Below are 142,033 nucleotides of genomic sequence, written 5' to 3'. Positions count from 1 at the left end.
TTTATACACATTAAAGATGTGTTAATCCTCCAATGTGGGATAATTAATACTAGTTAATTATTCCCTAAGCTCCATCTCCAAGCTTTAATTAAAAGCTAATTATGCCCAACTTTAATCCACTATTTCTCAGTCACCGGAAATCGGATTTGAGAAAGTGAATATACTACATTTACCTACGTAAAATGTAGATCGACGCTATGTCATTTAATTTCACAAAATTAAATGTCTCGTCACATTTATTATTTGGTCAAAATCCATTGACCGGGCATATTTAATCCATTGACCGGGCCCGAGGCCCGAGGCCCGCGGCCCGCGCCCGCGACCACGAGCACGAGCACGAGCACGTGCACGGGCACGGGCTCGGGCGGGCGGGCGGCGGCGGCGCGCGCGTGCGCGCGCGTGTGGGCTCTTTCACCCATCTTGGTCCACTATAATTATTAAGTAACATAAAGTCACTTAATTTATACACATTAAAGATGTGTTAATCCTCCAATGTGGGATAATTAATACTAGTTAATTATTCCCTAAGCTCCATCTCCAAGCTTTAATTAAAAGCTAATTATGCCCAACTTTAATCCACTATTTCTCACTCACCGGAAATCGGATTTGAGAAAGTGAATATACTACATTTACCTACGTAAAATGTAGATCGACGCTATGTCATTTAATTTCACAAAATTAAATGTCTCGTCACATTTATTATTTGGTCAAAATCCATTGACCGGGCATATTTAATCCATGATTTTTACAATCCCCCACATGAGTGGAAATAGCCGAATGCATATGCATGCAGACACAAGCTCAACCCTCGCGAGGTATATAAGCATAAGGATAGGTAGTTGTTGACTTTGAACCCTCCATAGTCGACACCATCGGATACACAGGCGGCTTAGTAGCGCGATGCTTTGAACTAATCCCCCACGGCGTGCACCGAGACAATGGTGTTAACACTTAAACACCTCAACCTCATCCGTTCTCACGTTTTGTGTCCATTGCGGTCTTGGACACCACTTTGGATTCATAAGTGCGTTTTTTTTTTTTTTTTTTTTATGAAGCGACCACACTTCGCACTTACATAGGTGATTCTTAGTCAAGTACCTTGCCATACTTGGTCTCTTTGAGAATTCCATCTCTTTGAGATCCTTAAGAACCATTAAAAGTCATAGACTTAGCCTTTACCACGAGGCAAGTTCTCCAACACTCTATTGCTCTCTAGGGAATAGATATAGTTTGAGTGTTTTTCCATGAACTCTCATAGCTTAGTTGTCCCTTTGAACCAAGTTCTTGGGATCTCCAGTCATCATGGTTGGGTTACCACTATGACAATTCTTTAGTTTGTGGATTTCAAACCCATTCCCTCTAGCAACTTATTCATTTGATCACGGTTTAACCCTTTGGTTAGCGGATCCGCTAGATTATCTATTGACTTCACATAGTCAATTGTAATCACCCCTGTTGTGATCAAATGTCTCACGGTGTTATGTCGTCGACGTATATGTCGAGACTTACCGTTATAGAAACCATTGTTTGCCCTTCCAATAGCCGCTTGGCTATCGCAGTGAATCAGCACTGGTGGCACTGACTTAGACCAACATGGAATGTCTTCAAGGAAGTTCTTAAGCCACTCGGCTTCCTCACCAGCCTTATCCAAGGCAATGAACTCCGATTCCATTGTTGATCGGGCTATACAGGTCTGTTTTGTGGATTTCCACGATACAGCACCACCCCCAATAGTAAAGACATATCCACTTGTTGAAAGTGAGTCTCTATTATCGGATATCCAATTGGCATCACAGTACCCTTCAAGCACCGGGGGGTATCTCGAGAAGTGTAGCCCAAGATTTTGAGTGTGTTTTAAATATCTCAAAACCCTCACAAGAGCTCTCCAATGCTCTTTGCTTGGATTGCTCGTGTAACGACTTAACTTGTTCACGGCACAAGCAATGTCAGGTCGAGTGCAATTAGTCAAGTACATAATGCACCCGATGACCCGTGCATACTCTTCTTGTGCAACGGGCTCGCCTTTGTTTTTGCTCAAGTGAACGTCGAGTTCAATTGGAGTCTTAACCGGCGCGCCATCATAGGCTTTGAATTTATTCAATATCTTCTCAACATAATGTGATTGTGTTAAGATGATTCCATCATTCGTTCTTAGAATCTTCATTCCAAGAATTACATCGGCTAGACCCATGTCTTTCATGTCAAAGTTTCTCTTTAACATGGCCTTTGTATCGTTAATTACTTGAGTGTTGCTACCCAAGATTAACATATCATCAACGTAGAGACACACTATAACATGACCGTTATTAGTGCTCTTGATGTAGACACATTTGTCGCACTCGTTGATTTTAAACCCATTTGATAACATCACATTATCAAACTTCAAGTGCCATTGCAATGGCGCTTGTTTCAATCCATATAGGGATTTCACGAGCTTGCATACCTTTTTCTCTTGTCCAGGTACTACAAACCCTTCGGGTTGTTCCATATAGATTTCATCTTCTAGTTCACCATTCAGAAACGCGGTCTTTACATCCATTTGATGAATCTCGAGATTGTGCAATGCAGCAATAGCGAGAAGCACCCGGATAGATGTAATCCTTGTTACAGGTGAATAGGTATCGAAGAAGTCATGTCCTTCTTTTTGTTTAAAACCCTTTACTACTAATCGGGCTTTATACTTATCAACTGTTCCATCGGCCTTAAACTTTCTTTTAAGAACCTATTTGCATCCTAAAGGTTTAGCACCTTCGGGCAAATCAACCAACACCCATGTGTGGTTTAGAAAAATTGAATCAATTTCGCTTTGAACAGCTTCTCTCCAATGCAGCCCGTCTGGGCCAGCAAAGGCTACTTTTATCGATGTTGGTTCTTCATCCAACATGAAAGCAATGTAGTCGGGACCAAAAGTTTTTGGTGTTCTGACTCTATTACCACGTCTTAGTACTGTATCTTTTGGATCGGGCCTTGCACGCTTGCGCGATTCAGGTTCCGCATCTGTTGATTTAGAACTAGTGGCTTCTTCTTCCACTTGTTTAGAACTAGTGGCTTCTTCAATTCTTGTCTCAGAATTGGTTGATACCTTTTCCTTATCTTTGCAAGGAAAGGTATTTTCGAGAAATACAGCATTCCTCGACTCAATTGTTGTTCCTACTGTGATAGTCGATATTTCAGACTTGTGAACAACAAATCGATATGCACTACTGTTAAGTGCATATCCAATGAAGATGCAATCAACCGTCTTAGGTCCGATTGTAACTTCTTTGGGCGGAGGAACCATCACCTTTGCCAAACACCCCCACACTTTGAGGTATTTGTAGGATGGCTTCCTTCCCTTCCACAACTCATAAGGAGTAACATCTTTTCCTTTGAGAGGGATTTTATTCAAGATATAGTTTGCTGTCAAAACAGCTTCCCCCCACATGTTATGTGGTAATCCTGAACTGAGTAGCAGTGCATTCATCATCTCTTTTAGAGTTCGATTCTTGCGTTCTGCAACACCATTAGATTGTGGTGAATATGGAGCAGTTGTTTGATGAATTATACCACTTGCGTTGCATAACTCCTCAAACGGGGCTACATATTCGCCTCCTCTATCGCTTCGAATCATTTTGATTTTACAACCAAGTTGATTCTCTACTTCGTTCTTATAATTTTTGAACGCCTCTATTGCTTCATCTTTGCTTTTTAAAAGATAAATGTAGCAATATCTTGTGCAATCATCTATGAAAGTGATAAAGTACTTTTTACCACCTCTAGTTTGCACCATCTTTAAATCACATACATCCGTGTGAATTAATTCAAGGGGTTTTGTGCTTCGTTCAACCGAGTGAAACGGCAACTTAGTCATTTTTGCTTCAAGACAAATTTCACATTTATCTTGGATATCCAATTCATTAGCCTTTAGTAAATCTAAATTTACTAATCTTTTAATGGCTTTTGAATTTACATGTCCCAATCTACAATGCCACAAATTTGAAGACTCAATCAAATAAGAGGAAGTAGATGCTTTATTCTTATTGGCCAATGGCTTCGCAACACTTCGAGTTGCTACACTAAGCTTGAAAAGCCCATCGGTTACATAACCTTTTCCGATGGATTTTCCAAACTTATACAAGACAAACCTATCGGACTCAAATACAAGTTTAAACCCTTTATTAACTAGTATTGATCCTGACACTAGGTTCTTGCGGATGTCCGGGACATGCAGCACATCCTTCAAAGTGATAGTTAGGCCAGACGTCATCATGAGAATCACGTTGCCAACGCCGAGGACTTCGGACGATGCTTGATTCCCCATGTTGATCTTCCTCCCTTCAACAGCAGTGTAGGAGGCAAACTTGCTCCTGTCGGAGCAAACATGAGCAGTAGCGCCGGTGTCGATGTACCAGCCTCCCTTGTTATCAACAAGGTTAACCTCTTCAGTGACCACTGCAATGAGGTCATTCTCATCCCAGTCCTTGAACTCCTTCTCAACGACGTGGGCTGCCGGCTTCTTCTTCTTGCTGCGGCAGTCTTTAGCAAAGTGGCCTGGTTTGCCACACTTGTAGCAGTCGCCTTCAAACTTCTTTGAAGGCTGCTTTCCCTTCCCTTTGTCGTTTGGACGGTTTGGGCGAGGGCGTTTGTTGGAGGGACCGCCCCGCTCCAACAGGTTGGCTTTGGCTTCATTTGGGGTGAAGCCCTTAGCCTTTTGATCACTTTTGCGCACGTCGGCCTCAATGCGCAACTTCACGATCAAGTCTTCAAGGGTCATCTGCTTTCGCTTGTGCTTGAGATAACTCTTGAAGTCCTTCCAACTTGGAGGGAGCTTGTCAATGATCGTGCACCTTAGGAACTTATCGGGCAAGGTCATCCCTTCAGCCACTAAGGAGTGGATGATCATTTGGAGCTCTTGGACTTGCTCCATGATGGGTCGAGAGTCGACCATTTTGTAGTCCATAAACTTGGATGCTACAACTTGTTCCGTCCCAGCAGCATTATCTATGCTATACTTCTTTTCTAGGTTTTCCCACATTTGTTTAGATGTGGTTACATTGGAGTATACATTGTACAAACTATCATCTAAAGCACTTAGAATGAAATTTTTACAAAGGTAATCTCCTTTCCTCCAAGCTTCATAATCTGCCATGACTTCGAGCCTAGTCTCTTGGTCGCTTGGTGGGGCGGCTCGTTCTCCGTGAGGAAGTTGGCGACGCCCAATGTTGTCAAGTAGAACAACATCTTCTGGTACCACCGCTTGAAGTCAGATCCTCCAAACTTTGGTGGTTTCTCGGCAGGTGGCATCATTCTTGGTGCCAAAGGTGCCGCAGTTGGTCCTTGGAAGGAACCAATTCCGTTGCCCCCGAAGGAGCCAACAACATGGTTGGGCATAGAGCCCCCACCATTCATGTTGGGCATAGAGCCCGCCATAGTCGTACCAGCCCGGAAGGGACTAGCACCCGCATGAGACCCGAAGGTCCCAGCATTCGTGTGAGACCCGAAGGCCCCAGCACTCGATCCGTTAAAGGACCCGAAGGAACCACTAAAAGTGGAACCAACCGAACCACCAAAGGTGGAACCAGTGGACGCCCCGAAGGGGTTGTCCCAAACCCAAGGGACGGTGGATGAGGCAGCTGGGAAGCCGGGAGTTGGCATCATCGAGGGAGCCGATGAAGTGTTGACCGGTCCAGTGGTCGCCATGGTGGAGGGAATGGCGGCGGCGGTGGTGGCAGCGGCGGTGTTGGAGTCGGTAGACATCTCCAGCAAAGGTGTTTAATATTTCGAAAGTTTTAGTTCAGTTTAGAAGTCCAAATTCCTTCAAAGGCAAGTTATCTCGTCTTGCGATTGTTGGTTTCTGGGATTACAAGATAACAAAACCGGGCGTAATACAACCCAAAAGAAGGAATACAAAAAAGAACTGAAGTTACAATGAAAATGAAACAACTAAACCAGTATGCTATGACAGCCGAGTCGAGGAGGCCTCTTCCCGCAAGACGAGATACGCCCCGGTAGTGCTCTCGGTTTGGCGTGTCGTCCCCAAAGGTAAAACGGCTACGTCTCTTCTGATGCAGCACCGCAATCAGCAGAGCTCCGGCGAACGGGATGGAGGAGAGGGCAGAGCTTCGACAGAAAGACAATGCAGGGAGAGGGAGAGAGCTTATGCAGAGAATGCTTGTAGGTGTGTGTGTCCTAATGCAGTGGTATGGCTAGCCTATTTATAGGCCAACCACCATGCAGGGTCAACCAGCCATTGAAGCCTCATCATGGCAAAAACGTAACCGACGTCGGTTACAGGCGTGTGGCTGTAATGTGCCACCCGGTCCAAAAAGAATAGTTTGGGCCAAGCACCAAGCCCAAAGACCACCCAAAGACCAATTGCCAATTGCCAAGATCCAAGATCGAGATCGGGCTCGGGCTCGGGCCCGGGCCCGAGGCCCGAGGCCCGCGACCACGAGCACGGGCACGGGCACGGGCTCGGGCGGGCGGGCGGGCGGCGGCGGCGCGCGCGTGTGCGCGCGTGTGGGCTCTTTCACCCATCTTGGTCCACTATAATTATTAAGTAACATAAAGTCACTTAATTTATACACATTAAAGATGTGTTAATCCTCCAATGTGGGATAATTAATACTAGTTAATTATTCCCTAAGCTCCATCTCCAAGCTTTAATTAAAAGCTAATTATGCCCAACTTTAATCCACTATTTCTCACTCACCGGAAATCGGATTTGAGAAAGTGAATATACTACATTTACCTACGTAAAATGTAGATCGACGCTATGTCATTTAATTTCACAAAATTAAATGTCTCGTCACATTTATTATTTGGTCAAAATCCATTGACCGGGCATATTTAATCCATGATTTTTACACTTTTCTCAACCGTTTTTTAAATTTAAGGCGAGTTGAATTGTGACAGATATGAATAGAATAAGTAAAATTTTTTAAGCATTTGAATTTGGTGTAGGAGTAACTAAACTCAAATTGTGGTACGACAGCCCATTTCTATTTAACCTCATCTTTTGGACTGATTTAATCTCATATTTTGGACTCTTTCCGAAATATATTTATAATTTGTTCAATTTATTACTCATGCCGTTTATTGAAGGTATGCAATAGGTTTTATATCCACAATCAATTAATGTATATTCCATCGGTTCCACTTTAGGTGACATATTTTTCTTTTATGGATAACCCTCCTTAAATTATATATTTTTTAAAATAGAAATATCACTCTCTCTATTTTTTTCCACTCTCTTACTTTATTCTCTCCACTTAACTCACAAAATAGTAGTACTAAACTAATTGCAAATGAAGATCAATTGTAATGGAATAAAGAATTAAGAAGGTTGAAATTAGAGAAAGAAATGAAATCGACTATAAGAAAATCAAAACAATAAATTCGCTACCAATATTTTTCTGCGTTCGCCCATGAACATGATTAGACTATACATAAGATGATTAACTTATGTCAGTTATGTGTACACTATATGTGCTTTTAGCCTTTAGCACTACTCTAATTAAATCCATTGAATATTAGTACGTCAAAATCACAAAAAAGTAATCTAGATTTAACAATCAACCCAAATTTGAATATCATTGCGTAATGTTTCCATATATTTAAATTATTGTAGTGAGAAGACGTAATTGGTTACTAGGAATGGTAAGAACTTAATGGCAAAGGAAAATGTGGGGCAAAAAGGGCAGCACACAATTATGACTTGTTCTACTATTCTTCTACTACTAGTCTACTACAAATACATTTCACATTTGCTAATTTAATTGGCTTCAATCATTAATCATGGACCACCTTATTATTAATTATTTCTTAATACTAATTCTCTTTGAATTTCAGTCAGACATGATCATGATTATATATGGCAGAACACACTAATTAATTACTATGGTAATGTTAATTGTGTAATTAAGTTCGTGGAATGAAGTTATGTATAAATATTTGAGCTTAATTAAATTTCATAATGGATGGATATGAGTGAAAATAGTAAATATTGATATATATTAAACCAAAGTGTATGATACAATTTACAAGTACCACATATATAGTTTGTACATGCCTTGTAAAGAATATATCATGAAAAACAAGAATTTGAATTAAAATTTTTATGATGAATTCAAATGTGATTTTCAATTTGATTAGAAGATATTTTTACTAATATTCACTAGAAAAGTTAGTTTTGTTTCCTAAATTTGCATATATTTAATTTGAAAAGGCTAACCTTTTTCTAAATAATTACAAAAGGGAAACTATGGAGTATAATAATATGTTAATTTATTTTTAATTAATTAATATTCTTGATTTTAAATTGTAAGATATGGAAAAAATCTATATAAATTAAAAATTACTGGTTTCATATTTTTTTTATTAATTGTTGACAAGTGTAGACTGCAATATATCTTTGCCAATCGATTCGGGGTTGGCATGACATTAGATCTTCAAATATCTTGACAGGTTTAGTAAAACAATATCTCGATAAATATATCCAGTTGACACCTGATAAAATAGACAATTAAACAAGTTCTGATAAAAATATGATGTGTTTTTTGTGTCTAGGAATATTTAATTATTTATAGTCTATAATCATGTGGTTTGAAAGAAATATGAACATGTCAGAAAAAACTTGAAATTTCACACTTGCATGCAGACCTTCATGGCTAAAAAATATTATAAATAGTTTTTTTTAAAAATAAATGAAAGGGCGTGAGTGTTTTTTTTATCGTGAAAATGAAAAATACTAAAAAATTGCACTTAGTATATAAATTCATTATATTTAAGATGAAATTAATTGCACTAAAATAATGATTTTAATTGAAGTTTTTAGATATGGAAAATAAAATATATAGACATCAAATATTTTATTTTGACAGAGATATTTATAGATATTTATTGTAAAGAATGACGTGAATACTATAGAATTGAAAACAAGAACATGTAGAAAAAATCATTTAATATAATGCAAGTAGTTAGATCTCAAAGACAAAAAATCTTCATGTTTAGTTAATTAGTGGGAGTGGATCTTCGACAAAAATAAAGGCGAATCCTTACAATTATAGTTATTTCTATTTGTTAATTTTAAAGGTGTGACAGAATTAAGTAATTAGTCACATATCATGTTTAGATTAATTTTCATAATGTCGCAACCAAACTGGGTGATCCACACTTTGATAATATAAACAAAATAAACTCTTTTTTTTGCAGAGAATATATTTCTAAAGACACGCAAGATTCGAAGGTAGAATTTTGTCTTGTAAACAATAATGTACAGCTAATTATAAATCAACTTTTAAGTATAGACTTAATTATTGTTAATCACCTTAGTTAATAACTAATCATCTTCACTACAAGACTTCGGTTTATAATTTCTCAGGTTCGAATATCACCTACATGGAGTGTTAAGACTTTTCCTATTATAACACAGTGTGTCTCTGTCAGGAGCACGACTCTCTTAACGAAGAAATCCTTGTCACGAATCAACCAACACACGAATCCGGCGTCCCGAGCTATGGGATCGGCGGCTGAAACTTGAAGGCTGGCGCGGAGATCGTTCTCCGTCGGCAGCTGCTAGGTTTAATTGTGTATTGCTCAAGATATGTGGGCAAAATAATTCTTCATTAATTGTTCGAAAGAATAATGAGAGGCCCTATTTATAATAATCTAACCCTAGGGTTGGTTCGACCTAATCCTAAGCGTCGGGAAAGAACCAACAAAGAAAACCCGACGGAGCTTATAAAACGCTCGACCCATTAATTGTTCAAAAGGAAAAAAAAACGTAACTAAAGGAAAATAAAATAATGCCAAAAATAACAAAGATTACTAAAAATAACAGCAACTAACAGCCGGCCATTCTCCTTCCGACCTTCTACCGAGCAGCTGGCGGGCGGTAGCGTGCCGGCTGCTTGAGGTCCTTCCTCGGTCTCAACTTCCTCCTCGTGTCATCCTCTGCGCCTTTTTCCAGCTCCCCAACCGTACCTGCTTCTTCCTCGTTTTCCGTTGCCGCCTCCGACGGCGTCGGAGGCGTTTCAGCCCTGTCCACCACTAGCGTCTCCTTCAACTGCTGTGATTCCGTCGGGGTCGTAACAGTCTCGCCTATGTATGGTACTCCCTCCGTCCCGGGCTACTCGCTTATTTCCTTTTCGGCACGGAGATTAAGGAATGAGTGTATAGGAAAGTCAAAAATGACGGCTGTAGGTGAAATTTTTTACTAAAAATGCAAAGAGTGCAAGTAACTTGGGACGCCTAAAAAGGAAATAAGTGCGAGTAGTGCGGGACGGAGGGAGTATAATACTTACCTACATAACATGTAATTAAAAAAAAAGTTTGAAATTTATATATACAAACATATATAACAGGATAATTTATTGAAATCCGTGTACATTAGAAAACCCACTAATAAAGAAGTCTCAAACATATCAATGCTGAGCAACTATAAGAGCATCCACAACGGTGGCGTCCGTCGCCACGGCGGTCCGCTGAGCTCGCGCCGTGCCAGCTAGCAGCTGACGTGGCGGCCCTCATTCGTCAACGGCATAGCCGTTGTATTTAAATTATTATTTTTTTTAAAAAAATCGGTTTTTAATTAAAAAAACCGATAAAAAATAAAAAAAAATTCACTTCCCAAAAAAATTATATCCGTTTATAACCGTTTTTCCCACTTTTTAATTGTGTAATTTTTAATTTTTAGTATTTTAATTATGTAATTTTTAATTTTTAGGATTTTAATTATGTAATTTTTAATTTTTAGGATTTTAATTATGTCTTTTTTATTTTATTTGTAATTTTTAATATTTATTGTGGTTTTTTAATGAATTTTAGCATTATGGAAATGTTTTTGTGTAATTGAATTTTAAATTAATTGTGCTCGTCCTTGCGGAAGAGCACAGCTGTGGGTGTTGTGCTCTTACCAGAGAGCAGACAGAAAAAGTGGGGTCGGGCCCACAACCGTGCCGCTGGCAAGAGCACGGTTGTGAATGCTCTAATATTTTTCAGGAATAATTATATATTTAGAGTCTGGACATTTTCTGAATTTATGCTTAAACCTTTTTTTATGACCATTCTGTCAGATTTTTATATTGTCTGACAATTAAATAATTTGAGATTGATTCGTGATACTCCTGTAGTAATTTGGGTTTCCGAGATTATTAGAATCTAACAATTTAGTGTTTCAATTTTTGGTTAAAATTTAAGCACGTCTCACAATATAATTTTAAATAATTTTTTCACACATCAAATCAAACTTTATTTTATAAAAATATTGACATCTTTTTTAAGATGATAAAATCAAACTTAAAAGAACAAAATGAAGAAAAAAATGAAGGTAATAGGGATTAAAAGAGAACAATGCTCACAAATACTCTCAGCACTAGCGGGCTAAGCCCCATGCCCCCTACCATTATTATTTTTTTGCTATTTTCTTTTATCGATCCATCAAAATCAATCTGAATTATATAAAAATTGTTATGTAAAACCCTTTATAAATTATTTAAATCTCCTAAAAGTTAATTGAATTAATTTTAGAAAACATAGCATATACCAATTTTGTATTATGTCTGCCATAATATTTTTCTCAATATATCTTTACTTCTAGTATAAAGTTGTATTAAATATTATACTCATATGAGTACCTGAATCAAGAAAGTAGAAACATGAAATGCATGATCCACAATGTACGTAACGTCCTATAACTTTTTTATTTCAAAACTCAATAATAGTACCAAACAAATTCCAAACCACAGGCGTTCCCATTATTAATCACCAAATAATTATGTAGGAGTACAACAACTTTAACGTTCCGTGCAACCTTAGCTCACTCTACCCAACGTACAACTCTCCAAAGCCCGCTCACGTACAACCCACTAAAGCCCACCTCACTTTACCAACGTACAACTCTCCAAAGCCCGCTCACGTACAACCCACTAAAGCACACCATCTCTCTCTTTAAATACCAAACTCCCCTCTCACACAATCATTCAATCAAACAATTCATCTCCTCTTCTCTCTCTCTATAACCATTCAAAAAAAAATGGAGCAAAATCTGCCAATCATAGCTAAAAAATTCTGGAAAATCGTCCGAGTTCTCTACTTCATGCTGCGAAAAGGCATCTCCAAAGCGAAGCTCCTCGCCGATCTCAGCCTGATGATGAAGCGCGGCAAAATCGCCGGAAAAGCGGCCATACAAAACCTAATTTTCCACCACACCGCGGCCGCGGCGGCGCGGCCGATTAAGGAGTACGAGTTCAGTTGCGGCACCAGCCCCGCCTTCAATTTCCCCTCCTTCAAGCGGGGAAAGCGGGCCGCGCCCGCGCCGATCGATGCGGAGCTGCTGGCGGCGGCGCTGGAGATGATGAACGGCACCGCGGCGTCGCCGGCGCTGCCGGGGTTCGGACCGAGCCCGATGGTGCGGCAGCTGCGGATCACGGACTCGCCGTTCCCGCTGTGTAATGCGGAGGATAATCACGTGGATGAGGAGGCGGAGAGGTTTATTATGAAGTTTTACAGCGATTTGAAGCGACAGAGCTGCAAATCGCCGCTTTCGTATTGACTGTTTTTTTTAAAGAAATATTTGGGGTTTTTTTTTTTTTTTGGTTTCTGATTTTGGATTTGGTGCATGGTGTTAGTGTACATGCAATAATGCCGAATTTAGTTGAAATAAAGAGGGAAAATATATGTGGGAAAATATTAAAAAAAAAGTTGCGTTTTTGGTTGTGTGAAAAAACATTTAGACAGCTAATATATTGCTTTGTGAGATTATTTGCTCAATTCTGAAAAGGTGATTTTTTTTAAGGGATATTAGCACCTAATATCATGGAATTTTCAAAAAGTTGGGTTTTTTCCACGAACTTTGAAACTGGCAAATAATATCACGAATTTTACCATGTGTTTGTTATTTCCCACCAATGCAAAAACTAAGGCAAATAATTTTATTTTACGATTTTTTTTTCGTAATTTCTCGACAACAACTTCGAGAGTTTCAAGTTTTTCAATATTTGAAGATAGTTTTTCTTGAAGCACACTCTCCAAAATTGTTCTTCAATCTATTAATATAGCCGGAATTTTTGCATTGGTGGTAAATAACAAACACATGGTAAAGTTCGTGATATTATTTGCCAATTTCAAAGTTCGTTAGAAAAACCCAACTTTTTTAAAGTTCCATGATATTAGGTGTTAATATCCCTTTTTTTAAACTCAAAAGTTTTACTAGCTACGAATAATAAAATTGAAGAACTTCGAGAGTTCGAGAAGCAGTTCGGAATATAAACAACAACGAAAAAATGGAGAAAGGGAGAAGATTTCTACCTACTAAATCTTTTTATCAAAGACCCAATTCATGAATTATATAAAAAAAAATTAGACATTTTTAGTTCGAATTTATGTGACATAAAAAATTTGAATTTCGTTATATATTCACATAATTTGGTTAGTGGAGAACAATACAATTATACTACTCCTATTAAAAGCTTGATAGATTTATTGAAAGTTGTTGGCTGCATGAATATGCATAAAATTCTGGTGGGGGAAATTTGCTTTAACTAGTGGGATACGACAAAGGCAAATCACTGACTGACCTGTCTTGATTCCACTTAGGTAAAGTGTATCTCTTGCCTAGCTGCCACTTTTTTATTTAATTATTTTTTTTATTTTAAATGAATTTAAGAAATTTTATTTTTCGATAAAATGAAAGAATAATCGGTGAACATAGTACATCCAAGTTCAAGTTATAAAAAATGTAATTGTAATTAAGAATAAGTGAGCGTAGTACAATAACAAGTTGAAACGGAAAAAGTATAAGAGCGACAAAAGAATAACAAAATATCCACCAAACCACACACGAGATTGATGCGTTTAAGTTAACTGAATTAAGCTAAGTTTAACATAAGAAATGCCATAAAGATTCTCGATCCAGAACTTTACAACCTAGACAAAAGTATGCATTCTTATGTTATAAATTTGGGAGCTTGGTTAATTCTCAATTATTAACTTCATTTTGTAATTAATTAGCCATTATATGTTTGTTTGTGCTCTGCAAAACCTGACCATTCAACGAAAGGTACAAAATCAATCATATTGATTTGTTTCATTGGAGAGTACTTCTTCAAATCTTTGACTTTATTCGTAGTAACATTCCACATATATATACCTCAAATATTTACTCTGAATCTTTATTTAATTAATTATGTTCTTATGCATCACCTACTGCAGTACCCTATTAGTCTAAAAACGTTCACGGTTCATTCGTATTAAATTTTTTAAAAAATAAATAAATTCGTAATATTTTGTCCAATTCATAAATTTCCAAACATTAAATAAATACATTGATTTGTGGACGAGATAGAGTGATAAATGATGCACCGCTAAGATAATTAAAAGCATGTTTAATAAGGTAGATAACTCATTTAGGGATGAAATTCTACGAGGAAAGCATGCAGTACCTAAGAATTCGAACCATTTCAAATTTAAAAAAAATGAAAACATTTTTACGGTAAAATTATGATCGATACAAAAAAGCATACTACTTATTTTCATAATACTAATTACTACTTGTACTATTTATTTATTAATAAAAAGTAAAATTACTAAAATATCCCTTTATTTTTTCCAGAAATTGTTGGGGTCGCCCTTTTGTTGCTACGCATGGTAGAGATTTGACATGTTCATAAAATTATAAATTATTTAACTTATCAGTTGCTTTCATTTTTTCTTTATAACTGATTTCCTAGTTTTATATTTTTGTACAAAACACATTTTGCATGGACACGTACGTGGCGTGGAGAAGTGACATGCTGCGTTGAGATTTCATTTTCAATTGGACAAATAATTCTCCCAAATTCAAAACTTTATATAGAAAAATAGGAAGAAAATTGAAGAAATAAATGCCAAAAGCTTAGGTGTATGAGATTTGGATTTGACATTTGTCATAGTACTTTTGAAGTTGCTTTTTTCACCCATTGTTTGGAGCCACTTTATTACACAAATTTTCCTCTCTTTCACTATAGTTACATCTTTTGATAAAGCAAACTTTCTTTTCATTGTTTATTTACTATAAACTCCTCGATTTTGAAATTTGTCGACAAAGGATGAATTGAAGCCCCCACGATAATCTTTAGTTAGAATGAGATATTAATAAGATGTGTCTATTTATCTAGATTCAAAGTGAGAGCATATTTGAAAAGGATTTAAGTGTATCTAGATTGTTTTAGGAGATAATTCAGGTAATTATTTATCCAAAATTTTATTGAAGTATACAGTAATACAGCAATGCCTTACCTGTACTAGATTTATGTTAATAGATCACATCCCACAAACCTATGATGTGACACAATAAATATTTATATTGACCTATGTACATATCTTAGTCATGTAATCATGTTGTCCATAAAATAATAGGAGTATAATTAATTCTCTACAAAAATATTGAAGCTAAATTTTGAGCCACATGTAAAAAGAGTAGGATTCATGAGAATTTACAATGATTACTATATATACAGTCTTAGGCATGAAGGGAACTGCGGAATTTAATTATTTTAGGAAACCAATTTAAGTACTTTGAAATGTTGTGCTATAAATTTGACTTCTCAATTCCCATAATTCATTTAAAAGGTTCCTGACATATTTTGGCTGAAAATAATTGATTTTGTTGTCATTTCAAAATCATTTATCACTGATTATTTTTACATTTGAAGTCAATGAATAAATGATTGATCAATCAAAAGTCTCTTTTCACATTGCTTGTGCGGTGAAAATTCCCTGATTTTAGCAAGGATTTTGTGTATTATGTGAGCGTTGTTTGGATATGTTTTGTGTTGTGATATCAAATTTTTGCTAAAATCAATAGATGAATCTCATGATATTATTGTAATTTTGTTGTGTATTAAATGTTTTTTTTTTGTGTTTTGTTTTGATTATAAGTACTATGTTTTTATTTTGGATTGTCATCATTCTTGATAGATTCTGCTTAAATATCAGTTTCTAGCTTCGAATATTTTACACTCACTATAAAAGAAAAGGTGTGAGGTAGCTCTAGTTTCTAAAATATTAATGAAGTCCTAATAAATAAATAGAGTAATGAAATATGAAATGCAATGAAATACTATCTAGTAGATTGCAGTAGTGTGTGGTCATAATTTCATATTGTCACAGTTCTAAAAAATCAAGAGCTTTTGAAGTGGGAAATTGGTGCAATACAATGCAATCTATTAAAGTTGCTTTTCCTAAAAGCTTCATTTTTAAAAATCTAATTCCTTTTAACTTCTCTATTAACTCCACACCTTCCACTCCAGTCCCCTAGCTACAATATTCACCATATTCAAATTAGTTAGTACTCTTTAAGAAAAATAAATCAAATAAAGTAAATACTATATAAATTAACGTTAAAATTAATTTATTGAAGTTTTCCTTATAATGTTACTCCACTAATCTTGAATTACAGCCTAGTTTGATTAAATTTCTTATCAACTCTTTCTGAAGTTTAAATCCTCAATTATGATTTTATTATTTAAAAAATGTAAATATTATGTAACACAATAATTAGTGATGATAGAAAGATGACATGAATGAAATAAAAAGATGACTGATTTAATTTAATAACAAAAATGTAGTACTCCATTAATAGGGGGTATGTCCATACTGTGAAAAGTTAATAATGATTAATATGTAATAATTGAAACGACAAACTTCAGACGAAATATTATTTTATCAATAATATCTTGTTAATTGTGATAGCTAAGTTGATCGTGAAATATACCGACACGTAGACATTCGAATGCGTGTTTAGTATATATGTGAGTAATTAACTATGAAATTATGAATGCCAAAATCAATAGAAATATTGAAAGGTGGATTGATGTGACTTAATTCAATAGGTTAAAGTATATATTTTTTTCAAATAATTACAGGTGTATGCATAGTGGCGTACAGATTTTAGTAATTAGGTTTTGATCAATTTAATTGCTACATTAAATAGAGAGATTAAACAAAAAATAAAGCTATTTAAATTTAAATAATACTAGTAACTATTTAGTTGAGCTAAATGAGTCTTTCTAAATTACTAAAAAATGAATTAATTTTATTTAAATCTATTTTATAACAAGTTATATTGTGGTTAAATAATGACACTCTAGACAAATGCAAAGCAAAGCCTATGAAAATTGAAAAGTTACCCAAAGAAAAGTAAGAAAAAGTTGGAGTGTTGGTGGGGGTTAGTGATCAATTATTGAACTCTTAGAATGCACAAATTGAAAGTCTTACTTTCATTGCTTTTATTATATTTTATTTTATGAATATACACAGACAACCAAGTATACTTCATGCGTCCTCAGGTTTCCTATGCCTATTACTTCCGAATATTCATGATGTTTAATACTCCATTTGTAATAACTCTAGGCGACGTGGCAGCACGCGATTGGGCAACGGCATAGCCGTTGCCTTTGAAAAATTTTTTATATTAAAAATTCGGTATTTAATTTTAAAAAATGATTAAAAAATCCGAAAAATATGGCTGTTTTTTTGCCCGTTTTTCTGAATTATTATTTTTCTCCCCCCAAAATCATCTATAAATACACACATTCATCATCCATTTATCACTTCAAATCATCTCTCATTCATAATTCTCATCCAAACTATCTACACATTCATCTCTCACTCAAAACCTCAAATGGATTTCATCCATCTTATGGCGGAAGCGGAGCGCGAATAACAAGAATACTATGAACAACATCGTGCCGCTTAAGACGCATATGTCGCGGCGAATACCCCCGCTCCTCCTCCTCAACGAACTAGATCAATTCACCGCAACATCCATCGTGACCGGGAGGGAGCCCACGAAAGGCTCGTTGCCGACTATTTTGCCGACCAGCTGCGGTTTCCGGCAGATTACTGACTCAACTTATTTTAACACAAGAAAATCCCGCAAGTGTACGGGGCTAGTGTAGCACAAAGCAAGCAAGAGTATCGTATCCCACAGAGACAAAATGTATAAACTCAAGTACCACGGACCGATTTTAACTACTATCTAGACGATTCAAAGGTTTGGTTGATTCTTGGAAAAACAATTAAACATAAACAAGTTAAAAGCACGCAACAAAGGATATGTTTCAAATAAGAGAACGAGGTAGAGCTTTGGATCCGACTACAATACCCACAATGTAAACAACTCAACAACTTTGATTACCCGTTGAAGTCTCTAGGATTAGAAGGACAATCGCTATTCTAGGCTAAGCCCCCTCTCGAGTGCACTTAACCCGTTGATTAACTATTAATATTGAAGTCTCCTTCTATACTTCATAATTAACTCCTATACTCAAAGATTCAAGTCCTCACTCTAGAATTCCTTCTCTCGAATGCAAATTATCTAGGTGTTGTTCATTCTTTTATCAATCCTAATTAGGTATCTCACGATTACTCAAAACTAGGTCAATATATCCAATTGGTAGCTAGGCAATTGAATTGAAATGCACAAGAATGAAACAAAATAATCACAAGAGCATAGGTAATCAAAAGCTATTGAATCAAACACAAGTATTCATTGTAGTCTTCACCAAAACTCTACAAATGATTTAGCTACTATATTCAACTAAAAAACATAAGAATAAACCATAGTCATTGAATAAAACATGAAAACCAATGAAAATACTCCCAAGGGTGGATTGAACGGAAATTCGTCTTCGTCTTCAATCTTGTTGAGGATTGTGACGCCTTTCCTCTCAATTCCACTCTCCAAACCTTCAAAAGCTGTTATGGGGCGTGTATGGTCTCCTGAGGTAAAAAACCTAGGTCTCCTTTTATACCCGGGGCGGAAATATTCAATCTCGCAGAACATATCGCCCGACCGGGCGATTTTAAGTCGCCAAAACGCCCGATCGGGCCTTTTCCCCTTAAAAATCGCCCGGTCGGGCGTTTTCTCTGGAATCCTCCGAAAGCATTGTCTTCGTCTTCGAAATGGCTTCGCGTGAGTATCTTGCACGCCCCATCGGAGTCCGGATGAGAGAGTTATGGCTATTATACGAAGGTCGCGCATTGAAGCGCGCCCGGTCAGGCGATTCTTCCTTCAAGCTCGTTTTCAAGTCATTTTCACCTGTTTTAGCTCCAAACACTCGACAAACTCGTCAAAACACTTATGTAGTGGATAATGGATGTAAACTCAAGTAGTATGCTACAAAAACACTGAAATGTTCACGTTAAACATCCAAAATACTTGCTAAACCACGAGTTTATCAATTACTTCAGGCGCTGTTTTCGCATGTCAAAGCGCTTGTTTATGCGAATTGTCAACACAATGTCCGCACGTGTTGAATTCTTTCAAACAGGTCCAGATGCAACCGGCCGGCAAAGTATCACGCCGTTGCAGAAGTGTACGTGTGCCATCTGACAACTCGCTACTGGGCAAACGGCCGACCTCTTCGACGAGTCCACTGGAATCCTTTGTCTAAAAATTTTTTGCGATGGCGTTCGTTCAGCCTTCGGTGATGAATTCCTTCGGGTACCCACCACCGATGATTGCCAAAGGTTGCTTCATCTTCACGAATCAGTCCATGGCTTTCCCGGCATGCTTGGCAGCATTGACTGCATGCATTGGAGGTGGAAGAATTGCCCGACTGCTTGGAAGGGGCAACACTTAAGCGGTCACAAAGGCGGCGGCCCAACACTTATCCTTGAGGCGGTCGTCGTCTACCGCCTATGGATTTGACATGCATATTTCGGCGTTGCCGGATCCAACAACGACTTGAACATGCTTTATTCTTCACCACTCTTCAATGATGTGATGAATGGTGTAGCACCGGCGATCGACTTCACCGTCAACGGAAATGCATACCACATGGGTTACTATCTCACCGATGGTATCTACCCAAGGTGGTCGACTTTCGTGAAGACGTTCAGCAACCCGCACGACCCGAGACGGGTTCTTTTTGCGCAGCGTCAAGAGTCCGCGCGGAAAGACGTCGAAAGAGCCTTCGGGGTTCTTCAAGCCCGATTCAACATTGTGAAGGCCCCGACTCGGCTGTGGTACGTCAATAATATCTCCGACATCATGTTCACGTGTATTATCTTACACAACATGATTATAGCCGACGAAGGACCGATGACGGCTAGTTTCTACAACGAGGATGAAGCCGGAAGCTCAACCGCGAGGTCTCTCCCACGCCGAGGTGTGCATACGACGGTGGGCCAGAGGATCGAGACAAGGCACACAATGCGCGATACCCGAACCCACATTGAGTTACAAGAAGACCTAATCAAACACATGTGGGCGAAATTCGGCAACGCGTAGTGGTTTTTTTAATTTTAGGATTTTAATTATGTTATTTTAAATTTTTAGGATTTTAATTATGTAATTTTAAATTTTTAGGCTTTTAATTATGTCTTTTTAAATTTATTTGTAATTTGTAATGTTATTTCAGTTTTTTAATGAATTTTCATATTATGGAAATGTTTTTGTTTAATTGAATTTGAAATTGAATTGTGCTCGTCCTTGCGGAAGAGCACAGCTGTGGGTGTTGTGGTTTTGCCAGAGAGCAGGCAGAAAAAGTGGGGCCGGACCCACAACCGTGCCACTGGCAAGAGCACGGTTGTGGATGCTCTTATATCCACTTAGGATATAATTGATCCACTACATTGAATTGTTAAGTTTAATTTATCCACAAATCTTAAACATTAACACAAAAGTTTGTCACCTTTATCAGCAATATCTTAACATCAATTGATGCATTATTATGTTCAATAGTGTGGTAAATTAAAGTTCGTCGTCTACTATGATTTACATATTAAATCATTAAATGTTGCATTTGGATTTAAGAATTTAAAGAAGATATATAATACTACAATATATATCAAATATATATGTTAACAATCGAATCTCAACTTGTTCATTTTTTTGATAGGAATAAGCACTTCAACTAATCGATCCACTCAATGCATCCATTGAGTGTGATATCTCCATCATTGGTTATCGATCACGTTGAGATGGAGAAGTTGGGACACTAGTCTTTAATCCATGAACAACATTGAACCATTTCATATTTTTAATCTATTAGTACTACTAGCTAATAAATTTGAACCACAAACTCTAGTAGTGGATGAGTGTGTGATCGACTATCGATTCACATCTATGCATATTATGTCATGTAAATTGACGTTGTAACACATGATTTATGTCAATTGTCCAAAAACATAAATCATAGTAACATCATTATCAATTGGAATTATATTTAAAGGTTGGTCAAATTGAAACTCACTTAAATACCTCCCAACACATTTTATTGTGACACTCAATAATGGAATCTTACAAGACCTAAAATTTTAATACTAATAATGGAGTAATAAGCTAGTTTTGCTTTTTATTGCTCTATTTGCTTTACTAAAGCTGATAAAGGGCTTTTTATTTTATTTTACTAGTGAGGTTTCGACTTAAGTCCCACACACTTCCACTTGTACCTTAAAATAGGGGCACTTTCTTTTTGGATTTATGTTTCATGGGCAGAAATTATTAGTGTTGCACTAATTTGTGTATTTATTTGTTTTTTTTTCATAAAGGAAATACACTGATTTAAAGAGAACTTTATTTTTTATTTTCGAAGTTGTATATAATTTTTTTTGAAGTATATATGTATAGGGTTGTGATCAATGTCGAACCAATTTTAAAGACCGAACTAGAGACCAAATCTGGGCCATTAGATCTAGTTTTTTTGATGAGATGTGCTGCTATGTAAATTTTTCGGTCTTCATTACAAGCCCATTTTACTTCATTGTATAGGTTTTTTTATATCATTCCGTACGTAATACCTTGAAACTACAACATATTTTTACTTTCTTCTAGTAAGTTTTGAAATGATTCAACATATGTTTCATTTGAATTCATTGACTTGAGTTTTTACTTTATTTACATTAAAAAAATGCAATTTATTCAAGTGCGTTTATTACTTCATTCAGAAACGTTACTACTTCATTGAATAAGGTTTTTACTTCATTCCAGTAGGACTTCAAATGCTTCTACACATACTTCATTCCAATAATTTATTACATCATTCCATGTGTTTATTACACCATATCAGCGTTGTGGCGGTGGTGATAGATATTGTAGAGAGATAGAACGGCACGCGACGGCGAAACCGCATTTACGTACTGAAATGAAGTAATAATCCTACTGGAATGAAGTAAAAACCTACTAGAATGAAGTAAAAACCTACTGGAATGAAGTTAAATCTTCGTAACATGTTAGTATGACTTATTTACCTTCGGATGAATTAAAATAGGCTCGTGATGAAGGCGAAAATAATTGATAAATTTGTGTCTCTCATCCACAAAAAACTAGATCTAAAAACCCTAATTTGGTATGATTCGGTGGTTCAGTCTTTCAGAGTGGATTTGTGAATAATGGGACTCTCTATATATATATATATATAGGGTTATAGAGGTGTGATCAAATACAAACTCCCTAAAATACAAACTATACAAACTATGTCACCGGAGTGTACAAATTCTGTCACCGGAGTGTACAAATTATGTCAACGGACTGTACAAATTCTGTCACCGGGGGTCGATGTCAACGGAATGTACAAATTATGTCACCGGGGGATGTACGGAGTGTACAAATTCTGTCGACGGGGGTGTCCAAATTCTGATTTTTCGATGTCAAAATGTTGACATTAGAAAAATCTCTTATATTAACCGTTGATTAATTGTATTAAGTGAGTATGATTAAAGTTTGTATAGTTTGTATTTTAGAGAGTTTGTATTTTATCACACCCCTAGGGTTATATATATATAGGGTTGTGATCAAGATAGAACCATTCTTAAATGTAGAACCAATCTTAAATGTAGAACCAAGGCCAAATTTGGATTGAAAACATGATTAGTGGGGTGGTTAGTGGGGTGGTTATAACCGATGCATTGTGATTATGTATGAAATTTGATCTTGACCATCCTTTTTCCTCATCCAATGGATGAAATGTAGTTCTAGGTTATACACTTTAGATTATTTTGTATATAAGACAACACTATATATATATATATATATATAAGGGTTTTGATCTATACAAAACTAGATTTAAATACAGAAACGTAGAACAATATCATACGTAGGACACTTTTAGGTCATAATTAGTTAATTTTTAGGTCATGCTAACAAAGCATGACCTAAAATGATCTTAGCATGACATTAAACCAAATATTATAATATGACCTAAAATTGCTTAATTATGACTTTTCGTGTGTTTGGTTAATTATTGACCATTAGATCATCTAATCCTAGGGCCAAGATTTGGGCTGCATTTCTGGATGTAAATGTATTTTTATTTTGATCATGATATATATATATATATATATATATATATATATATAGAGGTGTGATCAAATACAAACTCTCTAAAATACAAACTATACAAACTATGTCACCGGAGTGTACAAATTCTGTCACCGGAGTGTACAAATTATGTCAACGGACTGTACAAATTCTGTCACCGGGGGTCGATGTCAACGGAACGTACAAATTATGTCACCGGGGGATGTACGGAGTGTACAAATTCTGTCGACGGGGGTGTCCAAATTCTGATTTTTCGATGTCAAAATGTTGACATTAGAAAAATCTCGTATATTAACCGTTGATTAATTGTATTAAGTGAGTATGATTAAAGTTTGTATAGTTTGTATTTTAGAGAGTTTGTATTTTATCACACCCCTATATATATATATAAATGTTTATTTGGATACGACAGTTTTTAGTGCACTTTTGCAATCTATCACTCATTGCACTAAATCTAACAATTTTAATGTTAAATTTGCTGTCTTAAAGTGAACTCTTATGTCTCCACTTGATGACTTTATTTATTTAATTTTCGAAATGGGTTTTATAGTGTCTAATTGCAATTAATAGGATAGGAATGTTGATTGTCGATGAATTGGACATTGCTCTTTGAAATACCGGTCATGTAAATCCCACAATGAAAACAAAAATATATCACACAAATTGACTAATTTAATTCATGATATAAATCAAAACAAAAATGCAAAATAAAATATGAAACATGCATTATTTTGCAAATTGAGTTGTTTGTCTATAATATGGCGAATATAACACGAAATGATGATAATCCTCTTGACGAATTATCATCTAGTTCTAGTCCCTCCAATGTCTTCAGAAACAGTACATTCTAAAAATCTGAAATCAAATTCAAATATTATGCAAGACAAGATTAATAGAAAACTTAAGATTTAATAACTAATATGTATAACTGAAAATTGAAATACAAAGAATTTTGATTACCCATCATGAGATGTAGTCGATCAATACTCACAGAAATATATGGGCTTGTCAATAAAGAGGCTAATGGGCTACAATTCTACTCATTTTGTATTTTCAGCCCAATTAATTTGAATCTAATTGGATCATACCCGGGTCAGTTTTACTTGGGCCGACCCCTTCAATGAAAACCGGTCCATTAAAAAGGAGACGGATAATGTTTTCCGACTTTGGCCATGGCCGTTTATTCATCCCCTTGCCTTCTCCTTTTAGTTTTCTCCCTTTCTAAAAAATTCTGATTCTCCGATTCTAATCTGAGCTTTGCTAATGTTCGATTGATTGTTTCCCTTCATGCGATTACCTCCAACACAGTCTCTGCTTCTATCGCTTCCCGCCCAAAACGCCATAAATCGACAACCCTAATTCCAATTTTACAGATAATGCAGAGGCGGAGTCGAAGAAATCGAAGAGAGCTCCAGTGGAATTAGTCAAGTATCGTGGTCTTTCCTTACTACTCCAAAGTCCATCGGCCATGAGATGAGTAATACTATAATGTATCTGCAATGGTCTTTATATCTAACTCTGCAATTCCAGTGTATATCTATGATTTAATAAAGTGTTATATGCTTATGCTCGTTTGTCTTGTTTTTAGCTAGGATGTAACATCGTATATGGAATTTCCAGGATGCTATAATGAGGTAATCTTATGTGTATAGGTTCTTGTTTTCCTGTTTATTTGGTAAACAAGTTCGAATTTCTGAATTTTGTCTGGAACATGCCCATCACAGATAGGTGAATGAACAAACAAATTTAGTTGTGTGGGAACACCGTGCATCACTAGCTATCTCCAATCTCTTTCTTGATGAGCTTCCTTTGTTGCAAACAAGAGGTACATGGATCTAGGGATTAGTTCTGTTTTAATCATATTCTTTCATATTTAGAAAAATTGACTAGGTATTTGGATCTGGGATGTGAAGAATATATGATCTGTGCAACAATTCGGTTTAGGAAGTAGAAATATATGTTGCCTAATGTTGGGTTGGAATACGTCAGGTGGTATACTTCTTTGTGGCCCTCCAGGAGTGGGGAAGACATTATTAGCAAAAGCTGTTGCTGGTGAGGCAGGTGTAAACTTCTTCTCCATATCTGCATCTCAGTTTGTCGAAATATATGTGGGAGTTGCGCTTCTCGCGTACGAGCACTCTATCAAGAAGCAAGGGACAATGTGAGATTTCAATTCCTTTTATCTGATTGTGGTGATTGTTGGGCCTCTTTGGATCAAGCAAATAGGTTTACTACTCAGAACGTGGAATGCTTTTGATACTCGATTCCTAAATTCTAATATTTTGTTATGATTCCACCTTTTAGTTAGCTTTTGGGAGGAGTTCCATTCTTGAGTGCCTTATGATTTCTTATAGGTTTGACCGGAGACCGTACATATTTACTCTCGTTGCTCATTAATTCTAATAGTTGCTCCTTTTTGTCCATGAGATTTTGACTGCATTTGTTCTTCAAAGACCATGCATTGTTGTTTTCTTACTTTCACAGAGCTTATATTTGTGGAAGTGATGTGATGTGCGTGAGTCAAGCATTTGCAGGCTCCATCTGTTGTTTTCATCGATGAACTGGATGTTGATGGAAGTGCACATGGTTTGATTAAGTGGTCTGGTGGGCAAGAACGTGATGCTACTTTAAATCCGGTCTCTTGCACATATTTGATTGCTTATAATTTTGATGTGACACAATAATGGTCTGATTCGACTGTAATATAAAATACCTTATCGATCCTCTAGCTTCTTGTGTGCCTGGATGGGTTCGAAGGCAGAGGAGAAGTCATTACCATTGCTTCTACAAACAGGCCAGACATTTTGGATGCATCACTTGTGAGACCAGGGAGGTTCAACCGGAAAATACACATACCCAAGCCTGGACTGGTTGGCCGTGTTGAAATTCTGAAGATGCGGTTTGTTGCCTTCCATCAGCAGTACTTTCAATTGGTCTACGCGGTCTCATTGTTTGGTTTCAGGTTCATGCTAGGAAGAAAGCAATGGCCCCTGACGTGGACTATTTGGCTGCTGCGACTATGACTGATGGAGTGGTTGGTGCTGAGCTGTCCAACATTATCGAGGTTGCTGCTATCAACATGATGCGCGATGAAAGAACAGAGGTATTTAACTTGAAAACCTTCAATAGCCTCTCCTCGCTGTTAATTGTTGCCAGTAATACTTAAAACAGGCACAGATGAACAGTTTTTATCATATGTGAGTTGAAGTTCTTTTATGAGAAATTATCTGCCCGTCTTTTATTTGTGCTTTTTAGTTTTCATCAGGGATGGTTCCATGATTGTGAAATTTTTTATGTACTCGTGACAGATTACTAATGATGATTTGTTACAAGAGCTGCACAAATAGAAGAAAGAGGAATGCTTGATAATAGAGAGAACAGCCCCGAGATCTGGAAGCAAGTAGCTATAAATGAAGCTGAAATGGCCATAGTTGCTGTCAATTTCCCGCAAGTAGCTATAAATGAAGCTGAAATGGCCATAGTTGCTGTCAATTTCCCGGATCATAGATATATCTATCGAGTTTTTATGTTCTGGTCTTTCAGTTTCAGTTGCTTCCTTATGCTCCCTTCTATTTTAACCTAGAAGCATTTTATTAGAGTTCTGTTAATCAAATGGGAAATTCTAAAGTATTGTCGTTTATTTTTCGTGTCAGGTGACGATATCTCGAAGAGCTGGAATGGATTTAGGATACGTCCGCCCCCTCTGTATTCCTGGGGATCTTCAATTAAAGACTTTTAAAACAACTTTAAACATTGGTTCCAATGTTTTACGCAAAAAAACATGTTTCTTCACCCCGGGACTCCCAGCAGCCAGGAACAGAGGTATGGGCTTATATTCTCAATTGGTAACGCACAATTTTTCTGATTGAAGACCGAGCTTCGTCCCTAGAATGCAAACGAGCAGCTCCGTCCTGAGTTTGTTCTTGAATCCGGCCAACACTTTATTTTCTCAATTGTGTTTTAGCAATTCCTCTTTTGGTTTGAATCAGTACTCTAATTGGGCCATACATAATATTTTATTGGTAGGTATGATAATCTTTGGTTAATTATGTAATCCACTCTTTTCCAACAACGAAAACATAGTACTAGAGCATAAGATAAAAAAGACATTGGTTTGAAGTAATTAATCTTATATAATTTGATCACCGGTAGAATAAACAATTTGTATCTGTAATGATTCAATTATTAAATGAAGTTTGAAATATATTATAGGAGCATCGGCCTTGTCAATAAGTAAATTCATTCACAATTAGTAAATATGAATAAAGCTCTACTGGAAGCCACGTCTGGGTGTTGGCAAGCGGAACTGTTTTTTAAGTCATCAGCAATTGCAAAGTAGCAATCAAAACTAAACCTCTGACTAAGAAGGGTACCACAACAAATAGTCTCAGGGTTATCCCAAATATTGTTGCATATCTCTTTCAGCAGCCCATATTTACAATTATCATCCCACATTGTGTAGCACTCTTTCAGATCGACACTCATTACAACCAAACTACTTATCATAATCACCATCACCATCACCATGACTGAGTTTTGAGGACTCATGCTTCTAAGATAAGATGTATAATACCCCTAGTTACAACGTCTTGCTTTTATAGATGTCATATCCCTCACTTAATTCATTCCATTACTTATAACCTATCTATGTAATAGTAGTATTTATTGTCACCATCAATTAACTTGTATAATTAATACGTCGAATTTAACCAACCATCAATTAACCTGTAATTAAGAAGCCGAATTTAACCGAAAACTTTAACACTTCATTAATAATTGAAATTAGAACTTCAAATTCGCAAGCTATCAATTCATGGCATCTAATGATGAATATGGTCCCTACACTTTTTCTCCAAAGTAGGTTGGTCGTCGAAGCTAGTGCAGTTCCGTGGCAAGTCATTGAGCATGTCCATCTCCTGGAACTCGCTCCGGTCGAAAAACCAATCTCCCACGGCTTGTGCTATCGTCTGAAAATACATTTCATACTAAATTAGTAGTGTGCGACCAAACAATTTGTGTGGCAGATACCTTATATAGTTTCACTTACTTTGTTAGCAAGTCCGTTTCCAACAAACAATGAGCATGTCGAACCGCGTACGTATTCCATATGGCCATGTTGGTAGCAACTATGTACAAAATAGCCTCTCCTTGAGGAGCTATTCGCAATTGTACTTTTCAGCTTATTTATGAATGTGTATCTAAAATCTAACAAAAATATTATGAGAGATAGATTAATATTAAATAGAGTCAAAATTAGTAATAATATTGTATATACCTTTCATGATTTTTATCTCACTCCAATTGCAAAATATCAAGTTTACAATGTAAAAAGAGTAGTCTTAGGCATGAAGGGAACTGCGGAATTTAATTATTTACAATGGTTACTATATATATAGTCTTAGGCATGAAGGGAACTGCGGAATTTAATTATTTTAGGAAACCAATTAAAGTACTTTGAAATGTTGTGCTATAAATTTGACTTCTCAATTCCCATAATTCATTTAAAAGGTTCCTGACATATTTTGGCTGAAAATAATTGATTTTGTTGTCATTTCAAAATCATTTATCACTGATTATTTTTACATTTGAAGTCAATGAATAAATGATTGATCAAACAAAAGTCTCTTTTCACATTGCTTATACTCATATAGGTGAATGTGCGGTGAAAATTCCCTGATTTTAGCAAGGATTTTGTGTATTATGTGAGCATTGTTTGGATATGGTTTGTGTTGTGATATCAATTTTTTGCTAAAATCAATAGATGAATCTCATGATATTATTGTAATTTTGTTGTTTATTAATTGTGTTTTGTTTTGATTATAAGTACTATGTTTTTATTTTGGTATGCTGTATTGATTTGTTTGGATTGTCATCATTCTTGATAGGTTCTGCTTAATCAGTTTCTAGCTTCGAATATTTTACACTCACTATAAAAGAAAAGGTGTGAGGTAGCTCTAGTTTCTAAAATATTAATGAAGTCCTAATAAATAAATAGAGTAATGAAATATGAAATGCAATGAAATACTATATATCTAGTAGATTGCAGTAGTGTGTGGTCATAATTTCACATTGTCACAGTTCAAAAAAAATCAAGAGCTTTTGAAGTGGGAAATTTGTGCAATACAATGCAATCTATTAAAGTTGCTTTTCCTAAAAGCTTCATTTTTAAAAATCTAATTCCTTTTCATTTCTCTATTAACTCCACACCTTCCACTCCAGCCCCCTAGCTACAATATTCACCATATTTAAATTAGTTAGTATTCTTTAAGAAAAATAAATCAAATAAAGTAAATACTATATAAATTAACGTTAAAATTAATTTATTGAAGTTTTCCTTATAATGTTACTTCACTAATCTTGAATTACAGTCTAGTTTAGTTAAATTTCTTATCAACTCTTTCTGAAGTTTAAATCCTCAATTATGATTTTATTATTTAAAAAATGTAAATATTATGTAACACAATAATTAGTGATGATAGAAAGATGACATGAATGAAATAAAAAGATGACTGATTTAATTTAATAACAAAAATGTAGTACGCCATTAATAGGGGGTATGTCCATACTGTGAAAAGTTAATAATGATTAATATGTAATAATTGAAACGACAAACTTCAGACGAAATATTATTTTATCAATAATATCTTGTTAATTGTGTAATTAATAATTGTGATAGCTAAGTTGATCGTGAAATATACCGACACGTAGACATTCGAATGCGTGTTTAGTATATATGTGAGTAATTAACTATGAAATTATGAATGCCAAAATCAATAGAAATATTGAAAGGTGGATTGATGTGACTTCATTCAATAGGTTAAAGTATATATTGTTTTCAAATAATTACAGGTGTATGCATAGTGGCGTCCAGATTTTAGTAATTAGGTTTTGATCAATTTAATTGCTACATTAAATAGAGAGATTAAACAAAAAAATAAAGCTATTTAAATTTAAATAATACTAGTAACTATTTAGTTGAGCTAAATGATTCTTACTAAATTACTAAAAAATGAATTAATTTTATTTAAATCTATTTTATAACAAGTTATATTGTGGTTAAATAATGACACTCTAGACAAATGCAAAGCAAAGTCTATGAAAATTGAAAAGTTACCCAAAGAAAAGTAAGAAAAAGTTGGAGTGTTGGTGGGGGTTAGTGCTCAATTATTGAACTCTTAGAATGCACAAATTAAAAGTCTTACTTTCATTGCTTTTATTATATTTTATTTTATGAATATACACAGACAACCAAGTATACTTCATGCTTCCTCAGATTTCCTATGCCTATTACTTCCGAATATTCATGATTTGTAATAAAACGTTTTTTAATCTTGACAAAACCATTAATAATTGGAGTTTCTAGTAGATGATATATGAATGGTATATACATTTAAATTATCGAAAATACCAATTGACGTAGTTAAGAATTTTGATTTAATTATTAATTTTTTTCTATTTATGATTATCGTTTACTGGATTTATTGGAAAGAAACTTTTGTGGGTTGTACTTTGATACATCACAAATGGGATAGTTGTACATTATGCAATGCAACCAAACAAAATTCAAATAATTCAAAAGTTGTGCATATGCAACAACACATTTTGCATATCCTCTTATATAAAAATCAATCACACCCTAATTAATTGAACATACGGAAATTTACTTTAAATATCAATACTTTATATCCACTTAGGATATAATTGATCCACTACATTGAATTGTTAAGTTTAATTTATCCACAAATCTTAAACATTAACACAAAAGTTTGTCACCTTTATCAGCAATATCTTAACATCAATTGATGCATTATTATCTGCAATAGTGTGTTAAATTAAAGTTCGTCGTCTACTATGATTTACATATTAAATCATTAAATGTAGCATTTGGATTTAAGAATTTAAAGAAGATATATATATATATATATATATATATATATATATATATATATATATATATATATAGTACTACAATATATATCAAATATATATGTTAACAATCGAATCTCAACGTGTTCATTTTTTCGATAGGAATAAGCACTTCAACTAATCGATTCACTCAATGCATCATCCATTGAGTGTGATATCTCCATCATTGGTTATCGATCACGTTGAGATGGAGAAGTTCGGACACTAGTCTTTAATCCATGAACAACATTGAACCTGTTGGAATGAAAGATACAACTTAATCAAGGGGAGATACTACACAATCAAGTGATTGGAAGAATTAGTGGTGATTGATATCTTTCTAATACCTTGTATAGAAATTAGGTATAGAGTTAATTACTTACCTTTTGTGGAGGTATTGGCAGCCTATTTGAGGCGTGTAAATCCTTGTCAATAATCAATCAATAATGAGAATTATTCCCTCAATACCAAAGTTTATCATGGCTTCAGAGCAGGTTCTGAATTAGGGCTCAGAACAAATTCATCATCGTCCCATACCAATCTCGACCAAAAAAAAAACAGAGAAACAAGTGAGAAAACCAAATCCCAATCAATCCCAAAATGGCTGACGAAAAAAAACCAACCACAGAATCATCAAGCAGCAAGATACGTTCAAGCAAGAATGTAACTGTTGCATTCAAACTCAACGGATGGAATTACCCGTTGTGGTCGCGACTGATGAAAGTCGCAATCGGGAGTAGGGGAGGCTACTCCCACATAACAGGAAAACCAGCCCCGCCGACGCCAGATAGCAAGGAGTACGAAGATTGGGAGGAGACTGATCTTATTGTCTTCTCCTGGATCGTGGACAACATCGAAACAAACATCATCGCAGATTTTGCTCATCACCAAACAGCCCAGGCACTCTGGGAGAGCCTAGCCGTCACTTAAGAAAGCGAGGCGGATCTCTACCTCGTGTACGACCTAGAAGACAAGGCAAACACGATCAGACAAGGAGACATGGATCTGGAAACATATTACCGGAAGATCAACGGTATGTGGATCAATATTGATCGTTGCCAGAAACAGCCGATTAGCTGCTGTGACAAAGGAGTGAGCCAATTCCGAGAATTCTCAAACACCAAACGAGTACTTCGTTTTCTTGCCGGATTGAATGACGAATATGAAGGAGTCTGTCGCGATATCCTCAAAGAAGCGACACCACCCCCAATTGAAACTGCATACAGCTGGGTGAAGAAGGAGGCAGCCCGACGCAAAATCGGGCCACCAAGTTTCCTCAACACCACAGCCGAAAACAACCACGGAGGAGGCAACCTCACATCTGGAGGAATCAGTCACGGACTCGCGGCGCAAGGACAGAAACAACCCCACCGGGGTGGGAACTCACGACCGACGGCCACCGCACACCGCCCGGGAAGCAAACCGGCGGACAAATCGAAGTTATGGTGCTCCCATTGCGGAATGCAGAAGCACACGCGAGAAACGTGCTTCCAACTGATGGGATACCCCGATTGGTGGGAGGAGAGGCAGACGGCGAGGGCCAAGATGGCGGTCGGCTTAACCGTCGGAGCTGAGACGGGAAAACCGAATCCCGACAAATGGGAAGCACCGAACGGGAAAGGGAAGCAGAAAGAGGGAGGACCGGAAGCCTCCAGCGGAGGCGGAGGCGGCGGCGGCGTCGGCGCCGGCAATTTCGCCGGGAGGAGGGATTGGAACGACGGGAGGGGCGGCGCCAGTAATGGAGGTAAAGGGTTGGGGGTTCACAACCCTAACCCTATCTGTTTTGGCACTTCACAAATACCCCCCCCCTAATTTTTGAAAATTATATAAAAGACCCCATGTTTTGCATAAAAATCCCTCTAGTTATGATAACTTGAATGATGACCCACGATTTATGGATTATTGTGAAAAGCCCCCCGATATCTATAAGAATTCCCAGATCTGCCCCATTGACCTTAAAAATCGATTTGACCCCCTAAACCGAATTTCCGCTGCATATATTGTGAAAAATGTATTTGAGGGAGAGAAAAAGGGGTGGATTTTTGATTGTGGGGCCACTGATACCATGACCCCAAATAAGGATGATTTTATTAGTTTTAGTAATGTTACTAAGACATATATACAGACTGCTAGTGGGGAATTGATCACTGTAGCTGGGGCGGGCACTATTGAGATATCCCCGACATTGATACTTTCTAATTGCCTTTATGTTCCTACCTTGTCCCAAAGATTGATGTCTATAAGTCATGTGACGAAGGAATTAAACTGTACCCTGCTGATGCATCCTGACTTTTGTATCCTGCAGGATATTCGGACGAGGAGGATACTTGGGCGTGGCACTGAGAGCCAAGGACTCTACTACGTGGACGAGATAGCTCAACAAGGAAGTGTGATGCTGGCTCACGGGTCCACGAAAAGAGAGATTTGGCTCTGGCACCAACGGCTGGGACACCCCTCCCCTGGTTATTTTAGTTTACTTTTTCCTAAACTTTCTATTCCGAAAGATTTTGCTTGTGAGACTTGTGTTTTGGCCAAAAGCCACAGACAATCGTTTAAACCTACAAATACTCGTATGAATTCTATTTTTTCCCTTGTTCATGCTGATGTTTGGGGTCCTGCACCTGTTGTTGGGGAGAATGGTTTTCGATACTTTGTCATATTTGTAGATGTTGCACTAGGATGACATGGATATATTTCTTAAAACACAAATCTGAAGTACCTGAAAAATTCGCCCTTTTCTTTACACTAGTTCAAACCCAGTTCCAGACCACTATAAAAACCCTTCGATCCGACAACGGCAGAGAATTCGTTAATAAAAAAATGACTGACTTCTTTACCGAAAAAGGCCTCATTCACCAAACCTCCTGCCCTTATACCCCCGAACAGAATGGAGTAGCCGAAAGAAAAAACCGAACCATCCTCGAAATCACCCGAGCCTTGATGATTGAGTCCAAAGTTCCCAAGTCTTTTTGGCCAGAAGCCGTGGCCACCTCGATCTTCCTTATTAACCGACTCCCCACGAAAATCTTGAACAAGAAAACACCCCTTGACACCTTGACTAAACTCACCAAAATTCTTGAACACTTGAACCTTCAGCCTAGAGTCTTCGGATGTACAGTGTATGTCCATGTTCCCAAACACGAGAGAACAAAATTATCACCTTGTGCCACCAAATGTGTCTTTGTGGGTTATGGGATTAATCAACGAGGGTATCGATGCTATGACCCAAACACACGAAAAGTCATAACCACAATGAACTGCAATTTCTTGGAAACAGAATTCTTTTACCATACCAACTTTAGTAGTCAGGGGGAGAGTGAGTCGGAAAACACTTTTGACTACCTAAGTTGGTTTGTGCCTCGGTCAAATCTTTCCAACGAGGACTCAACAGAAAAGGTTAGCACGGCCACCGAGCATGTCTCGACCACAGAGTCCTCTCAACCACCACCCGATGATCCTCCTCAACCGGTATCCGAGGTAACCTCCGATTCCCCTCAAGAGTCCATTCTCCCTAACCATATTGATACAGAGACTTCTCTAGACGAGAGCACTGGAAGGTACATACTTCCTCCTCGGGGCACTCGGGGAATTCCACCAAAAAGATATTCTCCGGAGAAGATAGGAAGACGAAATCAGTATGCTGTCGCAAATTTCGCACAGGCAAACATGACAAAGATGGCGAGAGCCTTCGAAGCTGCCCTTTATGAGGAAGAAGAAATCCCTTATACAGCAGAAGAGGCGTGGCAGAAAAAACAATGGAGGGATGCGATACTAGTAGAAATGGATGCACTGCAGAAAAATAAAACTTGGGAAGTGAGCAAACTACCCAAAGGGGCAGCAACTGTGGGATGTATATGGGTGTTCACTATCAAAAGACGACCATACGGGTCAATTGATCGATACAAAGCAAGACTTGTAGCAAAGGGATACACCCAGACTTACGGTGTGGATTATGCTGAAACCTTCTCACCAGTGGCCAAAATCAATACAGTGAGGGTCCTGTTTTCGATCGCAGCTAACAGAGACTGGCCCCATCATCAATTTTATGTGACGAATGCCTTTCTACACGGCGAGTTGACAAAACCAGTCTACATGGAACCTCCTCCAGGCTTCGAAGGAGATTTTTTAGATGGGAATGTTTGCAAACTAAAGAAGACTTTATATGGCTTGAAGCAATCCCCGAGAGCTTGGTTCGGCAGATTTACTGAAGTAATGAAGAAGTATGAATATCAGCAAAGCAACTCGGACCATACATTGTTCCTCAAGAAGAAAAAAGGGAAGATTACTTGTCTTATTATTTATGTGGATGACATGATCATTACAGGGGATGATGAAGAGGAGATAAGTCAGTTGAAGAAGAATTTGTTCAAAGAATTCGAGATGAAAGATCTAGGTGCCTTGAAATACTTCTTAGGCATCGAGGTGAAACGGTCAAAGCAGGGCATCTTCATCAAACAAAGAAAGTATGTACTCGACATCCTTGCAGAAACAGGAATGATAGACTGCAAGCCAGCAGACACTCCAATGGTTCAGAATCATGGATTACAGATTCGAGAAGGGGCAAAACAGGCGGATCGTGGGAAATACCAAAGACTAGTGGGGAAGCTGATTACCTATCTCATACTAGGCCGGACTTGGCTTATGTCGTTGGAGTAGTAAGCCAGTTCATGCATGCACCTCAGGAGGAACAGGGAGGCCGTTCTACGAATAGTACGGTACTTAAAGGGCACACCAGGACACGGAGTGTTGTTCAAAAAACACAACCACTTGGAGATACATGGATATACAGATGCAGATTGGGCAGGAAATCCAAATGATCGAAAGTCAACAGCCGGGTATTTCACCTTTGTAGGAGGCAATCTAGTGACATGGAGAAGCAAGAAGCAGAAGGTGGTGGCTCTGTCAAGTGCGGAAGCAGAGTTCCGAGGAATAAAGAGTGGACTAACCGAAGTACTATGGCTTAGGAGACTCATGACCGAGTTGGAACTCAAATCGGCCCAACCCTGCCGATTATTGTGTGATAACAAGGCAGCCATCAGCATCTCCGAGAATCCGGTCCAACACGATCGAACCAAGCATGTGGAGGTGGATGGACACTTCATAAAGGATACAATTGATGCAAAGATCGTGGAACTACCATTCGTCAGATCAGAAGATCAGCTGGCTGATATCTTGACCAAGGCAGTGAACTCTCAATCTTTCCATGGAGTATTGGACAAGTTAAGCATCGGTAATCCCGTCACTTAACTTGAGGGGGAGTGTTGGAAGGAAAGATACAACTTAATCAAGGGGAGATATTACACAATCAAGTGATTGGAAGAATTAGTGGTGATTGATATCTTTCTAATACCTTGTATAGAAATTAGGTATAGAGTTAATTACTTACCTTTTGTGGAGATATTGGCAGCCTATTTGAGGCGTGTAAATCCTTGTCAATAATCAATCAATAATGAGAATTATTCCCTCAATACCAAAGTTTATCAGAACCATTTCATATTTTTAATCTATTAGTACTACTAGCTATTAAATTTGAACCACAAACTCTAGTAGTGGATGAGTGTGTGATCGACTATCGATTCACATCTATGCATATTATGTCATGTAAATTGATGTTGTAACACATGATTTATGTCAATTGTCCAAAAACATAAATCATAGTAACATCATTATCAATTGGAATTATATTTAAAGGTTGGTCAAATTGAAACTCACTTAAATACCTCCCAACACATTTTATTGTGACACTCAATAATGGAATCTTACAAGACCTAAAATTTTAATACTAATGGAGTAATAAGCTAGTTTTGCTTTTTATTGCTCTATTTGCTTTACTAAAGCTGATAAAGTGCTTTTTATTTTATTTTAGTAGTGATGTTTAGACTTAAGTCCCACACACTTCCACTTGTACCTTAAAATAGGGGCACTTTCTTTTTGGATTTATGTTTCATGGGCAGAAATTATTAGTGTTGCACTAATTTGTGTATTTATTTGTTTTTTTTCATAAAGGAAATACACTGATTTAAAGAGAACTTTATTTTTTATTTTCGAAGTTGCATATATTTTTTTTGAAGTATATATATATATATATATATATATATATATATAGGGTTGTGATCAATTGAGATTTTTTAGCCTAATTGAGAATTGAGATCCATTATTAGCCACTCATTTTTATTAAATGAGTGGTCCAGAATTTACCACATGGAAAATATTTTTACATTAATTAATTGTGAAAGGGCAGAATGGTAATTTCATCATACATTTTATTTAATAAATATTTTTTATTTTTTAAAAAAAATTAAATTTTTTTTTCGATTTTTTATTTTTTTTATTATTTTTATTTTTTTTTTGTCAACTACATATACAATTCATGTCAACTGCACATATATAATGTCAACTACATATACGATTCATATCACCTATACACATATACACATATAATGTCAACTATAAGCTGTTGACATTTGATGTGCAGGCTATTGACATTTGATGTGCAGGGCTATTGACATTTGATGTGCAGGCTACACATCGTAGTTGACATCGCGTGAAAATTAAAAAAATAAAAAAAAATTTTAAAAATTTTTTTAAAAAATTTTAAAAAAAATAAAAAAATAAAAAAATAAATTTTTTTTAGTTGTTGACATTTTAATACGAGTTGTTGACATTTGATATTCTGGCTATTGAAATGAAATGACGATAATACCCTTAGTTGATATAATCTACTTGTAGTTGACATTTCAAAATGAGTGGCAGAAAATGCATCTCAATTCTCAATTAAGCTAAAAAATCTCAACCTAACAAGACCATATATATATATATATATATATATATATAGGGATGTATTCATTTTCTTTTCCTATATTTCCTCCTTTTTCCTTCTTAATATCAGCCATTAGATTAGAGAAATGGACGGTCAAGACCAACATTGGGTAATTAATCCCGTGTTGCATTATTTGTCCTATTTTGTGCATTATGAGGGTACAATAGTAATCTAATAATGGCTGGAAACCGCTACAAATAATGCACCACATGGTCACGAGTAATGCATATATATTTGACTATATAATGCCCAATATGTGAACTGCAATGCATACGAATAAGATGTACCATGTTATGATGTTTGGACACACGTTTCTTGTTTCCCTAAGGGTTAAATAAGCTTAGGGGCTAGGCTATAGTACGTAGACACGTATGTAATCTTCACATGGTAACGAGTAATGGATATAATTGACTATATAATACACAATTTGTGAACTGCAATGCATACGAACAAGATGTGTTGTGTTATGATGTTTGACACACGTTTCTTGTTTCCCCTAAGGGTTTAATAAGCTTAGGGGCTAGGGTATAGTACGTACGCATTAATAACAAATTATAAAACGATACGAATAATTCACCAAATTGTCACGAGTAATGGATGTTATTAACTATATAATGCACAATATGTGAACTGCAATGCATACGAATAAGATGTACCATGTTATGATGTTTGACACACGTTTCTTGTTTCCCCTAAGAGTTTAATAAGCTTAGGGGCTAGGGTATAGTACGTAGACATTACTAAATGCACGTATGTAATCTTCAATCCGTTGATTAACCCATATACACAATACCTCTAATAATGCATAATATACTGAGATAATGACAATTAACAGCTACATAATGCACTACCTAAACCAAATAATGCACATACGTATATTCCAATAACAACAATTTGTTAGTAATGTCTATCGAGATCTTAGATATATCTATCGAGTTTTTATGTTCTGATCTTTCAGTTTCAGTTGCTTCCTTATGCTCCCTTCTATTTTAACCTAGCAGCATTTTATTAGAGTTCTGTTAATCAAATGGGAAATTCTAAAGTATTGTCGTTTATTTTTCGTGTCAGGTGATGATTTCTCGAAGAGCTGGATTGGATTTAGGATACGTCCGCCCCCTCTGTATTCCTGGGGATCTTCAATTAAAGACTTTTAAAACAACTTCAAACATTGGTTCTTCTGTTTTAGGCAAAAAACATGTTTCTTCACCCCGGGACTCCCAGCAGCCGGGAACAGAGGTATGGGCTTATATTCTCAATTGGTAACGCACAATTTTTCTGATTGAAGGCCGAGCTTCGCCCCTACAATGCAAACGAGCAGCTCCGTCCTGAGTTTGTTCTTGAATCCAGCCAACACTTTATTTTCTCAATTGTGTTTTAGCAGTTCCTCTTTTGGTTTGAAATCAGTTTTGTGATTGTGTACATAATATCTTATTGGTAGGTATGATAATCTTTGGTTATGTAATCCACTCTTTTCCAACACCGAAAACATAGTAGTAGATCATAAGATAAAAAGACATTGGTTGGTTTTAAGTAATTAATCTTATATAATTTGATCACCGGTAGAATAAACAATTTGTATCCATAATGATACAATTATTAAATGAAGTTTGAAATATATTATAGGAGCATCAGCCTTGTCAATAAGTAAATTCATTCACAATTAGTAAATATGAATGAAGCTCTACTGGTAGCCACGTCTGGGTGTTGGCAAGCTGAACTGTTTTTTAAGTCATCAACAATTGCATAGTAGCAATCAAAACTAAACCTCTGACTAAAAAGGATACTACAACAAATAGTCTCAGGGTTATCCCAAATATTGTTGCATATCTCTTTCAGCAGCCCATATTTACAATTATCATCCCACATTGTGTAGCACTCTTTCAGATCGACACTCATTACAACCAAACTACTTATCATAATCACCATCACCATCATCATCACCATGACTGAGTTTTGAGGACTCATGCTTCTAAGATAATATGTATAATACCCCTCGTTACAACGTTTTGCTTTTATAGATGTCATATCCCTCACTTAATTCATTCCATTACTTGTAACCTATCTATGTAATAGTAGTATTTATTGTCACCATCAATTAACTTGTATAATTAATACGTCGAATTTAACCAACCATCAATTAACCTGTAATTAAGAAGCCGAATTTAACCGAAAACTTTAACACTTCATTAATAATTGAAATTAGAACTTCAAATTCGCAAGCTATCAGTTCATGGCATCTAATGATGAATATGATCCCTACACTTTTTCTCCAAAGTAGGTTGGTCGTCGAAGCCAGTGCAGTTCCGTGGCAAGTCATTGAGCATGTCCATCTCCTGGAACTCGCTCCGGTCGAAAAACCAATCTCCCACGGCTTGTGCTATCGTCTGAAAATACATTTCATACTAAATTAGTAGTGTGCGACCAAACAATTTGTGTGGAAGATACCTTACATAGTTTCACTTACTTTGTTAGCAAGTCCGTTTCCAACAAACAATGAGCATGTCGAACCGCGTACGTATTCCATATGGCCATGTTGGTAGCAACTATGTACAAAATAGCCTCTCCTTGAGGAACTATTCTCAATTGTACTTTTCAGCGTATTTATGAATGTGTATCTAAAATCTAACAAAAATATTATGGGAGATAGATTAATATTAAATAGAGTCAAAATTAGTAATAATATTGTATATACCTTTCATGATTTTTATCTCACTCCAATTGCAAAATATCAAGTTACTGGTGCAATTGATCCATCTCGGGCTAGCATCACTCGGAGAGAACACATTATTTGAGATCTGTGACAGGTAGATTGGAAATAAAAAATATAATTATAACATCAAAGAAATTAATGAATACTAATAATTATTACATTATAAGATTGCTCATACCTGATATTTGTCAAATGCTGATTCAATTAAAAATAGTGGGGTTTGGATATCTGGGACCAAATTTTCAGGAAATAAACACTACAAATACAAATATGATTTTAAGAAATACTTAATTATAATATCCAAAAAAGTAATGAAAATTAGCTAATACTATATTCATACCAGAGTTGAGCTAAATTTGGATGTGCATGATGTGGGTAACATATTCGTCAAACCCTATATATTTACATAGCAAAAAATGAAGAAAGAATGTAAGAATACACGTGGTAATAATATATAGTACTACTTGATTATAAAACATAGTAAAATGAAATTAAAAGAATACATACATGTGTTGATATCACACTAAAGAAGTAAGCTTCTCTCCAATCAGCTCCCATAAAATGCTCTCTAGTGAGCCAAACAAAATTAATCAATGTCATAGTAAGATAATATATAATAAAAAGTATTTTGATAATTAGGTAATTAATAGAGATGGTCTTACCCATGAACAAAAAAACCTGAATCAGATACGCACTTCACTTTAGTTGTGTTGTGAAACAACGATTGAAACTTATCACAGTGTAAAGTAGTGGCTAATCCACCTGCCGAAGTGCCTGACAATAAAGCCTATAAAAATAATAGTAGCATCAATTAATATCAAGTAGCAATTAGAATTTAATTAATTCAAGAGTTACTATAATTTAATAACACATACATTTTTAGCATTTCCCATTCCGATTCGTAGGAGCTCATCCATCATGGCATCGTATATTCTCGCACCTCTATAAGTCAGGTTGTGCTTCTATATAAATGTTTCAGAAATTGAACAATTGAGTAAAGTGATGCAGCTATAATTGAATTGAGTAAAACATACAATTAGGACTAAACCGGACGCATCAACCTTCTAGTTCGTGCCGAACCGTCCAGTCCGGTTTTTAAAAGAGTGCATGTTAGGTTGGTATAACTAGTTGTGCTTATTGGTAACATGGAAGAAATTTAAAAACTTACAGGGTCTACGTCCTCAACATCGGACATCAAAGATGAGCCGTCGCAGTAGAAGATTTTGAACACGTGCCAATTGTAGAAATCTGAAATCATACATATGCAAGAATTAAGTTATATATTTCAAATTAGAGAAATGAAATTGTAATTTTGATTAGATTTAACTACACATATATACCAGGATTCAAGGTGGAATTGGCATCGAGCATCCCTCCAAAGGATACGACACCATTCTGCTCCGTCATAAGCTTAGCACTACTTCCTTTAGGATCTCTGGTTCTATCGAGGCAGTTATCTACATTGTGACACCACCCACCACCCTTGCAACTCCAAATTGTTAGTCTTATTATCATAAAGGCATATGAACTCAACAATAATAGAAGTAAATGATAAAAATCCACAAAAGCTGTTCATATTCATATACCTGTAGGAATACGTGCCAGTTGTCGACTCCGTCTCCGAACCCTGGGCTATAAGCATAGGCAGGAGGGGTGCCGTCTAGACAGACTATATACACAAATAGTTAAGCAATGAATTAGCAACAGTTGAGAATCAAACATATACATATATATGTGTGTGTGTGTGTGTGTGTGTACGTACCAGCTCCTCTGGCTACAGCGGAGTCCAACAGAGAGATGGAGACGTTGTGGACTGCTACGATTCCGGCCGTAACCAAAGATAGGATAGTAAGTGGGAGTAGTAATGCAGCCATGACTTGTGTCTCTGCACAATGATTGAAACGAAATCGACTTGTTAATTAGTTCAGAGCTGACAAAGTGTGTGTTGTGTGAGACTGAGAGTGTAAGCTGTGTGACTGTGAATCTAAAATCTCCACTCTTATTAATGAATGGAAATGTGAGACTGAGGTGTCTTAATCAATGGAGATGGAGATGGAGACATCCATCCACCTCTGCCAAACTGTCCTAAATCTGCATGGAATTGGAGCATTCTCATTGGTCTACACAAATACTAGTTATTCTATATTTATTTATCCCATTCCCAACTTTAAACTAACTCATTTCTCCACCTATAACTAAGATTATATACTACTGACATTAAAACTTAATGGATTGTTACAAGTTATTTTTTTGGGATTATAGAATACTAATATTTTTAGAGAAAAAAAATGGGAGTTTTAGGATTCGGAATTGACTCAATAATTATATTTAGTTGTTTGTATCCCAACTTTGAATCTAATTTGAACTGAATTCATATTTCTAAATTATATTTGAGAAGGAAACAAGAGATATGAATGCATTATGATTCAGCTTCTGGAATATATACTTGAAAAGGAAACAAGCGATAAGATAGCATTTTAATTAGGCTCCTGTCCACATACTATTATCACTCCTAGAGTTGGTTACTATAACTTCAAATAAAAAGCATAAATATTTACCAAAAAAACTATGGGAAATAAAAATATGATCAACAAATTTAAGGTCTTCCACTCATACAGATTATTGATACTGTATCACTATTAGTGTTCGAGTTTTACTTAGTTATTAATCCATCCAATTTTGAGATCTTTCTCAACAATTTTTTAATCAATAGGAGTATATGAAAATTAATGGATTGTTATATGCTCGTTAATTTTTTGGATCATAGAACAGTGAGTATTTTTAAAGAAAAAATCATTCCAAAATTACTCCCCATGTCCGCGAATAGGAGTCCATTTTTTCCATTTCGGTCCGTCTGTTAACCGTGAATAGGAGTCCTGGTTCACTTTTACTATTATATAGGCCCTACATTCAACTAACTCATTCCATTCACATTTCATTTAAAACTCACTCATATTTCACTAACTTTTTTTTCACCATTTTTCTTAACGTTTTTTAAAATCCACGATCAGAAAGAAATGAGACTTCTGCTCATGGACATGAAGCAATCAATGTTTTAGAGTTACAGCCTTAGAAATTTACTCAGTAATGATACAAGCAATGTTTCAGAGTTACAGCCTTAGAAATTTACTCAATAATGTATGCATCCACTCCCATTTTAGTAGGAATTCACGTGATTTTGTATTCCCAAGTTATGTAATCATTTAATTTGACCTTCACGTGATTTTGTATTCCCAAGATATGTATTCATTTTAATTTGACCAACTTGATACATTACATTCCTAACTTGATGAGATATATGCCCACTATATAATAATGGAGCATTAACATTAATATATCAAAACATATCAATTGATGCATCTTGATATTGCATTCACTTTTTTTGCTGAATCTTGTAAAACATGGGCCATAAATTTATTACATCTTGATATTGCATTCACTTTTTTGCCTGCTGAATCTTGTAAAACATGGGCCATAAATTTATTATTGCACCAAAAGTAGCGTAAAATGAAGACGATAAGTATTTTTGACAATTGATTTTAACTTTAAATAGAACAATTCCTAATCTTTAGGTATATCTGTTTTGCCATTAAGACCATGTCTGGTTGCTAGGATTCTGTCTGTGAAAGTAATCTGATTCATTAAATTTTAAATTTCTGTGTTTGTTTCCGTTTTTAATCAAACTGGAAAAGTAATCAAAATTCTGAAACAAGGAAAGTTAGTACAACTTTCTAGGATTCTGAATCCTAACTTTTCTCAGTTATTCTTTTCCCAGTTTTAGGATTCTTATATATTTAATGCAATATAGTATAGTTTTATTATTATTATCATCATTATTATTATTTACAATGTTTTAAAAATAATTTAAAAGTATAAACCATACTTAATTTCAGGATAATAAATAACTATAATTCAAATTATCATAATTATAACTATATTATTAATATTTATATTTAATTTTTATTATCTTAATAATAATAATGTATTAAATAATTAAATATAATTATAATTATATAATAATATAATAATTATTACTTTATAAATTAGTAATTAACAATAAAATTGTAGTAAAATTTTAAATTATAAAATTTATTTATTATTATATTATTATATATTATGATGTATAATCCATATTTAAACTATCCATCGTAATAATAAATAAAATAATATAATTATTATTATTTGTAATTAATAATTTATTAAATAATATGTATTATTATTTTTTATAAATAAAAAATGATAAGTAAATTTTTAGTTTAGTGTTCAAATCAAATATAAACTTTAAAAATCTTGATATTTTCCAAACACGAGAAAGTAAATATATTGGGAATCATATTCGCGGGATTCATTTTTCTAGGAATCATTTTCCTTGCCAACTTTACTTTCCCGCTAACCAAACATGGCCTAAAGGAATGATTTTTGGCCTACCATCCAATTTGTCGCATTTGTGATCTTTCCCAATATCATATCCATAGATTAGCAATATAGTAATTATTTTCAATTTAACTCTTGAAAATATCATGTGACGATATTAGCCAAAGTTAAGCCGATAAGAGTGAGTATTAATTAAAGATCAACAAATTGGGAGTTCAATGTATTAAAACCGAGGCTTGATAAGTATCCTTAGAAAAGAAAGTAGGTCACCAACCAATACAAAAATTCGGAAAACAAAATCAAAACACATTTTTTTAGGATTGCCCTTCACATTGTCCACTTCAACAATTTCATCAAGAATTCTTGTTTTGCTTTTAAGATTACTAAATTAAGCTATACATGTATGAAGTATATGATTTAAGAACTTTAGATAGTGAAAATATAGGATAAATTTATTTTAATTTAAAGTATACAAATGACCCATTTATAGAAAAGTATATAAATGGCCTATATGTACATATTGATACTGGACTAACTATGAAAAAATAAAATATAATTATTTTAATTTAAAGTATACAAATGGCCAATTTATAAAAAAGTATATAAATGGCCCATACACAAGGTTAAGAGCCTTGTGCTCTACCAAAGCTAGACGGGCTTTTGTTTATGTTGGTAACGTATTAATAACATATATGAATATAAAATTATCAATACATAGTAGTATTATCAAACTGACAAGCTAATGGTTCAAAGTTTTCATATGTTTAAAGCGATTAAATAGATATATACATTTAAAACCGGAAGAAGAAATCAATTGATAATCTTTGTTGTCCATTTTAATGGCTCAAAGTGTTAATGAAATACATTCATTAGTGTAATCAAATTATCTATTCTATTATCAACACTAAACCCTCTAAGTAATACTATATCACAATTACTCCCTCCGTTCCATAGTAATGAAAACGTTTCTTTTCGGCACGAATATTAAGAAAAATTGTGTTAGGTGAGTTAAGTAAAGACAGACAGATGAAGAGAGAAATATATGGGCTTGTCAATAAAGAGGCTAATGGGCTACAATTCTACTCATTTTGTATTTTCAGCCCAATTAAGTTGAATCTAATTGAACCATATCCGGGTCAGTTTTACTTGGGCCGACCGAAAACCGACCCATTAAAAACGAGACGGATAATGTATTCCGACTTTGGCCATTGCCGTTTATTCATCATCCCCTTGCCTTCTCCTTTTAGTTTTCTCCCTTTCTAAAAAATTCTGATTCTCCGATTCTAATCTGAGCTTTGCTAATGTTCGATTGATTGTTTCCCGATTACCTCCAACACATTCTCTGCTTCTATCGCTTCCCGCCCAAAGCGCCATAAATAATCGAGAACCCTAATTCCAATTTTACAGATAATGCAGAGGCGGAGTCGAAGAAATCGAAGAGAGCTCCAGTGGAATTAGTCAAGTATCGTGGTCTTTCCTTACTACTCCAAAGTCCATCGGCCATGAGATGAGTAATACTATAATGTATCTGCAATGGTCTTTATATCTAACTCTGCAATTCCAGTGTATCTCTATGATTTAATAAAGTGTTATATGCTTTTGCTCGTTTGGCTTGTTTTTAGCTAGGATGTAACATCGTATATGGAATTTCCAGGATGCTATAATGAGGTAATCTTATGTGTATAGGTTCTTGTTTTCCTGTTTATTTGGTAAACAAGTTCGAATTTCTGAATTTTGTCTGGAACATGCCCATCACAGATAGGTGAATGAACAAACAAATTTAGTTGTGTGGGAACACCGTGCATCACTAGCTATCTCCAATCTCTTTCTTGATGAGCTTCCTTTGTTGCAAACAAGAGGTACATGGATCTAGGGATTAGTTCTGTTTTAATCATATTCTTTCATATTTAAAAAAATTGACTAGGTATTTGGATCTGGGATGTGAAGAATATATGATCTGTGCAACAATTCGGTTTAGGAAGTAGAAATATATGTTGCCTAATGTTGGGTTGGAATACGTCAGGTGGTATACTTCTTTGTGGCCCTCCAGGAGTGGGGAAGACATTATTAGCAAAAGCTGTTGCTGGTGAGGCAGGTGTAAACTTCTTCTCCATATCTGCATCTCAGTTTGTCGAAATATATGTGGGAGTTGCGCTTCTCGCGTACGAGCACTCTATCAAGAAGCAAGGGACAATGTGAGATTTCAATTCCTTTTATCTGATTGTGGTGATTGTTGGGCCTCTTTGGATCAAGCAAATAGGTTTACTACTCAGAACGTGGAATGCTTTTGATACTCGATTCCTAAATTCTAATATTTTGTTATGATTCCACCTTTTAGTTAGCTTTTGGGAGGAGTTCCATTCTTGAGTGCCTTATGATTTCTTATAGGTTTGACCGGAGACCGTACATATTTACTCTCGTTGCTCATTAATTCTAATAGTTGCTCCTTTTTGTCCATGAGATTTTGACTGCATTTGTTCTTCAAAGACCATGCATTGTTGTTTTCTTACTTTCACAGAGCTTATATTTGTGGAAGTGATGTGATGTGCGTGAGTCAAGCATTTGCAGGCTCCATCTGTTGTTTTCATCGATGAACTGGATGTTGATGGAAGTGCACATGGTTTGATTAAGTGGTCTGGTGGGCAAGAACGTGATGCTACTTTAAATCCGGTCTCTTGCACATATTTGATTGCTTATAATTTTGATGTGACACAATAATGGTCTGATTCGACTGTAATATAAAATACCTTATCGATCCTCTAGCTTCTTGTGTGCCTGGATGGGTTCGAAGGCAGAGGAGAAGTCATTACCATTGCTTCTACAAACAGGCCAGACATTTTGGATGCATCACTTGTGAGACCAGGGAGGTTCAACCGGAAAATACACATACCCAAGCCTGGACTGGTTGGCCGTGTTGAAATTCTGAAGATGCGGTTTGTTGCCTTCCATCAGCAGTACTTTCAATTGGTCTACGCGGTCTCATTGTTTGGTTTCAGGTTCATGCTAGGAAGAAAGCAATGGCCCCTGACGTGGACTATTTGGCTGCTGCGACTATGACTGATGGAGTGGTTGGTGCTGAGCTGTCCAACATTATCGAGGTTGCTGCTATCAACATGATGCGCGATGAAAGAACAGAGGTATTTCACTTGAAAACCTTCAATAGCCTCTCCTCGCTGTTAATTGTTGCCAGTAATACTTAAAACAGGCACAGATGAACAGTTTTTATCATATGTGAGTTGAAGTTCTTTTATGAGAAATTATCTGCCCGTCTTTTATTTGTGCTTTTTAGTTTTCATCAGGGATGGTTCCATGATTGTGAAATTTTTTATGTACTCGTGACAGATTACTAATGATGATTTGTTACAAGAGCTGCACAAATAGAAGAAAGAGGAATGCTTGATAATAGAGAGAACAGCCCCGAGATCTGGAAGCAAGTAGCTATAAATGAAGCTGAAATGGCCATAGTTGCTGTCAATTTCCCGGATCATAGATATATCTATCGAGTTTTTATGTTCTGATCTTTCAGTTTCAGTTGCTTCCTTATGCTCCCTTCTATTTTAACCTAGAAGCATTTTATTAGAGTTCTGTTAATCAAATGGGAAATTCTAAAGTATTGTCGTTTATTTTTCGTGTCAGGTGACGATTTCTCGAAGAGCTGGAATGGATTTAGGATACGTCCGCCCCCTCTGTATTCCTGGAGATCTTCAATTAAAGATTTTTAAAACAACTTTAAAATTGGTTCTTTTGTTTTAGGCAAAAAACATGTTTCTTCACCCCGGGACTCCCAGCAGCCGGGAACAGAGGTATGGGCTTATATTCTCAATTGGTAACGCACAATTTTTCTGATTGAAGGCCGAGCTTCGTCCCTAGAATGCAAACGAGCAGCTCCGTCCTGAGTTTGTTCTTGAATCCGGCCAACACTTTATTTTCTCAATTGTGTTTTAGCAGTTCCTCTTTTGGTTTGAATCAGTACTCTAATTGGGCCATACATAATATTTTATTGGTAGGTATGATAATCTTTGGTTAATTATGTAATCCACTCTTTTCCAACAACGAAAACATAGTACTAGAGCATAAGATAAAAAAGACATTGGTTTGAAGTAATTAATCTTATATAATTTGATCACCGGTAGAATAAACAATTTGTATCTATAATGATTCAATTATTAAATGAAGTTTGAAATATATTATAGGAGCATCAGCCTTGTTTGTCAATAAGTAAATTCATTCACAATTAGTAAATATGAATAAAGCTCTACTGGAAGCCACGTCTGGGTGTTGGCAAGCGGAACTGTTTTTTAAGTCATCAACAATTGCATAGTAGCAATCAAAACTAAACCTCTGACTAAGAAGGGTACCACAACAAATAGTCTCAGGGTTATCCCAAATATTGTTGCATATCTCTTTCAGCAGCCCATATTTACAATTATCATCCCACATCGTGTAGCACTCTTTCAGATCGACACTCATTACAACCAAACTACTTATCATAATCACCATCACCATCACCATGACTGAGTTTTGAGGACTCATGCTTCTAAGATAATATGTATAATACCCTTAGTTACAACGTCTTGCTTTTATAGATGTCATATCCCTCACTTAATTCATTCCATTACTTATAACCTATCTATGTAATAGTAGTATTTATTGTCACCATTAATTAATTTGTATAATTAATACGTCGAATTTAACCAACCATCAATTAACCTGTAATTAAGAAGCCGAATTTAACCGAAAACTTTAACACTTCATTAATAATTGAAATTAGTACTTCAAATTCGCAAGCTATCAATTCATGGCATCTAATGATGAATATGATCCCTACACTTTTTCTCCAAAGTAGGTTGGTCGTCGAAGCCAGTGCAGTTCCGTGGCAAGTCATTGAGCATGTCCATCTCCTGGAACTCGCTCCGGTCGAAAAACCAATCTCCCACGGCTTGTGCTATCGTCTGAAAATACATTTCATACTAAATTAGTAGTGTGCGACCAAACAATTTGTGTGGCAGATACCTTATATAGTTTCACTTACTTTGTTAGCAAGTCCGTTTCCAACAAACAATGAGCATGTCGAACCGCGTACGTATTCCATATGGCCATGTTGGTAGCAACTATGTACAAAATAGCCTCTCCTTGAGGAGCTATTCTCAATTGTACTTTTCAGCGTATTTATGAATGTGTATCTAAAATCTAACAAAAAATATTATGGGAGATAGATTAATATTAAATAGAGTCAAACTTAGTAATAATATTGTATATACCTTTCATGATTTTTATCTCACTCCAATTGCAAAATGTCAAGTTATTGATGCAATTGATCCATCTCGGGCTAGCATCACTCGGAGAGAACACATTGTTTGAGATCTGTGACAGGTAGATTGGAAATAAAAAAATATAATTATAACATCAAAGAAATTAATGAATACTAATAATTATTACATTATAAGATTGCTCATACCTGATATTTGTCAAATGCTGATTCAATTAAAAATAGTGGGGTTTGGATATGTGGGACCAAATTTTCAGGAAATATACACTACAAATACAAATATGATTATAAGGAATACTTAATTATATTATCCAAAAAAGTAATGAAAATGAGCTAATACTATATTCATACCAGTGTTGGGCTAAATTTGGATGTGCATGATGTGGGTAACATATTCGTCAAACCCTATATATGTACATAGCAAAAAATGAAGAAAGAATGTAAGAAAACCCTATATATGTACATAGCAAAAAATGAAGAAAGAATGTAAGAATACACGTGGTAATAATATATAGTACTACTTGATTATAAAATAGAGTAAAATGAAATTAAAAGAATACATACATGTGTTGATATCACATTAAAGAAGTAAGCTTCTCTCCAATCAGCTCCGATAAAATGCTCTCTAGTGAGCCAAACAAAATTAATCAATGTCATAGTAAGATAATATATAATAAAAAATATTTTGATAAATAGGTAATTAATAGAGATGGTCTTACCCATGAACAAAAAAACCTGAATCAGATACGCACTTCACTTTAGTTGTGTTGTGAAACAATGATTGAAACTTATCACAGTGTAAAGTAGTGGCTAATCCACCTGCCGAAGTGCCTGACAATAAAGCCTATAAAAATAATACTAGCATCAATTAATATCAAGTAGCAATTAGAATTTAATTAAGTCAAGAGTTACTATAATTGAATAACACATACATTTTTAGCATTTCCCATTCCGATTCGTAGGAGCTCATCCATCATAGCATCATATATTCTAGCACCTCTATAAGTCAGGTTGTGCTTCTATATAAATGTTTCAGAAATTAACAATTGAGTAAAGTGATGCAGCTATAATTGAATTGAGTAAAACATACAATTAGGACTAAATCGGACGCATCAGCCTTCTAGTTCGTGCCGAACCGTCCAGTCCGGTTTTTAAAAGAGTGCATGTTAGGCTAGTATAACTAGTTGTGCTTATTTGTGACATGGAAGAAATATAAAAACTTACAGGGTCTACGTCCTCAACATTGGACATGAAAGATGAGCCGTCGCAGTAGAAGATTTTGAACACGTGCCAATTGTAGAAATCTGAAATCATACATATGCAAGAATTAAGTTATATATTTGAAATTAGAGAAATGAAATTGTAATTTTGATTAGATTTAACTACACATATATACCAGGATTCAAGGTGGAATTGGCATCGAGCATCCCTCCAAAGGATGCGACACCATTCTGCTCCGTCATAAGCTTAGCACTACTTCCTTTAGGATCTCTGGTTCTATCGAGGCAGTTATCTACATTGTGACACCACCCACCACCCTTGCAACTCCAAATTGTTAGTCTTATTATCATAAAGGCATATGAACTCAACAATAATAGAAGTAAATGATAAAAATCCACAAAAGCTGTTCATATTCATATACCTGTAGGAATACGTGCCAGTTGTCGACTCCGTCTCCGAACCCTGGGCTATAAGCATAGGCAGGAGGGGTGCCGTCTAGACAGACTATATACACAAATAGTTAAGCAATGAATTAGCAACAGTTGAGAATCAAACATATACATATATATGTGTGTGTGTGTGTGTGTGTGTGTACGTACCAGCTCCTCTGGCTACAGCGGAGTCCAACAGAGAGATGGAGACGTTGTGGACTGCTACGATTCCGGCCGTAACCAAAGATAGGATAGTAAGTGGGAGTAGTAATGCAGCCATGACTTGTGTCTCTGCACAATGATTGAAACGAAATCGACTTGTTAATTAGTTCAGAGCTGGCAAAGTGAGACTGAGAGTGTAAGCTGTGTGAGTTTGAATCTAAAATCTCCACTCTTATTAATGAATGGAAATGTGAGACTGAGGTGTCTTAATGAATGGAGATGGAGATGGAGACATCCATCCACCTGCCAAACTGTCCTAAATCTGCATGGAATTGGATCATTCTCATTGGTCTACACAAATACTAGTTATTCTATATTTATTTATCCCATTCCCAACTTTAAACTAACTCATTTCTCCACCTATAACTAAAATTATAAACTACTGAGATTAAAACTTAATGGATTGTTACAAGTTATTTTTTTGGGATTATAGAATACTAATATTTTTAGAGGAAAAAATGGGAGTTTTAGAATTCGGAATTGACTCAATAATTATATTTAGTTGTTTGTATCCCAACTTTGAATCTAATTTGAACTGAATTCATATTTCTAAATTATATTTGAGAAGGAAACAAGAGATATGAATGCATTTTGATTCAGCTTCTGGAATATATACTTGAAAAGGAAACAAGAGATAATATTGCATTTTAATTAGGCTCCTGTCCACATACTATTATCACTCCTAGAGTTGGTTACTATTAGATACTACTACTGAGATTAAAACTTCAAATAAAAAGCATAAATATTTACCAAAAAAACTATGGGAAATAAAAATATGATCAACAAATTTAAGGTCTTCCACTCATACAGATTATTGATACTGTATCACTATTAGTGTTCGAGTTTTACTTAGTTATTAATCCATCCAATTTTGAGATCTTTCTCAACAATTTTTTAATCAATAGGAGTATATGAAAATTAATGGATTGTTATATGCTCGTTAATTTTTTGGATTATAGAACAGTGAGTATTTTTAAAGAAAAAATCATTCCAAAATTACTCCCCATGTCCGCGAATAGGAGTCCATTTTTTCCATTTCGGTCCGTCTGTTAACCGTGAATAGGAGTCCTGGTTGACTTTTACTATTATATAGGCCCTACATTCAACTAACTCATTCCACTCACATTTCATTTAAAACTCACTCATATTTCACTAACTTTTTTTTCACCATTTTTCTTAACGTTTTTTAAAATCCACGTGTCAGAAAGAAATGAGACTTCTGCTCATGGACATGAAGCAATCAATGTTTTAGAGTTACAGCCTTAGAAATTTACTCAGTAATGATACAAGCAATGTTTCAGAGTTACAGCCTTAGAAATTTACTCAATAATGTATGCATCCACTCCCATTTTAGTAGGAATTCACGTGATTTTGTATTCCCAAGTTATGTAATCATTTAATTTGACCTTCACGTGATTTTGTATTCCCAAGATATGTATTCATTTTAATTTGACCAACTTGATACATTACATTCCTAACTTGATGAGATATATGCCCACTATATAATAATGGAGCATTAACATTATTATATCAAAACATATCAATTGATGCATCTTGATATTGCATTCACTTTTTTGCTGAATCTTGTAAAACATGGGCCATAAATTTATTACATCTTGATATTGCATTCACTTTTTTGCCTGCTGAATCTTTTAAAACATGGGCCATAAATTTATTATTGCACCAAAAGTAGCGTAAAATGAAGACGATAAGTATTTTTGACAATTGATTTTAACTTTAAATAGAACAATTCCTAATCTTTAGGTATATCTGTTTTGCCATTAAGGCCATGTCTGGTTGCTAGGATTCTGTATGTGAAAGTAATCTGATTCATTAAATTTTAAATTTCTGTGTTTGTTTCCGTTTTTAATCAAACTGGAAAAGTAATCAAAATTCTGAAACAAGGAAAGTTAGTACAACTTTCTAGGATTCTGAATCCTAACTTTTCTCAGTTATTCTTTTCCTAGTTTTAGGATTCTTATATATTTAATGCAATATAGTATAGTTTTATTATTATTATCATCATTATTATTATTTACAATGTTTTAAAAATAATTTAAAAGTATAAACCATACTTAATTTCAGGATAATAAATAACTATAATTCAAATTATCATAATTATAACTATATTATTAATATTTATATTTAATTTTTATTATCTTAATAATAATAATGTATTAAATAATTAAATATAATTAAAATTATATAATAATATAATAATTATTACTTTATAAATTAGTAATTAACAATAAAATTGTAGTAAAATTTTAAATTATAAAATTTATTTATTATTATATTATTATATATTATGATGTATAATCCATATTTAAACTATCCATCGTAATAATAAATAAAATAATATAATTATTATCATTTGTAATTAATAATTTATTAAATAATATGTATTATTATTTTTTATAAATAAAAAATGATAAGTAAATTTTTAGTTTAGTGTTCAAATCAAATATAAACTTTAAAATCTTGATATTTTCCAAACACGAGAAAGTAAATATATTGGGAATCATATTCGCGGGATTCATTTTTCTAGGAATCATTTTCCTTGCCAACTTTACTTTCCCGCCAACCAAACATGGCCTAAAGGAATGATTTTTGGCCTACCATCCAATTTGTCGCATTTGTGATCTTTCCCAATATCATATCCATAGATTAGCAATATAGTAATTATTTTCAATTTAACTCTTGAAAATATCATGTGACGATATTAGCCAAAGTTAAGCCGATAAGAGTGAGTATTAATTAGAGATCAACAAATTGGGAGTTCAATGTATTAAAACCGAGGCTTGATAAGTATCCTTAGAAAAGAAAGTAGGTCACCAACCAATACAAAAATTCGGAAAACAAAATCAAAACACATTTTTTAAGGATTGCCCTTCACATTGTCCACTTCAACAATTTCATCAAGAATTCTTGTTTTGCTTTTAAGATTACTAAATTAAGCTATACATGTATGAAGTATATGATTTAAGAACTTTAGATAGTGAAAATATAGGATAAATTTATTTTAATTTAAAGTATACAAATGGCCAATTTATAAAAAAGTATATAAATGGCCCATACACAAGGTTAAGAGCCTTGTGCTCTACCAAAGCTAGACGGGCTTTTGTTTATGTTGGTAACGTATTAATAATATATATGAATATAAAATTATCAATACATAGTAGTATTATCAAACTGACAAGCTAATGGTTCAAAGTTTTCATATGTTTAAAGCGATTAAATAGATATATACATTTAAAACCGGAAGAAGAAATCAATTGATAATCTTTGTTGTCCATTTTAATGGCTCAAAGTGTTAATGAAATACATTCATTAGTGTAATCAAATTATCTATTCTATTATCAACACTAAACCCTCTAAGTAATACTATATCACAATTACTCCCTCCGTTCCATAGTAATGAAAACGTTTCTTTTCGGCACGAATATTAAGAAAAATTGTGTTAGGTGAGTTAAGTAAAGACAGACAGATGAAGAGAGAAATATATGGGCTTGTCAATAAAGAGGCTAATGGGCTACAATTCTACTCATTTTGTATTTTCAGCCCAATTAAGTTGAATCTAATTGAACCATATCCGGGTCAGTTTTACTTGGGCCGACCGAAAACCGGCCCATTAAAAACGAGACGGATAATGTATTCCGACTTTGGCCATTGCCGTTTATTCATCATCTCCTTGCTGCTATCAACATGATGCGCGATGAAAGAACAGAGGTATTTCACTTGAAAACCTTCAATAGCCTCTCCTCGCTGTTAATTGTTGTCAGTAATACTTAAAATAGGCACAGATTAACAGTTTTTATCATATGTGAGTTGAAGTTCTTTTATGAAATATTATCTGCCCAGTCTTTTATTTCTGCTTTTTAGTTTTCATCAGGGATGGTTCCATGATTGTGAAATTTTTTATGTACTCGTGACAGATTACCAATGATGATTTGTTACAAGAGCTGCACAAATAGAAGAAAGAGGAATGCTTGATAATAGAGGAAACAGCCCCGAGATCTGGAAAATGAAGCTGCAATGGCCATAGTTGCTGTCAATTTCCCGTATCTTAGATATATCTATCGAGTTTGTATGTTCTGATCTTTCAGTTTCAGTTTCAGCTTCAGTTTGTATGATCTTTCGAGTTTCTGTTTCAGTTTCAGTTTCAGTTTCAGTTTCAGTTTCAGTTTCAGCTGCAATGCTCGATCTGCTGCACGAACCTTAGTTCTTGGTGGTCTTTCTGAGAAGCATTTTGGCTTGAACAGTTTCTGGATAGAGATAGATTTTTTTTATTGCCCAACACTTTATTTTCTCAATTGTGTTTTAGCAGTTCCACTTTTGGTTTGAATCAGTACTCTGATTGGACCATATTGTGATTGTGTACATAATATCTTATTGGTAGGTATGATAATCTTTGGTTAATTATGTAATCCACTCTTTTCCAACACCCTAAACATAGTACTAGATCATAAGATAAAAAAGACATTGGTTTGAAGTAATTAATCTTATATAATTTGATCACCAGTAGAATAAACAATTTGTATCCATAATGATACAATTATTAAATGAAGTTTGAAATATATTATAGGAGCATCAGCCTTGACAATAAGTAAATATGAATGAAGCTCTACTGGTAGCCACGTCTGGGTGTTGGCAAGCGGAACTGTTTTTTAAGTCATCAACAATTGCATAGTAGCAATCAGAATCTAACCTCTTATAAAAAAGGATATTACAACAAATAATCTCAGGGTAATCACTAATATCGTTGCAGATCTCTTTCAGCAGCCCAAATTTACAATTATCATCCCAAATCTTGTAGCACTCTTTCAGATCGACACTCATTACAACCAAACTACTTATCATAATCACCATCATCATGACTGAGTTTTGAGGACTCATGCTTCTAAGATAATATGTATAATAACCCTAGTTACAACGTCTTGCTTTTATAGATGTCATATCCCTCACTTTATTCATTTCATTACTTGTAACCTATCTATTTAATAGTAGTATATATTGTCACCAACAATTAAATTGTGGAGTAATTAAGAAGTTGAATTTAACCCTAAGTTACAACATTTTGCTTTACAGCATCCTCATCCATGCTCTTGCCTAAGAACATGGAAGTGGGCCTGGACCTACTTTTATTTATTTTTTACTCTCTGCTCTTCCCCAAGAGCACAACACCCACATTCATGCTCTTCCACAAGGACATGCTCACGAGTCCTACCATTCTGTTATTCAATTTAAATAAAACCTTTCTACAATATTAAAATGCATTAAAAATACCCGGAATACTATTACAAATTACAAAAAAAATTAAAAGTACATAATTAGAATCCTAAAAATTAAAAATTACATAATTAAAGTCCTAAAAATTAAAAATTACATAATTAAAATCCTAAAAAATAAAAATTACATAATTAAAAATACTCCCGTGGAAGACTAGTCCTCCGGCCCCATCCCCAATGTTTTTCGGAGACCTCATATCATTGTCAAATGTGAATCAAGTTGCTCGGGAGTCATCCGAGACTTATCGGCCAAATTGAGTTGAGCCAAAAGGGTCCACAATGAGTTGGTGGGGGTTGAGGTGGCACAAAGGGAGCGGGAGCGGGGGCTGATGGAGTCTCGGCGCGACGGCGGTTGACCGTCGCCTTCTTCCTTCCTTGCGGCAGGCGTTGGGAACTACCCGTGCCGGTGTCAGGGCTACCCAAGTTAGCTTCGGCAAGTTGGCTAGCCACCTCATCGGAGGCGCCGTCAAATAGGGATAACGACCTTAACCGTTTGCTGGAGGAGGGCGATAAGCCTACCTTATACTTCGGATTTCTACGAACCTGCTGCCAATCGCTGAGGTTCTTGAATGGTTTGTAATGCATGGAATGGTAGGTCGACATGGTGGCCGTGATGATGTCGGCCCCGCTCATGTCGCTCCCGATCCTTGTTCGAGTGTCCACCCGTATCGCCTATTGGTGGCATCTTGCTCGTCCACCGGATAAGGCCGGTAGCCACCCGAAATTTGAGAACCTTGGGTTTGAGGAGGGGTCGAGAATTCCATATCCGCATGAGGGAATGGTGTTGGGTTGAACCATTCGTGGTTCCATCCGCGGGAGTCGGAGGGGTGATCGCCGAAGCCGGACATTTTTTTTGCAAGAGTGAAAAGATTGAGAATTGAAGAGAATTGTATAGTGTGATGTGAAATTTTTTGTGTGGAAATGAGGGTATATATAGATGAAAAATGTGATTTTTGGGGAAAAAACGAAAAATAAAGTAAAAGTGGAGAGAAAACGGATATAATATATTGGGAAGTGGGAAAATATATATTTTTAATTTAAAAACAATTTTTAAATTAAATTTGAATTTAAAAAAATAGAAAAAGCCAACGGCATTGCGGTTGGCTAATAGAATGCTGTCATGTCGCCCTGCGGCACGGACGTGCTCGATATATCGAGCAGCGTCGTGCCGTCGGCGCGAGCACAGCAGCAGGCGGACACGAGTGTGTCGCGCTGTCGGCACGGACGCTGTCGGCACGGACGCCGTCCGCCCCATCGAGCAGCGATGGGATGCTCTTAATAGATGACATCACCCACTTAATTCATTTCATAACTCGTAACCTACATTATCACCATCAATTAACTTGTAAAATCTATAAGTCGAATTTAACCAACCATCAATTAACTTGTAATTAAGAAGCCGAATTTAACCGAAAACTTTAACACTTCATTCATAATTGAAATTAGAAATTCAAATTCACAAGTATCAATTCATGGCATCTAATGATGAATATAATCCCTACACTTTTTTCTCCAAAGTAGGTTTGTCGTCGAAGCCAGTGCAGTTCCGTGGCAAGTCATTGAGCATGTCCATCTCCTGGAACTCGCTCCGGTCGAAAAACCAATCTCCCACGGCCTGTGCTATCGTCTGAAAAATACATTTCATATTAAATTAGTAGTGTGCGACCAAACAATTTGTGTGGCAGATACTTTATATTGTTTCACTTACTTTGTTAGCAAGTTCTTTTCCAACAAACAATGAGCATGTCGAACCGCGTATGTATTCCATATGGCATGTTGGTAGCAACTATGTACAAAATAGCCTCTCCTTGAGGAGCTATTCGCAATTGTACTTTTCAGCTTATTTATGAATGTGTATCTAAAATCTAACAAAAATATTATGAGAGATAGATTAATATTAAATAGAGTCAAAATTAGTAATAATATTGTATATACCTTTCATGATTTTTATCTCACTCCAATTGCAAAATATCAAGTTTACAATGTAAAAAGAGTAGGATTCATGAGAATTTACAATGATTACTATATATATAGTCTTAAGCATGAAGGGAACTGCGGAATTTAATTATTTTAGGAAACCAATTTAAGTACTTTGAAATGTTGTGCTATAAATTTGACTTCTCAATTCCCATAATTCATTTAAAAGGTTCCTGACATATTTTGGCTGAAAATAATTGATTTTGTTGTCATTTCAAAATCATTTATCACTGATTATTTTTACATTTGAAGTCAATGAATAAATGATTGATCAAACAAAAGTCTCTTTTCACATTGCTTATACTCATATAGGTGAATGTGCGGTGAAAATTCCCTGATTTTAGCAAGGATTTTGTGTATTATGTGAGCATTGTTTGGATATGTTTTGTGTTGTGATATCAATTTTTTGCTAAAATCAATAGATGAATCTCATGATATTATTGTAATTTTGTTGTTTATTAATTGTGTTTTGTTTTGATTATAAGTACTATGTTTTTATTTTGGTATGCTGTATTGATTTGTTTGGATTGTCATCATTCTTGATAGGTTCTGCTTAATTATCAGTTTCTAGCTTCGAATATTTTACACTCACTATAAAAGAAAAGGTGTGAGGTAGCTCTAGTTTCTAAAATATTAATGAAGTCCTAATAAATAAATAGAGTAATGAAATTTGAAATGCAATGAAATACTATCTAGTAGTAGATTGCAGTAGTGAGTGGTCATAATTTCATATTGTCACAGTTCTAAAAAATCAATAGCTTTTGAAGTGGGAAATTGGTGCAATACAATGCAATCTATTAAAGTTGCTTTTCCTAAAAGCTTCATTTTTTAAAAATCTAACTCCTTTTAATTTTGTCTATTAACTCCACACCTTCCACTCCAGTCCCCTAGCTACAATAATTACTCCACTAATCTTGAATTACAGTCTAGTTTAATTAAATTCCTTATCAACTCTTTCTGAAGTTTAAATCCTCAATTACGATTTTATTATTTAAAAAATGTAAATATTATCTAACACAATAATTATTGATGATAGAAAGATGACATGAATGAAATAGAAAGATGACTGATTTAATTTAATAACAAAAATGTAGTACTCCATTAATAGGTGGTATGTCCATACTGTAAAAAGTTAATAATGATTAATATTTAATAATTGAAACGACAAACTTCAGACGAAATATCATTTTATCAATAATATCTTGTTAATTTTGTAATTAATAATTGTGATAGCTAAGTTGATCGTGAGATATACCGACACGTAGACATTCGAATGCGTGTTTAGTATATATGTGAGTAATTAACTATGAAATTATGAATGTCAAAATCAATAGCAAATATTTAAAGGTGGATTGATGTGACTTCATTCAATAGGTTAAAGTATATACTTTTTTTTTCAAATAATTACAGGTGTATGCATAGTGGCGTACAGATTTTAGTAATTAGGTTTTGATCAATTTAATTGCTACATTAAATAGAGAGATTAAACAAAAAAAATAAAGCTATGTAGCAATCGGGGGCGAATTTAAAACTTTTTCATGATCGTAGCCTGAATTTAGAACTTTTTTTTTTTTTAAAAAAAATAGTAAAATGATATCGCTTTGGTTTTTTTTTCAAATATACCTTTTATTATAGTAAAAAAATATTTCTTCTTTCGTTCGTTCACTTCAAGCTGCAAACTACTCAATAAATCTACTTCCAAAATAATGTTATTGTTCCGCCAATTGTGGCCAGACTATAAAAAGTTTAATTAAATTTAAATAATACTAGTAACTATTTAGTTGAGCTAAAATTCTTACTAAATTACTAAAAAATAAATTAATTTTATTTAAATCTATTTTATAACAAGTTATATTGTGGTTAAATAATGACACTCTAGACAAATGCAAAGCAAAGTCTATGAAAATTGAAAAGTTACCCAAAGAAAAGTAAGAAAAAGTTGGAGTGTTGGTGGGGGTTAGTGCTCAATTATTGAACTCTTAGAATGCACAAATTAAAAGTCTTACTTTCATTGCTTTTATTATATTTTATTTTATGAATATACACAGACAACCAAGTATACTTCATGCTTCCTCAGATTTCCTATGCCTATTACTTCCGAATATTCATGATTTGTAATAAAACGTTTTTTAATCTTGACAAAACCATTAATAATTGGAGTTTCTAGTAGATGATATATGAATGGTATATACATTTAAATTATCGAAAATACCAATTGACGTAGTTAAGAATTTTGATTTAATTATTAATTTTTTTCTATTTATGATTATCGTTTACTGGATTTATTGGAAAGAAACTTTTGTGGGTTGTACTTTGATTCATCACAAATGGGATAATTGTACATTATGCAATGCAACCAAACAAAATTCAAATAATTCAAAAATTGTGCATATGCAACAACACATTTTGCATATCCTCTTATATAAAAATCAACCACACCCTAATTAATTGAACATACGGAAAGTACTGTAAATATCAATACTCTATATCCACTTAGTATATAATTGATCCACTACATTGAATTGTTAAGTTTAATTTATCCACAAATCTTAAACATTAGCACAAAAGTTTGTCACCTTTATTAGCAATATCTTAACATCAATTGATGCATTATTATCTGCAATAGTGTGGTAAATTAAAGTTGGTCGTCTGCTAAGATTTACATATTAAATCATTAAATGTTGCATTTGGATTTAAGAATTTAAAGAAGATATATATATATATAGTACTACAATATATATCAAATATATATATGTTAACGTGTTCATTTTTTCGATAGGAATAAACACTTCAACTAATCGATTCACTCAATGCATCATCCATTGAGTGTGATATCTCAATCATTGGTTATCGATCACGTTGAGATGGAGAAGTTGGGACACTAGTCTTTAATCCATGAACAACATTGAACCATTTCATATTTTTAATCTATTAGTACTACTAGCTAATAAATTTGAACCACAAACTCTAGTAGTGGATGAGTGTGTGATCGACTATCGATTCACATCTATGCATATTATGTCATGTAAATTGACGTTGTAACACATGATTTATGTCAATTGTCCAAAAACATAAATCATAGTAACATCATTATCAATTGGAATTATATTTAAAGGTTGGTCAAATTGAAACTCACTTAAATACCTCCCAACACATTTTATTGTGACCCTCAATAATGGAATCTTACAAGACCTAAAATTTTAATACTAATAATGGAGTAATAAGCTAGTTTTGCTTTTTATTGCTCTATTTGCTTTACTAAAGCTGATAAAGGGCTTTTTATTTTATTTTACTAGTGATGTTTAGACTTAAGTCCCACACACTTCCACTTGTACCTTAAAATAGGGGCACTTTCTTTTTGGATTTATGTTTCATGGGCAGAAATTATTAGTTTTGCACTAATTTGTGTATTTATTTGTTTTTTTTCATAAAGGAAATACATTGATTTAAAGAGAACTTTATTTTTTATTTTCGAAGTTGTATATACTTTCTTTTGGACAACTGACCCAAATTTTAAGCCCAGATATACTGCTGGGTCAGTCATTTTTTTCGGTTTCAGCCCAGATATACTGTTGGGTCAGTTAAATTTGGCCCACAGTCGGTGACCCGCTCTGATACCATGATAGAAATCCATGGGTTCCATCCTAAAACCAATTGGTGATAGGAGGAGTGACCCATGAGATTTATATACTAGTTTCAGTTTTCTTTTGACACCGATATAGGATAGTTATATGTTATTTTTCTAGTTTCAATTGCCAACATATTTATTTATTTTTCGAAATGGGTTTGATAGTGTCTAATTGCGATTAATAGGATAGGAATGTTGATCGTCGATGAATTGGACATTGCTCTTTGAAATACCGGTCATGTAAATCCCACAATGAAAACAAAAATATACCACACAAATTGACTAATTTAATTCATGATATAAATCAGCACAAAAATGCAAAATAAAATATGAAACATGCATTATTTTGCAAATTGAGTTGTTTGTCTATAATATTGGGAATATAACACGAAATGATGATAATCCTCTTGACGAATTATCATCTAGTTCTAGTCCCTCCAATGTCTTCAGAAACAGTACATTCTAAAAATCTGAAATCAAATTCAAATATTATGCAAGACAAGATTAATAGAAAACTTAAGATTTAATAACTAATATGTATAACTGAAGATTGAAATACAAAGAATTTTGATTACCCATCATGAGATGTAGTCGATCAATACTCACAGAAATATATATGGGCTTGTCAATAAAGAGGCTAATGGGCTACAATTCTACTCATTTTGTATTTTTAGCCCAATTAAATTGAATCTAATAGGACCATATCCGGGTCAGTTTTACTTGGGCCGACCCCTTCAATGAAACCGGCCCATTAAAAGGAGACGGATAATGTTTTCCGACTTTGGCCATTGCCGTTTATTCATCATCCCCTTGCCTTCTGCTTTTAGTTTTCTCCCTTACTAAAAAATTCTGATTCTCCGATTCTAATCTGAGCTTTGCTAATGTTCGATTGATTGTTTCCCTTCATGCGATTACCTCCAACACATTCTCTGCTTCTATCGCTTCCCGCCCAAAGCGCCATAAATAATCGAGAACCCTAATTCCAATTTTACAGATAATGCAGAGGCGGAGTCGAAGAAATCGAAGAGAGCTCCAGTGGAATTAGTCAAGTATCGTGGTCTTTCCTTACTACTCCAAAGTCCATCGGCCATGAGATGAGTAATACTATAATGTATCTGCAATGGTCTTTATATCTAACTCTGCAATTCCAATTCCAGTGTATCTCTATGATTTATTAAAGTGTTATATGCGTTTGGCTTGTTTTTAGCTAGGATGTAACATAGTAGTATATGGAATTTCCAGGATGCTATAATCTTATGTGTATAGGTTCAGGGTTTAGGATTTAACATACTACATGATCATATATAAATATAGTAGTATAAGGTATAATCCACCCCCTCTGTATTCCTGGGGATCATCAATTAAAGACTCTCAAAACAACTTTAAACACTGGTTCTTCTGTTTTAAGCCATACCCCGGGAACAGAGGTATGGTCTTATATTCTCAATTGGTAATGCACGATTGAAGGCCGAGCGAGCAGCTCCGTCCTGAGTTTGTTCTTGAATAATATTCTCAATTGTGTTTTAGAAGTTCCTCAGTACTCTGATTGGACCATATTGTGATTGTGTACATAATATATCTTATTGGTAGGTATGATACTCTTTGGTTGATTATGTAATCCACTCTTTTCCAACACCGAAAACATATTACTAGTAGATCATAAGATAAAAAGACATTGGTTTGTTTTAAGTAATTAATCTTATATAATTTGATCATCAATATTATAAACAATTTGTATCCATAATAATACAATTATTATTTAAATGAAGTTAGAAATATATTATAGGAGTATATTATCATCAGCCTTGACAATGCTTGAGTATGTCTGTAGCTCTAGCGGTAGCCCCGTCTGGGTGTTGGCAAGGGTAATTGTTTTTTAAGTCATCAACAATTGCATAGTAGCAATCCCAACTCATCACCACATCATCAAGGAAAGAACAACAAATACCCTGAGGGTAATCATCAAATCTAGTATAGTTGCAGATCTCTTTCAGCAGCGAAAATTTACAATCATCATTCCAAATCTTGTAGCACTCTTTCACATCCACGCTTACCGAATCACTCATTACAACCATACTACTTATCATAATCACCATCACCATCACCATGATTGAGTTTTGAGGACTCATGCTTCTAAGATACTATAATATCCATACAACCATCCCATCTTGCTTTTATACATCTCATATCACCCACCTACTTCATTCATTTCATAACTCGTAACCTACATTATCAGTTAATAAGCTCAAATTTAACCAACCATCAATTAAATTGTAATTAAGAAGCTGAACTTAACCGAAAATTTTAAGCCTTCGTTCATAACTGAAAATAGAAATTTAAATTCACATGCTGTCAATTCTTGGCATCTAATGATGAATATAATAATCGATACACTTTTTCTCCAAAATAGGTTGGTCGTCGCCAGTGCAGTTCCGTGGCAAGTTGTTGACCATATCCATCTCTTGGAATTCGCTCCGTTCGAAATACCAGTCTCCCACGGCTTCTGCTATATTCTGAAAAATACACTTCATATTAAATTAGTAGTGTGTGACCAAACAATTTGTGTGACAGATACTTTATATAGTTTCACTTACTTTGTTAGCAAGTCCGTTTCCAACAATCAATGAGCATGTCGAACCGCTTATGTCTTCCATATGGCCATGTCGGTAGCAGCTATGTAACATAGTATATGGAATTTCCAGGATGCTATAATGAGGTAATCTTATGTGTATAGGTTCAGGGTTTAGGATTTAACATACTACATGATCATATATATATAAGGTATAATCCACCCCCTCTGTATTCCTGGGGATCATCAATTAAAGACTCTCAAAACAAATTTAAACTCTGGTTCTTCTGTTTTAGGCCATACCTCTATTCCCAGCAGCCGGGAACAGAGGTATGGCCTTATATTCTCAATTGGTAACGCATGATTGAAGGCCGAGCTTCGTCCCTTAGAATGCAAACGAGCAGCCCCGGCCTGAGTTTGTTCTTGAATCCGGCCAACACTTAATATTCTCAATTGTGTTTTAGCAGTTCTCTTTTGGTTTGAAATCAGTATTGTGATTGTATACATAATATGTTATGGTAGGTATGATAATCTTTGGTCACGTAATCCACTCTTTTCCAACAACGAAAACATAGTAGTAGTAGATCATAAGATAAAAAGACATTGGTTTGTTTTAAGTAATTAATCTTATACTCCCTCCGTCCCGGACTACTTGCACTTATTTCCTTTCTGGGCGTCCCAAATTATTTGCACTTTTCCATTTGTAGTAAAAATTATCATCTATAGCAGCAATCGTTGACTTTGCTATACACTCATTCCTTAATCTCCGTACCGAAAAGGAAATGTGCGAGTAGCCCGGGACGGAGGGAGTATAATATGATCACCAATAGAATAAAGTAAACAATTTGTATCCATAATAATACAATTATTATTAAAAATGAAGTTAGAAAGGAGTATGATCAGCCTTGACAATGAGTAAGTATGGTTGTAGCTCTAGCGGTAGCGCCGTCAGGGTGTTGGCAAGGGTAATTGTTTTTTAAGTCATCAACAATTGCATAGTAGCAATCCCAACTCATCTCCACACCATCAAGGAGAAGACAACAAATACCCTGAGGATAATCATTAAAACTATTATAGTTGCAGATCTCTTTCAGCAGCCCAAATTTACAATCGTCATCCCAAATCTTGTAGCACTCTTTCACATCCACGCTTACTGAATCACTCATTACAACCATACTACTTATCATAATCACCATCACCATGATTGAGTTTTTAGGACTCATGCTTCTAAGATTATAATATCCATACAACATCCCATCTTGCTTTTATACATCTCATATCACCTACTTCCATTCATTTCATAACTCGTAACCTACATTATCACTTATCACCATCAATTCACTTGTAATTGATAAGCTCAAATTTAACCACCCATCAATTAAATTGTAATTAAGAAGCTGAATTTAACCGAAAATTTTAAGCCTTCGTTCATAACTGAAAATAGAAATTCAAATTCACATGCTATCAATTCATGGCATCTAATGATGAATATAATAATCGATACACTTTTTCTCCAAAATAGGTTGGTTTTCGCCAGTGCAGTTCCGTGGCAAGTTGTTGACCATATCCATCTCCTGGAATTCGCTCCGGTCGAAATACCAGTCTCCCACGGCTTCTGCTATATTCTGAAAAATACACTTCATATTAAATTAGTAGTGTGTGACCAAACAATTTGTGTGACAGATTATTTATATAGTTTCACTTACTTTGTTAGCAAGTCCGTTTCCAACAATCAATGAGCATGTCGAACCGCTTATGTCTTCCATATGGCCATGTCGGTAGCAGCTATGTACAAAATAGCCCCTCCTTGAGGAGCTATTTGCAATTGTACTTTTCAGCGTATTTACCAATATCAACCTAAAATCTAAACAAAAATAAAACAAATAGTATTATTGATAGATTTATATTAAATCGAGTTAAAAAATATTAATTATATTGTATATACCTTTCATGATTTCTATCTCGGTCCAATTGCACAACATTAAGTTTTGGAGGCAACTCTTCCATTTCGGGCTTCTATCAGGGAACAAAGTATATCCTATCTGTGATGGGTAGATTGGAAATAAAAAAATATATAATTAATGACATCAAAGATATTAATAAATACTAATAATTATTACTGTACATTATAAGATTGCCCATACCTGATATGAGTCAAATGCTGATTCAATTAAAAATAGTGGGGTTTGGATATCAGGGACCAAATTTTCAGGAAATAAACACTGCAAAGATAAATATGATTATGAGGAATGCTTAATTATATTGTTCGGAAAAGTAATGAAGATAAGTTAGCTAATACTCCCTCTGTCTCGCGTTACTTAAGCCACTTCTTTTTTGCACTTGTTTTAAAAAATGATAATAAATAGTAAAGTGTAGAGAGAGTAAATTAAGAGAGAGAATAATGTAGAGAAGAGTCTTCTCATTTTTATTCCCTCACTTACTTTACTCTTTTTTAAAACTATTTATTAAGTATATTTTTTTAAAATAAGTGCAAAAATTGACTCAGGTAACGTGGGACGGAGAGAGTACTATATCCATACCAGAGTTGGGCTAAATTTGGATGTGCATGATGTGGGCAACATATTCGTCAAACCCTATACATATACATAACAAAAATGAGGAATTAATGTAAGAATCCACGTGTTAATAATATATAATACTACTTGATTATATAACAAAATAAACTGAAATAAAAAGAATACATACATGTGTTGATACCACTCTATAGAAGAAAGATTCTCTCCAATCAGCCCCCAAAAAATGCTCTCTAGTGAGCCAAACAAAATTAATCAATGATATAGTAGTTTACAATAATATATTTCATAATTTTTTTTTATAATTAGGTAATTAATCTAGATAGTCTTACCCGTGAACGAAAAAGCCTGAATCAGATACGCACTTCACTCTAGTTGTGTTGTGAAACAACGATTGAAACTTATCACAATGTAAAGTTGTGGCTAATCCACCTGCCGAACCGCCTGACAATAAAGCCTATAAAAATAATATACATTAATATCAAGTTGCAATCAAAATTTAACTAATTCAAGAGTTATTATAATTTAATAGCACATACATTTTTTGCATTACCCATTCCGATTCGTAGGAGCTCATCCATCATGGCATCATATATTCTCGCACCTCTATAAGTTAGGTTGTACTTCTATGTAAATGTTTCAAAAATTGAAAAATGAGTGAAACAATGAAGCTATAATTGAATTGAGTAAAACATACAATTAGGACTAAACCGGACTCATCAACCTTCTAGTTCATGTCGAACCATCCAGTCCGGTTTTTAAAAGAGTGAATGCTAGGTTAGTATAACTAATTGTGCTTATTGGTTACATGCAAGAAATTTAAAAACTTACCGGGTCTACATCTTCAACATCGGACATGAAAGATGAGCCGTCACAGTAGAAGATTCTGAACACGTGCCAATTGTAGAAATCTGAAATCATACATATGCAAGAATTAAGTTATATATTTCAAATTAGAGAAATGAAATTGTGAATTTGATTAGATTTAACTACATATATACCAGGGTTCAAGGTGGAATTGGCATCGAGCATCCCTCCAAAGGATACGACACCATTCTGCTCCTTCGACATAAGCTTAGCACTACTTCCTAGAGGAGTTTTGGATCTATTGAGGCAGTCAGCTACATCCCGACACCACCCACCACCCTTGCAACTCCAAATTGTTAACTCAACAACAATAGAAGTAGATGATAAAAATCCACAAAAGTTGTTCATATTCATATACCTCAAAGATTACGTGCCACTTGTCAACTCCGTCTCCGAACCCTGGACTATAAGCGTAGGCTGGAGGAGTGCCGTCTAGACAGACTATATATACAAATAGTTAAGCAATGAATTAGCAACAATTGAGAATCAAACATATATATGTATATATATATGTGTGTGTGTGTGTGTGTGTACGTACCAGCTCCTCTGGCTACAGCGGAGTCCAACAGCGAGATGGTGACGTTGTGGCCTGCTACGATTCCGGCCATAACCAAAGATAGGATACTAAGTGGCAGTAGTAATGTAGCCATGACTTGTGTCTCTGCACAATGATTGAAATGAAATTAGCTTCTTAATTAGTTTTCAATGACAAGAAAAAACACAAAATATGAAGTAGAAACACAACAATAATTCATCATAATTTTCAAAAGGCATAGTCACAGATATGAAGAAAACTGAGGTCAAGTTTTTACTATATTAAGTATATAGCATCATTAGTTTGGGAAGGGATTAATTAACCTAAATTACAGAAGAAAATTACTATTAATTGATAAAAGCAGTGATTAATTAGAAGGGTATATGAACAAGCATTCTGAATTACACCTAAAAATTCATATATAGTCAACCGCAGTAATTTTTTCAAAACCAAGGTTTCAAAAATGAGATTTGTGCAGCAGATCTGAAAGGAAAGGAAAGGAAAGGAAAGGAAAGGGGAAGTATAGCATACGTAGACAGAGACGGAGATGGAGACGAGATCAGAGACGAAGCTGAAATTCGAAGCAGAGGCACAAGTGTGTGTGACTGAGAGAGGCGGAAGTGTGAGACTGAGAAGCAGTATGAATCTCCACTCTTTATTAATAGAGCTGGAGATGGAGATAAATTTTCCTAAATCTGCATGGAATTGGAGCATTGTGATTGGTCTACACAAATAGTATTATTCTTTATTTATATTCTCACTCTCAACATACATATCCCAAATTTAAAATAACTCACACTCCTACTAAATTATAAATCAGATTATATGCTACTAAAACTTCAAATAAAAAGCATATATATTTACCAATAAAAATAAAAATGATCAACAAATTTTAGGTCTTCTAGACTTCAACTAATATGGATTATTGATACTATATCGTATTCATTTAATGATTAAGAGCCAACTGATTGAAATACACAAGGTTAAGATACATTTAATGATTGAAACGAAATCGACTTGTTAATTAGTTCAGAGCTGGCAAAGTGTGTGTTGTGTGAGACTGAGAGTGTAAGCTGTGTGACTGTGAATCTAAAATCTCCACTCTTATTAATGAATCTAAAATCTAAAATCTAAAATCTAAAATCTCACTCTCAACATACATATCCCATTCCCAACTTTAAACTACCTCATTTCTCCACCTATATCTAAGATTATATACTACTGAGATTAAAACTTAATCTATTGTTACAAGTTATTTTTTGGATTATAGAATACTAATATTTTTAGAGAAAAAAATGGGAGTTTTAGAATTCGGAATTGACTCAATAACTATATTTAGTTGTTTGTATCCCAACTTTGAATCTAATTTGAACTGAATTCATATTTCTAAATTATATTTGAGAAGGAAACAAGAGATATGAATGCATTATGATTCAGCTTCTGGAATATATACTTGAAAAGGAAACAAGAGATAAGATAGCATTTTAATTAGGTTACTATTATATACTACTACTGAGATTAAAACTTCACATAAAAAGCATAAATATTTACCAAAAAAACTATGGGAAATAAAAAAAATGATCAACAAATTTAAGGTCTTCAACTCATACAGATTATTGATATTGTATCACTATTAGTGTTCGAGTTTTACTTAGTTATTAATCCATCCAATTTCGAGATCTTTCTCAACAATTTTTTAATCATATGAAAATTAATGGATTGTTATATGCTCGTTAATTCTTTGGATTATAGAACAGGGAGTATTTTTAAGAAAAAATCATTAAAAATTACTCCCCATGTCCGCAAATAGGAGTCCTTTTTTCCATTTCGGTCCGTCTGCGAACCGTGAATAGGAGTTCTGGTTCACTTTCACTATTATATATGCCCTATATTCAACTAACTCATTCCACCCACATTTCATTTAAAACTACTCCGTATGTAATATAAGTGAGACTCATATTCCACTAATTTTTTTCACCATTTTTCTTAACATTTTTTAAAATCTTCGTCCAAAATAAATGAGACTTCACGGACAGGAAGTAGTGTATAGAGCTACAAGCCTTAGAAATTGACTCAGTAATGTATGTATCCACTCCCATTTTAGTAGGAATTCACGTGATTTTGTATTCCCAAAGATATGAATTCATTTTAATTTGACCAACTTGACACGTTACACTTCCTAACTTGATGTGATATATGCCCACTATATAATAATGGAGCATTAACATTAATATTTCAAAACATATCAATTGATGCATCTTGATATTGCATTCACTTTTTTGCCTGCTGAATCTTGTAAAACTTGGGCCATAAATTTATTATTGCACCAAAAGTAGTGTAAAATTATGAAGATGATAATTATTTTTAACTTTAAATAGAACAATTTCTAACCTTTAGGTATATGTGTTTTGCCATGAAAGGAATGATTTTTGGCCTACCATCCAATTTGTCCCATTTGTGGTCTTTCGCAATATCATATCCATAGATTAGCAATATAGTAATTATTTTCAATTTAACTCTTGAAAATATCATGTGACGATATTAGCTAAAGTTAAGCCGATAAGAGTGAGTATTAATTAGAGATCAACAAATTGGGAGTTCAATGTATTAAAACCGAGGCTTGATAAATATCCTTAGAAAAGAAGGTAGGTCACCGACCACTACATAACTTCGGAAAACAAAATCAACACACATTTTTTAGGATAGCCCTTCACATCGTCCACTTCAATAATTTCATCAAGAATTCTTGTTTTGCTTTTAAGATTACTAAATAAAGCTATACATGTATGAAGTATATGATTTAAGAACTTTAGATCGTGAAAATATAGGATAAATTTATTTTAATTTAAAGTATACAAATGACCCATTTATAAAAAAAGTATATAAATGACCTATATGTACATATTGATAGTGAACTAACTATGAAAAATAAAATATAATTATTTTAATTTAAAGTATACAATGGCCAATTTATAAAAAAGTATAAAATATATATGAATATAAAATTATCAATACATAGTAGTAATATCAAACTGACAAGCTAATGGTTCAAAGTTTTCATATGTTTAAAGCGATTAAATAGATATATACATTTAAAACCGGAAGAAGAAATCAACTGATAATCTTTGTTGTCCATTTTAATGGCTCAAAGTGTTAATGAAATACATTCATTAGTGTAATCAAATTATCTATTCTATTATCAACACTAAATCCTCTAAGTAATACTGTATCAAAATTATTCCATCCGTTCCATAGTAATGAAGACGCTTATTTTCGGCACAGAGATTAAGAAAAATTGTGTAAGGTGAGTTAAGTAAAGAGAGAATAAATTGGAAAATGAAAAGGGCATAGAGATTAAGAGAGAAAAAAGTAAAAGAGAGTAAAGTAGGTGTGGAAAAATGTGTTGACTTTTACTAAAAAAGGAAATGACTCTATTACTATGGAATGTACTAAAATGACAAAATGACTCTATTATTATGGAAAGGAGGGAGTAAAACGATTCAAGTGCTTGTGGGCTTTCTGCACACGTATTTTGGGGTCAATATGATTCTCACCTATTTTGTCTATATATAATTGTTCTTTTAAAGTTAGTATAAAATAAAATTTGTCCAAAGTTAGTACTGTAATTTTTAAGATAAAAATCCTTAATTAAAATTGGAAAACATATAAAAAACACGTGGAGGGCCCATATTTGCCCCTAGCTTCGCTTTTTTCAACCATTATGAACAAGGGTGTTTACGTCATTTTCGTTATCCTCCCTCCATCTGCGAATTGTTCAGAAATCAGACGTTATGAAGCTAATTAGAGAGGTTAATTTTAATTTACATTAAAATGTATAAACACGTTTCCAAAAATATTCGTACACCCAATTCCCTCTCTGGAAAAAGCAAAATCGACTACTGTGTTTCTCTGACGAATCCAATCACTTAGTTTTCGCGCTCCGTTTCAAAACCGTAGCTGTTCAATTATCGCTTTTCTCACTACATTTCGACGATCGCCGCTTTGTTTCGCAATTCAATTCCGATTTCTGGTACGTATTGCTTCTGTGTATTGTGAGTATCTGAGTAAGCCCTAATTCAGGCGGAATGGATAGTGAAACAACGTCAGCATGTAGTCGCACAGATTGATTTCTCGCCGGAATTGAGACGTGGCTGTTTTCTTAGGTTCAATTTTCTTTTTAATTCAGGGAGTGAATGCTAAAAATTGGAGGATGAACGATGCGGGCGCTGCGTGGCGGAGTGGGGAGAGGTAAGCAGAAGCGGCAGGATCTGCCAGTGGCGTATGGGGGCGACAAGAACGTCGGCGATAATCAGAATCAGGATAGTGAGAAAAGAGGGAAGCCGGAAGAGGAAAACGCAGCGATAGCTACGCGTACGAGGAGGAGGAAAGCAGCGGCGGCAGCAGCAGCAGCAGCAGCTGCGCTTGAAGTGAAGGTGGTTGAAGAGGATAAGCTGGTTCCGGAGGACGAGAGGGAGGAGGTCGGAGAGAAATCAATGGATAGCGGCGGCAAAAGCCCAGAGAGGGGAAATGTGGGTGATGATGATTTACCCTCCACGCCCCTTCCTGAGAAGGTGAGAATTTGAATTCTCGTTGTAGTTCATGTTGGCTTTCTTGTTACAGATGATGATGATGGTGGTTTCTGCATGCATGTTTTCGATATGATAGATTGTTATATTTAACTAAAAGTTTCAAGCTTTTTATTGGCTGAGGAAATTGAAGATTTAATATTTATGTCAGATTGCATGGGGTATCTGAAACTGATAATGTTTAATGCGTTTTGGGTACTTGTTGATTTCAGTGTGTTGCCATTTTTTTTTATGTGACTATCATCTGGAAAGAGACACATGGAAACATTCACCCTCTTTAGAAATACAGGGTGGTGCCCTCACACTGCGCATACACCTTTTCGGAAAAGCACAAGCTTCTATCAGATTCTAGATTCTTGTGAAACATGCTGGTGATGGATTTGGTTATTTCAGTTTTTGCGATATTGTGGAAAAAATTGGAATCTTGAGTGGCATTGATTAGGATGAATAAAATAGTATTAGGATGATGAAACACCATCTAATTGATGAAAACTGAATCTCGAATTACTATATTTATTAAACTTAAAGGCATTGATAGTTAATTTCAGTATTCAGATGATGCAGAGCCATCTAGTGCTATCAATGTTATAAAATGCATGATTTTTCACTACTTTCAGTCTATGCAGGTTGACAAATTATGGCCAGTTTTATTTAATACTGGTGTCTGGAAGACATTGATATGACTTTTAACTGGAAAGGTTCAAAAAGCATTGGTATACAGTTTGCTAATACATCAGCCGTTTTCATGTGGCTATTGTCTATTCTCTTGAAATGGTTTTAAAGCAGTGACCTATAGTCTCACAATGTTACAAATGGTGTTTCAGTATGAATGTGTTTCTGCATTGTACTTGTTACTTCATCATTTAGTTTTGGTTGATACTAGCAGGGTTGTGCCTGGATACTATCTTTTGAATCTATGACTTCCGAGTGTGAAACTTTAACAATCTGTGCTCATGTTATAAAAATATGCATACAGTTATTGATTAATATATATACAAAATACACTGTTGCTGGCCTAATGCGAATGGGACAATCTTCTTATCTCATCTTGTAATGATCAGTTTGATTCCATGTTTTGAATTATATAGGTTCAGGTTGGTGGTTCACCAACATACAGACTTGAAAAAAAGCTGGGAAAGGGAGGTTTTGGACAAGTGTATGTTGGTCGCCGCATCACTGGTGGTAACATTCATGTAAGGACGGGTCCTGGAGCTATAGAGGTACATATGTATGCATTTGATTTGTGTGATATTATACTTGACCAAATATTTTCTTGCTCCAAATTCTAAAATTTTGGAATGGTCTCCATAGGTGGCCTTAAAATTTGAACATCGCAACAGTAAAGGATGTACCCATGGTCCACCTCATGAGTGGCAAGTTTACAAGTAAGCATTTCTGTTTCTTCTGCGTCAATTAGATGGTGGATGTATCTCTGATCTTATCTTTTCTACTGCATCACTCACAGTACTTTAGGAGGAAGCCATGGTGTTCCACGAGTCCACTACAAAGGCCGACAGGGTGAATATTATATCATGGTAAGCATATTGCATGGTCTCGTTTTTCATTTACTTTTCCTTATAGGTTCTAATTTTTAAGTAGCACTTGGGTTGGACAGGTAATGGACATTCTCGGACCAAGCCTGTGGGATATGTGCAATAATAATTCTCTGAATAAGTACGTTCCTTGGTTTTTTCTTTTTTTTTTTAATTATCCTATATGTTGTAATCTTATCAAACTTGTCAAATTGCAGTATGCCTATGTCGGTTGAAATGGTGGCTTGCATTGCCATCGAATCAATTTCAATATTAGAGAAAATTCATGCCAGAGGGTGAGATTTCATCTCCAAGTGCAAGTGTGGTTTCTCTGTTGTTAATTTTCTTTCTTTATCTGCATGAACGTAATGCTCCGTACATGTTTTGCATGTCTGGTTTAAGAGTATTAACAGTGGCTTTTTTCATCTGGGAAAGTTCATAAGATAATTTTCTATCTTGTTAGTTGTATTACTTGTTACCGCGATTATCTTTTTTCATGGTATGTAAGTGTTAGAATAGTTCCTTTTTCGCCCAGTTTGAAGTAGGTGTATGAATATGATTATAATTATAATTTGTAGGCATCATTCCAATGATAGTTTATTGTATGTAACATTAACATGTTACTGTTTCTATAGTGCTCACTGTTCATATTTGTTTTGAGATTCTTATAACCAGATATATGCTGTTCCGATGATGGCTAAGTATCCGTAGCTATCATAGGATATATACATAGTTTGGTACTTTCTATTAGGTGAAGGAAGCTAGTAGTGATGGAATGGCTGGGTACTTACTTTTGTTAGTAAAGTATGTAAGCATTTTACAGTAGATATTTCTCTGTGAATCTCATCAATGTCTGCATTAATAGATATCAAGCTACTTGTATGTAAAGATAACTTAATTTTCGAAGAATGACTTACTTAGGATTACTTTGCTTATATGCCAAAAATGGCAGGTATGTTCATGGGGATGTGAAGCCTGAGAACTTCTTGCTTGGTGCTGTAGGAAGTCCTGATGAAAAAAAGTTATTCCTGGTTGATCTTGGTTTAGGTAAATGTCTTGCACATCCTTAATGAAATATCTACTTTTATTGTTTTGGGCATATTTAGTTTCTATTTTCTAATAGTGACTTCATCAGCTACTAGATGGAGAAATGGCAATACTGGCCTGCATATTGAATATGATCAACGCCCGGATATTTTCAGGTTCGTACTTCGTACATGCTTGACATTTTTCTATTTCTCTGCTTGCAATTCCCCTTTAGGTTTTCCTGATATTTAGAGTCTGAATATGGGTTTCAGGGGTACTGTTCGGTATGCCAGTGTTCATGCTCATTTAGGTAGAGCAGAGAGTCGGAGAGATGATTTAGAATCTCTTGTTTATACACTGGTATTTCTTTTGCGAGGACGTCTGCCTTGGCAAGGATTGCAGGTCTTCTTTTTCCTACCATATGGCGTTCAAAGTTTTGATTTGGGACGTTCCAGACATTTACTTATATCAGCATTCTTTTTCCCCCTGGTATGGTCTTCTTTTCAATAGGGTGAAAACAAAGGATTTCTCGTTTGCAAGAAGAAAATGGCGACATCTCCAGAAGCGCTTTGCTGCTTCTTTCCACAGCCTTTCAAATCGTTTGTGGAATATGTGGTAAATTTGAAGTTTGACGAGGAACCTAATTATGCAAAATGTATCTCTCTCTTTGATGGGTTAGTTGGACCAAATCCAGATATCAGACCTATCAAAACTGAGGGTGCACAGAAGGTGCCTATTGTTACCTAATCTGCTACATCTCACTTACATAGTTTTGTTTGTCTAATTCCCCCCTGTCTTTGTTGGAAATTAAGCTTATATACCAGGTTGGTCAAAAACGAGGTAGGCTGCCTTTTGAAGATGAGGAAGATAAACAGCCTAACAAGAAAGTCCGACTGGGGTCGCCTGCATTACAGTGGATTAGCATTTATAATGCTCGTAAACCTTTGAAACAAAGGTATATGTTCAGGATTCTCTCAATGTTTCCACTGGGTTCTTCTCATGTATCTTGTATTTTTCTTTTGAACGTAATATGTTTATTAGTAGTATTTTGTTTGCTCTTGCCTCAGTTACAAAATTTATGTTTCTTGGTTTATATTGAAGATATCACTTTAATGTGACGGATGCAAGGCTTTCCCAGATTGTTGCTAAGGGGAACAAAGATGGCTTATTCATCAGTTGCGTAGCATCTTGCCAAAATTTATGGGCATTGGTAATGGATGCCGGTACAGGCTTCACCTCTCAAATATATCAACTGTCGCCTTTCTTTCTTGACAAGGTACATTCTGGTGGCAATTTAAGCACTTATGATGAATATATGCTCTCGATTTCGTTTGATTCTATTTGAAGATGTTGGTGCATAAACACTAATTTAGATCTGCATACAGGAATGGATAATAAAACAATGGGAAAAGAAGTTCTACATCAGTGCAATCGCAGGAGCTACCAACGGTAGTTCCTTGGTTGTTATGTCAAAAGGTGAAGTTTTAGCCTCTGGTTAAACGTTCAGTTTTTTGTGATGTATTTGTATATATGTTCATTTGGGTGCATATATCGATTGCAGGGACTCGTTATGTGCAACAATCCTACAAAGTCAGCGAGTCGTTTCCATTCAAGTGGATAAGCAAAAAGTGGAGCGAAGGTTTCACCGTGACCTCCATGGCTACATCAGAGACTAAATGGGCTGTGGTTATGACTCGTGGTGCTGGATTTTCGAAACAGGTTTCCTACTTTAGTCATCTCGCATTGTATTTTAAGTTTGTGGCATTTCTTAATTTACATCACTGAATCCGATATAGGTTGTGGAGCTTGATTTTCACTATCCGAGCGAGGGTATCCACCAACGTTGGGAGCAGGGATACCGTATAACTGCAACAGCAGCAACTCCCGACCAGACAGCTTTTATCCTAAGTGTGCCGAGAAGAACACCAGTGGATGAATCACAGGAGACGCTACGTACAACCATGTTTCCGACCACACACGTCAAGGTTGGTCCACCGACAATTCTGATAACACCCATACATCATCCATCGAACATGTTACCCAAATCTGGTTCGTTGCAGGAAAAATGGGCGAAAAATCTGTTCATCTCGTCAGTTTGCTATGGGCGTACAGTTTCTTAAAGGGCGCGACGCATGAGGTTGAACGGCGTGAATATCGGAACCACGCAAGGAGTTTTGCGGCAATTAGGGGCAGTACAGAAGGTAGTGTGTTAGGATCTTTTGTAGGTTTGATTTGCATAAAGTAGACTAACTAATGTCTTGTTTTTTGTCATAATCTTTTGTCAATAAACGTGTCTAAAAGTCCCCTTTAACAAGTGTTCTAGTTTTTTGCCATTGCAAACTAACCAGTTAAACCCATTACTATTTTCTTCATGATGTTAACTGTGTGGAGAGAGAGAGAAGAGGGATACTCCGTCCGTTATTAGGAGTCTCATTTCTTGGCGACACGGGTTTTAAGAAATGTTTAGAGTGGGTGGAAAAAAGTTTGTTAAATAGGGATCCTACTTGTATATATTACTCCCTCTATTCCTTAAAATTTGGCATCGTTTAACCTGACACGAGTTTTAAGAAATGTAATAGGAAGTGAGTTGAAAAAGTTAGTGGCATGTGGGTCCTACTTTTATATGCTTTTCGGCTCGTCACAAACTCCTTGCACTATTTATAGTTTAAGTTAGAATTAATGCATTTAATTAATATGTTAGTTTAAGTTAAAAGCTACTTTATTAAGTGATGTCTCATTACAATTAAAATTATAATTTAATTACACTAAAAAATCAATCCTAAATTTACGGCCTAAAATGAAAATGAAAAGTGCGAGTAACATGAGACGGAAGGAGTATTATTTTTAAAATAAAATGTAAGTGAGAATGAGTTAGTAGAATGTAGGGTCTACCACCAAAAATGGCACTTCCTCTATCCCTTTGTAGCTGAGTCGTATTCCTTTTTAGGTTGTTCTACTGTAGCTGAGTCATTTCTTTTTTTGACAAAAAATACTTTACTCTCTTTTCATCTCTCTACTTTTTTCCTTTCTACTTTATTCTCATTTTACTTAACTCATTTAAAACAAATTTTTAGGGATTGAGGGAGTAGTTTTAAATGAAATGTGAGTGGAATGAGTTAGTGGAAGATGAAGCCCTATTATTATTTATGGTAAAAGTGAACCGGGACTCCTATTCGCGGATGGATTAAAATAGAAAAATGGGACTCCTATTCGTGGACGGAGGGAGTACTTGCTATGAAATCTTAAGGGTAAGAATTCCACCAACGCATTTAAAGGACATGATTTTGTATTTGAAGGATACGTACGATCAATTCTAAAAACCTTCATTTCATCAAAATATACTGTCGGAAACCCGACCGCATGACGGCTCATAACAGCTGCAGCAAGCCCTGAGCCACGCTGAGCTGCAATGGCACCAGCTTCCGATCCTCGCCATCTTTAGCCGCCCGTGTCCTTGGCCTGTAACACAGTTTCTCCGCCGGAACCTTCCCCTGCGATCAACATAACTGAAAACATCAACATTTTCACCACCGCAACAATGAAACATCCTTTCTAGAAAAAAACATTACACCTCAAGACCATCATCATCCCAACGGACTGTGAAAATGCACGAGCATTGGCTGCTGTCGTGAACCATCCTCTTGACTTCCACAACGCGTGCGTCACAGTAGAGCGCATGATCCTCGGCTTCCTGGCAATCACGGACCGTTACAGGCCTTGAAACAACAACAGAGGATAAATGTAGCAAGAAATGAGGTGGTACCCGGAAGCAGAGAACGAGATCTCCAACACTGACTTTGTCGCATTCGGAATGTTCCAAAGGGATTGAGCGTTCGCGTACTGCCTTGCTAACGCTCACCCATTCGTCTTCCTCTTTTCCGAAGCCAGCAAATCTCACACGAACAAACTGTCATATTTTTGGAAATGATTTGAAATGTGAATATTTGTGTCATTGTTTCAATATATGCACAAGTCATAATGGAAGGACTAAAAGAAGGAGAATTCGAAGGCGGGGACAGAAAACGAAAAGTGTAGTATCGTACCAGATCGCCCGAGTACGTGACTCTGAAGCTCAGGAAGGAAGCCACATCAAACCTACGAATCAAGAAAGTGAGATTGTACATCAATATACTTATCGAAAGAGTGACATCTAACTCCGAAAGCAACGTGTCGGATAATGATCAGTATTACATAGATTGAATGCTCACCAAGCAGAATCCTTAGCTGATCTAGCTTCGAAAATCAAGGTTTGGAGCTCAACAGCTGCTTCACTAGCAGGGATTGTTGGCACTGCATAAATTTGCAGAAGTTTATCATCTCCAAATGATCAAAAATCAGGGCATCGAGTTTCGAATTCTGTGAGTCCAAGATCAAACGAGACGATTGTGTAAGAAATCAACCTTTACTCCTCTTTCTCAATACAGCAGTCTTTGAACCAACACTTCCTTTGTTGGGCTTAAACCGAACGACTACAACTGCTGCGTTTGTTAGTTTACCGCGGAACCATCTCTGCAACTGCAATACAAGAAACATCAACATCATCATAGACTCAAATGCCTAAACTATGCACACACACATACTAATGAATTATACAGAGAGAAGGCTTCGAAGAACGACCTGTTCCCAATCTATACGCGGTTTTTCAGCACGGTTAATGCAGCCACTGCATAAGAAACACAGCAAAAACCAATCAAAGAGTTGAAACAAGTTCCTTATGAAGTCAACCATATGACAATAAGAGCTCACTTAAATTTAATGGAAAGCTCCCGACAGAACTCATCTCCGGTCGTTTTCTCTCCGATTTCGTTTAGTAAGCTCTCCATTTCGATCATCTGCTACCAAACCAAACATCTCAAATTCCATTTCAAATTCAGCAGCAAAAGATCATAAAATTCCCCAAAGTTCATTTTTTTTATAGGAGCATTATAGTAAATCGATATCCAATTGTAAATGCAATGTATATTTACATAACACACACACACAACGCCAATCAAGAACTAATTTTTCCCAAACCCCACAAAAATAAAATGCAGAAAAAAAAGAAAAACAACTCCAAATTAGTCAGAAAATAAATGATCATGATTGTTGATATTTTCAGCCTTACAAGAATTCATTTTTTCCAAACCCCAGAAAATGAAAATGCAGAAAAAAGAAAAATTACTCCAAATTAGTCTGGAAATAATGATATTGATTGTTGATATATAGTTTTAGCATTGCAAGAACTCATTTTTCCGAAACCCCACAAAATAAAATGCAGAAGAAAGAAAAAACAACTCCAAATTAGTGAGAAAAATGATCTTGGTTGTTGATATTTCAGCATGCATAGGATTATAATATTGATAAAACAACAGAAAAATGAGAAGGGGCAATCAAACATGAGCAAAGGTGAAATCTTTACAAATGGAGCATTAAAAAGAAAAAAAATGGCATTTCACATTTGAGCAGTCACCTCATCCAATGTGAACTCAGGTGAATTATCTTCATCTGCCATCTGTGTGTGTGTGTTCACTGAGTCAGTCGCTTAATCACTCAGATTCTTGAATTTAATAATGTGTGTGAGTGTTTTTTTTAAAGAGTTTTGTAGAGATGTACACACGTATTGAAGAGCGTTTAACTTCGTCGTCAATGAATTTGTGAGGGGGGAGCTTCTCTACCATGATATTAGTAGTTTAGTATACAATAATCTTGGTTTGTTTCTTGTTATCTTTGATTTTCTTTATCTTTTTGATTAATGTACATGAAGCTTACTTTATTTTCACAATCACCGGATTTTATACATCAGCATCATTATTAGTTTGGTTTGGTCTCTAAGTTGTAGCATAAGGTAGAATTAAATTATTCAAGACTTCTTCTAGTTGTAGCATAAGGTAGAATTAAAATATTCAAGACTTCTTCTAATTTTTAGATTATTCGTCCCCTAAAAATATGTGCACTTACCATTTCCATCGATCTCATATTCATTGTAACACCCCGACTTTTTCCACCCTTTTTATTTGTTCTCGTAAGGACGTCGTTTACGCATCTAAAAACTGTTCGACCTTGTTTCTTTTGTCGAGAGAAGAATTTTACTTTTTGAGCCAAACAATTATTCATTCCTAGCCCAATCTGAAACCCAATTGTTATGAGTTCAAAATACATTTTATTTCTTTCTTTTGAGCCCAATTTTGGAGAAGCCCAATCAAGATTTTAAAAGTATGAGATTTTCTTCCACTCAAATCTGATGCAAGGAAATCTGCCATGATCTGCATCACTGAAAAATAGGAACAAATCTCCTTATCAAACCCCAAAATTAGACTAAGGTGCAGATCTCTTTTGACGCTGTATTGTACCGTGAGGGAGTATATTTTGGTTTGACTTTTAGGTTTAAACAATATTAAATGCTAGATGGCTAGTTTTAAAATAATTAGACTAAGGTGCAGATTTTTTTAATAGAAACTCTTGTTAGACTTTTTGGTTAGTGCGGTGCGGATTTTTTTAATAGAAACTCTTGTTAGACTTTTTGGTTAGTGCTGATCGGAAGTAATAGTAATGTTTGGGGTTGCTTCGTCCAATTGATAAATATGATTGATTATATGAAGTTTTCCTTGTAGTAATGACGAAGGATAAAATGAGCACTCACATGGGAAGCATACATTCTTTTAATTAGATGTTTTCTCGAGTTTTAAAGAGCTTATTGCTTTTATTTTAAAAGGCTTTTCTTTCGCAAGAGAGTTAAGGACGGAGTGAGAATTTTCAAGTTAAGAAATTTAAGCAAACGAGGTAGGCTTTCTTTTTAAATAAGGACTATGTCCTAAGCAGTTTATTTCAAGTATGAGTTATGTGCTTAAATTCCAAATATGTTGTGTCATGCCGTATTTTATTTTTGAGGATGTGCCTATCTGATCGCCTAGTGGGGAGTGAGTCCCTATTAGAAGTTATGAGTTTAATCGAATTCGGGTTTGTCTGGGGAGTGAGTCCCTATTCAAGGTAGTGTACACAGAGAGGATCGTGCGCTATCTTTCGAGTTGGCCGATCCAGTGATCGAAAATGTGACCACGTTCTTGTTTCACATATGAGGTTCAGATATAGTACGAGGAGAGAGAAAATGGGTTGCGCGGCCATACTTTTGAGCGAGAAAATGTTTTGGTGACTTGGTCTTTTATAAAACCCAGAGTTCACTTTTAAATGCTGACACAATATTTTATGAAAATTATTTCGGCTTGTGTTCACTGGGTACTTCAAGTACTCAGCCCAGCATTTCTTTTTAAAAATGTGCTGGTTGAGCGTGACGCGTGCGGTGGGCGTTGAGCAAGACCGTTGAAGAAATTTAAGTGTTTATAATGTGTCATGTCTTCACACGTGACATATTCCTTCTCTCAAATGCTTCCGCTGAGTAGTTGTCCTTCTTTTGAGTTCTTGTATTGCTGAGATAATATTCGTTTTTGAGTTGTTGATTGTTGAGATACTCTGATTTTATTCGAGCTATTCCCACTTGTTTCGAGCTATGGTCGATTTGTGTTATTTTCTCATTTCTTCCCCGCTTCTTTAATCCTCCCCTAGTCTCGATCAACCGTGTTTTCTATCCTTAGAAAATGCGGGCGTGACATTCATTTCCATCGATCTCATAAAAATATGGGTATTTCTATTTATGTAAAGTTGTCCACAACTCATATCGTTACCTTCAGTATATACTTTCGGTATATTCCATGTATGTGGTATATACTTTCAGTATATACCATGATTACGGTATATACCTTAGTTTATGGTATATACTGAAATTTGTTAAGCCGCAGTATATGAAAACTCATATCGTTACCTTATTGAAATAACTTCATATCGTTACCTTACTGAAATCTTTCGGTAATGTATTATACTGTACCAAAAAATGCAGAATTTCAGCCTTTTTCTAGTACGATAAGACCAGTATTTTAGTATTTTTTCCCACCTACAACATTTGGTGCTAAATGTTTAATACTAATATTTAATTATTGAGATTAATTATTTCATATGTACTTATATGCATTTAAAATTTTTACTTTCAGTAATAAACATCAAATAGATTATTAAATGAGTGATAAATATTAATTATATTTATTAAATAATAGTAGTATTATATTTATTTTTATAACGAATTTTACGAAATAATGATGGAATGCATCATGACACATACTATGTACAAATAGAGATGGAATAAAACAATATATACAAACAAAAAAATTTATATATTTAAGTAATGGCTGAGAAAACAAGAACTATAAATAAAAGTAATTTATGTATAAAAAAGAAATATAAATATAAATAATATATATATTTCTTCATATAGACTAAAAAAGTAGAGAAAGGAAATACTCCAGATAGAAATGGATGAAAGAGTTTGTTGTGTAAACTGTGTTGGAATAAAGATTTCTTGTTTATCATAGGATTCACTTATCCACTTAAAAAGTAGAGAAAGGTTTCTTGTTTCACATAGGTTTCTTGTCCATATTCTCATGGTAGTACTATTTGTTAGCAATTCAAATTTCTTATGACAAGTAAAATCCAAGCATATATGTTATTACTATTTCAGAAAAGATAAACAAAAACCTTGTGTTTAATCACTATATATATTTTATAGGGTGCACTAGATGATACCACCCCTTAGTCTAAATCATGGATGGAATGATAATGCATTTTCTTTTCTTTTTTATAATAATATCATGCTAAACAAAGCAAGTGACTTCCACCAAAAGCATGCACACGTTTTGGTTAATTCTCATTCATTTGTTGCTTAATTTTAGTTGAAGACTGGGGACGAAGAAGGAGATGAAGGACGAGGTGGAAAATCGCACGAGGACTGATCAAGACAAGGCGAGTAACAATGCTGATGAAGATAATGAGAAGAAGTTATGGAAAATCACAAGTGGAGTTGATAAGTGAGTTAGTTAATGGTTGTGTCAACTTTTTATTTTTTTAAAAAATGAGTGAACGTTTTACTTTTTTTGTTGTTGGTGTATGTTATGCAGAGAAGGGAGTACTGAACTTGGTGGTGTGGAAGTGAGGTTTGAGGACTTAACCGTTGAGGCGGATTGCTTTGTGGGCGAAAGAGCTCTCCCTACGCTGCCAAACGCTGCTCGTAACATTGCAGAAGCAGCCTTGAGTTGCTTTGGGGTGAAGCTGGCTGAGAGAGCAAAGCTTCACATACTTAAACACACTTCTGGCATCATTAAGCCCTCAAGGTGTGTTGTATGTGTGTGTTTTATATATGCTTATATTTTTGTCATGTTTGAATTCAACTGTGCTGATTTTCATTTGGTGTTGTGTAGGATGACTCTTCTATTAGGACCGCCTTCGTGTGGAAAAACAACCCTTTTGTTGGCTCTTGCTGGCAGGCTAAGCTCTGCCTTGAAGGTGTGTCGAACCGTGTAAAAAAATTCACAATTACTTGAATTTTAGCCTTACTCTGAATCCCTTTTGGGTGAGCTTTTCAAACTTGTGAACAGGCAAGTGGTGAAATAACCTACAATGGGCACAAGCTGGACGAATTCGTTCCACAGAAGACAGCAGCGTACGTCAGCCAGAATGACATTCATGTAGCCGAGATGACTGTGGGAGAGACACTCGATTTCTCAGCAAAATGCCAGGGGGGTGGATCAAGATATGGTATGTCTTGAAACAATTTAACTAATTTTTTCCTTTTATGGAAAGTTGATTATTTTGAGTTTTGTATATAGAGTTCTTGAAGAAGATCACAAGAAGCGAAAATGAAGATGGAAGTGGAGATATCACAGACTATGTTCTCAAGGTAATGTTTGAGAATGGAGATTATATTGTAATACTACTAAATTATTCAAGAACATACTGCCATTTGTTTATCATTCATCACTTATGGTGGCAGGTACTCGGACTTGAGGAATGTCGGGACACCATCGTTGGGGATCAGATGCTACGGGGGATCTCAGGTGGACAGAAGAAGCGCCTAACGACAGGTATTCAGTCGAAGAATGAACAGAGGAAACTAAGTTACATTACTTCTGTTGTTAACTTGTTTATTTTTATATAGGGGAGATGATTGTTGGGCCATCCAAAGTGATGTTCATGGATGAAATATCGACCGGCCTAGACAGCTCGACTACGTTTCAGGTGGTGAAGTGTATGCAGCAGATAGCACACCACACTGAGGCCACCATACTGATGTCCCTCCTTCAGCCAGATCCGGAGACATTCAACCTCTTTGATGACATCATCCTCTTGTCCGAGGGCCACGCAGTCTACCACGGCCCGATACAGCACGTTCTTGAGTTCTTCAAAGTGAATGGGTTCCAATGTCCTCAAAGAAAGGGAGTTGCTGATTTCCTCCAAGAGGTAGTACCATATTTAGTCCCTCAAATGACTAAAGGTGTAACCTTTTTTTGTCATAAATCATACTACTAATATATGTGCATTTGTTGTGATAGGTGACATCAAAGAAGGATCAGGAGCAGTATTGGGTGGATACAACGACGTTATACAGATACGTCTCAGTTAGTGAATTCGCAGAGAGATTCAAGCATTTCCACGTTGGCGTCCAGCTTCAACGAGAGCTGTCTACCCCTTTTGACAGAAGCCGGAGTCCTAAATCAGCTCTAGTTTATGACAAGAGTGTGGTGCCTCGGAAAGTGCTTCTCTTGGCGAACTTTGCCAAGGAGTGGCTTCTGATAAAGAGGAACTCTTTCTTCTATGTCTCCAAGATTGTCCAAATTTTTGTTGTGGCATTGATTGCATCAACTGTGTTCTTGAGGACTGGAATGCATACTGGGAACGAAGAGGATGGGGCGGTCTACATTGGAGCGCTCGTGTTTGCCATGATCATCAACACGTTCAACGGATACGTGGAACTGTCACTCGCTATACAGAGACTTCCTGTCTTTTACAAGCAAAGAGACCTTCTGTTTCATCCAACTTGGGCCTTTGCCATACCACATCTTCTGCTGAGGATACCGATATCCTTGTTTGAATCTTTCGTGTGGACGGCCACGAGTTATTACACAATCGGATTCGCCCCTCAAGTATCAAGGTATACATGACATTAAGATGAAAACACACACTTATTTAAAAAATGTTGAAGAGAGAGTTATGATAAGCAAATTGTTGTTCTCAGATTCTTGAAGCAGCTGCTGTGGGTGTTTTGTATCCAACAGATGGCTTCCGGGATGTTTAGGCTCATTGCGGGGATATGCAGGACGATGGTCATCTCCAAAACCGGTGGCTCGCTTACTCTCCTGCTCGTGTTCCTCTTGGGAGGCTTCATTATCCCTCTCGGTCAGTCCAACTGCTTAAATACTATGCACACATCACATACAATCCAAAGGACTAAAGCAAAACACAGCAACATTGAAAAAACTTGGAACTTCATGCAGATCAAATTCCAATCTGGTGGAGATGGGGATATTGGATTTCGCCTCTGAGCTACGGGTACAACTCCATTGCAGTGAACGAGATGTTCGCATCAAGATGGATGGACGAACTGGTGAGTGTTACCAAACAAGTATTAATGGTGTTTATGATCAAACACATCAAAATCTTGACTTGGTTTTGGTTTTATGGCAGGCCTCGGACAATGCCACGCGATTGGGAGTGTCTGTTTTGAAGCAGTTCAATATTTTCCAAGACGAGAAATGGTACTGGATAGGCATAGGTTCTCTCTCGGGGTTCACAACCATCTTCAACATATTGTTTGTGATTGCTCTCATGTACCTAAACTGTAAGTCCTGCTTCTGTTGAAGAGTCCTTAACCTTTTTCGCCAGCTCACTTCCTCCTTTTTTCGACTACGTTAGCTTTCGAGAAGCAACAAGGTATAATATCTCAAGAGCAGGCAACAGCAGAGGCAATATACCAAGAGAAAACTGATAAAAAGGTACCAAAGCATACACCAAGTGATTCAATGGACTCATTATTCCAATCAATGTCAACAACAGATGAACATAAGAGGGGAATGGTTCTGCCCTTCACCCCTTTGGCCATGTCGTTTGAAGATGTGAATTACTACGTGGATATGCCGCCAGTAAGAAGCCTCTTCCCTATCCTCCTTCTTCGAACAACATAGTTTAGAACGGTATAAACTAACATAGGTCACAGGTGATGCAAGAAAAGGGAGCAGCTGAGGGGAAACTCCAACTACTTCATGAGCTAACCGGCTCATTTAGGCCGGGTGTTTTGACAGCATTGATGGGCGTTAGTGGAGCAGGAAAAACCACACTTATGGACGTTCTTTCCGGAAGAAAGACCCGCGGCTATATTGAAGGCGACATCAGAATATCCGGATTCCCAAAGAAGCAAGAAACTTTTGCAAGAATCTTGGGATACTGTGAGCAGAACAACATCCACTCGCCTCATGTAACTGTCCATGAGTCCTTGATGTATTCTGCTTTTCTTAGGCTCCCTCAGGACGTTAGCAACCACGAGAAAATGGCAAGAGCGACGTCTCCCTCCATTTTCCATTTCCTAAAAAACAGAACAGAAAAGGAAAAAATCATGCTGATGCTATCTGTTCTCATGACAGATTTTTGTGAGCGAAGTCATGCGTCTAGTCGAGCTGGATAACCTCAAGGACGCGATAGTAGGGATCCCCGGTGTAACTGGACTGTCAACAGAGCAGAGAAAGAGGCTCACTATAGCAGTGGAGCTCGTGGCCAATCCCTCCATCATATTCATGGATGAGCCAACTTCTGGTTTGGATGCAAGAGCAGCAGCCATTGTCATGAGAACTGTGAGGAACACCGTGGACACTGGAAGGACCGTTGTCTGCACGATACATCAGCCCGGGATCGACCTGTTCGAAGCCTTCGATGAGGTAAATAATGAACATAAAAAAAAAACCAAAATAAAAAACTACTTCATCTTTTCTAACACCTATGCCAAATCCATCAGTTGCTTCTCATGAAAAGAGGCGGACGAGTCATCTACGCAGGACCCCTCGGCCAACAATCACGAAACGTCATAGATTACTTTGAGGTACAACAAACTGACTCAACACCTTATCTTGCTATAACTATACCAAGAACTCTACCTAATGTAGGCAGTGTCCGGAGTTCCCAAAATCGAGGAGCAACGTAATCCAGCAGCGTGGATGATTGAAGTGAGCTCAGATGCAATAGAAACGAGGCTTGGTATTGATTTTGGAGACTACTACAAATCAACATCTTTATATCAGTAAGTTCATTATCAATATAGACACAATTTATTTCACATATTATAACAACCATACTTACTATTATCTGTTTTAATCACAGACAAAACAAGGCCTTAGTTCAAGATTTAAAATCTCCACCTCAAAATTCAAAAGATTTACACTTTCCTTCACAATATTCACAATCAACACTAAGCCAGTTCAAACTAATCCTCTGGAAGCTAAAATTGACTTACTGGAGAAATCCTGACTACAATCTTTCGCGATTTTTCTTCACACTCGCTGCTGCGTTACTCATTGGATCAATATTCTGGAAAGTAGGAACAAAGAGGTTCGCATCCTAATACAAAAACTCCAACAATATTCATTAAACACAACTGTACTAAATCATGAAACATTTCTTTCAGGGAAAACAGCAATGATCTCACAACAGTTATAGGAGCCATGTACGCAGCAGCGATATTTCTCGGAATAAACAACTGTGCAACGGTGCAGCCAGCAGTCGCCATCGAGAGGACAGTTTTCTACAGGGAGAGAGCTACAGGGATGTACTCTGTCCTACCTTATGCAATGGCACAGGTTAAGTGTTCATTTTAGGCCTTAAAACAACGCGTTATGCTAATCTAACACGCGTTAATCAACAAACCACAGGTGATCACAGAGATACCCTATGTGTTTGTGCAAACCACATACTACACACTGATAGTATACGCCATGGTGAGATTCGAGTGGGAGCCTATCAAGTTCCTCTGGTTCTTCTTCGTCAACTTCTTCTCCTTTCTCTACTTCACTTACTTCGGGATGATGAATGTCTCCACCACGCCCAACCTTCACCTTGCTGCAGTCGTCTCCAATGCCTTCTACTCCGTTTTCAACCTCTTCTCCGGCTTCTACATACCTGGACCAGTAAGTACAACGTCTCTCAAAACCAGTGCTAATAACATTACTGGACTAAAAAGATAAAAACCTTTTTTTTTTGGCTCTCATTGAAATGGCAGAACATTCCAACATGGTGGATTTGGTACTACTGGATATGTCCGATGGCGTGGACAGTGTACGGGCTGATCGTGTCTCAGTATGGGGACGTGGAGGACGAGATGAGAGTAGAGGCGACGGCCCTTAAAACAAGTGTAAGGAGTTATATTGAAGAGCATTTTGGATACAAGCTGGACTTCATGGGAGAAGTTGGTGTAGTGTTGGTAGGTTTCACATTCTTCTTTGCCTTCATGTATGCTTATTGTCTCAAAACACTCAATTTCCAAAAGAGATGATGCATTAATAAATAAGCTTGTTGTTCCCTTTTTCCTTCCAAAGAGGAGAGATTGACAACTTAAGTTTCAAGAAATCATATTTTTATGACCTTTTCAAGTATTACTAGTTCATATTGCATTATAGTATTGAACAATTCTAACAAGTCAATTTCTTCACTATTAGGGAACCAGAAAATATAAGGCATTGTTAAATAAAAATAAAAACCTTAATATGACAATTATTAAAACATGATTATTGATATTTAATGCCATATTGCGTTTCCAGCAACAAAGGATTGCAATGCATATTTACATAACACACATACAACTTCATTTCAAGAACTCATTTTTATTTATATATTTAAGATTCAACTTAATTTAATGAATATAACATGAGCACTCATGAGTCATGACCACCTACCTACTGAGCTTCAAGATAAATTTTAAAATGGGCAAAATGATCATCTGTCAATAAACAATATAATTAAAAATACCATCGATTAAGTTAATTCTAACTCCAAATAAGTCGAAAAGAAAAACTGAAAAAAAAATTCTTGGGCTGGGCCTAAGGAAGATCATGAAACTATATAGCCCAATTATGTACTCCACAATTGGGCCTGAATATGTACAAGTATGATTTTTATACAAACGATAATATAAATAAAAAGATACTTTTAATCTAATTCTACACCTTTGAATCTTGAAGCTCCTAGACACCAAATTATTCCAAATCAAGATAACAGATTACAGATCCTATGAAACTAAATAAAATTGTTATAAAGAATATTTACCTATTAAAAATCTTTGAGAACACCAAAATAGTGGACCCTCAATATATAATCATTCATCATGGTTCATTTAAATCAAAAGATGAGGAATGAAAAACGAGACATTTTCGTAAGGCCATATTTGTTTCTGACATAATAAGGATGATATTTTGTCCAACTTTATGTTTTAATGGATGTGTATTAGCCATAGCACAAGGGTATTAAAAACAATCAATCAATTTAATTTATTTAATAGTATATCTGAATATATTAAATACCTTTATTTACATAACAGCTAAATATTCATTTCCGACAACCAAGATAAAAGCATACTATATGTTATTATTTCAGAAAATTATAGCAAACAAATCATGACAAAAAAATAAAATTTAAACAAAAGCCTTGTGTCTAATCACCCAATCCTGGATGGAATGAAGATTAATTCTCTTCTCTTTTTATAATAAACTCTATGCTAAAACAGAAAGTGACATTCCACCAGAAGCATGCAACTTCATATCAATCATGCACACTTTTTTGTTAATTTTCCTTTATTTGCATCTTGAAAAGATTTGACGAATGAAGAAGAAGGAGATGACGAAGAACGAGGTGGAAGATCACACGAGTACTGATCAAGACGAGGCGAGCAACAATGCTGTAGCTGCTGAGGAATATAATGAAAAAGATGTTGAGGAAAATCAAAAGTGGAATTGTGAGTGAGTTAGTGGTTGTGACATAACTTTTTTTTTTAAATGAATGAATTTTTACTTTTTTTGTTGTTGTATGTTTTGTAGAGAAGGGGCTGAACTTGGTGGTGTGGAAGTGAGGTTTGAGAACTTAACCGTTGAGGCGGATTGCTTTGTGGGCGAAAGAGCTCTCCCTACGCTGCCAAACGCTGCTTGTAACATTGCAGAAGCAGCCTTGAGTTGCTTTGGGGTGAATTCGCAGAGAGATTCAAGAAATTCCATGTAGGCATCCGGCTTCAACGAGAGCTGTCTACCCCTTTTGACAGGAGCCGGAGTCCTAAATAGTTTATGACAAGAGCTTGGTGCCTCGGAGAGTGCTTCTCGAGGCGAACTTTGCCAAGGAGTGGCTTCTAATAAAGAGGAACTCTTTCTTATATGTTTCCAAAACTGTCCAAATTGTTGTTGTGGCATTGATTGCTTCAACTGTGTTCTTGAGGACTGGAATTCATGCTGGGAGCGAAGAGGATGGAGCGGTCTACATGGGAGAGCTCGTGTTTGGCATGATCATCAACACGTTCAACGGATACGTGGAGATCTCACTCACTATACAGAGGCTTCCTGTTTTTTACAAGCAAAGGGATTTACTGTTTCATCCAACTTGGGTTTTTGCCATACCACATCTTCTGCTGAGGATTCCGATATCCTCGTTTGAATCTTTTGTTTGGACGGCCATGACTTATTACACAATCGGATTCGCCCCTCAAGTATCCAGGTATACATGACATTATGATGAAAACACACACTTCTTTAAAAAATGTTGAAGAGAGAGTTATGATAAGCAAATTGTTGTTTCTCAGATTCTTGAAGCAGCTACTGTGGGTGTTTTGTATACAACAAATGTCTGCCGGGATGTTTAGGCTCATCGCGGGAATATGCAGGACGATGGTCATCTCCAAAACCGGTGGCTCGCTTACTCTTCTGCTCGTTTTCCTCTTGGGAGGCTTCATCGTCCCTCTCGGTGAGTCCAACTGTCTAAAGGACTAAAGCAAAACACAGAAACATTGAAAAAATTTGAATCTTTATGCAGATCAAATTCCAATCTGGTGGAGATGGGGATACTGGATTTCGCCTCTGAGCTACGGGTACAACTCCGTTGCAGTGAATGAGATGTTCGCCTCAAGATGGATGGGCAAGCTGGCGAGTGTTACCACACAAGTATGAATGGTGGTTATGATCCAACACATCAAAATCATGGTTTTATAGCAGGCCTCAGACAATGTCACGCGATTGGGAGTGTCGGTTTTGAAGCAGTTCCATGTTTTCCAAGACGAGAAATGGTACTGGATAGGCATAGGCTCTCTTGGGATTCACAGCCATCTTCAACATATTATTTGTGATTGCTCTCATGTACCTAAACTGTAAGTCTTACTGCTTCTGTTAAAGATTTCTTACCCTTTTTCGCCAGCTCACTTCCTCTTTTTTTCGAGTATGTTAGCTTTCGAGAAGCCACAAGGTATAATATCTCAAGAGCAGGCAACAACAGAGGCAATATACCAAGAGAAAACTGATAAAAGCGGAATGGTTCTGCCTTTCATGCCTTTGACAACGTCATTTGAAGATGTGAATTACTACATTGATATGCCACCGGTGAGAAGCCTCCTCTGTCCTCCTCCTTTGAACCACATAGTCGATAACGGCATAAACTAACATAGGCCACAGGTAATGCAAGAAAAAGGAGCACCTGAGGGGAAACTCCAATTACTTCATGAGCTAACCGGCTCCTTTAGGCCAGGTGTTTTGACAGCGTTGATGAGCGTGAGCGGAGCAGGAAAAACCACGCTTATGGATGTTCTTTCCGGGAGAAAGACCCGCGGCTATATTGAAGGCGACATCAGAATATCTGGATTCCCAAAGAAGCAAGAAACTTTTGCAAGAATCTCGGGGTACTGCGAGCAGAACGACATCCACTCGCCTCAAGTAACCGTCCATGAGTCCTTGATGTATTCTTCTTTCCTTAGGCTCCCTCGAGACGTTAGCAACAACGAGAAAATGGCAAGAGCGACGTCTCCCTCCACATTTCATTTCGGAAAGAGAAGGAAAAAAATCTTGCTGATGCTATCTGTTCTTGTAATGACAGATCTTTGTGAGCGAAGTCATGCGTCTAGTCGAGCTGGATAACCTCAAGAACACGATAGTAGGGATCCCCGGTGTAACTGGACTCTCGACAGAGCAGAGAAAGAGACTCACCATAGCAGTCGAGCTCGTGGCCAATCCCTCCATCATATTCATGGATGAGCCAACTTCTGGTTTGGATGCAAGAGCAGCAGCCATTGTCATGAGAACGGTGAGGAACACCGTGGACACGGGCAGGACAGTTGTCTGCACGATACACCAGCCCGGGATCGACCTATTTGAAGCCTTCGATGAGGTAAATAAACATCAAACATAATCAAACTTTCAAAAAAAAAAAAACTTTTTCATTTGTCCTAACACCTATGCTAAATCCATTAGTTGCTTCTCATGAAACGAGGAGGCCGAGTCATCTACACAACACCTTATCTTGCTATAACTATACCAAGAACTCTACCTAATGCAGGCAGTGCCCGGAGTTCCAAAATCGAGGAGCAACGTAATCCAGCAGCGTGGATGATTGTAGTGAGTTCAGATGCAATAGAAACGAGGCTTGGTATTGATTTTGGAGACTACTACAAATCAACATCTTTATATCAGTAAGTCCATTTTTAATAAACACACAATTTACTTCACATAATGTAACAAACATACTTACTATTATCTGTTTTTTTACAGACAAAACAATGCCATAGTTCAAGATTTAAAATCTCTACCTCAAAATTCAAAAGATGTACACTTTCCTTCACAATATTCACAATCAACACTATGCCAGTTCAAACTAATCCTCTGGAAGCTAAAATGGACTTAATGGAGAAATCCTGACTACAATCTTTCGAGATTTTTCTTCACACTCGCTGCTGCATTACTAATCGGATCGATATTCTGGAGAGTAGGAACAAAGAGGTTCGTATCAGAATCCAACAACTTTGACAATACTCAAGCATGACACATCTGTCTCATTTTTTCAGAGAAAACAGCAATTATCTGACAACAGTTATAGGAGCCATGTATGCAGCAGCGATGTTTCTCGGGATAAACAACTGTGCAACGGTTCAACCAGCAGTCTCCATCGAGAGGACAGTTTTCTACAGGGAGAGAGCTGCAGGGATGTACTCTGTCCTACCTTATGCAATGGCACAGGTCAAATTAAATGACATTTCATTTTAGGCCTTGAAACAATACATTATGCTAATCTAACACGCGTTAATCAACAAACCACAGGTGATCACAGTCACAGAGATACCCTATGTGTTTGTGCAAACCACATACTACACATTGATAGTATACGCCATGGTGAGATTCGAATGGGAGCCTATCAAGTTCCTCTGGTTCTTCTTAGTCAACTTCTTCTCCTTCCTCTACTTCACATACTACGGGATGATGACTGTCTCCGCCACCCCAAACCTTCACCTGGCTGTAGTCTTCTCCAACGCCTTCTACTACATTTTCAACCTCTTCTCCGGCTTCTTCATACCCGGACCAGTAAGTACAACGTCTTTCAAATCTAGACTAATCCTCTAATAGCATTACTTGACAATTTTTGGTAAATGGCAGAACATTCCGACATGGTGGATTTGGTACTACTGGATTTGTCCGATGGCGTGGACAGTTTACGGGCTGATTGTGTCTCAGTATGGGGACGTGGGGGACGAGATTAGAGTGGAGGCGACAGCCCTTAAAACAAGTGTAAGGAGCTATATTGAAGAGCATTTTGGATACAAGCTGGACTTCATGGGAGAAGTTGGTGTGGTGTTGGTAGGCTTCACACTCTTCTTTGCCTTCATGTATGCTTATTGTCTCAAAACACTCAATTTCCAAAAGAGATGTTGAATGAAAAAACCATCTCATTACTCAACATTTGTAGCAATGTTTTCCAAGAAATGGTTTATTTTACTTGTATTTGAACATGGTGTTTAGTGTTTACTAATAGTTTTGATGCAAAAAATAGAACTAGTATATCGGTATATGTTTCTTGAGAATCAAAGATGAGTTCTTTGTAAGCCATTAATGCATATGCAAAATCTTCATAATATATCAATATTTTGGTGGAAAATCATTATGGGGATTGAAATCAAACTACTTGTGTGGACATAGCTAATCATAAATATCCATTTTTATTTAATAAACACTTAAAAATAATTGTGATTAATGAGCACCATAATAAGTTGTAGGCAATAACTATGGTATAAATATACTATTTGGGGCTAAAATGTTAAGGGCATAAATATTAAACAAAATACTAGTTTGGTAGGCGGGTATGCCAATGTAGTATATATATATAATATTCGAAATTATTTGAATTTAGTCGAATCAATTTTATTTTAACTTTGGATACAGCTTTCCACCGATCAATTTTACACAAACAGAGACATCTATTTGCATTTCATAACTGCATCAATCTCAATCTCTCCCTAGTTGAATAAATGAGGGAGAGATTAATTTTATGGGTAGGGCCTGTTTTTATTTGTTTTGTTGGGCCAAAGGATTTAATTTTGTTGGTGGGCCTTCAGACTAATTTAATTGGGCTAATCTTAATGGTCATGGTAGTATGTGAAGATTTAGTACTTGGGCCAAGAGAATTAGTTGACTTGTTGTTAATTAATTAGCTTCGGCCCAGATCGAATTAATTACTCTTTCGGCTGCCCCACAAATTAAAGTAATGGACGGAATAAATTTCAAGATGTAGGCGAAATAATTAGTTCCGACCCGATTAATTCAATTAGAAATTTATGCAATCTCCTAACTTTTTTTAGTGATTAATGTACCGAGTTAATCAAATCTCCTGATTTAATTATGCTCCGAGACTTCAAAATTTTCTAGAGAATAGAAGAAAGAATAAAATGAAGTTGCTTTCATGTTTACGTTTATTTGACTTCTTAAAGTCTAATTAAAGTATTATTTTATTTCTAAAAGGGGACGTCTTCGCACGTCAATTAAACTCCGATTAAGGATTTTCCGGTCAAGACTTAAGGTTTCGAGGTGGAATTTCTTTCTAAAATGTGAACTTGCCTTTTTAGCATGATTATGTGAAAATTATGTTATTTTTGTTTTTATCATGCCGTATTTTATTTTATGGAATACCTATCTGCTTGGCTATCCCAATTATGTTTAATCGAATTGGGTCCCAGTAGGGCTGCAAACCCTACTCGGACTAGAGTACACATATGGGGATTGTGAGTTGACCTTCGAGTTGACCGGTCCAGTGACCGTCGTAGAATGTTGCCACATTCTCGGTTCACATGCATTTCAGATATGGTATCTATGATGAACTTAGATTGCAATTAACTTTACGAACAAAATAATTTAGTGACCCGGGCCTTTTTAAGTTAAACCCCGTGATCACTCAACTGTGGCTGACAAAACTCTTTCACGAAAATTATATTTTCGGCAATGTGCCCACTGAGTATATCAAGTACTCAACCCTGCATGTCTTTTCTAAATGTGCAGGTTGAGCGTGGACTAGAGGTGGCGGTGTTTAGAGGCAACATATAAGTTAGCTTAAGAATGTCCAATAAATTTTGTCTTCATACATAATTGATTGTCTTGAACTTTTCCGCTGCATATGTGCCTTCCTACATAATTTATTGTCTCCATATTTTGCCTAGCACAAGTGGCTGAGTTCAATAATTTAGATTTGAATTTATTGAAGTCTTTATATTTAATTCATAAAAACGTTGAAAATATTTTTAAATGCGTGTTCAGAATATATGGTCCTCAGTAAAATATAAGATTTCCGTAGAATATGCGCCTTTCATTGAGATATCAAGATTTGTCGTTTACTAGCTTTGTAGGAATACATTTATCTTATCTTTTCACCCTTCAAATTTATACAAACTCACATGTATTTATCTTATCTTTGGATACAGCTTTCCACCTATCAAATTTTTACTAGCTGATATTACTAATTACTTCATCATCTATAAACAGAGTGGATGCATTTCCACAAAGAATCACACAAACAAGATTGAAGCCTTTTGCATTTCCACTTTTCAATTTTCTGTAATCTTCTCTCCTAATCCTTTTTATACATAGTCTCTTTTCTTATTATATCAAAGTTTGTTGGGCTTTACCGAGATTTTTTTTCCGTCAATAAACTCCTAAAATCGTTATGGAAGAATAGCCCGTGGCGACAAAGACAATGTCTGCAAAATATCTATAGACGAAACTAAGATGTCGCTTAAAAATTTACTCCGACTCTTTAATTATATTATCGAAAGTAAGAGAAGAAAAGGGATTTTGAGTTTGAATTTTAGAATTTTGGGTTTGGCTTGTGTTCAGATCCCAATATTATTATCTTCTTCTAGTCACCCTCGATTTTGTTTTCGTTATATCTCTAACTAATTTGGGATTAAATTCAGTTGAGTTTTTGAAATATGAGATCTTCTTCGGAATAAGGGATTTTCGAATTATTATCTATCTTATACTCCCTATATGTCATATTTCTTTTTTCGTTTGTCCCATAGAAATAGGTCATATCTATTTATGTCAGTCTTTTTCTTCTTCTCTTTTACTTAGTCATTAATTTATGAGCCCCACTATCCACTACATAATTTCAGTTATTTTTCCTCATTCTCTCTTACTTTACCAATTATTCATTAAAACTCGTGACAACCTCAAATGAGTTATCACAGTGTAAGTTAGTAGAGTTGAGATTCACTTATTAAAATAAAAAAAGCAAATGTATTTTTTATTACTGTACACCTCAAAATAACAAAACGGTCTTTTATTCGCGGATGGATCTGATTTATCCCATCTAATTCCCAACTGCTTTTTACGGATAAATTTGCGTTTCCCAACTGCTCCAAACTCCTCAGCGGCATTAAAAGCATGCCTACTTACTTCATCTATAAATAGAGTGGATGCATTTCCACAAAGAATCACACAAACAAAATTTAAAGCCATTTCCACTTTCCAATTTCGGTAATCTTCTCTCCTTTTCCTTCTTTTTATCATTGGATACATAGTCTTTTTTCTTATTTCATCAAAGGTTTTGTTGGGTATTTTTTTTATTTCTTTTTTTTTTCGTTGGATACTATCGCGTTTTTAATTTGTCACCACCGTCCCTCAAGCTCTTTAAGACGAACGTGGTTGTACTTTCTAAGCCCATATATATTATTGGGCCATGCTTTTTTTTATTTTGGTTTAGGTCCAGATATATATACTCCTAGGTCAATTATCCTTTTATTTCAGCTTAGATTTATTGTTGTTTATTAAACATGTTTGTTGCTCATTTCCCAAAAGTTATCTACCTAAATTGATCTTTTAAAGAGTACTAATTTTATAATAAAAAGTGAATGAGATAAAGTTGATGGATGTAGAGTCCATTATCAAAAGTAGTAAAAAAGCATATAAGACATTTATTGGTGGATGAACGAAAATGGAAAATTGAGACGATTATTGGTAGACGGAGGAAGTAGTAGCTATTTTGATTATATGTATATAGGGATATACCAATATGCTAACTAATTTAAAGTTACAACATACATCCAATCTCGTGCAGCCATGTGGCACGAAATATACAATATTGTAAATACTAAAATGCAATATACATTTGTATAAGTTATAAATAGGTTTCGGCAGATTGCATTTTAGTTATAGACAGATTGCATTTGTTACTGTTGAGTTTTGCATTTTAGATATAGACTGTTTAAATTGCATTTATATATAGACGGATTGCATTTATATAGTTTATTTTGCATTGTAGATAATTTATGTTAAAATGTAAAATTTAACAATATAAAATGCAATTTGCCTATAACTAAAATGCAATTTGCAGAAATACATCTAAAAAGCTTCACAGATGTATATTCCATTTTTGTGTTTACAATATTGCATGTTTCGTGCCACGTGCCAGCACGAGATTGAATGTAGGTTGTGACTCTAATTAAGGATGCACCATAATGTTCCCCTATGCATATATTTTTAGAAGCAGGTGATCATGGCCTTCAATCTTCCAAGGTTCATCGCCATTAGAACAACTAATTATTCTGATAGAGGGCATTTTTACTACAACGAAGGAGGAAGTACAGTAACTCTTGGGGAGCAGAGTGTGTTCAGCACGCTCGTGAAGATTGAAGTCGAAAGAGCAACGGGAAACGCCAACTACGTTCACCTTCGATTTTGTCATTCCAACAGGTATTGGTCGAAGAGTGCAACCAGCAACGTCATCATTGCTGAATCGAAGCAACCCGTGGAAGACACAAAGGATCCTTCATGCACGCTGTTTCAGGCAGTACAGGCAGCTGGTCAGGCGGCTGGTGTGTTTTACTTGAATCACGTTCCCACCGGTGGGCGTCTGTTGGTAGATAACAATAAAACCTGGGGCCTTTACACGGAGGTAAATCCCCCAGCTGCCTACGGTTTCCTAACTTTTGTGGATTGGAGTACATTGGTCAAACTGCCTGCCCACGTGGCTTTCAAAGGGGATAACGGCAGGTACTGTTATATATTCTTGTCATCATCTAATGATACACGGTGAAAATTAGTAAGAAATCTCTACAGAAGTGGGTCAATGGTGTGTATTACTACCTTCGTCTCACAATAAAAGTCACATTTCGGTCCATTTCGTACTAATTAAGTATCCTAATTAATACTCAGAATTTTAATAAATTAAAGTTGAGTATCCTAATTTAGACCATATATCTTTCAGTTTCCTTAGAGGAATGCCCTGGGATGGGTACAACTACCTGCAGTTCTCATCCAATGATCCTAATGAGTTGTCATCGAGCCACCGGGTGTCGTTCATGTCGGACGGACATGTCCACATAGCTTCTGATCACTGGTTGGGCCTGTTCTGGAGGCGCAGTCCAAACTGGATATATGCCGATGCCAATAATCAGTCTTCTCTCTCCAACCGCGACACTCACTTCTGGCCTGTCAAAGTAGACGACAACACCATTGCACTCCGCAACGAGGGCAATGGCCAATACTGCTCACGTCTGACCACCGAAGGGAAGACCAGCATGTTAAATGCGGCCGTCCGCACCATCACCAATGAAGCCAGACTGGTGGTGCAAGAGCTCGTGTCCAGTAGAAAGATCTACAACGTCAGATATCGGATGGATAACGCCAGGGTATTCGGCGAGATGCCTTATCTGGCAGGCACAACCGTGGTTACTAACTCCAGCGACCGGGAGGCTGCTATGGCTGTTCAGATTACGTATCAAGACGAGAAATCTTATACTTTTAGCCGTAGCATGTCTTTAACTGCAGGGGTGGAAACCAGCTTCAGCGCTGGCGTTCCCTTCATTGTGGAAGGAAAGATCACCGTCTCATTCGAGATAAGCAACACTCTCCAGTGGGACACCACCACAACTACTACCACATCAGTTACTGCTTCCGGCTCTGTTCCCGTGCCTGGGAGGACTACGGCTATCATTGAGTATGTCGGGACTAAGGGCACTTGTGATATTCCTTATTATTACACGCAGCAAGACAGGAACTCCACCAATGGCCAGATTTCTTACACTGAGCAGGTTGATGGTATTTACAAAGGCGTCAGTTGTTACAACTTCAACTTTGTTATCCGATCCACTCAGCGCCTCGCCTGACCATCCCGTCCTGTTTTTCCCGATCATCAATAACCGTCATCAAGTTTGTTTCTGTTATGTAAGCTAGCTTCATAGCTTAATCAATAAGATTGGGTCAAAGATTGTTGTTTGATAATCAATTTGATTCCACAGAGTTGTTTAGCTTAACTGCGCTTTCATCAAACACTATTCATTGAAGCATTTTATCAAACGGTTTCTGGCTACAATCTCCGCATCTCGGGTTAATTATTGAAGATACACAATAGATTCTTGATTTAAATACAATCGACTACAGTTTCTCATCTTCAAGCCTAACCGAACACGCAATAATACAATTCTAAGTTGATTTCAAACTACTCTTGGCAAATCATATCATATATGCAAGGAGTTGAGATCATCTCCAATGGTACTGCAAAACCTAAAATGCAGTAGAATAATACCTCCAATGGTACTGCAATACTAATCTTATTATAGGATTTTGACAAAAAAATACTAATTTTTAGGTTTGCACTAAAAAATATACCAAAAGCACTTTTCACTTTGACTTATTGCATTTAAGTCCAAATCAATTCATATTTATCAAAATAGAAGAAGAGAAGGGAAGAAAAATTAAAATACAGAAATTGAAAAACTTACAGAGAGAATGCAGCGGCGTGGAGAAGAAGAAGATGTGAAATACTAATAACCTAATCTAATCTTATTAATATTTGATTAGTTATTAAAGAGTGGGCTGGCCCTTATTAGATAGTTATTAGATATATTAAATAACTGATGGTATATATACATCATCGAAACTCAATCAAATGCCCAAAACTATTATTAGAAATGGGTCACTCACCCCTTAAAACAAGCTAGGATAAGATTTAGAGAATTTAACACGCCCCGTCACGTGTGGGCCGGAATGACGGTGAGTCGATGCGGGATAAGATTTTGAGAATTTAACACGCCCCCTCACCGTGTGGGCCGGAATGACACATCAGACTTCCATCATGTGGGTAGGCAAGAGAAGAGATAAAGAGATAAAATCCATCATCGACTTGAGCCCGCTCTGATAACATATTAGAAATGGGTCACTCACCCCTTTAAAGGTCTTATAAGGGGAGGGTTATCCACACTGAGGAGCTATGATCATCACCAAGTCGACGTGGGATAAGATTTAGAGAATTTAACAACAAGATTTGACATTTGGCATCAGAAACATAAATCTCAATCTAGCACTCAATCTTCAAACATATGCAAAAACACACACAAACAATTAACCAAAATCTAACCAATCAAATGAACCTCACACCGAAGAGCTTCAGCCCTTGCCGGCGCTGGTGGGGCTCATTCTGCCTGAAAATTAAGAAGATACTACTCCACTTTGTTAATTTGTTTTTTTACTGATATTGGGAAGATGGATTTATGATGTGTTGCGTTTGCGAAGAAAGGGAATATGAGTAGAAATTTAGAATAAGCTAGCTAGGATTTGGGATTAACCGATTAAGGATTATTGCACTGATTGAGGTGTTTCTTCTTCCTAAGTTACTGTAATAGCTAACTATCTTCTTATTGTTTTCCGTCAATACACACCTAAAATTGTTGTGGAAGGATAGCCCGTGTCGGTGAAGACAATGTGTGTAAAATATCAATATGTCGTTGAATACGTGATGCTCTTTACATCGATATGGGATATCATTTGTTTTTCCATTTGCCTACAATTCCTATTAAACTAGATAATTGAAATTCCAAATAGTTATAAATTAGATATAATCACTGCATATATCCATACCCCACACTGCACATACACTTCACACACACCCCATACTGCACACTATACACATACTGCACATTGCACACTATACATACACAACGAGATAGACACCACTCTCCACAACTACTACCACATCAGTTACTGCTTCGGGCTCTGTTCCCGTACCTGGGAGGACTATTGCTACGATCGAATATTCCTTATTATTACACGCAGCAAGACAGGAACTCGCCAGATTTCTTACACTGAGCAGGTTGATGGTATTTACAGAGGCATCAGTTGTTATAACTTCCACTTTGTTATCAAAACCACTCAGCGCCTCGCCTGAACATCCCAATCATCAATAACCTTCATGAAGTTTATTTCTGTTATATAAGCTAGCTTCATATCTAAACTTCTGAAAAGTACTCAGACTACTACGATTTCATCAAACACTATTCATTAAAGCATTTTATCAAACGGTTTCTGGCTATAATCTCCACATCTCGGGTTAACCAATCGCTGGATTTAAAGTTATGAAGGAGTTTAGTCGAATCAATTTTATTTTAACTTTGGATACAGAGACATCTATTTGCATTTCATAACTGCATCAATCTCAATCTCTCATTTGTTGAGTAAATGAGGGAGAGATTAATTTTATGGGCAGGGCCTGTTTTTATTTGTTTTGTTGGGCCAAACGATTTAATTTTGTTGGTGGGCCTTCAGACTAATTTAATTGGGCTAATCTTAATGGTCATGGTAGTATGTGAAGATTTAGTACTTGGGCCAAGAGAATTAGTGGACTTGTTAATTAAATAGCTTCGGCCCAGATCGAATTAAGTACTCTTTGGGCCGCCCCACAAATTAAAGTAATGGACGGAATAAATTTCAAGATGTAGGCGAAATAATTAGTTCCGACCCGATTAATTCAATTAGAAATTTATGCAATCTCCTAACTTTTTTAGTGATTAATGTACGGAGTTAATCAAATCTCCTGATTTAATTATGCTCCGAGACTTCAAAATTTTCTACAGAATAGAAGAAAGAATAAAATGAAGTTGCTTTCACGTTTACGTTTATTTGACTTCTTAAAGTCTAATTAAAGTACTATTATTTTATTTCTAAAAGGGGACGTCTTCGCACGTCAATTAAACTCCGATTAAGGATTTTCCGATCAAGACTTAAGGTTTCGAGGTGGACATTTCTTTCTATAATGTGAACTTGCCTTTTTAGCATGATTATGTGAAAATTATGTTATTTTTGTTTTTATCATGCCGTATTTTATTTTATGGAATACCTATCTGCTTGGCTATCCCAATTATGTTTAATCGAATTGGGTCCCAGAAGGGCCGCAAACCCAACTCGGACTGGAGTACACATATGGGGATTGTGAGTTGACCTTCGAGTTGACCGGTCCAGTGACCGTCGTAGAATGTGGCCACGTTCTCGGTTCACATGCGTTTCAGATATGGTATCTATGATGAACTTAGATTGCACTTAACTTTACGAACAAAATAATTTAGTGACCCGGGCCTTTTTAAGTTAAACCCCGTGATCACTCAACTGTGGCTGACAAAACTCTTTCACAAAAATTATATTTTCGGCAATGTACCCACTGAGTATATCAAGTACTCAGCCCTGCATGTCTTTTCTAAACGTGCAGGTTGAGCGTGGACGAGAGGTGGCGGTGTTTAGAGGCAACAAATAAGTTATCTTAAGAATGTCCAATAAATTTTGTCTTCATAAATAATTGATTGTCTTGAACTTTTCCGCTGCATATTTGCCTTACTTTACCAATTATTCATTAAAACTCGTGACAACCTCAAATGAGTTATTACAGTGTAAGTTAGTAGAGTTGAGATTCACTTATTAAAATAAAAAAAGCAAATGTATTTTTTATTGCCATACACCTCAAAATGACAAATGGTCTTTTATTCGCGGATGGATCTGATTTATCCCATCTAATTTATCCCAACCGCTTTTTACGGATAAATATGCGTTTCCCAACTGCTCCAAACTCCTCAGCGGCCTTAAAAGCATGCCTACTTACTCCATCTATAAATAGAGTGGATGCATTTCCACTAAGCATCACACAAACAAGGTTGAAGCAAATTAAGCCTTTTGCATTTCCACACTTCAACTTGGGTAATCCTCTCTCCTAATCCTTTTTTTTTCCAACTCTTGATTATTGGATACATAGTCTTTTTCTCATTTCATCAAAGTTTGTTATGAAACATCAACCAACGAATTTAAGATGCCATGAAAAATGTTCAGTGATTCTCTTTACATCGATATGGGATATCGTGAAAAATGTTCACACACATTGCACGCACTAGACACACACACAGCACACTAGAAGGAGTAGCGTATTCGTCGTGTTTGTTGTTCATTTGCCAAAAGTTAACGACGGAATTTTCAGTAAGAACCAACAAGAAAATTCCGTCGGAAATATTAATACTAGCTACTGATTGTATGTATATATGTTTACAAGTAGGTGACCTATCATGGCCTTCATGCTTCCAAAGTTCATCGCCATTCAAACAACTAGTTATCCTGATAGAGGACATTTTTACTACAACGAAAGACAAAGTTCAGTAAATCTTGGACAGGAGAATGTGTTCAGCGCACTCGTGAAGATTGAAGTCGAACGAGCAACAAGCAACACTAACTACGTTCACCTCCGATTCAGTAATTCCAACCGGTATTAATAGAAATCCATGAGTTTCATACTAAAATCTATTAATGATAAGAGAAGATGCTGTAACTTATATAGTGGTTTCGGTTATCTCTTTACACTAGTGTGGGATAATTGTTTATAGTTATTTTTGTTTTCATTTGCCAACAGGTATTGGTCACTGAGAGCGAACAACAACGTCATCATTGCTGAATCGAAGCAGCCCGTGGAAGACACAACGGAGCCTTCATGCACGTTGTTCCAGCCGGTGCAGGCGGCTGGTGAGGAGGCAGGTGTTTTTTACTTGAAACATGTTCCGACTGGTGGGCGTCTGTTGGTAGATAACACGAACTGGGGCGTTTACGTGGAGGTAAACGTCCCAGATTCGTACGGCCATCTAACTTATGTGGATTTGAGTACATTGGTAAACCTGCCTACCTCCCTCTCTTCCTATTAAAGTAGATAATTGGAATTCTAAATAGTTACTATAAATTAGATACCTTACTACATATATCCATAGCACACACGAGACATACACTTCACACACATTGCACGAACTACACATTATACACGTACTGCGCACACTACACACTACTATACACACATTGCACACTCAACGTGTAGTGTTTATAATATGTATTAAGTATGTGCACAAATTCTTTAAATTCAATTATTTCATTTTTCATTCCGTTCCTTTCTATTCCATTCAAAAGAAATTCTAATTCAAATTCTGTGTATCAAACAGACTCTAATAGAAATTGATATCGTTCAATTTCATTATAAAATTAATTAGTAATGATAGAAATTCACGGAGTTTCATCATAAAAATAATTGGTATAGACGAAGTAGCGTATTGGACTTGTTTGTTGTTCATTTGTTAAAAGTTATTGACGGAATATTCCGTTAGTACCAATGAGAAATTTCCGTCGGTTATCCGTCCTAAATATTAATACAAGCTATTTTAATTATTACCGTCAGAAATATTAATACTATCTAATTTAATTGTATGTATATATGTGTCCAAGCAGGGGATCGTGGCCTTCATGCTTCCAAAGTCTATCGCTATTAAAACAACTAGTTATCCAGATAGAGGGCATTTATACTACAACGAAAGACAAAGTTCAGTAAATCTTGGGGAGGAGAATGTGTTTAGCACACTCGTGAAGATCGAAGTTGAACGAGCAACAAGCAACACTAACTACGTTCACCTCCGATTCAGTAATTCCAACAGGTATTAATAAAAATCCATGGGTTCCATTTTAAAAATCAATTAGTGATAGGAGAAGAGGCCATGTTAGTTTCAATTATCTCTTTACACCAATGTGGGATAAATGTTTTTAGTTAATTTTGTTTTCACTTGCCAATAGGTATTGGTCGCTGAGAACGAATAGCAGCGTCATCGTTGCTGAATTGACGCAGCCCGTGGAAGACACAATGGAGCCTTCATGCACGTTGTTCCAGCCGGTTCAGGCAGCTGGTGAGGCAGCAGGTGTTTTCTACTTGAATCACGTTCCGACTGGTGGGCGTCTATTGGTAGATAACACGAACTGGGGCGTTTACGTGGAGGTAAACGTCCCAGATTCATACGGCCATCTAACTTATGTGGATTGGAGTACATTGGTAAACTTGCCTACTCTCCCTCAATTCTCATTAAAGTAGATAATTGGAATTCCAAATAATTTTAAATTAGATACCTTCATTGCATACATCCATAGCACACACGAAACATACACTTCCCACATTGCACGGACTACACATTATACACATACTACACACACTACGCAGTACTATAAACACTCAAGTACACAACATGTAGTGTTTATAATATGTATTATGTATGTGCACAAATTCTTTAAATTAAATTATTTCAGTTTTCATTCAGTTCCTTCATTCATAATAGATTCTCATTCAAATTATGTATATCAAATAGACTCTAATAGAAATTCATAGAGTTTTGTTATAATATTTGTTGGCAATTTAAACATAAAAATGAATATAATAATATCTCACATCGGTGTACACAAAGAGCTTAATCCACTATATAAGTCTCATGGGCCTCTCCTCCTATCACCAATTGGTTTTAGATGGAACCCATGGATTTCTATCAATATTAATTAGTAAAGATAGAAATTCATGGAGTTTCATCATAAAATTAATTGGTATAGAAGGAGTAGCATTTTAGACTTGTTTGTTGTTCATTTGCCGAAAGTTATCGATGGAATATTCCGTTAGTACGAACGAGAAATTTCCGTCGGTAATCCATCAGAAATATTAATACTAGCTAATTTAATTGTATGTATATTGTGTCCAAGTAGGGGATCGTGGCCTTCATGCTTCCAAAGTCCATCGCTATTAAAACAACTAGTTATCCTGATAGAGGGCATTTATACTACAATGAAAGACAAAGTTCAGTAAATCTTGGGGAGGAGAATGTGTTTAGCACACTCGTGAAGATCGAAGTCGAACGAGCAACAAGCAACTCTAACTATGTTCACCTCCGATTCAGTAATTCCAACAGGTATTAATAGAAATCAATGGGTTCCATCTCAAAATCAATTAGTGATAGAAGAAGAGGCCATGTAACTCATATAGTAGTTTCAGTTATCTCTTTACACCAACGAGGGATAAATGTTTTTTGTTATTTTGTTTTCACTTGCCAATAGGTATTGGTCGCTCAGAACGAACAACAATGTCATCGTTGCTGAATCGAAGCAGCCTGTGGAAGACACAACGGATCCTTCATGCACGTTGTTCCAGCCGGTTCAGGTGGCTGGTGAGGAGGCAGATGTTTTTTACTTGAATCACGTTCCGACTGGTGGGCGTTTGTTGGTAGATAACACGAACTGGGGCGTTTACGTGGAGGTAAACGTCCCAGATTCATACGGCCATCTAACTTATGTGGATTTGAGTACATTGGTAAACCTGCCTACCCTCCCTCAATTCCTATTAAAGTAGATAAGTGAAATTCCAAATAATTTTAAATTAGATACCTTCATTGTATGGGGTGTGATCCGTTGCTAACTTTTCTTAAGTTGCTAACTTGCTAACTCATCAATCCAACGTATTAAAAATGTCAACACGATGATACTGAAATGTTAACATAAACTTAAGTTGATATTTTAATACATTATGTTGACATTGATATTTAATTGTCAACACAGTTTATTAAAATGTAAACCAAATATGTGTTGATATTTTAATATGATCGTTTTGACATTTTTAATACACTACGTTGATGAGTTAGCAAGTTAGCAATTTAAGAAAATTAGCATTTTAACGCAACCCTTCATTGCATATATCCATAGCACACACGAAACATACATTTCACACACATTGCAAGCACTACACATTATACACACACTGCACACGCTACTAAACACACTAATACACGTCGTGTAGTGTTTATAATATATATTATGCATGTGCACAAATTCTTTAAATTCAATTATTTCAGTTTTCATTCAGTTCCTTCTTATTTATTTCAGAAGAGATTCTCATTCAAATTATGTGGTATCAAATAGACTCTAATAGAAATTCATAGAGTTTCATTCTAAAATTAATTAGTAAAGATAGAAATTCATGGAATTTCATCATAAAATTAATTATTATAGAAGGAGTAGTGTATTAGACTTGTTTGTTGTTCATTTGCTAAGTTATCGACGATATATTCCGTTAGTACCAATGAGAAATTTACGTCGGTAATCCGTCAGAAATATTAATACTTGCTAATTTAATTTTCTGGATATATATGTCCAAGCAGGGGATCGTGGCCTTCATGCTTCCAAAGTTCATCACTATTAAAACAACTAGTTATCCTGATAGAGGGCATTTGTACTACAACGAAAGACAAAGTTTGGTGAATCTTGGGGAGGAGAATGTGTCTAGCACACTGGTGAAGATCGAAGTCGAACGAGCAACAAGCAACACTAACTACGTTCACCTCCGATTCAGTAATTCCAACAGGTATTGGTCGCGTAGAGCGAATAGCACTGTCATCGTTGCTGAATCGAAGCAGCCCGTGGAAGACAGAACGGATCCTTCTTGCACGTTGTTCCAACCGGTTCAGGCGGCTGGTGAGGTGGCAGGTGTTTTTTACTTGAATCATGTTCCAACTGGTGGGCGTCTGTTGGTAGATAACACGAACTGGGGCGTTTACGTGGAGGTAAACGTCCCAGATTCGTACGGCCATCTAACTTATGTTGATTGGAGTACATTGGTGAAACTGCCTGCCCACGTGGCTTTCAAAGGCGATAACAACAGGTACTGTTATATATTCTTGTCATCATCTAATGATACAAAGTGAAAATCGGTAAGAAATCTCTACAGAAGTGGGTCAATGACGAAGGTATTACTACCTTCGTCCCACAATAAGAGTCACATTTTGTCATTTCGGTTCATTCCACAATAGGTGTCACATTTCACTTTTACCATAAATAGTAAGTAGGACCAACATTCCACTAACTCACTCCACTCACATTTTATTAAAAGACCAATATAAAAAAGTGGGTCTCATATTCCACTAACTTTTCCAATTCACTATTCTATACATTTTTTAAAACTCGTGCTCACATCAAATATGACTTCTATTATGGGACGGAGGAAGTAGTACTTTTATTAATACTCAGAATTTTAATAAATTAAAGTTGAGTATCCTAATTTAGAGCATATATGTTCAGTTTCCTTAGGGGAGTGTCCCAGGATGGGTACAACTACCTACAGTTCTCATCGAATGATCCTAACGAGTTGGCATCCGGCCACCGGGTGTCGTTCATGTCGGACGGACATGTCCGGATAACATCGGATCACTTTTCGGGCCTGTTCTGGAGGCGCAGTCCAAACTGGATATGGGCCGATGCGAATAATCAGTCGTCTCTCTCCAACCGCGACACTCACTTCTGGCCGGTCAAAGTAGACGACAACACCATTGCACTCCGCAACGCGGGCAATGGCCAATACTGCAAACGTCTGACCGACGAAGGGAAGACCAGCATGTTAAATGCGGCCGTCGGCACCATCACCAAGGAAGCCAGACTGGTGGTGCAAGAGCTCGTGTCCAGTAGAAAGATCTACAACGTCAGATATCGGATGGATAACGCCAGGATATTCGACGAGATGCCTTATCTGGCAGGCACATCCGTGGTTACTAACTCCAGCGACCAGGATGCTTCTATGACTGTTCTGATTACTTATGAAGACGAGAAATCTTATACTTTTAGCCGTAGCACGTCTTTAACTGCAGGGGTGGAAACCAGCTTCAGCGCTGGCGTTCCCTTCATTGCGGAAGGAACGATCACTCTCATTCGAGATAAGCAAAACTCTCCAGTGGGACACCACCACAACTACTACCACAACAGTTACTGCTTCGGGCTCTGTTCCCGTGCCTGGGAGGACTACGGCTATCATTGAGTATGTCGGGACTAAGGGCACTTGCGATATTCCTTATTATTACACGCAGCAAGACAGGAACTCCACCAATGGCCAGATTTCTTACACTGAGCAGGTTGATGGTGTTTACAAAGGCGTCAGTTGTCACAACTTCAACTTTGTTATCCGATCCACTCAGCGCCTCGCCTGAGCATCCCGTCCCGTTTTTCCCAATCATCATTAACCATCATCAAGCTGACAAGTACTGAGACTATCAGCAGTATTTAATTAATAAGATTGGGTCAAATATTGTTGTTTGTGTTGCCAATTGAAACCAAAAAAATATAATATAACTATCCCACGGCAGCGTACAAGGAGAAAATCTTCCAACATGAATATCTCTGTGAATCCTCAATCTTCCAAATGAACAAACTACTTTTGAGCGTGGCTTGGAGTTCTTAAAGGAACGTAAATCCTTGATCAACATTCATTTGTATGGCAACTTACAACCTGAATGATAGCTACAACAAATGCACACGTATGCAGTGGCGGACGCAGAAAATATTATTGGCAGGAGCTGCATTATACCCTATATATATACTATATTCAATAAATAAAAAACTAAATATAATAAAAATTAATAATATATTAAAAAATCACAAATACAGCTATAAAAATGATAAAAAAAATTTATAAAAAAAATTATTATAATGCATAAATCAATATATTACTATGTTGCAAATATATATAAAAAAAGATAGAAAAATATATGAATCTAATTTGAACCAAACTCTAATTCTAACATCTTAAACTCAAATCAAATAATAGTCGGCCAATTTATCTGAAGAAAATTAAAGTTTTAATGTATATTATTATAATTAGACTTATCATTTTTTTGTAAATTACTCTTGCAAATAAATAATGAAATGTTCTGTTAGACACAAGGTTATAAGATATTCAATAGAGTAAATATCAATTACTAGTAAATTATTACTATAGCATACCTATCATTGATGTAACTATTAACAACAAAAAATTGACTACTAAATTGAAATTTTGGTACATTGTATATACTTTCAGAATGATTAATGGAATAGTACTAAAAGCTATATTACCAATTTAGAATTATTACATTACCTAAATGGAAATTGAACACAGTTAACATTTTAATAGCTGCACTATTATTACAAAAAAAATGGTTTGAAATTAAATTTATAAATTGATTGTACTTTTAATCTATGCGTGAATATATTGACAGGGTAGTTATTAATTATTATAGCTCAACTAGTCCACATATTCTACACTATTCACGATGAAACTTTTAGAATAAAATAATATTATATTACTCCACTTATTAATTCTTTTTAAAAAAAGGATGCTTCTTCTTCCTTCAAACAAGGAGCCATTTTCATCTCTGTAATTTCACCTCTGCAATTTTTTGATTCCAAAGTTCAGCCCCTTCTACCATTTCAATTTTGATGATTTACTCTTCAATAATATAAACTTGGGAAGGGCTAAAGAGTGTATACGAAATATTTTCCAAAAAATGATGTAGAAAAAAACACAAAAAAGAGTTGTTGGGAGGGGCTTAAGCCCTTCTTCCTTCCTTACTGTGTCCGCCACTGCATGTATGTCAGCAACAAAGATATACTCCCTCTGTCCCTGAAAGTTTGTCCCATTTTTCATTTCCGTCTGTCCGTCCCATAAAATTTGCCTCATTTCCTTTTTTTTCTCTTTTGGTAATGGACCTTATATTCCACTAACTCATTCATACTCACATTTTATTATAAAATTAATATATAAAAGTAGGACTCGCATTCCACTAACTTTTTCAATTCACTTTTCATTATATTTTTTAAAACCCGTGCCGGGTCAAAGTGAGACAATATTTGGGGACAGAGGGAGTATTAGATAAAGAATGGCTAGATAAGTATCAAGAAACTAACCAAAAGTAACCTTAGACAGAATCTTGTTACATCCTGAAAATTATGCTAACAAAGACGATATAAAACACAAAATTACCTCATTAAAAACATTATAAATACTTAAAAGTCAAATTTTAAATATATATTTATTCATGAAATCATTGTTAATTATAAAATTTCACCAATTTTTGTTAATTAAGAAATTAAGGAATTAATTAAAGATTCTTTTTAAAAATATACTATTTTTGTTCCCTTATAGTTGAGTCATTTTTCTATTTTGGGAAGTTCCCTCATAGTTGAGTCATTTTCATATATAGTACTACCTCTGTCCCTGAAAATTTGTCCCAGTTTTCCATTTCATCCGTCCCCCAAAATTTGTCTCATTTCACTTTTTATTATTTTTTATAGTGGACCACATATTCCACTAACTCATTCATACCCACATTTTATTATAAAACTAATATATAAAAGTAGGTCTCACAATCCACTAACTTTTTCAACTCACTTTCCATTACATTTCTTAAAACCCGTGCCGGGTCAAAGTGGGACAAATTTTTGGGGACGGAGGTAGTAACATTTTTCTCTTTCTTACTTTACTCTCTCTTACTTTATTCTATCTGTTTTTTTCTCTCTCTTACTTTTTTATCTATTTATTTAACACAACATCCCTTCTTAAAATTCATGCCGAAAAGTTTCGCCTTAACTATGAGGAAACGAAGGGAGTGATAAAAAGTGAAGGTGGGTCCATTGTCAAAAGTATTCTCCAGTCCCAACTAAGTTCAGTTGTATTCCTTTTTGGAACGTCACAACTATGTTGAGTCATTTTATTTTTTAACAATAAACAAAACATTCAATCATACTTACTTTATTTCATCATTTACTTTACTCCCTCTTTATCTATCCTGCTTTATTCCTCTCTCATACTTTTCAACACAATTTTTTAATTCCTGTGCCCAAAAGTTGAGTAATAAAAAGCAAATGAAACAATTATTCACGGATGGACGAAAATAGCAAATTGGACAATTAATGGTGGAGAGAGTGTATATATAAAGTATAACTCACTTTTTCTATAACTTTATTTATAAAGTTAAAATTTCTAAACAAGTTATTCCAACTGCTTTTTACGGATAAATTTGCGTTTCCCAACTGCTCCAAATTCCTCAGCAGCCTTAAAAGCATGTCTACTTCATCTATAAATAGAGTGGATGCATTTCCACTAAGAATCACACAAACAAGGTTGAAACAAATTAAGCCTTTTGCATTTCCACACTTCAATTTCGGTAATCCTCTCTCCTAATCCTTTTTCTTTTCCAACTCTTGATTATTGGATACAGTCTTTTTTCTCATTTCATCAAAGTTTGTTGGGCATTTCTTCTTCCTAAGTAAGAACCAACAAGAAAGTTCCGTCGGAAATATTAATACTAGCTACTGATTGTATGTATATATGTTTACAAGTAGGTGATCTATCATGGCCTTCATGCTTCCAAAGCTCATCGCCATTAAAACAGCTAGTTATCCTGATAAAGGGCATTTATACTACAACGAAAGCGCAAGTGTAGTAGGTCTTGGGGAGCAGAGTGTGTTCAGCACGCTCGTGAAGATTGAAGTCGAACAAGCAGCAAGCAACCCCAACTACGTTCACCTCCGATTCAGTAATTTCAACAGGTATTGGTCGCAGAGAGCAAACGGAAACGGCATCGTTGCTGAACTAAAGAAGCCCGTGGAAGACACAACGGATCCTTCATGCACGTTGTTCGAGGTGGTTCAGGCAGCAGGTGAGTTTTACTTGAATCACGTTCAGACAGGTGGGCGCCTGTTGGTAGATACGGAGTACTGGGGCGTTTTCGTGCAGGTAAACGCCCTAGATTCGTACGATTTCTTAACTTTTGTGGATTGGAGTACATTGGTGAAACTGCCTGCCCACGTGGCTTTCAAAGGGGATAACGGCAGGTACTGTTACATATTCTTGTCATCATCTAATCATACACAATGAAAACAGATTGATGCAGTTCCAGCAATAGGTGATGGCAAAGCCCTAAAGATGCCAAAAATGTTCCGTGTTAGAATGACTTGAAATTCAAATGGATTTTGGTCATTTGACATCGTTTAGGTGGCAGAAAAGTATACAGTTTTTTGGGGTTAATTTTTAATTTCCTGATTTTGTTTTATTTCCTTTTGAGTTTTTATAGTTTTCTAAACGCTTATACATAACGAATCTCTTTGTTTTGAAATGCAGTTTTTAATTTTATAATATTAATTTCGTTTCAAGGAATTAGAGTGTCTTTGATAACCTTATAGTTCAGTCATTATTATACGTCTTTTTGCATCACAAATTTTAATAAAGAGTAAATGTCAATTTTAGTCCTAAACATAGGACAAAAATACGAATTTGGTCTAAAACATTCACTTTTTGAAAAAAAAATAATGTTTAGAAACAAAATTGATCTTTAATCTTTAATAAATTAAGGTTCAATATCCTAATTTAGACCATATATGTTCAGGTTCCTTGAAGGAAGGTCCTGGGATGGTTACAACTACCTGCAGTTCTCATCCGATGATCCTAATGAGGAGGCGTCCGGCCACCGCGTGTCGTTGATGCCCGACGGACATGTCCGGATAACGTCAGATTACTGGGACAGCCAGTTCTGGAGGCGCAGTCCAAACTGGATATGGGCGGATTCCGATCAGTCTTCCGTCGACAACAACGACACTCACTTCTGGCCCGTCAAAGTAGACGACAACAACACCATTGCACTCCGCAACGCTGGCAACAACAATTACTGCGCACGTCTCTCCACCGAAGGGAAGACCGACATGTTAAATGCGGACGTCCAAAACATCACCAAGGAAGCAAGACTGGTGGTGCAAGAGCTCGTGTCCCAGAGAAACATCTACAACGTCGTATATCGGATGCAGGATGCCAGGATATACGACGAGGTGCCTTACGTTGCTGGCTCATCCGTGCTTACTAACTCAAGCGACCAGGAGGCTGCTATGGCTGTTCAGATTACTTATCAAGACGAGAAATCTTATACTTTTAGCCGTAGCTTGTCTTTAACTGCAGGGGTGGAAACCACCTTCAAGACCGGCGTGCCTTTCATCGTGGAAGGAGAGATCTCTGTCTCTTTTGAGATAAACACCACTCTTCAGTGGGACACCACCACAACTACTACCACATCAGTTATGGCTTCGGGTTCGGTTCCTGTGCCTGCGAGGAGTAGTGCGGTAATTGACTATGTCGGGACGAGGGGCACCTGCGATGTTCCTTATTCTTACACGCAGCAAGACAAAGAGCTCCACCGATGGCACGGTTTCTTACACTGAGCAGGTTGATGGTATTTACAAAGGCATCAGTTTTTACAACTTCCACTTTGTTGTCAAATCCGCTCAGGCCTTGTTCTGAAGATCCCATGCTGTTTTTTCCCAATCATCAATAACCGTCATGCAGTTGATTTCTGATAAGCAACCTAGCTTCATAGATAAAATTCTGACATGTAACGGAAACTACGAATATCAACTGTAGTTCATCAATAAGATTGGTGTTTCTTTATTATCAATTTGATTTCTCCAAGTTGTTGAGTGTTTATTCATTCAAGCATTTCATCAAACATGTTTTGGGCGTAACAAATCGTTGGATGTCAAAGCCAATTAGAGGCCCTCCAACACAACCCACACAACCTCATTTCATGCTTGACGCGAGTTTGGAAAATAGCCCGTTTTACAAGCGGCATTGGACCACTATTCAGCAAGCATTTCATCAATCAAGCATTTCATCAATCAAGCATTTCATCAATCAAGCATTTCATCAAACACTTACTGGCGCATTAGTGGTTACTAACTCCACCAACCAGGAGGCTGCCTTGGATATTCAAATTTGGTATCAAGAAGGAAAATTTTATACTCTTAGCATTATCTTGTCTTTAACTGCAGGGGTAGACTAAACTACCTTCACGGCTAGTGAGCCCTTCATCGCGGGGGATAGATTACAGTCTCTTTTGAGATAAACACCACTCTCCAGTGGGAGGACACCGTCTCAACCACAACATCAGCTAAGGATTCGGGTTCTGTTCCTTTACCTGCGAGCGTAAAACTCTAGTGTTCTTTTTTTTTCGCATGGTTGTTGTCATCATCGATCTTTTGCATACTTTCATAACAAGTGGCGCCGTCTGTGGGAAACGCAATCGGAGTTGATATCGATGGCGACGACGAGGTTCGAAGCGGAGAAATTCTCGGGGAAGAATGACTTTGGTCTGTGGCAGATCAAGATGAAGGCTCTGTTGATCCAGCAAGGGCTCGATGAAGCAATCGAGCCAATTGATCCGAAGGGGAAAGAAAAAGAAGATCTCGATGAGAAGAGCGTGAGGAAGAAGGCTGAGATTGCCAAGAAAGCCCATAGCGCCATTATTCTCAATCTCACGGACAAGGTGTTACGCGAGGTTGCGAAGGAAACCACAGCGCATGGGGTATGGACGAAGCTCGAAGCGCTGTACATGACCAAGTCGCTTGCTAATCGCCTATACATGAAGCAGCGCCTCTTTTCATACAAGATTCTTGAAGACCGACCCTTCGCAGAGCAGATTGATGATTTCAGCAAGAATCTGGATGATTTGGAGAATGTAGATGGCCCCATGAAGAATGAAGACAAGGCCATCTTGCTCTTGAATGCTCTTCCCAAAACATTCCAGCATCTTAAAGATGCAATGCTGTTTGGCCGGAATGCAGAATCTGGCATCACATATGAAGAAGTTCAGTGTGCTCTTCGATCAAAGGAGCTGGAAAAGAACTCTTCGACGACAAATGAAGGAAGTGGCAGTCAAGCCTTGAATGTAAAGGCTTTCAAAGGCAAGAAAAAGAAATTCAATCAGAATCAAAAGCCTAAGTATCAGAAGCAAAATGAGGAGAAGCGAAGCTGTCATTACTGCAAGAAACCTGGGCATCTCAAAAGGGATTGCTACTCGTGGAAAAGGAAGCAAAACGAAGAGAAGGCTACCCAAAATCAGGCTGATCTTGCAGAAGACACAGATCCACCCCAGATCATGAATGTGGTGAGTGGTGGGATAGAGAGTTCTTGGATAATGGACTCCGGGTGCAGCTTCCATATTTGTTCCAACAAAGCTTGGTTTGAAAACCTTTCTGAGGCAACCGGGTCAGTAATGTTGGGGAATGATCAGATGTGCTACATCAAAGGCATTGGAGATATCAGATTGAGAGCTCATGATGGATCAACAAAACTGCTTACTCAAGTCAGGTACATTCCTGAGATTAAGAGGAATTTGATTTCACTTGGCATGCTTGAATCTAGAGGTTTCAGGTTTTCTTCTGAGAAAGGCTATATGAATGTCTCACTTAATGGAAAAATCTTGCTGATTGCTGAGAGGAGAAACAGTTTATACTATCTAGTAGCAGAAACTGTTGTTGCTTCAGTGAATCTTGCAGAGGACTCTGATATGAGTCTGTGGCACAAGAGGCTCGGCCATCTTGGAGAAAGTGGGATGAGAGAACTGATCCAGAAAGGGGTCATTCCGACTGGAAGTGATCAGAGGTTCAAGGAATGTGAACACTGTGCTCTGGGAAAGAGCAAGAAGCTACCATACAAGGCTGGTAAACACACCTCCAAATTACCTCTTGACTATGCGCATTGTGATTTATGGGGTCCAGCTCAGCCTGCTTCTATGGGAGGAGGCAGGTATTTCATGTCGATAATAGATGATTATAGCAGAAAAGTCTGGATATACATCCTAAAGCAGAAGTCACAAGCATTTGAAAAATTCAGAGAATGGTGCACAGAGATGAAGCTGAAGAAATCCACCACTCTCAAGTGCTTGAGGACTGATAACGGGCTGGAGTTCTTATCTGAAGATTTTGAGTCTTTCTGCAAATCAAATGGGATACAAAGGCATAGGACAGTCCCGGCTAATCCGCAACAAAACGGAGTTGCTGAAAGAATGAACCGAACACTCCTCGATAGAGTCAGATGCATGCTTTTATCATCAGGCTTGCCAAAGATGTTCTGGGGGGAGGCAGTGTGTACTGCTGCAGTGCTAATTAACAGTTCTCCATCATCAGCTATAGGAAATGAAATCCCAGATGTCAGATGGTATGGTGGAGATAGAGAGTACAATCAGTTCAAGGTGTTCGGTTGTAGAGCATATGCCCACTGCAAGCAGGGAAAGCTTGATGCAAGGGCTCAGAAATGTGTGATGGTTGGGTACCAACATGGAGTAAAAGGGTACAGGTTGTGGTGCACTGAAGAGGGGAACAAGAAGATAATTGTGAGCCGAGATGTGGTCTTCCATGAGCATCATATGCCATTCTTGAAGACTGAGGATCAGATGGGTGAAAGAGTATCTATTGATCAAGAAGTTCAGCATGGCCAGCCACCACCTAGTGATCCAGATGATCAGAATGGAGGTGGAGCTTCAAGTTCCCATAAAGCTTCAAGTCCACAGCAACCCCAACAACGAGATCAGATTGATGATGATCAGAGATCACATATTATAGCCAGGGACAGAAACAGAAGAGAGATCAGAAAGCCAGCCAGGTTCAGTGATTATGAGATGAGTTTTTTTGCTCTCTGTGTTGCTGAGGTATTGGAGTGCTTAGAGCCATCCACCTATGCTGAAGCTATGTCGAGTAAGGAAAAGGAGAAATGGCTTGCAGCTATGAGAGAAGAGATCCAGTCACTACTCAAAAACCATACTTGGATTTTGGTGAAGAATCCAGGGACCCAAAAGCTTATTAGCTGCAAATGGATCTTCAAGATGAAGATTGAAGTTGGTGAAGTTGAGAGTGTCAGATTTAAGGCACGGCTTGTTGCTAGAGGATTCACTCAAGAAGAGGGGATTGATTATAATGATGTGTTCTCTCCGGTTGTAAAACACAGTTCCATCAGGATATTGCTTGCTCTTGTTGCAAAGTATGATTGGGAGTTACACCAACTCGATGTCAAGACAGCCTTCTTGCATGGTGAACTTGAAGAAACAATATATATGCATCAACCCGAGGGGTTCATGGAGGCTGGGAATGAAGACAAAGTGTGTTTGCTCAAGAGAAGTTTGTATGGATTGAAGCAAAGTAGTAGGCAGTGGTATCTCAAGTTTGATGAGCATATGATGAGTATTGGTTTCAGAAAATCGCAGTATGATAGCTGTGTTTACATCAGAGAAAGGAATGGTGTACCAATTGCTTTTGTACTTTTGTATGTTGATGATATGCTTGTGGCAGGAGCAGATCTGGGAGTGATTGAGAGAATCAAGGCTGAACTGGAATCCAAGTTTGAAATGAAGGATCTTGGAAATGCAAGGAGAATCCTTGGCATGGATATACTGAGGGATAGGCCAAAGAGAGAGCTCAGGTTGTTGCAGAGGAATTACATCCAGAGAGTTTTGAAGAAATTTCAGGCTGATGACTTCAAACCTGTCTCTACACCATTGGCTGCTCACTTTAAGTTGAGCATGGATCAGAAACCAAAGAATGACTCAGAGAGGAAAGAGCTGAGCAAGATACCTTATGCAAACATCATAGGAAGCATAATGTACACAATGCTATGCACAAGACCAGATTTGGCTCAGGCTATAAGTGTTACTAGCCGATTTATGTCAGACCATGGGAGAGAGCATTGGATAGCATTGAAGTGGTTGCTCAGATACTTGAAGGGTGCTTCAGATTATGGTCTGTTGTACAAGGCAGATTGTAAGGATCAAGGTGGAGCACTGGTGGGGTTTTGCGATTCTGATTATGCATCAAATAGAGATAATAGGAGATCTCAAACTGGATATGTGTTCACCCTAAATGGCACTGCTATAAGCTGGAAATCTGGATTACAACATGTGGTTGCTTTATCTACTACGGAAGCTGAGTACATGGCAATGACAGAGGCTGTGAAAGAAGCAATATGGCTGAAGGGAATCCTAGAAGATTTTGGGGAGAAGCAAGACACAGTGGAGATAAACTGTGACAGCAGCAGCGCCTTATGCCTTGCCAAACACCAAGTGTTTCACGAAAGAAGTAAGCACATAGATGTGCGGATGCACTTCATAAGGGATGAAATACAGAGAGGTGAAGTCAAGATGGTGAAAATATCTACTGAGCATAATGCGGCTGATATGTTGACAAAGCCGTTGCCAGCCATGAAGTTTAAATACTGCTTGGGGCTGGTGGGACTTGTGGAGTGATGAGTTTGAGGTTTTGTCAGAGGATTATGATTCATTGTTGATTCTGAGATTAAGGTGGAGTTTGTTGGAGTATAATCTCACAATCACCGTTGGATGCAGCAAGCTAAAATCAATGTCATTCTCAACAGCTGCAGATTTGTTAAAGGTTGAGCTCGTTCAAGATTTTATTGAGCTCGGCATTTTATTGAGCTCGGCGTTTTATTGAGCTCGGCGTTTTATTGAGCTCGGCATTTTATTGAGCTCGGCATTTTATTGAGCTCGGCATCATGCAGCACTTCGGCATGTTGATGCAAACCAAGAAACGGGAAGTAGCCGTTGGAACAGTTATAACTGGTTTGTTAACTAACATCTCAAGAGAGCCGTTGGAGGATGAAGGGACTGATATAAAGCAGACGAAGGCTGCATCTGAAAAAGTTAATCAGCTACTTCGATATTCAAGAAAAGAGTCTCCAAACTATCACTTGATTAGTTCTTGGTTTAGAATTAGATTAGAGGTGTTGAGTTCTTGGAGAGAGTTCTTGAGTAATTGTAAATCTCTGCATATTTCTCAATATACTGAATCATATTGCCTTTGGCCGTGGACGTAGATCTTACGATCGAACCACGTAAAACTCTAGTGTTCTTTTTTTTTCGCATGGTTGTTGTCATCATCGATCTTTTGCATACTTTCATAACAATGTTCCTTATTATTACACGCAGCAAGACAGGAGCTCCGCCGATGAAACACTGAGCAGATTGATAGTATTTACAAAGGTATCAATTCTTACAACTTCAACTTTGTTATCAAATCCACTCAGGCCCTCACCTAAACACCCCATGCTATTTTTCCCAATCATCAATAACATTCTTGCAGCTGATCTAGATTGTTGTTTTATTATCAATTTGATTCCATGGAGTTGTTGAGTGTTTAGGTTAACTGCGATTTCAGGAAACACTTTCAAGCATTTCATCAAACAGTATTCATTCAAGCATTTCATCAAACAGTTTCTGTCTATAATCTCCGCACCTCGGCTTAGGGCATCTGCAATGGGGCGGATGATAGGCCGTCCGATGCCTTCACGTCGGGGAGACAACTGGCCGTGAGTGCCTGAAGAAATTTTGTAGGGGAGTTGTGGAGGCTTACAGCGACACATATTTGCGAAAGCAGACCGACTGTTGTGGATTGCTAGGGCCTGATGAAGATGCACGAGATGGCGCACGGCTTTCATGGGATGTTAGGGAGCATCGACTGTATGCACTGGGAGTAGAAGAATTGCCCGACGACATGGAGAGGCCAATTTACTAGTGGATACAAGAGCAGCCACCCGACGATGATCCTCGAAGCCGTAGCTGGCCATCGGCTCTGGATCTGGCATTCTTACTTCGGTGTAGCGGGGTTGAACAACGACATCAACGTCCTCAACTCATTCACCCTCTTCACCGAGCAATACAATGGCAACGGCCCGGCCATCGAGTTCACTGCCAACAAGCGCCAATATCATATGGGGTACTACTTGGCCGATGGCATATACCCAAGGTGGCCTGTTTTTGTGAAGACGATCAGCTGCCCAATAGGTGAGAAGAGAGTTTTATTTGTGCAAAAGCAAGAGGCTGCGCGGAAGGATGTGGAGCAGGCATTTGGTGTGCTCCAATCACGGTGGGCAATAGTGAAAAGGCCGGCACGTCTCTGGTATAAGGAAGTCATCGTCGATGTCATGTATGCGTGCATAATCTTGCACAACATGATAGTCGAACACGAAGGTGGAAGCGTCACCGATTGGGGCGATGATGAAGGTGGATCTAGCTCTAGCACGGCGACCGCGACCGCGCCCCACGCTCCAGGATTATCGATGGGCTTCAATGAGGCTCTATCTAGATATGCCTCAATGCGCAACCAACAAGACCATGCTCAGCTCATGAACGACATGATTGAAGAAGTTTGGGCCTGTAACCGCCGTCGTTGAGAATTCGTAGTTTTTTTATTTCGTATTGTAATGTATGAATTTTAAATGAAATGAAGGTTTTTTCCAATTTTTGTAGTTATTTAAATATTCAAATAAAGAAAATGCTTAGGACGGCCTTTAATGCGGCTTATAGGGCTCCCCACTGCAGGTGGAAGGGTAGGAGGATAAAATGATGATGTGGCGGTGCATAGGGCGCCCCATTGTGGATGCCCTTAACCAATCGTTGGATTTAAAGTTATGAAAGAGTTTAGCCCAATCAAAACCCATTAGAGGCCCTCTAATACGACCCACATAGCCCGAGCCAAGTCGGACCTAGACCCATTTTCGAAAGCCCTCATTTCACACTCGACCCGGGTTAGAAAAAATACCCATTTTATTGGACCCACTTACTTTCTCACTACTCCGTCTCACTATTATAATATATTTATAATATGTGTGAATACAAAATAATACTCCCTCCGTCCAATTACAGTAGTCCCGGTTTACCATTTTTAGGTGTCCCACTTTAGGAGTCCCGATTAGAATATTCCATAAATGGTATTAGGTCCCACATTCCACTAACCTTTTTCCACTCACATTTTATTATAAAATTAATATAAAAAAGTAGGACTTGATAGAAATCCATGGGTTCCATCCTAAAACTAATTGGTGATAGGAGTGGCCCATTAGAATTATATAGTGGTTTCAGATCTATGTGAACATCGATGTGGGATAATTATAATTTTATATCTAGTTTCAATTGCCAACGGGACTTACGTTCCACTATCTTTTTTCAACAACTTTCCTTTACATTTCTTAAAACCGTACCGAACTCAACTAGGACTTCTAAAGTGGGAACGGAGGTGTTAGGACCGTCGACTGCAACATTAGTTTGATATTGTCCGCTTTGGTCAACCGCACGGATTTGTTTTTGGGTCACTCCCAAAAGGCCTCAAACTAATTGGGGTTGGACAGAAATTAGATACACCTTCCAACTTCCATCACTCATCCGATGTGAGACGGGTTTGTAACTCAACAAACCTCCCCTAAAACCGATACCACATCGGGAACACAGTTGACACGAACATGGGTCGTTCCAGCCCTGGCCCCTGGGTCATCCTGGGCCCGACTCTAACCCGAGTCTTTCAGGGCCCGACCCTAACCGGGGCTCATTCAGGCCCGACCCATAGCCATCGGGGCTCTAATACAACTTGTTAGCAACATTAATTTGATATTGTCCGCTTTGGGTCAAGCCCGTACGGATTTGTTTTTGGGTCACTCCCAAAATGTCTCAAACTAATTGGGGTTGGACAGGAATTATATACACCTTTCAACTTTCCTCTAGGGGTGAGCAAAAAAATCGGAAACCGAATATCCGAACCGAACCAAACCGAAATTTTGAAATTCGGTTCGGTTTTTTCGGTTTTTCGGTTCGGTTCGGTTTTAAAAATAAAAATATTTCGGTTTTTTGGTTCGGGCGAAGAAAAAACCGAAAAACCGAAAAACCAAATTATATATATATTCTATTAATTTAATATATTATATTATATATAATATATATATATTCTTTTAATATATTCTACTATATAATATATATTATATGCATTATTAATTTTATATTATATATAAATATTTTATTAGTATATATAAAATAAAATAAAATACACATATATAAATATATATTTATATTATATTTATTTTTTTCAGGTTGTTCGGTTTTTTTTCGGGTTTTTCGGTTTTGTTCGGGTTTTTCAGTTTTTTAAGTTCGGTTTTTGATTTTTTGGTTTTTAGGGTTCGGTTCAGTTTGAATTTTGAACTAAATTCGGTTTTTCGGTTTTGGTTCGGTTTTGGCAAAAAACCGAACCGAAACCCGAATGCACACCCCTACTTCCCTCACTCATCCGATATGGGATGGGTTTGTACCCCAACAAACCTCCCTCAAACCGAGACCACATCGGGAACGCAGTCGACTTCCCCCAAACCGAGACCACATCGGGAACGCAGTCAACTCGAACATGGGTCGTTCCAGCCCTGGCCCCTGGTCATCCTGGGCCCAAACTCTAACCCGAGTCTTTCAGGGCCCGACCCTAACCGGGGCTCATCCAGGCACGACCCAAAGCCACCTTGGCTTTAATACCACTTGTTAGGACCGTCGACCCAAAGCCCCATTTGAACAGGAATTATATACACCTTCCAACTTCTCTCACTCATCCGATGTGGGATGGGTTTGTACCCTAACAGGAGAGGGAGTAATAGGAAGACTCCTTATCAGAATATTTCAACTTGAGTGGAACAGATGGAATATTTAATCCTTCAATTATCATCAAAAAGTTGAAAAATATCTTTGAAGGCTTATTCAGAAAATATGGCCCACGTTTAAATCCAAGAAAATAGGGAGACTCGTATCAGAATATTTCAACTTGAGTGGAACATAAAGAATATTTAATCCTTCAATTATCATTAAAAAGTTGAAAAATATCTTTGAAGGCATATTCAAAAAATATGGTCCACTTAAAATCTAAGAAAATATGCGCCTTTCATCCCAACTGGTGTTGGCGTGCATTTATGTTATCTTTGGATACAGCTTTCTCCACCAATCAAATATATACAAAACGATATTCCTTATTCTTACACGCTACAACACAGGAGCTCCATTGATGGCACCATTTCTTACACTGAGCAGGTTGATGGTATTTACAGAGGTGTCAGTTCTTACAACTTCCACTTTGTTGTCAAATCCATTCAGGCCCTAGTCTGAACATCCCAATCATCAATAACTGTCATGAAGTTGATTCCTGTTATGTAAGCTAGCTTCATACCTAACCTTCTTACTGAAACTACAAATGTCAATAATCTTATTTATATATAATATATATATATTCTTTTAATATATTCTACTATATAAATAAGATTGTTGTTTGATTATCAATTTGATTCCTCAAACTTGTTGAATCTTTTGGTTAACTGCACTTTCAGGAACAACTTTCAAGCATGTTATTAAACACGATTCACTCAAGCATTTTATCAAGCAAGATTCAGTCAAGCATATCATCAATTAAGCATTTCATCAAATATGATCAAATTTGCAATTCACTCTTATCTTTATTAGACCATGTTTATCGATCATATAATGCTGACCGCCATGTTATTTCTTAATTAAAAAAAATTGAATTAACAAGGTCTCCTCTCTCATTGAGCTTAGTCGCATGAAGGTCTATCCATTTTAGTGAATGACACAATCTCATTGGTTTGATTATTTTTTTTAGTTTATATACTTTTATATGTTATATTATAATTTATTAAATATTATATATCAAAATTTATAATTTTCATCTTTATAAATAGGGACGTTTGCTATAGTTTTACAAAAAAAATCTTGTCTTTTCTCCTCATAAAATCTTTCTTTATCATATGTTTTGAAAACCAATTACTACATATTTCCAATTTCGTATTTTAATTTTTGTAATTTATTTTTTTGTTTATTTATTTTATATATTTTTGGATACAGCTCTCCACCGTTCAAATTTATACAAACTCCCATCTTCTTATCTTATCTTATCTTATCTTATCTAGCTTCGTACGGTTTGCATTGATCTCATCAATAAAAGCATACTAGTACTTCATCATCTATAAATAGAGTGGATGCATTTCCACAGAGAATCACACAAACAACATTTAAAGCCTTAGCATTTCCACTTTCCAATTTCGGTAATCTTCTCTCCTTTTCCTTCCTTTTATCATTGGATACATACTCTTTTTTCTTATTTCATCAAAGTTTTTTGTTGGGTATTTTTTTTATTTCTTTTTTCGTTGGATACTATCGTGTTTTTAATTTGTCACCACCCTCCCTCAAGCTCTTTAAGGTGAACGTGGTTGGACTTTCTAAGCCCAAATATATTTTTGGGCTATGCTTTTTTATTTTGGTTTAGGTCTAGATATGTATACTCCTAGGTCAATTATCCTTTTATTTCAGCTTAGATTTATTGTTGTGTATTGGTAGACGATTATTGGTAGACGGGAGAAGTAGTAGCTATTTTGATTATATTTATATAGGGATATACCAATATGCTAACTAATTTAAAGTTACAACATACATCCAATCTCGTGCAGCCATGTGGCACGAAATATACAATATTGTAAACACCAAAATGCAATATACATTTGTAAAAGTTATAAATAGATTTCGGCAAATTGCATTTTAGTTATAGACAGATTGTATTTGTTATTATTGAGTTTTGCATTTTAGATATAGACCGTTTAATTTGCATTTATATATTGACTGATTGCATTTATATATAGTTTATTTTGCATTGTAGACAATTTATGTTAAAATGCGAAATTTAACAATATAAAATGCAATTTGCCTATAACTAATGCAATTTGCAGAAATACATCTACAGCTTCACATATGTATATTCCATTTTTGTGTTTATAATATTGCATGTTTCGTGCCATGTGCTAGCACGAGATTGGATGTAGGTTGTGAGTCTAATTAAGGAAGCACCATAATGTTCCCCTATGCATATATTTTTACAAGCAGGTGATCATGGCCTTCAATCTTCCAAGGTTCATCGCCATTACAACAACTAGTTATCCTGATAAAGGGCATTTTTACTACAACGAAGGAGGAAGTACAGTAACTCTTGGGGAGCAGAGTGTGTTCAGCACGCTCGCGAAGATTGAAGTCGAAAGAGCAACGGGAAACGCAAACTACGTTCACCTTCGATTTTGTTATTCCAACAGGTATTGGTCGAAGAGTGCAACCAGCAACGTCATCATTGCTGAATCGAAGCAACCCGTGGAAGACACAAAGGATCCTTCATGCACGCTGTTTCAAGCAGTACAGGCAGCTGATGAGGCGGCTGGTGTGTTTTACTTGAATCACGTTCCGACCGGTGGGCGTCTGTTGGTAGATAACATTGAAACATGGGGCCTTTACACGGAGGTAAACCCCCCAGATACGTACGGTCATCTAAATTACGTGGATTGGAGTACATTGGTCAAACTGCCTGCCCACCTCACTTTCAAAGGGGATAACAACAGGTACTACTACTACTACACATCTAATGGTATATCTAAATAACCGTCTTCGAAAACCGTTCTTGCTCGATGGGCGAGTCGCCCGCGACATATATTTATCGATCGCCGATCTACGGACGCCGATCAACCCTATAGGAGGTTTATCCTATCAAATTGGTGTTTTTATTGAACTCTGTGCTGATAAGTTTCGCCTCAACTATGAGGAAACAGAGGGATTAAATATTTTGTCAAAAAAAGAATTCAAATTATGACTAACATTACTTTTGTTTTCACATTTGGAAACTTATCATCATGATACACAACGGATATAAATTGGTAATATATAGGGTTGCGTTAGTGATAAATTGGTATTTGATAAAATGCAAACTCTATATATTGTATATACGGTAATATATATATATATATACGGTAGTGATAAAATGCAAACTCTATATATTGTAAAAACTTCAAACTTTTCAACGCATTGTCAACACAATATCAACATAGTATAAAATTTCAAGATTTTGATGTCAACACAATGTCAATATAATGTCAACGCAATGTCAATACGGTGTCAACCGTTGACATTGTGTTAATATTTTCTGTTAATATTATTTTATCATCTGTTGACATTTTCTAACTGTCCAGATTATAGTTTGGAGTTTATACAATATTTAGAGTTTGTATTTGATCACATCCTCTATATATATATATATATATATATATATATATATGGATGGAATTGTGATCAATACTGAACCACTCTTAAACCTTAAACGACGAACAACATCATTGTATGATAACATGGAGTTCATTATAATGAACTAATAAACAAACATATAATGAACTTCAGATATCTAAATTATGCATGATGATGTCATTGTTTTTAAATCTCAGAACTCCCTATAATGAACTACAAATAAAGTTGTAATGAACTCCGCATTATTATATAATGATGTGTTTGGTGTTTAGTGTTTAAAATTAGTTTGGTATATAATACAATCCTATAGGGATGTATTTATTTTCTTTTTGTATCTTTTGTTCTATTGTTTTTTTAATCTCCGCCCCGCGATTTCAGTTACCTTAGAGGAATGGCCCATGGTGGGCACAACTACGTGCAATTCTCAGCCAGTGATATTGATGTGTCATGCGGCCATCGCGTGACGTTGATGCCGGACGGACATGTCCGGATAACGTCCGATTACTGGGGGGGCCAGTTCTGGAGGCGCAGTCCTAACTGGATATGGGCCGATTCCAATGAGTCTTCCATCGACAACATCGACACTCACTTCTGGCCTGTCATATTAGACGACGACAACACCATTGCACTCATAAACGCGGGCAACAACTATTACTGCTCACGTCTCACTCAAGACGGGAAGACCGACATGTTAAACGCGGCCTGGAGCGACATCTACGACTCAGGAAAAATGGTGGTGCAAGAGCTTGTGTCGGAAAGAAACGTGTACAACGTGAAGTATCGGATGGAGGACGCGAGGATATACGACGAGGCGCCTTACGTTGCAGGGTCATCCCAGCTTGATAACCCGAGCGACGAGGAGGCTGCTATGGCTGTTTCGATTACATATCAAGACGAGAAATCTTATACTTTTAGCCGCAGCTTCTCTTTAACCGCAGGGGTGGAAACCAAATTCCAGGCTGGTGTGCCCTTCATCGTGGACGGAGAGATCACCGTCTCCTTAGAGATAAACACCACTCTCCAGTGGGACACCACCACAACTACTACCACATCAGTTACAGCTTCGGGTTCGGTTCCTATTCCTGCGAGGAGTAGTGCTGTGATTGAGTATGTCGGGACTAGGGGCTCTTGCGATATTCCTTATTCTTACACGCAGCAAGACAGAAGCTCCATTGATGGCACCATTTCTTACACTGAGCAGGTTGATGGTATTTACAGAGGTGTCAGTTCTTACAACTTCCACTTTGTTGTCAAATCCATTCAGGCCCTAGTCTGAACATCCCATGCCGTTTTTTCCCAATCATCAATAACTGTCATGAAGTTGATTCCTGTTATGTAAGCTAGCTTCATACCTAACCTTCTTTCTGAAACTACAAATGATGGGGTCATATATAAGATTGTTGTTTGATTATCAATTTGATTCCTCAAAGTTGTTGAATCTTTTGGTTAACTGCACTTTCAGGAACAACTTTCAAGCATGTTATTAAACACGATTCACTCAAGCATTTTATCAAGCAAGATTCAGTCATCAATTAAGCATTTCATCAAACACTTACTGCCTAGAATCTCCGCATCTCGGCTTAAAAAGCTATGAAGGAGTTTGGCCCAATAAAAGCCCATTTCCAGGCCCTACAGAATATAGCCCGTTTCACAAGCTATATTAGACCAATTCGACCCACTTTCTTCGTCACTGCTCTCTTTCCATTCACGCTTCTTCACTCAACTTTGGGAAATAGTCCTAAAAAGTAAAAACGAAGCTCAAATTAATTAATAAACTAATAAAAAATATTATTAAATTGAATTAATATTAATAAGATAGATGTTGATGTGAAAGAAATAGTAGAAACTAATTAAATGATTTAAAAATTTATCCTCACGTTTCACTAAAATTTTCAAAAATTAAAAAAAATAATAATAAAATAGAATATTAATATATAAAATATAAATAAATAGTAGTACTATTTTTATTTATTTTTTTTATTTTGACTAGTTCACAGTCACAGTGACGAGAAAATCGCATTTATAGGGTACGTTTAAAATAATGTAAATGTACCCATTTTGTTATCTATTCCATATATGGGAAAAACGTCACCCACATTGGCGTGTTTATAAGTGAAGATGCCACCCGCATTGGAGTTTTACAATTTAGATCCGTATGTCGTCGTATTGTATTGAAATACAGTATTTGTTAAAACACGCCAAGATGGTTGGCGTGTTTTGTATAAAAACGCCTTCACCACTGGCGTGTTTCAATATAGAGAGATATGCGACACTAACGTGGTTCAAGTTAAAAGCGCCTTCCGTACTGGCGTTTTTCATTAGACACGCCAACCGTGCTGGCGTTTTTAATTAGACACTCCAACGGTATCAGCGTGTTTAGACAGAAACCCTATATCAGCCTTCCTCCCCAAAACGCGAAAAACACAGCACACACATCAAATTTTAGTCTGGGTTTTCATCTTCTCCTCCCCAAATGGCGATTCTGTCAACCTCTCCTCCCCGAAATCGGTGATTTGACCCTCCCTCCATCAATCGGTGCTATTCTTCCCCTTATTTGATAAATTTTCCGGTTAGTATGCTTAATTTTTACAATATTAGAGTAATTGAATACCGTTGTTATTTAGGTTTATTTGGGTTGTAAATTGATATTGTATTGTTCGGGTTTAAGTGAATTTGTGTTTTGTTGAGATAGTTGAGATATTGGTGTTTAGTTACAGTATAAATTTGATTATAAACCTAAACCCTAGTGTTGTTATAGCTTAAAAATTGGGCAAATTGATTTGGTTTTTGTGGGTTTTGGTTTATTTGGGTTTATTTGGCGTATAAACCTAAACCCTAGTGACAAAGTATTGAAATTGTTAGGTTGATGTATATTGTTTAGTTTGAATTGTTAATATTGTGTAGGTGAATTGTGTTATGATTTTGTGCAATGTTGTGTGGTGAATTTGTGTATTGTGCATTATTTGATATTGGTGCTCCATTTTGTGATATTGAATTTGTGTATTGTTGAGAGAGTTGAGATATTGGTGTTTAGGTTTGTTTATTGTTTAATTTAAAGAATGTTGTGTAGGTAAATTATGGCTTCATCTTCAACTTCTCGTCGTCGGCTCTTATGTGGTCTTGCGGATCCTTCGGTATTGTATCTTCAGAGACAACACGTCTCTTATAATATATGGGCAGGAGTTCCATCAGAAGACGTACGTTGTCAAAGATATGAAGGAATCATTTGAGATGTTCCCATACATCCCCATGTTTTGGTAGTAGTGGACCAGATGGGGTTCGGCGGTATATTGAGGTATGGTCAACCAAAGGACATTGACCACCATCTTATCACCGCATTGATTGAACGTTGGAGGCCAGAGACTCACACGTTTCACTTTTCAGTCGGTGAAGCGACTGTGACATTGGAAACGTGGAGGTCTTATGAGGCCTCAAAGTTGACGGAGAAGTTGTGACGGGTTACATCCCCACGAAGGATGTGGGATATTGGAAGCAACTGTGTCTGGATTATCTAGGATTTGTACCAGATGCGTCTGAGCTGAAAGAAATGGTTTGGAAGCAGACAAGCTTATCAAATCAATTGAGGATTGAGCTGAGTGATGATCACGACCACTACATATATGTTCAGCGTGCTCGTATTTATTGACTTCTATTACTTGGTGGTCTGATGATCCCGAACGCCTCCGGAAATAAAATTCCGTTCTTCTACGTGCAATTTTTCATGGATGTAGAACGGTGTTCTACCTATAGCTGGGGTGGTGCGACGTTTGCTTGCTTGTACCACAATTTATGTGAAGCTGTCGTTGCTAGGAGAACCGATGTCGGGGGAGCTTTAACTTTGTTACAGCTGTGAGCTTGGGAGAGAATCCCAAATATTAGACTGAGGATGCTAAATCCCAAGCATATGGACTACGCACCATGTGCATTCGCGTAAGTTGTTCACTAATTCATTTTTCAAGCATAATTTTCATCAATTTCCGTGTTATTCGCTCATAATTTAATTTTTTTAGATGGAATGAGCCGGCGTCATATGTAAAAGCACCCGAGCATTGCATTGAGAACTTCCGAGATCAGTTCTCCAGAATACACGGCAACCAAGTAATTTATATGACTTAAATTGTTTTTTGTTTGTTGTTTTTGATTGAATTTATTTTGAATAAATTTGTTTCACATGTAGTTTATTTGGAGGCCTTATGTCCAGCGGACCTTGCCAGAATGTTGTGTTAACGGTCGTCCTATATGGACGTCGATAACAACTCTTACTTGTTGGAATATGGTTGAGCCACACTTGCCACAACGAGTGTTGCGACAATTTGGGATTGTCCAACCGTATATCCCGCTCATCAACCGGTTCCACGGTAGTGATTTTACGAAACAAGATCGTCGTGGAAAAGCTGGCTGGAATTAGGTTGATTAACACGCTCATCATATACAGAAGTGGGACAATAGGCACAACTTAGTGTGGACTGATCTGGAGTACTCTACTGAGCCTGTTGCAACCGATTAATATATGAATTGGTTTCGCCAAATAACTGTGGTGTATTTAACCAAACCTGGCGTGCATGCTGAAGACGGCTTCCATGAAACGGCATCTTCTCATAACTTCGCGGTAAATTGAAAAAACTATTAATTATTTAAATTCATATGATGATATATAATTAACTTTGGAAATTGTAGGTGGAGACGCTTCACAACATACGCCACTTTCTAAGTGGCCAAGATATGACAAAACATCCGGCTTTGGTAACCATTTCGAGGATGGTTGAAGATGGTCTGCAAATATCTGGGGAGGTTGAGTTGATGGACTACCTTCCTTCCCAGCGCTCTGCGCTGGACATGGACATGCACGTTAGGTAAAAGGGAAAACGACGAACCAAGAAGAAAACTGCATGCGGAGAGTCCTCATCTTCAAGGATGGATGCTCAGTTGGTAGATGACTCCAATGACGATTTTGTGCATCCACCTCCACCTAGATCTGCAGTTCGAGGTCGTCATTCTGTCAGCCACAATGGTGGTACATGAGAAGATATTGGCCTCAGTGATGTCCACGCTTCTCCATCGCGGTCGTCTGTGCGAGATGAGTTTTTTGGGGTAGATCTAGCGAACGCTGTTGTTCAAGATACTCCTCCCTCTAGACTCCCTACTTCCAGAATCGGGAAGGGGATACGGGGCCTGTTTATGCGTAAACGGCGAGACGAATTAAACTAAACTCCAACTATTTGTATTTGTTTATGCAATTGAAATTCGTGTTTGTTCATTGAGTTGCACTCTTTATATTAATAATTTTATAACTCCTCTTTTTATACTTATGTATATTTTTTATGTGGGAATTATTGCAACAGTTTGAATAAACGGGTAATTAGTAAGATAATTGACTGGAAAAACGAAAGCCTGCAATTTCATACAAACAGTCTGACTAAAAGCGTTTTTATGTAACACGCCGCTCACATAGGCGTTTTTAATAAACACGCCAGTTACGTCGGCGTGTTATAGTTTGCATGATTCGCCCATTTTTTCCACGACTGATGCATTGTCTGTATTGACTCGCCGACCCAGTTGGCGTTTCTACTAAAAACACCAACCTAATTCGCGTTTTATATAACACGCCAGTCACGTCGGCGTGTTACAGTTTGCATGATTCCCCCATTTTTTTTCACGGCGGATGCACCGTTTGTATTAACTTGTCGACCCGGTTGGCGTTTCTACTAAAAACGCCAACCTAATTGGCGTTTTTAGATAACATGCCAGTCACGTCGGCGTGTTACAGTTTGCATGATTCCCCCTTTTTTTTTCACGACGGATGCACCGTCTGTATTGACTCGCCGACCCGGTTGCACCGTCTGTATTGTCTCGCATGAGTTCTCACTGATATTTGGTTCAAGCCAAACACGCCGACGGGGTAGGCGTGTTTGTGGTGGAGACGCCAACTCCATAGGCGTCTTTAGGCATAAAACACGCCTACATCTGTGGCGTTTTTAGGCATAAAACACGCAGACGGCTGTGGCGTGTTTTGGGTAACACGCCAACCCCGTCGGCGTTTTTTATACTTACATAAAATACGACGACATATAGTTCTAAATTGTAAAACCCCAATACGGATGGCATCTTCACTTATAAATACACCAACATAGGTGACGTTTTTTCCATATATGGAAGAGATAACAAAATGAGTACATTTACGTTAAACGTAGACTACCTTATAAACGCGATTTTCTCCACAGTGACTGTATCACTTCTCCGCCTCATCAATTCCCAATTTCCGTTCTCTCCTTCAGCCCTAGTTTCTTTTGCCGTTGCGCCGCCGCCCCTCCATCGTCTCGCCTCTCCTCTCCTCTCCTTGCTCTGCTCTGTAACGTAAGCTCTGTCTCTCTCTCTCTCTCTCTCGATAACCATTATTGTACAGAAATCGGTCCATGGAGCTAATTTGAATGTGATCTGTATGTAATGAACAAAATACACAGGAAGTGGTATAGTAATTTGTGGTTATTGAATTGTAATTGTAACATTAAAAGGTTTAATTCAACTGTCACGCGTATAGTTATTCCAATTTTTTTATCTCGCGATGTGTAGTGAAGATGGAGGAGTGTCGTACGGAGTCCAAACAAGAAGTTGCTCCAGTTTCAGAGGCTCAGCCTGAAGAAATGGGTTAGTATTTGTCCAAACTCTTATCCCCTACTGTTTTAACCTATGGTAATAGCTTCATTATTTTGCATTAGAGATTCTCTGAGACAAACTGATTTAATTTGTATGTGTATTTTGATGACAGAGAGAAAAGCTCGTGTAGATGCTGTGTGGCAGCAAATGAATAAAGGTGTGCCTTCTAAATCTCTTAAAGGTATTCTGGATATCCGGAGTCCAAACACAAGCAAGTCTGCTCGAGGAAGTTCGTTGCAGAAGTCGTCAACGGTGAGAAACAGCTCTACTACTACACTCATCCATCTTTACTAGGCAAAAATTAGAATATCTAGGTATGTGATAGCTGAATCAAAGTATCAAACCGCTTGCAATATTGCACAGTAGTTGTCTTTCAGTCTTCACACAATCATTTGCAGTTGTCATTTTACAATTCAATAGCCACGAACTACTATGCTGTGTATTTTGTTCGATGCATACATATTACATTGAAATCAACTCCATGGATTGATCTCTGAACAATAATGGTCATAAAGAGCGAAACAATACTTATGTTACCGAGAGTCCCCAAATAGTGAGGGGGGTCGTTGTGCTGATTTTGGGAAAGTTTGTTTCTTTAAGTAAATTGTGAGGAAAATTGTTTACCTAGACTAAAACCTTTGACAGTGAGGAATAATAATGGTCATAAAGAGCGAAACAATACTTATGTTACCGAGAGTCCCCAAATAGTGAGGGGGTCGTTGTGCTGATTTTGGGAAAGTTTGTTTCTCACCGGCTCCTATCTTTCAGGGTTGGATGAATTATCTCGGTTTGGGATCAACTAAGACTCCATCTCCTGTACAAGGGTTGGGAAAGCGTGCCATAACAAGTGAGAATAGTTCCAGTGAGGAAGCAAAAAAACTTGCTGCTGCCGCTCTTTCAGCAGTTAAGGATGCTGCCGCTGCTTCAGCAACTACAGGAAGGGGAAAAGTGGAGGTTTGTTTTTCTGCTGTAGCATCTTTTCTATGAATTCCACTACATAGGTTCTAATCACGTTTTTCACTTGGGCGTTTCAAGTTTCAACTATTACTTCCACATCATCATATGATCACTTTAGAAGATCTTTGTAAAAGTTAAATGCTGTGTTTGATGGATCAGAACTTCAGCAGATATTTATGTCACAACATATTTTCCTTCACTTTGTATCATTTACTAGATTGTGTAATCTGTCAATTTGGTAGGTTACTGAAGTTCGAGACTTTGCTGGTGAGGAAATTGAAGTAAGGAAACTCCTTGATGCTTCCTCGAAAGAGGCAGCTGAGAAAGGGAAAGGGGTAGCCGGCACTGTGTCAGCTGTTGATGCTGTTCTAGAACAGATCAAAAAGAAACCTAAACTCAGTGTCCTTGACAAGACAAAGATGGACTGGGGTGAGTTCAAGGAAGAAAACAAAGGCATGGAAGATGAACTCGATGCATACAAGAAAAGTTCAAATCAGTATCTGGACAAAGTTTCTTTCTTGCAGCGTGCTGATTACCGGGAGTTTGAGCGAGAAAGAGATGTCCGGCTTGCATCTCAGGCCAGGCGAAAGACTGACATGAGAGAAGACTGATCAAACTACTTTGGCTTGAAGGTTTTGAGCTAGGCCTCGCTGATCTGTCCAAATCTCTAAAATCAAATGGAGGCCTTAATCTGCATATAAGTTTGCCTTTGGGTTCCTCGTTTGAGTTTCAGCATCAGCTGCATTTTTCCAGGATGACTGAGATGCCACAATTATTGAGATGTTTAGCAATTTTCCCTCTTTAGTTTCTTGTCATCTTATTGTGCAAGAACTTAGTTTGTGTTATGCTAATACTGAATGGAATTGAATTGGTTGTGTGTTGAAGTGCCAGTTTGTCTGATTTGAGTTGAGACCAATGTTGTGATTCCTTCTTTAACACTGAAATTGTAAAATTGATCGGTTTGTTTCGACTGGTCAAAATAAATAATCTCCCAAAACTATTCACTAATCAAATTATCAGTTTTTCACTTAAAACTACTCAAATCACAAACAAGATTATTTTTAGGCGGTGAGGGAGTACAAAATAAATCGTGAAAGAAATGGTTCGATCTAAATTATTGCAATAAATATATAATCACTTTTAAAAGCAGAAAAAGACGGCGCATCACTTAGAGCATCTCCAATGGCGGACGTCCGGTCGGACGTGCGCGACGGGCGACCGGAACGTCCGCCATTGTGGCAGGGGAGGTCGGATACGGACGTCCCGTGAGGACGTCGGGTGTCCTCGGACGTCGGCGCGACGGGCGGGCGGACGTCCGCCATTGTGGCGTGGGTCGAACGTCCGATTTTTAAATTTTTTTTATTTTTTTTAAACTCTATATATACGGCTCGTTGAATTTTATTTCATTCGCACCACTTGTGTTAACAAGTTTCTCTCTCTACATCTCTAATTTCAAGTATATCTAAAATGTCTAGTGACAGTGATAGCGAGAATGAATTGGAGGTCGCTGTGGAAGGTGCGATAGATAGGCTGCTACAACAGAGGGTGCAGCGGCGGCAGCAGGCTGCGGTACCTCGGCCGATCCATCGTCGAACTACAGTACCCCGTGACCACATTGCTGCACATATTCGATTGTATGCAGACTACTTCGCTCCGCAACCGCGTTTTGGGGAAACCTTATTCCGGCGACGCTTTAGGATGCATCGTCCGCTGTTTCTGCACATCGTGGGTGCTTTAGAGAGAAGATACCTGTATTTTAGGATCAGGGAGGATGCAGCTGGCAAACCCGAACTCACGCCCTTGCAGAAGTGCACTGTCGCAATCAGACAACTGGCGTACGGAGGCGCGGCCGACATGTTCGACGAGTACCTCCACATTGGCGAGTCGACAGCCGTCGAGTGTCTGCAGAATTTTTGCGCGGGCGTGAGAGCGATATTCGGTGAGCGGTATCTTCGGAGTCCGAGCCCCGAAGACTGCCAGAGTCTGATAGAAATGCATGGGTCGGTGCACGGGTTCCCTGGGATGTTGGGCAGCATAGATTGTATGCATTGGGAGTGGAAGAACTGCCCCGCCGCCTAGAAAGGGATGTACACTACTGACTTCAAAGCCAAGCATCCCACGATGATCCTAGAAGCTGTAGCTGACTACCGGCTGTGGATATGGCATGCTTATTTTGGAGTCGTCGGGTCGAACAACGACATCAACGTTCTCCAGTCGTCGCCCATGTTCAATGCTCAGTGCAATGGCGTTGGTCCCGCCATCAGTTTTGTCGCCAACGGCAACCAGCACTATATGGGATACTATTTGGCGGATGGGATATACCCAAACTGGCCCGTCTTTGTGAAGACAATCAAGCATCCGCTCGGACAAAAGAAGTCATACTTTGCGAGCCGTCAGGAAGCAGCGCGCATGGATGTGGAGCGGGCATTTGGTGTGCTCCAGAGTCGATGGTCGGTGGTCAAGGGTCCTGCACGGCAGTGGTATATTCCCAACATCGGCGATGTCATGTACGCATGTATCATAATGCACAACATGATTGTCGAAAATGAAGGTGCGGAACTGACTCAGTGGACCAATGAAGATGATACGGGTGCAGGTCCAAGTCACGGCGAGGGCACCGCGAATGTGAATATGGGGGTACCTCATGGAGAGGTCGAGCGGATGCGTGCATTTGCGGACATGCGGCAAACAGATGCCCATGTTCGACTTCAGAACGATATTATCGAAGAGGTTTGGACGCGGAAGGGTTGACGTTGATGTTAGTTCTTTTTTTTGTTTTATTACTATGTAATTTTTTTTTCAAATCATGTATGTTTTTTTTAAATGAAGTTGTTAATTTTTCTCGTTCGTATTCGTGTTGAAATTTTATTTCCGTAAACGTAAATTGCTTTATTTGTGAATTTGTGGTTTTTTTTATTGCGGGAAGTCCTAGTGGGAAGGGCGTTGGGAAGGGCGGATTGTGAAGGGGATGTCCTAGTGACGTGGCAGTGGGATGGGAAGTCCTAGTGACGTGGCAGGAGGTGTTTTCGGGATGTCCTAGTGGATGTCCGAGTGGGACATCCGCCCACTGGAGATGCTCTTAGCTTCAATTCTTGCAGCATCTACTCTTTAAAAAGAACAGATTTTTCATTTTCCATTTTTCGGGTTTAGTGAACTCGAAACGGGGGATTAGGTGAATTTGCAGGAGTGATCGAGTCAACATCCAATGTCACGCCCGCATTTTCTAAGGGTAGAAAACACGGTTGATCGCGACTAGGGGAGGATTAAAGAAGCGGGAAAGAAAGGGGAAAACAACGCAACTCGACCATAGCTCGAAACAAATGGGAATAGCTCGAATAAAATCAGAGTATCTCAACAATCAACATTCAACAACTCAAAAATGAATATTACCTCAACGATACAAGAACTCAAAAGAAAGACAACTACTTAGCGGAAGCATTTGAGAGAAGGAATATGCCACGTGTGAAGACATGACACATTCTAAACACTTAATATCTTCAACGGTCTTGCTCAACACCCACCGCACCCGTCACGCTCAACCTGCAATTTTTTAAAAGAAAAGCAGGGCTGAGTACTTGATGCACTCAGTGGACTCATGACGAAATCATTTTATAAAAAGTATTTATCATGCCACCATTGAGTGACCTCGGGTTTAACTTTGAAAATGCCCGAGACACTAAAATCATTTCCATTGTAAAATTCGACTGATCAGTCATTTTCCCATAGATGTCTACCATATCTGATCCATTGATGACAAGGAACGTGGCCACATTCCAAGTCACTAGACCGGCCGACCCGAAAGACAGCTCACGATCTCCATAGGTGTACACTAGCCTGAATAGGGACTCGCTCCCTAGACAGACCCGAATTCGATTATCCATTGATGGCAAAAGCTACATCAGATAGGTTCCATAGAATAAAACAAAACACGGCATGACAAATATTCATATCATTTTCACATAAAAATATACTTAGGGCATTGCCCTTATTTAAAAAGAAAGCCCACCTCGCTTGCTTATACCACACAATCACGACTTTACGCAACCTTTTACTCTTGGTACCCTCGTACGTGCAACAACCCTTGTCAATATCACCACACAATCAGGTTTTCCATTATTACAATTATCATGCATGTCCTATCGTTCCTTTCATCGTTTTCTTAGATTGTCCATTCCCGAACGTTCATCAACATAAGGAAAAACATGCCACAATATTTCTCAACGTGTTACACATAATCATGCCAGGATACCTTCCTAAATCATACATGCATCATATAATTCATTAAAACTTAGCAACAAGTGATATTTTCACCTAACAACAAAACTGGCAGAATTGCGCGGTTGGTTGTAAAAATCACCAAAAATCGCCCCGACCTCATATGAAGCTAAATTTTGGTCACAACACAGTAGACACATTCGAGTTCATCCAGTTAAAATTTAACACTTAAATCATATCATTTGGTCAATCAAAACATTTATGCAACTCTCTGATCGGAACATAAAAATTCTGGCAGCACTGCGCAGTTCATTTGAAAAATTCACCAAATATTCATCTGATTTCCAATAAGGCTGAAACTTTTACACAACTCAGAAGACACTTCAAATTTTCATCTAATTCAAGAATCACATCAAACGGAGGTCATTTGGTCGGT

General features: G+C 36.7%; 12 protein-coding genes, 4 long non-coding RNA genes and 1 pseudogene across 40 annotated transcripts; 12 read left to right on the top strand and 5 right to left on the bottom strand.

The window, feature by feature from the left end:
- Positions 1-12,013: 12,013 nt before the first annotated feature.
- On the top strand, positions 12,014-12,532 carry LOC121795499. Its single transcript, XM_042194041.1, has one exon. It carries the CDS (start codon positions 12,014-12,016, stop codon positions 12,530-12,532), a length of 519 nt encoding a protein of 172 aa, XP_042049975.1.
- Positions 12,533-24,465: 11,933 nt separating this feature from the next.
- Positions 24,466-27,338, top strand: LOC121794276. Of its 9 annotated transcripts, none has more exons than XR_006049266.1 (5): positions 24,466-24,761; positions 24,905-24,918; positions 25,009-25,109; positions 25,274-26,387; positions 26,593-27,338. It is a non-coding gene; the product is annotated as an uncharacterized LOC121794276 (long non-coding RNA). The 9 variants fall into 9 exon arrangements; XR_006049263.1 differs by having other exon boundaries at positions 24,873-24,918; XR_006049267.1 differs by having other exon boundaries at positions 24,466-24,774.
- A 12,832-nt stretch (positions 27,339-40,170) lies between these two features.
- Positions 40,171-42,822, bottom strand: LOC121794273 (pectin acetylesterase 11-like). Of its 2 annotated transcripts, XM_042192364.1 has the most exons (12): positions 42,482-42,786; positions 42,306-42,388; positions 42,060-42,201; positions 41,888-41,967; positions 41,595-41,681; positions 41,382-41,506; positions 41,227-41,287; positions 41,060-41,113; positions 40,898-40,975; positions 40,702-40,804; positions 40,474-40,631; positions 40,171-40,393 (listed from the first exon to the last, which is right to left on the bottom strand). In XM_042192364.1, exons 1-12 carry the CDS (start codon positions 42,591-42,593, stop codon positions 40,247-40,249), a joined length of 1,230 nt encoding a protein of 409 aa, XP_042048298.1. In that variant the 5' UTR covers positions 42,594-42,786; the 3' UTR covers positions 40,171-40,246. The 2 variants fall into 2 exon arrangements, with proteins under 2 accessions (XP_042048298.1, XP_042048299.1); XM_042192365.1 differs by lacking the exon at positions 40,171-40,393 and having other exon boundaries at positions 40,480-40,624; positions 42,482-42,822.
- A 3,488-nt stretch (positions 42,823-46,310) lies between these two features.
- Positions 46,311-49,128, top strand: LOC121794277. Of its 8 annotated transcripts, none has more exons than XR_006049273.1 (5): positions 46,311-46,604; positions 46,748-46,761; positions 46,852-46,952; positions 47,117-48,230; positions 48,436-49,128. It is a non-coding gene; the product is annotated as an uncharacterized LOC121794277 (long non-coding RNA). The 8 variants fall into 8 exon arrangements; XR_006049271.1 differs by having other exon boundaries at positions 46,716-46,761; XR_006049274.1 differs by having other exon boundaries at positions 46,311-46,617.
- A 694-nt stretch (positions 49,129-49,822) lies between these two features.
- On the bottom strand, positions 49,823-52,615 carry LOC121794275 (pectin acetylesterase 11-like). Of its 2 annotated transcripts, XM_042192366.1 has the most exons (12): positions 52,183-52,523; positions 52,005-52,087; positions 51,759-51,900; positions 51,587-51,666; positions 51,295-51,381; positions 51,082-51,206; positions 50,927-50,987; positions 50,714-50,767; positions 50,552-50,629; positions 50,355-50,457; positions 50,126-50,283; positions 49,823-50,045 (listed from the first exon to the last, which is right to left on the bottom strand). In XM_042192366.1, exons 1-12 carry the CDS (start codon positions 52,292-52,294, stop codon positions 49,899-49,901), a joined length of 1,230 nt encoding a protein of 409 aa, XP_042048300.1. In that variant the 5' UTR covers positions 52,295-52,523; the 3' UTR covers positions 49,823-49,898. The 2 variants fall into 2 exon arrangements, with proteins under 2 accessions (XP_042048300.1, XP_042048301.1); XM_042192367.1 differs by lacking the exon at positions 49,823-50,045 and having other exon boundaries at positions 50,132-50,276; positions 52,183-52,615.
- Positions 52,616-55,910: 3,295 nt separating this feature from the next.
- LOC121793965 lies at positions 55,911-56,663 on the top strand. Its single transcript, XR_006049203.1, has 2 exons — positions 55,911-55,965; positions 56,172-56,663. It is a non-coding gene; the product is annotated as an uncharacterized LOC121793965 (long non-coding RNA).
- An 8,759-nt stretch (positions 56,664-65,422) lies between these two features.
- Positions 65,423-65,830, bottom strand: LOC121794272. Its single transcript, XR_006049258.1, has 2 exons — positions 65,724-65,830; positions 65,423-65,642 (listed from the first exon to the last, which is right to left on the bottom strand). It is a non-coding gene; the product is annotated as an uncharacterized LOC121794272 (long non-coding RNA).
- Positions 65,831-67,100: 1,270 nt separating this feature from the next.
- On the bottom strand, positions 67,101-70,342 carry LOC121794265 (pectin acetylesterase 11-like). Of its 2 annotated transcripts, none has more exons than XM_042192352.1 (13): positions 70,166-70,342; positions 69,638-69,760; positions 69,458-69,540; positions 69,234-69,378; positions 69,064-69,143; positions 68,772-68,858; positions 68,565-68,689; positions 68,405-68,465; positions 68,239-68,292; positions 67,843-67,920; positions 67,644-67,740; positions 67,405-67,562; positions 67,101-67,335 (listed from the first exon to the last, which is right to left on the bottom strand). In XM_042192352.1, exons 2-13 carry the CDS (start codon positions 69,747-69,749, stop codon positions 67,177-67,179), a joined length of 1,239 nt encoding a protein of 412 aa, XP_042048286.1. In that variant the 5' UTR covers positions 69,750-69,760; positions 70,166-70,342; the 3' UTR covers positions 67,101-67,176. The 2 variants fall into 2 exon arrangements, with proteins under 2 accessions (XP_042048286.1, XP_042048287.1); XM_042192353.1 differs by having other exon boundaries at positions 67,101-67,323; positions 70,166-70,333.
- A 3,110-nt stretch (positions 70,343-73,452) lies between these two features.
- On the top strand, positions 73,453-79,145 carry LOC121794259 (casein kinase 1-like protein HD16). Of its 2 annotated transcripts, none has more exons than XM_042192344.1 (17): positions 73,453-73,664; positions 73,821-74,205; positions 75,309-75,440; positions 75,532-75,605; positions 75,686-75,755; positions 75,836-75,894; positions 75,971-76,048; positions 76,705-76,799; positions 76,888-76,954; positions 77,051-77,180; positions 77,289-77,507; positions 77,591-77,733; positions 77,907-78,054; positions 78,164-78,254; positions 78,340-78,497; positions 78,575-78,763; positions 78,839-79,145. In XM_042192344.1, exons 2-17 carry the CDS (start codon positions 73,852-73,854, stop codon positions 78,896-78,898), a joined length of 2,067 nt encoding a protein of 688 aa, XP_042048278.1. In that variant the 5' UTR covers positions 73,453-73,664; positions 73,821-73,851; the 3' UTR covers positions 78,899-79,145. The 2 variants fall into 2 exon arrangements, with proteins under 2 accessions (XP_042048278.1, XP_042048277.1); XM_042192343.1 differs by having other exon boundaries at positions 73,454-73,664; positions 77,880-78,054.
- A 945-nt stretch (positions 79,146-80,090) lies between these two features.
- On the bottom strand, positions 80,091-82,421 carry LOC121794269 (protein SAWADEE HOMEODOMAIN HOMOLOG 1). Of its 2 annotated transcripts, none has more exons than XM_042192361.1 (9): positions 82,228-82,421; positions 81,525-81,610; positions 81,396-81,441; positions 81,179-81,293; positions 80,987-81,068; positions 80,822-80,873; positions 80,542-80,685; positions 80,350-80,469; positions 80,091-80,269 (listed from the first exon to the last, which is right to left on the bottom strand). In XM_042192361.1, the coding sequence occupies exons 1-9, from the start codon at positions 82,267-82,269 to the stop codon at positions 80,147-80,149; spliced, it is 810 nt and encodes a 269-aa protein (XP_042048295.1). In that variant the 5' UTR covers positions 82,270-82,421; the 3' UTR covers positions 80,091-80,146. The 2 variants fall into 2 exon arrangements, with proteins under 2 accessions (XP_042048295.1, XP_042048296.1); XM_042192362.1 differs by having other exon boundaries at positions 80,244-80,284.
- Positions 82,422-86,059: 3,638 nt separating this feature from the next.
- Positions 86,060-91,173, top strand: LOC121794256 (ABC transporter G family member 29-like). Its single transcript, XM_042192338.1, has 18 exons — positions 86,060-86,144; positions 86,237-86,396; positions 86,468-86,538; positions 86,632-86,722; positions 86,797-87,098; positions 87,191-87,789; positions 87,874-88,034; positions 88,133-88,248; positions 88,323-88,476; positions 88,551-88,777; positions 88,852-89,184; positions 89,276-89,566; positions 89,644-89,727; positions 89,792-89,925; positions 90,006-90,233; positions 90,310-90,481; positions 90,554-90,808; positions 90,901-91,173. The coding sequence occupies exons 1-18, from the start codon at positions 86,061-86,063 to the stop codon at positions 91,171-91,173; spliced, it is 3,735 nt and encodes a 1,244-aa protein (XP_042048272.1). The 5' UTR covers position 86,060.
- A 1,322-nt stretch (positions 91,174-92,495) lies between these two features.
- On the top strand, positions 92,496-96,565 carry LOC121795474 (annotated as a pseudogene).
- Positions 96,566-99,391: 2,826 nt separating this feature from the next.
- Positions 99,392-102,475, top strand: LOC121794261. 2 transcript variants are annotated; one of them, XM_042192347.1, is made up of 3 exons: positions 99,392-99,655; positions 100,668-101,170; positions 101,385-102,475. In XM_042192347.1, exons 2-3 carry the CDS (start codon positions 100,674-100,676, stop codon positions 102,283-102,285), a joined length of 1,398 nt encoding a protein of 465 aa, XP_042048281.1. In that variant the 5' UTR covers positions 99,392-99,655; positions 100,668-100,673; the 3' UTR covers positions 102,286-102,475. The 2 variants fall into 2 exon arrangements, with proteins under 2 accessions (XP_042048281.1, XP_042048280.1); XM_042192346.1 differs by having other exon boundaries at positions 99,393-99,655; positions 100,662-101,170.
- Positions 102,476-106,090: 3,615 nt separating this feature from the next.
- On the top strand, positions 106,091-112,515 carry LOC121794257. 3 transcript variants are annotated; one of them, XM_042192340.1, is made up of 9 exons: positions 106,091-106,138; positions 106,488-106,694; positions 106,839-107,091; positions 107,696-107,898; positions 108,035-108,287; positions 108,983-109,185; positions 109,331-109,583; positions 110,428-110,927; positions 111,344-112,515. In XM_042192340.1, the coding sequence occupies exons 2-9, from the start codon at positions 106,498-106,500 to the stop codon at positions 112,071-112,073; spliced, it is 2,592 nt and encodes an 863-aa protein (XP_042048274.1). In that variant the 5' UTR covers positions 106,091-106,138; positions 106,488-106,497; the 3' UTR covers positions 112,074-112,515. The 3 variants fall into 3 exon arrangements, with proteins under 3 accessions (XP_042048274.1, XP_042048276.1, XP_042048275.1); XM_042192341.1 differs by having other exon boundaries at positions 106,112-106,138; positions 106,485-106,694; XM_042192342.1 differs by lacking the exons at positions 108,035-108,287; positions 108,983-109,185.
- A 2,108-nt stretch (positions 112,516-114,623) lies between these two features.
- Positions 114,624-117,513, top strand: LOC121794264. Its single transcript, XM_042192350.1, has 3 exons — positions 114,624-115,236; positions 115,415-115,906; positions 116,458-117,513. Exons 2-3 carry the CDS (start codon positions 115,425-115,427, stop codon positions 117,278-117,280), a joined length of 1,305 nt encoding a protein of 434 aa, XP_042048284.1. The 5' UTR covers positions 114,624-115,236; positions 115,415-115,424; the 3' UTR covers positions 117,281-117,513.
- Positions 117,514-126,696: 9,183 nt separating this feature from the next.
- Positions 126,697-131,186, top strand: LOC121794263. Of its 2 annotated transcripts, none has more exons than XM_042192349.1 (3): positions 126,697-126,854; positions 128,593-129,095; positions 130,150-131,186. In XM_042192349.1, exons 2-3 carry the CDS (start codon positions 128,599-128,601, stop codon positions 131,045-131,047), a joined length of 1,395 nt encoding a protein of 464 aa, XP_042048283.1. In that variant the 5' UTR covers positions 126,697-126,854; positions 128,593-128,598; the 3' UTR covers positions 131,048-131,186. The 2 variants fall into 2 exon arrangements, with proteins under 2 accessions (XP_042048283.1, XP_042048282.1); XM_042192348.1 differs by lacking the exon at positions 126,697-126,854 and adding an exon at positions 127,615-127,760.
- A 4,802-nt stretch (positions 131,187-135,988) lies between these two features.
- Positions 135,989-138,266, top strand: LOC121794270 (craniofacial development protein 1-like). Its single transcript, XM_042192363.1, has 5 exons — positions 135,989-136,125; positions 136,342-136,416; positions 136,538-136,677; positions 137,194-137,379; positions 137,625-138,266. The coding sequence occupies exons 2-5, from the start codon at positions 136,347-136,349 to the stop codon at positions 137,991-137,993; spliced, it is 765 nt and encodes a 254-aa protein (XP_042048297.1). The 5' UTR covers positions 135,989-136,125; positions 136,342-136,346; the 3' UTR covers positions 137,994-138,266.
- The last annotated feature ends 3,767 nt before the right edge of the window (positions 138,267-142,033 follow it).

Source organism: Salvia splendens, chromosome 3 (assembly GCF_004379255.2).
Source record: "Salvia splendens isolate huo1 chromosome 3, SspV2, whole genome shotgun sequence".
NCBI lineage: Eukaryota > Viridiplantae > Streptophyta > Magnoliopsida > Lamiales > Lamiaceae > Salvia > Salvia splendens.
The sequence above is the reverse complement of the archived record's forward strand: the minus strand, read 5'-3'. Positions and strand labels throughout refer to the sequence as shown.

Excerpts from the sequence above, each read along its gene's own strand:
- LOC121794275 (XM_042192366.1), bottom strand. The coding sequence starts at position 52,294 with ATGGCTGCATTACTACTCCCACTTACTATCCTATCTTTGGTTACGGCC. Across the intron at positions 50,988-51,081 it reads TCAGGTTTTTTTGTTCATGG|AGAGCATTTTATCGGAGCTG; the intron begins GTAAGACCATCT and ends TTGGCTCACTAG. Across the intron at positions 50,284-50,354 it reads TGAGATAAAAATCATGAAAG|ATTTTAGATACACATTCATA; the intron begins GTATATACAATA and ends ATTTTTTGTTAG.
- LOC121794273 (XM_042192364.1), bottom strand. The coding sequence starts at position 42,593 with ATGGCTGCATTACTACTCCCACTTACTATCCTATCTTTGGTTACGGCC. Across the intron at positions 41,968-42,059 it reads CAATTCCACCTTGAATCCTG|ATTTCTACAATTGGCACGTG; the intron begins GTATATATGTGT and ends GTATGATTTCAG. Across the intron at positions 41,507-41,594 it reads GAATGGGAAATGCTAAAAAT|GCTTTATTGTCAGGCACTTC; the intron begins GTATGTGTTATT and ends TTATTTTTATAG.
- LOC121794259 (XM_042192343.1), top strand. The coding sequence starts at position 73,852 with ATGCGGGCGCTGCGTGGCGGAGTGGGGAGAGGTAAGCAGAAGCGGCAG. Across the intron at positions 75,895-75,970 it reads AATAATAATTCTCTGAATAA|TATGCCTATGTCGGTTGAAA; the intron begins GTACGTTCCTTG and ends GTCAAATTGCAG. Across the intron at positions 78,498-78,574 it reads GTGCTGGATTTTCGAAACAG|GTTGTGGAGCTTGATTTTCA; the intron begins GTTTCCTACTTT and ends AATCCGATATAG.
- LOC121794257 (XM_042192340.1), top strand. The coding sequence starts at position 106,498 with ATGGCCTTCATGCTTCCAAAGTTCATCGCCATTCAAACAACTAGTTAT. Across the intron at positions 106,695-106,838 it reads CGATTCAGTAATTCCAACCG|GTATTGGTCACTGAGAGCGA; the intron begins GTATTAATAGAA and ends ATTTGCCAACAG. Across the intron at positions 108,288-108,982 it reads ATGTGGATTGGAGTACATTG|GGGATCGTGGCCTTCATGCT; the intron begins GTAAACTTGCCT and ends GTGTCCAAGTAG.
- LOC121795499 (XM_042194041.1), top strand. The coding sequence starts at position 12,014 with ATGGAGCAAAATCTGCCAATCATAGCTAAAAAATTCTGGAAAATCGTC.
- LOC121794269 (XM_042192361.1), bottom strand. The coding sequence starts at position 82,269 with ATGGCAGATGAAGATAATTCACCTGAGTTCACATTGGATGAG. Across the intron at positions 81,442-81,524 it reads GAGCTTTCCATTAAATTTAA|TGGCTGCATTAACCGTGCTG; the intron begins GTGAGCTCTTAT and ends TTTCTTATGCAG. Across the intron at positions 80,874-80,986 it reads TCAGCTAAGGATTCTGCTTG|GTTTGATGTGGCTTCCTTCC; the intron begins GTGAGCATTCAA and ends CTTGATTCGTAG.
- LOC121794256 (XM_042192338.1), top strand. The coding sequence starts at position 86,061 with ATGACTCTTCTATTAGGACCGCCTTCGTGTGGAAAAACAACCCTTTTG. Across the intron at positions 86,145-86,236 it reads GGCTAAGCTCTGCCTTGAAG|GCAAGTGGTGAAATAACCTA; the intron begins GTGTGTCGAACC and ends ACTTGTGAACAG. Across the intron at positions 88,035-88,132 it reads AGGCTTCATTATCCCTCTCG|ATCAAATTCCAATCTGGTGG; the intron begins GTCAGTCCAACT and ends AACTTCATGCAG.
- LOC121794261 (XM_042192347.1), top strand. The coding sequence starts at position 100,674 with ATGGCCTTCAATCTTCCAAGGTTCATCGCCATTAGAACAACTAATTAT. Across the intron at positions 101,171-101,384 it reads TTCAAAGGGGATAACGGCAG|TTTCCTTAGAGGAATGCCCT; the intron begins GTACTGTTATAT and ends TATATCTTTCAG.
- LOC121794270 (XM_042192363.1), top strand. The coding sequence starts at position 136,347 with ATGGAGGAGTGTCGTACGGAGTCCAAACAAGAAGTTGCTCCAGTTTCA. Across the intron at positions 136,417-136,537 it reads GGCTCAGCCTGAAGAAATGG|AGAGAAAAGCTCGTGTAGAT; the intron begins GTTAGTATTTGT and ends TTTTGATGACAG. Across the intron at positions 137,380-137,624 it reads CAGGAAGGGGAAAAGTGGAG|GTTACTGAAGTTCGAGACTT; the intron begins GTTTGTTTTTCT and ends TCAATTTGGTAG.
- LOC121794263 (XM_042192349.1), top strand. The coding sequence starts at position 128,599 with ATGGCCTTCAATCTTCCAAGGTTCATCGCCATTACAACAACTAGTTAT. Across the intron at positions 129,096-130,149 it reads TTCAAAGGGGATAACAACAG|TTACCTTAGAGGAATGGCCC; the intron begins GTACTACTACTA and ends CCGCGATTTCAG.
- LOC121794264 (XM_042192350.1), top strand. The coding sequence starts at position 115,425 with ATGGCCTTCATGCTTCCAAAGCTCATCGCCATTAAAACAGCTAGTTAT. Across the intron at positions 115,907-116,457 it reads TTCAAAGGGGATAACGGCAG|GTTCCTTGAAGGAAGGTCCT; the intron begins GTACTGTTACAT and ends ATATATGTTCAG.
- LOC121794265 (XM_042192352.1), bottom strand. The coding sequence starts at position 69,749 with ATGGCTACATTACTACTGCCACTTAGTATCCTATCTTTGGTTATGGCC. Across the intron at positions 69,379-69,457 it reads AGTGGCACGTAATCTTTGAG|GGTGGTGGGTGGTGTCGGGA; the intron begins GTATATGAATAT and ends TGGAGTTGCAAG. Across the intron at positions 69,144-69,233 it reads CAATTCCACCTTGAACCCTG|ATTTCTACAATTGGCACGTG; the intron begins GTATATATGTAG and ends GTATGATTTCAG.